The sequence below is a fragment of the Thamnophis elegans genome, chromosome 7 (genome assembly GCF_009769535.1).
Source record: "Thamnophis elegans isolate rThaEle1 chromosome 7, rThaEle1.pri, whole genome shotgun sequence".
NCBI classification, from domain to species: Eukaryota; Metazoa; Chordata; class Lepidosauria; order Squamata; family Colubridae; genus Thamnophis; species Thamnophis elegans.
In genome coordinates this window covers 18,697,840-18,819,735 of record NC_045547.1, presented here as the reverse complement: position 1 = coordinate 18,819,735, position 121,896 = coordinate 18,697,840, and the positions used below count along the sequence as shown (strand labels likewise).

Sequence of the window (121,896 nt, the reverse complement as noted above, 5' to 3'; positions counted from 1 at the left end):
CTTATTTCTGTCTTGTAATTCATATAATCACTGCAGAGATGGAACCAAGGGACCTGGATCTACTCAGCTCTTCCTTATTATAATGTATTAAGGCTATCTGACTCAGAATAAGAATTCCACTAACAGGAGAAATTGGTTAGCAATATAACTGAGAGAGCCAGCAGAAAGCCCAAAATAATAACTTGAAATCTTGCAAGTAAGCCATCTTGCTTCTGAGCATTGTGCAAAGTAATGTAATTATCCTTCATTTTCTTTCATACCCAGCATTTCTCAAATTTAATGGGAAAATTCTTGAACGAAGAATGCCAAGCAATGCAGGAACAACCTGTGCACCCTGACCTGAGTTATTTGTTATGGAATGGGCTAGAATAAAAACTGCTGACAGTTCAGACAATCTCTTAAAGCAAGAATCTAAACCTATGTTCTTCAATCCAAGATACCAATCCCACTTCCTTTGCTTAATATTCCCCACCAAATGCGCCAATTTTGATCATCTGTTACCCCACCACCACTTGGTTTTTATCAAAGGAAGGCCCTAGTCTGATAATACTGGATTTGGGAGTAAAGTGAAAGGTATCCTGCATTTATTTCAATTATCATAAAATACATTATGTTTACTTCAAGTTCATTTGAATTTTTTTTTGTCTGGATACCAAACAATAAAACTGAAAAAAGCACCGAGTCATTAGTTTGCCCAGAAAAAAAAGGAAAAGATCCTTAAAACAAAATGATACCCTGAAACACAAAAATAAGCACAAGGAAACAATTATGCATATATTATTCAAGAAAACCCTTTTTCAGGCTTAATCAGTTTGAAGGTATAAAGGAACCAGCAGCTAATACAGTATTGTATAAAACAACTGTGTAAACAATACCAGTGCAGCAGACTTCTGTAGTACCAGTCAAAAGACACAGTTCAGAGAAAATGAGGCATGCCAGAATTATCTTGAAATCAATGCAATGTAAGTGCTTCATTGTGTGCCTATTTATTTTGATGCAATTTTGGCACACCCAACTTCCTCTGCAATTCCCCCCCCCAATACACATTCATTTCAATGTATCTTCTACAATGTTGTGCAATAAAACAAACAAAACACCAGGCTGTATTTTGCCCAAGGCGAGCTATCTCCAAATAAAATATGTATACATTTTAAAATTAAAATAAAAACAAATCCTAACTGAACAAAAAAAACAAAACAAATCTCAATGTAAATTATTTTTTAAAAAAGTTTAAAAAACTCATCCACACGTCATTTCTAATAACCATACTTTTTGGTGCAAATATGTCAGGGAAAATATATATATATATAAAATGCCATATGGAGTTAGTAGCTTGAGCTGAATGGGCAAAATAAGACTGGTAGCATATTTTCTTTGCTTTTATTCGGTAGGAGTCTAGGTTCCCGGCACATTAGTAGTCCTAGCCAAACAATTGGAAGGAACAAGTCTGACTTCCTTTGGGTAGTTTTGATCAGATGATGCACACAAAGGAACCTTGAAGATTTTTCAGCAGTCTGGGCACTGTGCTTTAAAGCGTTTCCACATGCCTTCCTTTGTTAAGACTCTAGATGGTGTCTGGACTCAGCAGCAGCAACAAGGCAGTCATGCTTGATACAAACTGTTCCTTTGCTGTAAGAACTCCAGTTCAGTCCATGTGGTGAGATTTCCCCAAAAAATCTTAGGTTGCATATGAAGCACGATGTTAAGGAGGAGGCTTAAGTAGACAGCTGACAGGAGGGGTATATTGAGAGCTGGAATGTGGCTGTTCTTCTGGAAGAGCTACATCAGGACTGGAATGAGAAAGTAGCTATTTAAAATACATGTCAAAGTAAGAAAAGTGCAAAGAAGAAAACTTTTCATGGAGACAGGTGATGCTCTGCACTTTCTGGTATTTTAATTATTCTGCATATATCTATAATTCTTAAATTATATGTAACCATATGTGCACATAGAAGACAAATCAGTGCCATATTTACAATGAAACCAGAAAAACATATGTTGTAAACTTAATTTAAACCATCTTGAGATAGATGGGAGGGTTGACTTAACTCAGGGGTGTCAAACTGGGGCCCGCGGCCAGATGCGTTATCTGCAGACCACGCCCACCCCAGCTCCACGAATGGGGGAAACATCGCAAAACATTGCATGACGGCAACGTGATAGAGCAAGTTTGACAACACTTAGCCCAAACATTCAAAATTACTTGTTTGTAAATAAGCTTTTTTTTATTACTCTTGCTGTTCTAAGAATTCCAAGGAGCATCAAGAATTTTGAAATCTGTTATCAATATATGGCAACCAAGAATCATTTGCCAAAAATTATGAAGTGACAATAGCTTTATTTGAAACACCTGTTGACATATAGATTTTGGCCAGCAATCTTCAGATCCTGCTCTACCCTAAAAGGCTTAACGTGTTCTTCAGCAAAAAATAAAGCTGTAACATTTTCATTTTTAGAGGCAATTAAAACATTTTAAATTGGTTCAAAGATGCATGGAAATGAAATGTCTGCTTCAGATCTGTATGTTATACTTCTATGCATTTTAAATTATTTGCATTATTTTGGATTTATTGGGCACAGCTTTTCAGAAAGACATTTATAGGTGCAGTGATATCTTCTGGAAGCAATTAAGTCACACATTAATTTTGTTCTGCAAAACTCACTGATTTCTAAGACTAATTTTATAATTCTGAACTGTGTATCAATAGATTAGGAACTAGCAGGATTGCAGAAATAGATAATTTATTACTACAAAACTGTCTTCACTACAAATGTAACAAATTCTCAATTATTAATCCAGTGATCTGACAAACTCTTTTTTATATTTCAACAAGCATTTTGCCACTAGGGCTTCTATTTAGAGCATTTTTGGACTTAATTTCTTTTTTTCTATTACAGAAAAACATAAAAACGTTAATATATCTGAAATATTATATAGTATACTTTTGTGGACTATTTTCTCCCTCCTTTGTCTTTCCTTTTGTTTTCTTTCTTGCTTAGTAAAACATAGTAAAAACAATACAAATACATAGATCTATTGCAGCAAAACTTGCTTCAAGGAAATCTAACCATTTGAAAGACCAATTGACATCATGGATCGCACCATTTTAAGACTCAGGTGAAAAAACCACAGGCTGCATGTGACCCTTATTTCTTCCCAAGGCGAGACCCCTGCCCATTCTTTTTCTATGATTAGCCCATCACTGGAGGATGGGAATAGATTGCTGCTTTTGAGTAGCTAATATCAATAGGGAACTAGCAGTCTGGAGCAAGCTCCCACTGACTTAATATTTTTAAAGCACAAACATAACAATTAGCAGAGCTAAAATTATCATGCCATAAAGTTGCAAGCTAAAAGGAATAAAGAAAAAATTAAAAATGCATTAGTGTAACACAGTTTGCTTTTGTGCAAATGATGAAAGGACGATCTAATGGCACTTTTAAAATCAACTGGATAAAAATAAAAAATTAGGACAGTTATCAAGAACAACATAACCAATTAACAATTTTACAGTGTAAAATAAAACTCTTTTCAAAATGCATCTTCCAATTTTTTTTCCCCAGCGTTCATTTTTGTCCCATAACAACCACATGATGTGCAGAAATATGGTTTTCTCAAATACAGATATACAGTGTTAAAGGATGGAATTACAGTGATGAAATGTCTGCCAATATTTAATATTTTAGCTGAGGCTTCCTGGGTGAGTGACTCCAGAGCAATTAGCCATCTTGCCCAACAACTGAAAGAGGCTCTGCCCACTCCTTATTGAAGCAAAAGTTCTTTTTGAAGGAACAATCTTCTTTCAGTAGGTCATATCATATCCAAGATAGGCCAAAGAATCTATTTTGTAGTTCCTTACAATATTTTGAACAAATATTTTGAAATAATAAACATAACAGCTAAAAAGCCACATACAACCAGGCACCATACAATGTGTAGAACAGCCCATTGTATACATTCTGGAGAGAGAAATTTCCTGAGGTTGGGCTCCATCATGAGTCTAAAAACTTGGAAGAATAAATCTTTGGTCTGGTGACTGACTCAGATTGGATCCTATATAGCAGCTAAGATTCTGGAAGTTTAATTATGAAATGCAATCATATAGCTCCGTGATGGGGAACCTATGGCACGCGTGCCACAGGTGGTAGGCGGAGCCATATCTGAGGGCATGCGAGGCATTGCCCTATGTCAGCTCCAGAACACATGCACATGCTGGCCAGCTGATTTTCAGCCTTCCAGAGGGTGGTGGGAGGAAAACCTCTGGAGCCTGTGGATGCGCTGGGGGAGGGCATTGCATTACGGGTGTGGGCATGCATGCACACATGCATGCGCACGGGCCCTTTTGGCACCCAAGTAGAAAAACGTTCGCCATCACTGATATTGCTATTGTGCAGATAAAAATATAAAACACATGCCAATCAATACGATGTTTTACAATCTTACTGTTTTGAAATTCTCAAATGAGACTGCAATTCAGTGTCATGCCTGGAGATCTATCAGTTAGATAAAGGGCCATGTACATTTGTTTGATAAATTAGTACATTTTTGAAGCAGCAATATTGTCCAGGTTTGGAGCAATAAACTTCCCTGAGCATTCATGCAAAATTTCAGGAAATAGCTCATGCTAAAAAGTCACATTTCAAAGCAAAATAATCCTTTGACGTATTCTAGAATTTTACATGGGGGGGGGGTCAGGTTAAGGACAGATGATAATGGAGGAAATCAAATTACATGGTCTTCAAGAGTCAACAACAACTTAATGGACTATAATCAATCAATTCCATGGTATATAAGCATGTAAACAGAGTCAATATCCTTAAAGTATCTCCTATCCCATCGTTAAACAAGAACATTGCACAAAACAATCTGACTCATTATAAAAGAAAAGAAAAGGAATACATTAGTCCAATTCCCTTCAAGGATTATGATGGAACCCTCTTTATCTTGGAAAAGAATCAAGTATTTCTAAAGATTTCCAACTCATTAAGTAGAGCGCGTTCACAAAATATATCATTTTCACTGCATCTTTGAAAACAAGTTCTTTAAAGTGAGCAAGCAACAAAATGTTTAACTAGTACTGTACCCTGAAGTTGCACCTAATTGTATCATTCATTTACAAAGTTAGAAGAAAAATAAACTCTGGCCAGAGAAAGAACACTAAAAGATACATCTTATAGTATTTCTCAACCAATGCATTCTGGATGTTTTGAATTTCAACTTCCATAATTTCTAGGTAAAAATTAGTATGGGGTTAAGAAATAAATACAAGAGAGTGGATAACAATAGATTGAAGATTACCATGTAGCTCATCTAAACAACATATTCTCATTTTTACTTTTAATATTTGAATTAATAAATAAGAATAAAGATAATAACTGAATTTTTAGATTACAAAATTTGTGGCTTTTTTGATTGGCTGATCAGGTAGCTGGATATAGAAAAGAGCAATACTAATTTCTCATTCTAACATAATGATTTTTTTATTTTAATCCTGTTCTGAAATACTATCCCGGATGACTTTTCCAGCTTCAGCTTGAATTTATCTAGTGAAGAGGAACCCACAACCTTTCTGTCACTGGTTCCATATTATTAGGATTCCGCCCCCCCCCCCTTAATTTTCAGCTAGAATCCATTTTTCTATAATACCACAGTTCCATGTTTGAATATGTGTGCAATTATGCTTAATGTTGTGGCATGAAGCAAGCAGCTCTGGTTTGGTATTCATTTCCTTGGGTACCATTGTAATTCTCCTAGCAAGCTCTGCCAAACAAAATGAGTTTGTTGTGACTGCAGTGTTTGTTTGTGTGTGAGAGAGAGGGAAAGAGGGAAGGAGGGAGGGAGGGGGAGAGAGAGAGAGAGAGAGGGAGAAAGAAAGAAAGAAAGAAAGAAAAAGAAAGAATTTTTTATGATTTGTTAGCAGAATGTTTAACAAATTAATTATTTTTCCTTATAGAAGTAAATATTTATGCCTCAGGGTTGATCTGGGGTATCTTTGGTGCTCTCTGAGTTTGAGGGTTTTCTTGGAGACATTTCACTACCAAACTAGGTAATATCATCAGTGCATTATTTTTAATTTAATTATTATAAATATATATAAAGCAGTGAATGTTATGGGTCACTAAGGACAGTGTCTCTTGTCTCATGTTCCTGCATGATCTAAAATAAAGATTGGAGATGTATGTATGTATGTATGTATGTATGTATGTATGTATGTATGTATATATATATATATTTTCTGGCATGAGGTTATTTCTTAAGATTAATGATGGATGGAAACTAATGGACTGGTCTTTAACTTCCTTGCCTTTTGGTCTGTTGTCAACAGGAACAGATCATTCTAACTTCTGTTATTATACTAGGACTGCATATGATCCCAGTGGTCAAGATTGGTGAACCTTGATCTAACACTGAGAAAGGTTGGTGCATCCCTGATCCTTTCAAGGCAACCATTCCAATTACGTATGTTTGGGAGGAAAGTTACAGAACTCTCTGTGAATTTTAACAAGTTCTGTCTCGTGCATCTATTAGGTGAAAGGACAATATATTACCCCAAAATTATTCAGCCCAGACATTATTTCAGATGTAGGCTGAATGTGAATTCATTACACCAGAGAGTAGCTAAATCAAGGGTGTCCAAACTTGGCAACTTTTAAGGCTTGTGGATTTCAACTCCCAGAATTCCTCAGCCACAAGTCTTAAAGTACACAAGTTTAAAAGTACACAAGTCTTAAAAATTGCCAAGTTCTGAGACCCCTGAACTAAATAGACAGGGCCTGATAGTACAGGTGGCTAGAGGCACAATTAATTGCTTATTATAGAGACACAATACACTAGGTCCGTGACGGCGAACCTATGGCATGCGTGCCACAGGTAGCATGCGGAGCCATATCTGCGAGCATGCAAGCTGTCAGCTCCAGTTGATTTTCAGCCTTCCAGAGGGCTGGGGGAGACCATTTTCGCCCTCCCCAGGCTTCAGGAAAGCCTCCGGAGCCTGGGGAGGCCCGTTGGGCCCATTTTTCACCCACCTCAGGCTCTGGAGGCTTTCCCCCGGAGGAAATGCCAAGCGCAGATTGGAGGTGAGCAGTGCAGCGTGCGTGGGGGGGGGATTGTGCCCGCATGCGCATGTGGGGGTGGTGCTTTGCATTATGGGTGCCAGCATGCATGTGCACTATTGCACGCATGCACTTCCACATTTGGCACCCAGCAACAACAAGGTTAGCCATCACTGTACTAGGTGATACAAAATAATGGGATTGCAGCTTGTATGTAGATGGGGCTTGGATTTTAAGGCTTTGCGGGGTTCAGGTTTTCTTTAAATAAAATAAACGTTAATCCCATTTTAAGCTTAATTTGTGGTTTGCCAGTCTTTCTTATTTCAGAACCGACTCAACTGAATTTCAGTGGTGCACCATTCTGAAGCTTTAGGAAGCACAAAAAAGGGGCCTTCATCTTCCACTTCAGTTCTAGTGATAGAGCAATACAGGTAATCCTCAACTTATGACGACCACAATTGAGCCCAAAATTTCCTGTTGTTAAGTGAGACATTTGTTAAGTGAGTTTTGCCCCTTTTTATGTGCTTTCCTGCCAAAGTGGTTAAGTGAATCATTGCAGTTGATAAGTTAGTACCCCAGTTTTAAGTGAATCTGGCTTCCCCATTGACTTTGTTTGTCAGAAGGTCACAAAAGGTGATCATATGACCTTGGGACACAGCAACGGTCATAACTACGAACAGGTTGCCAAGCATCTGAATTTTGATCACATGATTATGGGGAGGCTACAAAAATTGTAACTTTGAAAAATGGTCATAATTCACATTTTTCAGTGCCCTTGTAACTTTGAACAGTCACTAAATGAACTGTTGTAAGGAGCTGAGGTGGCGCAGTGGTTAGGGTGCAGTACTGCAGGCCACTTCAGCTGACTGTTATCTGCAGTTCTGCGGTTCAAATCTCACCAGCTCAAGGTTGACTCAGCCTTCCATCCTTCCGAGGTGGGTGAAGTAAGGACCCAGACTGTGTGGGCAATATGCTGACTCAATTTGCTAAAAATCTGTAAACTGCTTAGAGGGGGCTGAAAGCTCTATGAAGCGGTATATAAGTTTAATAAATAAATAAATAAATAAATAAATAAATAAATAAATAAATAAATAATGAATGAATGAATGAATGAATGAATGAATGAATGAATGAATGAATGAATGAATAAATAATAAATACCTGTAGTACATATAAATGTCAGATCTCAGATTTAGGTGTGCCTACCAATTTAAAGCAGTCACAAGGAGTCCAGTTCCAGTTAAAATTATAGCCCAGAGGGGACAGAACAGTGGTGGGTTCCGGATCCCGTTGCAACCGGTACAGTGCAATGGGGCCCGGAGGCCACCACATGAATGTGCGCAGCACATGCGCACTTGCACACAGTGCACACATGCATCCTTACCTCCTGCGATGCCTCCGCAATGCTCCAGCTGCTTGGCGGAGCATCGTGCAGGTACCGTATGCTGTGCGTGCGTGCGCAGATGGCCCATTTCTTTCAAATACAGGTAAGGAATGAGGGCGGGCGGGCGGGCCCTCCGGAGCACCGTACTGGAACGTTACCCATTGCTCCCGGCATGCACCAGTACGCCTGTACTGGGGCGTACCACCTGCAACCCACCACTGGGACAGAAGCAATTTGTTAGATACTTGTTCTAACTATAGTGGTTTCCACCAAGGTCCTCTGTTCCAGCGGGAACAGAGGTTTAATCCTATTGGTCGAAGGGTCTGACAACTCCCTATAAAAGGGCTGCTGTCAGACTCAACCTTCGCTGGATTGTTCTTACTTGTTGTACTTAATAAAGAGCAGATGTTACCGTTAAGCCTGTGTGTGCCTATCCATTACCCAATCTAACACTGGCGACAAAGGTGGGATTGGAAGGCAACTAGGCGAACCAAAAAGAGTATAGCAATCCAGCAAGTACAGCGCGGCTTCAAGCAACCATTTTTGAGTGGCAAACTCAAAACGCCCTCTGGACACAAAATGGCCATGCAAGCCCCACCGACTCCGTATGATCCAGTCACCGAGCACTGGGACTCGTACATGATATGATTTGACTGCTTCCTCGAGGCAAAAGACCTCATGGGCCTTTCTGAAGGCCGCAAGAACAACATGTTCCTCAGATACTGTGGCCGGGAAGTGTTTGAGACAGTGAAAGACCTCTCGGAGCCGACACCGCTTCAATCAGTCACCTGGTCCGTGCTCCAGCAAACGCTGAGGACTCATTATGCCCCCAAGCCATCCAAGCACTTTCGCCGGCATGAGTTTAACATCAGGAACCAGAAAGAGGGCGAGTCGATTAATGAGTACGTTGCAGCGCTTCGCAAGGCTTCAGCGTACTGCGAATTCTGAGACCTGGATAAGCTGATTCTGGACCGCATAATTTGCGGCATGCGGGACATCACCCTACAGAGGAGATTATTCGCTAAATCTAACCTCACTCTGCAGATCACCTTGGACGAGGCCAGGGAGTCCAAATCAGCCATCAAATCTACCGAGACTCTGCAGCGCCAAAGCATTCCACAAGACACATGAAAGAATACACACGTACACGCGAGGCTGCAGAGGCCGAGAGCTCAGAAGGCAAGAAAGATGACAGCTGCCGTATGCGCAGTAGCCGCGCCCAGCCAGCGCACAAATTTAAACCGCATCTCCCACCTTGCGCTAGCTGTAGAGGAGACCATGCCAGATCGGCTTGCCATTTCCATGACGCAACCTGCCAGCACTGCGAGCGAAAGGGACACATCACCAAGGTGTGCTGGAGCAAATTCCCTGCCACTACCTGGCAGCCTAGAAGTGCACCAAGCTGCCAACAGAGGTCCAAACAAGGGGCCTGGCAGAAGCCACCACGGCACTCAGAGGGCGACAACAGAGTCACCTACCATACGTCAATCGTCCAAGTCCGCACCAGATGGCCAAAAAAGCTGAAGGTTACAGTCCTCATCGAGGACTCTCCATGTGAAATGGAGATCGACACCGGGTCATCCCTGACCATCATACCATGGTCTACCCTAAAGCAGGCTATTCCTAGCCTAAAGAAGCAGCATCTACGTAACCCTGACATCTGCCTACGAGATTACCAGGGAAACCGGGTTCCCATCATGGGCCAAGGCACCTTCCAGGTGAAGTTCAAGCAGAGCCTCCTAGGGCTAGATTGGTTCCAATCCCTGGGCCTAGAAGTAACCGGTATCAACGCCTTAAAAGGTGACAGTGCTGAAGCCATCTGTAAGGAGTTCAAGGACATCTTCAGCACCGGTCTGGGTAAGTATGTGGGGACTCCAATTTCCTTTAGTTTGGATCCCAACATAGCCCCAATTAGGCTAAAACCCAGGAGAGTACCTTTTGTTCTCCGCCCAAAAATTGACAGAGAAATTGGCAAGCTCGTAGGCCAGGAAATCAGGCATGCCCTGGTCACACCATTCCATCCGGCCTCCAATGGTCAGGCGGAGAGAATGGTGAGATCTGCAAAATAGGCCCTCTCTAGGATGGGCCCGGAAGATTGGCAAACACGGGTTGACCACTATTTGCTAATTCAGCACATCATATCCAGTGCCACTACAGGAAGAAGCCCCTCCGAGCTTCTCATGGGTCACTGGCTAAGGTTTCACTTAGACCGGCTATATCCCAATTATTCTGCCTCATCGCCCCCAGACTCCACAAGCAAGATTCGGACATTTAGCATCGGGGATTTGGTATACGCCCACAACTACGCCGGGGGAACTCTGTGGATTCCTGCCACAGTGATAGGCATTACCGGCCCTCGCTCGAGGACAGTAGGAATTGGAGAAGGCACATTGACCAACTCCGTGGCCGCCTCTCCAACTCCACTCTTAGACAACCAGAGGTAACTCCTGCACGAGTTAGCCAAAGCCCTACCCAAACGGAGCAAACACTCACTCCTTCCACAGCCAGCTCAAACCCGAGGGTACCGGGAAACTTATCTGGTTATGTTGCAGGCCCGCAGCGAGCGAAGCAGCTCTAGAAGTTCCAGCTGCAGCCTGTGGGAGGTTCCAGGAGCTTCCACCAAGCGGAGCTGCGGCGCAAACAGGTCCGTCCGACCTGTCCAAGGAAACCCCTCCTACTGAACTGTGCAAGTCTGGCAGAGCTACCCAAAAGCCCGCCTACCTGCGTGACAACGTCACAAGTAGGATTGTTCCATCCAAGAGGGGAGGGGTGTTCTAGATACTTGTTCTAACTACAGTGGTTTCCACCAAGGTCCTCTGTTCCAGCGGGAACAGAGGTTTAATCCTATTGGTCGAAAGGTCTGACAGCTCCCTATAAAAGGGCTGCTGCCAGACTCAACCTTCGCTGGATTGTTCTCACTTGTTGTACTTAATAAAGAGCTGTTGTTACCATTAAGCCTGTGTGTGCCTATCCATTACCCAATCTAACACAATTGGATTAATCTTTTCATCCCATGTTGTTTAAGAACAAACAAACCCTTGATAATTTTTATCAGTTCTTTATTTTGGCCAGGGCAACTGGAAAAGACAACATCCTTTCTCATGGTGCAATCCCTACCTGATTCTTTCCACATTTGCCTTGTGTTATGCAAATAGGAATCTGCCTAATACCAACCCCAAACTGGTCCATCTAATGTAAACCATACCTGTTCAGACTCTCAATAGTTTTTCACAATTTCACTGGCTCAGCTCTATTGGAAAAGATTAAGCCTAGAACTTACAGCAAGGGGGTCAAACTCAAGGCCTGCAGGTTGGCTTGGAAATAGCAAAGGACTGGCCCACGGTGCCTCTAGCAACCAAATTGGGGTATGTGGGGGCTTTTGCCCCTTTTGCCCCGTTTTGTGGCCTGGACGGCCTCTTGCAGCACTCTGCCGGCCAAAATGGGCCATGTTCAAATCTGTGGACTTCAACTCCCAAAATTCTCCAGGCAGCCTTGCTGTGGAATTCTGGAAGTTGAAGTCCACACATCTGAAAATGGTAAAGGTTGAGAAATATGGATCTAATCCCCGTAGATTCCTATTTGCTTACTTAGCAGTGCTTGTTTCTTAAAAAAAAAAAGCACACACACACACACTTTTGCCTAGGCTTTACAGGTAGTCCTCAACTTACAACCATTCATCTAGCGACTGTTCAAAGTTACAAAGGCACTGAAAAAAAGTGGCTGAACACTGGTCTTCGCATTTATGACCGCTGCAACATCCCCACGATCATGTGATCAAAATTAAGTTGCTTGGCAACCTGCATGTATTTACAACAGTTGCAGCATTCCAGGGTCATGTGATCACCATTTGAGACCTTCCCAGTTGGCTACCGATAAGCAAAGTCCCTGTGGGAATCCAGATTCATTTAAAGACCACACGATTCATTTAACAACTGCGGTGATTCGTTTAACAACAATGACAAAAAAACCTCATTAAATAGGGTGCAACTCATTTAACAACGCTTAGCAACAAGAAATTCTGGTCCCACTTTGGTCATAAGTTGAAGACTATCTATAATTTGTTTGCTACCCACACATTTGTAGGCTTAATATTTTTGGATTTGATAGTCTCCATGAGATTGTTGTAGTGTGGGAGGCAAAACTACAGAAGAAATGGCTTAAGTTTTGCAATTTTATCTATTATCCAGTGGTCCTTTCTTCTCCAGATATGACATATTAATATATATTGTTGCATCATTCCTGCAGTCATGCAGGCACGATTAACTGCTTGGTCATGGTAGCACAGGTAATCTTTCCACATCAATTACAAAAGTTTACATTTGATTCGATTTAAATTTTGTTTGTTTGTTTGTTTTAAAGGCAGATAAGGGTCTGCCAGACACAGCAGCCAGTTGGAAGACAGAGTAGAAATTAGGGTTCGAGGATGACAGATGCAAAGGAAGTGGGGTGATGAGAATCCGACTATAGCATGCAAAGAAAGCCAAAAGGTGAAGAAAGGAGATTTAGCAGAACCATTACCTGACAGTCTGACAGCGTTGCCTCCTGGTTAGTTGTGAGCCGTGTGGCGGTAGTGAGGCAGCAGGCTGCTGACAATCTACAAGAGACTGATAAATTAGGCATATATACAAAGAGATGACACACACAAAAGGTTAGTAAGTAATAAACACACAAGGCAGGTGGTGGAAGAGATTTAGTGAGGAATGCCTGCTCTAAGTCAAGAGGGTTAAACGGTTGAAGCATTGATAAATGCTGACAGAAACACTCAAATGTTTCAAAGTCTCATTTTAAAGGGATCCCTGACTTGCTCTGAGTTAACAGCCTAAAACCATTGAGTAGGTTCACAGTGTATTCTCAAAGATCACTTGCTAATCTAAGTGGTGTCTACTATTGCCTTGCTAAATTGTCATTTTTTAGGGTCCTCAAATAGGTATGGGATACAGAAGGGAAAGAAGATTGCTCCTTGATTACGATCATTTGGGTAGTGACTTCAGTTTAGAAACTGGTTTTGCTCCTCTCATTGCAAAATCTAGTTAAAATCTTGCCGTTAAGTATATCTGAACATTGTCATATTCTGTAAAGATCTATACTGCCCTCCAATGGTATATACGTGGTATGCCTGTTAAAGCAAATTGTGAAGGTAAAATAGGATGCAGTGGAGTTTTAAATGACCTTGAGGAAAAATGTGAATAATTCTCTTGAGAAAAGTCATTTAAGATTTGCAACTGTATTTATAATTATATAATGAATGCCTGGGGGGAAAAACATGGTTCATTTAAAATGATTAAATGTTTCATTATCTGAATTCAGTACTCAGTAAAGAACTTGGAAATGGGAGAGTTTCCCTCAGAAAAAAAATCTTGTTGATTACTTTAAAAAATGTAATTTGCATTCAAGAATTTAGATGGATGTGTTCAACCATCTTTATCTCAGTAAGTTCTAGAGTAGGGGAGAATATCCTACATACAAGTACAAAAGGCAATTCATTTATTATTCTTATTTCTACTTCTTTTTTTAAGGAGCATTTAAAAGCAAGCTCCAATGTTGTAGAAAAAATAAATAAATAGTGGCATTTTATATATATTAGGGGACTATCAGTGATGTGGGAAGGTTTTTAGAAAGGATTTCATGATTTTATAATTTGCTGGAAGATTATTTGAATTTGTAAACTGATATATAGGATGGATTTATATATGAATATACATATACATATATAATCCTTATTCATCTAATATATCAATACATATTAAAGACAAAGCAGTGGAATTCTTACATTCTCATAATGCCAGGGATTATTTCTAAAGTTATGGGTTGTTTTTTTCAATGGAGTTAAAGTTATTTTGAAACCTATGAATAAGCATCAACCTGCCTCTTAGAACCTAGATCCCAGCTGTCAAATAAGAAAAAATCCCCACCCTCTGGAATGTTCTCCTGTCAGAGATGAGATCTACCCCATCTGGAACAGCCTAAAATTTTGCTCTGCTGCTTGGCTTAGGGCCCCAAGAGAGATGTGCTACATTTGAGGGCGGCTGATAGGTGAAGATGCTCACCTCCAGGCTGCCGATCTTGGTTCTTCACTTTTAATTTTTTCATTTGTTTTTTAGGATTGTTAACTTTTTATTATCTTGTAAGCGACCCAGAGTTGCTTTACTAGTGAGATAAGTGGCCTAGAAATTTAATAATTAAAATATGGACCTCTTCTTCTAAGTACCTATCACTTATAAACTTCTTTGAAGTTCCCTGTTTCTTTAACTTTGGTTTAGTATAATTTGAATCCATTTCCACCTTCCCACAAACATAGGAATGTATACATACAAAAGGCATTAAAACTTGCCAGATTATAGCTCATTGCCTGAAAGATGGGTGTGTCTTTATTTCTGCTGTCAAAAAAAGCTAAAGTTTTACATTCTGGGTAATTTTCTAGCTACTTCATACTAGCCCAATTTGTTGAATCGAAATATAATGAATTGGACTATGTACTTGTGTTTAATAAATGTGTATGCGTGTTTACAATTTAATGTATGCAATTTAAATATATGTGTATATAATTTATGTGTGTGTGTCTTTGTGATAGGTGTGTAATTTGTATGTGTGTGCGTGTGTGTAATTTAAAGATGTTCCTAATTTTCCCAGCACCGTCATCAAATTCAGCCTTTCACTTTTGTAGATTGACATACTGGACAAAATAATACGTGTTGTATTTGGTTTTGGCTTATTGTGATAGGTTCTAAACTAAGTCTTAGTACAATATATGAACCCAGTGAGTATGTGCATGGTTTTAGAAACTGGGTTCACACACATATGTGATACTGTACTTTAATCAAGGATTAAACCCATAATTGGCAGGCTCACACAACGTGCAAAACTAAAGTCAGACAAACCATATTACAGTGTGTTGTGTAAACCTTAAATCTTAAGTCTTATACCTGATATTTCATCTACATCAGGGTCTCAAGGTTGCTCTGGGGATTACCAAGGAATTACTCCATACCTATGTTGACAGATAGCTCCATAGTACATCAAGTACCTTGGATCACCTTTTGACTTCAGCCTGACATGCATTTGTTAAGTAGCAAGTGCTTTTAGGAGGAGTTTATCTTCACTGCCCAGTTTCTCACATGAAAGTGTGAATCTGAAGAAATTTAAATGAGCCATATCTATTTGCTGAAGATGTATTTGTTCAGTCTAATCAGCATGGCAGCAACCTTCCTTAACTTTAACAGTAAGGATTAGGGAGTAGTAGCCCACTCCATGTTCCATTGTGGCAGCACTAAGAGACCATTGTTCAGGATTCCATTTTCTTTCCGTTTACCCCCATATTTGCCATGTATCATTTTTCCCAATAATTCTACATCTTCATGAGAACGGATGGAAATGCCGCTATGTTCTTCTTGGTGAAAGACAGGTGACTAGGTTTGTCTGCTTCTTCATTAAATCTTGTATCTTGAATAATTAAAACCCTCTCAAACAAAGCATCCCAACAGATGCTACTTATGTCTCCAAACCACAGCAAATATTGGCACTAACAATGAATAACATGCTGGGATCACAGCAGAAGAAAAATGACCGAGATGAGGAGGTGCAAAATCTTTTCTCGGAACAAGTCAGAGTTCCTTTCTGCATTATTCCTATTTTCTTTTACATAGGTAAGAGTCAAACTATGATGCCTCAATCATAGTGATCAATGATAGCTCAATTATGCTGGAAGTCATTACATGACTTAATAATGCTATTCAAAGAAAATATGTTGAAGCACATTCTGTAAAATATTGTATGCTTTTACACTTGCTTCATTTCCATTCCTAACCCACAGACTACTCTCCTATATAGTTGGATATCAAGACCAGGTTGCATGACTAAGTCATAATGCATTAAGGCCACATGTGATGTACAAACACAACAAACATTTCATGTTTACAACAAAAGGTTGCACTGTGTCCTCTTCGTCTTATCATCTAACTAGTTTGCTCATAGTCAGTCTTCTCTTGACCTGGAAGGATAAGCAGGATAGTCTACTTATCTTTCTATTTTTGTTTGTTTGTTACAGCTAAGATCTTAACCTTCTATAACTTCGCTGATGATGCAAATTTTAATGTTTTACGATCAGTTGATACTTATCCTCCTGTTTCTTGCTAGACCTAGCAATGATCACCTTCGTTTATTGCTTAAAATATCAAGTCATATTAAACCAAAAATCCATCTAATACAACACCTTCAGTTGCGCTGTGAGATGAACAGTTTCTAAATTTAATAAAGGAACAAAGAAACAAACAAATAAATAAATACATTTCTGACTAGTAGCCAACTCTGCAAAACTCCATTAACAGCAGTTAACATAATAGTAGCAGGGCATGAAGTTTATCTTTTATAATTTATCACTAATATCTGGCATATATTTTCTATATTCATCCTCCTGTGTACATTAGGTTCTGCTTAGGAATGAAAGCTAGTAGGTAATGAAACTTTTGTCCTACATAAACTTGTAATTAATGAACCATCAAGATAGTGATTATCAATATATCCTACCTATGCAGATCCAAAGTCTCTGAAGTAAACAAAATTATCTTATGCTTAGATATAGTTCTCATCATAGTGCCTGGTTTTATCCTACTTTTCTGTTACTAATAAATATCTAACAATAAGTAACAATACAACAATAATACTGGAGATGGCAGCAGAATCAAACTTATTGTTTGGCTAGTTGAAGTTGAGGAAAGTTGAATCTGTAGCACACTGAGTCAGAGTCATACTGTTTGGAGCAGCAAATAAGGTTTAATAATAAATAAAATTATTTAAATGTAATGACTAAGAAAACTAATTAGAGTATTTTCCCACCTGGACATGTACAGATTAGCAAAATGGAGCCAGGAAGACTGATTTGGCAAAGGTATTACCATTCTACTGTGTGCTAGTCAAAAAAAGTTATTTCTCCAGTGACTACACACCAATCTGTTGAAAACTGTGATGCAAATCAAAATTTTCTAAGGTGATCTTGAGGTATCAGTAGCGTTCACAACAGAACTGGTTCTCAAATTTCATTTGCTATCAACATAAATTACACTCTTCTTGTTCCATGTCTATAAGTAAATAATGTATATATAACAAACAAAGTATCTTTTGAAGTTGTCTGTATCTCTGTTTTGCCATAAATGTGGAGATTTGAACTATGGAGATTGTGTTAAAATTTGTTTAATAGATTTTAAAGAATATTCTCTTGTGGAACAAATATCAGAGTAAGACTACAGCATATTATTTGTGCGTCTATCAATTTGCTTTCAGATCTCAACAATTTCATAAGGAATATATCTCTCTGTATTTACTCCATTTTAGCTGTTGCTCCATGGGGGCAAAGCAACCACCTAATCTTCATTTTTAAATAACAGCAAAAAGTGAGATCACATTCTGCCAATGCTTGTTATAATAATACAGATGTGCTTATTATTAACATTTTAGAATACGGTTTGAGTTAGCTATCTCAAGCAAAATAGTTTTTCATATACTGGTATATATATATCAGGCCTCAAGGTGTGGAAATTTTAATTGACTTATCTAACTTTTAAAAGGGTATTAAACACATCATGTGATGTTTAAATAGAATTTCCATATTCAAAGACATTATATCATTGAATTAAGCCCTAGAATTTAAAGAATGAAGAAGAGTTTTTGCCTTCCCATCCTACCATGGACTTCTTGGAGATCTTTGTCTCTGTTTTACCATTGTAGGAAAAGGGGTTCTTAATTTTAACCAACACACTTTTCTGAATCATAGATTTTGCACTATAAATTCTAGTAAAATTGGAAGGCATCTGTTGGGAAGCTGTAGTGTTTGTGTAACTCCCCTACAGAACAACTGGCATTCTGGCTTGCTCAGAAGCGAGAAAACAAGCATTCAATTCTTACATTTAATATATGGAAATGTTCTTGTGTTACAATTAAACAATATCATAGACCAGTGTTTCTCAATCTTGCCTACTTCAAGATATGTGGGTTTCAATTCCCATGCTGGCTGAAGAATTCTGGGAGTTGAGGTTGTTATTATTGAGAAACACTGTAATAGACTAAACAACGCATATGTTGACACTGAACGCAGATTACAACCATGGGATTCTAGACTTTTAAAAAAAATATTCAATGAGATATTCTGCAGAAATACTTTAGTCATTCCTCACTAAATCAACTGAAAGATTAGCCAGAAGGTTAGTGAAGTAGCAGACACGGAAAGACAGAAATAGGAACATCTTTTCCCTTTCTTTCTTTCAGTCATACAGTACATAGAAATAATGGGCAACACTTAAATGAGTGTACTGTACCTATTCATTTAAATACATAGCATGTAAATTTAAGATTCAACAGGGGAAAAAACTGCGAAGGTATCATTTTGCAGAACATAACTCTGAAGAAAGAGATGGCTTGCTGCTCTTGTTTACTATATTTCTACAATGTCTAAGGACCAAAATTTAAAGACAACTCCAAAATTGTTCCCTTAATAAATTCAGGTGGGAATATAGGTGTGGGTAACCTTTAGATGATGGAAATAAGGATAATCATGCCAAGAGGATGCTCCAGAAGGGAGCATTTTGAGGGGAGCTTGTCTCTGACTTTTTTGAGCTACATTCACCATACCTCAAGGCTTACCCTGCAGCTTTTGAATATTTCTCAAAATGGCAGGACGTTCTGCAAAATTACAGTAGTTGTGAACACAATCCGACTAAGTGAGACAGTAACACTTTACAACAACAACAAAATCTAGATAGTTAAAAAGCGTGTACGTTCATTGTGCATGTGACAGTTGTTTCTTTGTAGCTCTCGCTGCAACTGGGCATGTGCCAAACGGATCACCATTCAGATGTGAGCACAATTTCAGAAATGAATGTGAATCTGCTCAAGGCAGACGAAGCGCTTTCTATCAAATTGCAATTTGTTTTAATGAAACTTTTCAAGCTACATGGTGCAGAAACCTGACATTTCATGGCAAGGTAGAGAGGTTCTGCAAGGAAGATGGGAATCAGTATGTTACAGCTGCAATGTTGCAGTGCATTCCCACAAAATGTCAGGGAATGATTAGGGCTTCTCCTAGAGTCTAGGAGATGGTCTAGGATCTAAATAATCCTTCCTCTTCATTTCATTCTTCTTTTCTCACTCACAGCCTCCAATTAAAACGGGAATTGGCAACTATGGCTCCTTTGTGACCTATGGACTTCAACTCCCAGAATTCCTGAGCCAGCCATGTGGGTTCATGAATTCTGGGAGTTGAAGACTACTGGTTGTAAAAGAGCCATAGCTACCGAGTACTGAACTAATACCTAACTGCTGTATTCATGCTCATTGGTCTATAATTGACCAAATATAGGGTCTCTCCACAGATTTCCTCCAAGTTTACATTTACATTTACACCAATTTCTGGATTTCACCGGCCCTGTTTTAGCACTATAGCTACTAGCAGATATATAGCAATTTATATACGTAGCAGTTATACCAATTTTCTAGATTTGAGAAAAAATAAGCACAGCTCTTGAAAGCTTTTTATCTGTCATTTTTTATCTTCCCATACAATTTTTTTTAAAAAAAAATGTATGGTTATTTTCTACCTGTAAAGATGGGTACAACTATCTATTTGACTATTTTTTATTTGCAAATGCCACATTTTTATTATTCTAGGATGAAAAAGAGAGCAACCTCATGTGAAACTGTTTTTCTGATAGATATATAGATATCTAGATCCACCAATAAATAACTCAATAAGATCTGCTCAAATGGCGTTAAGAAACAACAGGCTACACACAAAGCTCTTAGCCTTTCAGAAAAAAGTTTGTAAATATATGCATTGATATCTTTGAAAAATTGTTCTTGTTAAAGAATGTATATATGTTTTTCTTTTTGTCATGGTTTCACACACTTTGTTTTTTATTCTTCGATCAGGTCAACTGTTTAATTTGTTGGTCTGTGACCATAACGTGTATATCATCATGTAATGTTCATTTCTGGAATTTCTAAAAGATTTCAATAAATGTTTAAAAAATTGTGGATACAGTGCAACAGTATTTTTATGCAGAATGCTTTATGAATCAACGGCTTCTTTTTTCTGTTGAAATCACCACAATTAGGAACATCATGCACTTTGCCACATGCAAGATAAAAAGATTTGAAGAAAATACGTGAAAAAATAACTTGTAGTATCACAAATGCTTACAACATATTTCTTAGTAGGGAATATAAATTCTCAGACTTGACTAAAGGACACAGAAATATAACCAGACCTTAGTAAACAGCTCAAAGCAGTGGCACCAAGAGGTAAAGTGTGATTAATTAGTTAGTTTGTTAAATAGATTAAATCAAATAATATCCTTGAATTCCTTTCCCTTCCCTTGAGGGGAAATTATTTCCAGATTTGGAATAGGATTCACATAAAATTGTACTGCCTCTGGAATGATTCTGTGCATATACAATGCTCACGGAATTAGTTCAGGGCATATTGTCCAAACGTAGTTAATCTAAAATAATGATGAAACAGACACAGGAAAAGACAGGATATATTAAACTGAAAACAAGGAATCATGGACACAAAGGAATACTTTAAGGAAATGGAAATAGGTTTGATAAGGAATACTGTTTTTCATTTCCCAGAGAATTAATTGCCTAAAAACAGAATGTAGACATATCTAGTTTTCCTACCCATCCACTTTGGTGAATTCCACGTGCAAATAAGGTTCCCTATTTTTATCTGATGCCTCACTCATTTCAAGTTTCTTTTCTATATGCTGTAATGAATGGGGCATACATAAGCCGTAAATCACATTCCTGTTAGTTTTCAAATATCAACCAGGACACTTTTATAATGTATGCTTGTTTGAAGTACATAGTTCAATCAAATTCAGCCTTTCTTAGCCATAGTTATGACTGCCAGAACATTATTATTATTATGATAAACAGGGGCAGCTGCAACAAGAAAATGGAGGGGTGTGTGCATTCTTAAGATTGTGATTAAATGCAAGCTGTGAAATTTTCACTCCCTTGAATAATCAAGCTCAGTTAAAACAATTATCCAGCTATACATATCTACAAGCTGCATGTGAAAATACTGAACATATGGCAGGTCTGTGTTGGCTGACTTTTTGTTGTTTTCCATGGCCAGAGCAGGAGTTATGAAAACTGCAAAGCCAATGAAAGGACCTTAATTGTCCCGTCCTCTCATTAACTAGAATAACAATTATTTTACTACATAGCTTCAGAATTACTGTAGAACAGGGTTGGGAACTACTCCCCTTTTATGACCTGTGGGCTTCAACTCCCAGAATTCTTCAGCCAGCATGACTGGTTCACAAATTCTGGGAGTTGAAATCCACAAGTCCTGAAGGGGGCGCAGTTGCTCTCTGCTGTAGATCTTTGCCTGTGTGCGAGGTGTGTTGCGAACAGGCCTGCCACAAAATGATATTCAGATTGTGCACCATACAAGAGTATCACATGACAGGTGGCACCATTTGCATTTTTAAAAAGAGAAATACCAAAAGCTAAATGGCACAGTTACGGTACATAAATAGCAATAGCAATAGCAGTTAGACTTATAGACCGCTTCATAGGGCTTTCAGCCCTCTCTAAGCAGTTTACAGAGTCAGCATATCGCCCCCACAGTCTGGGTCCTCATTTCACCCACCTCAGAAGGATGGAAGGCTGAGTCAACCTTGAGCCGGTGAGATTAGAACCGCTGAACTGCAGATAACAGTCAGCTGAAGTGGCCTGCAGTACTGCACCCTAACCACTGCGCTACCTTGGCTCTTAAAAAAGAGAAGAAGGACTTGCAAGGGGACTTTTTTTTTACTTTTTTTATTGTTGATATTTTATAACTTGGAGTGGGACCATGGGAGAGGACACAAAGGGAAATTCTGCGCAAGAGTGCCTTCTTTGTCCGCAGCGGGCCTGGGTAAGGATATGAAGAAGGTACATCTGTGTCACATATAAATGATGTATTAGATGCTTTCTTGATCATATACTGTATATTTAGCATATATATGGGTCCACCTTTATCATTCCTGCCATAAGTTTCCTCACTATGGCTTTGTGAAGAGGTTGGTAATTAGGGATACCTTGAAGATGCATTTGGTGCTTCCTAAAATACCAGTTGAAAATGTTAGGTTAGTAATGACCATTTGGCTAAAACCGTTAAATTCAAAGGGTTAATAATAAGGAGTTTAGCTTAGCAATGGTCATTCAGGGGTCATAAAAAGGGGGGACACTTCAAACCATAGAATTAAAGCCTTCAGAAACATGGATTATTTCTGAATAAATAATAAAGGGAATGGGTCCATCATCTTGTGATGGAAGGTGGAATTCAAAGAAGGGAAAAAAGGAAGAGATAGGAAGAATTCAGGAGAAGATGGAAGAACCCTGTAGCAGCCTTCTAAGTTTCTAGCCCACCCTTTGCTTCCTCTTTCTTCTTTTGTAAAGGTTCCCCTCACACACGTGTTAGTCATTCCAGATTCTAGGGCCCGGTGCTCATCTGTTTCAAAGCCGAAGAGCCAGCGCTGTGACCGGCATGATTAAACAGCATGGAATGCTGTTACCTTCCCACTAAAGGTGGTCCCTATTTTTATGTGCTTTCAAACTGCTAGGTTGGCAGAAGCTGGGACAAGTAACGGGAGCTCACCTCATTACGTGGCACTAGGGATTCGAACCACCGAACTGCCAACCTTTCGATCGACAAACTCAGTGTCTTAGCCAGTGAGCTACTGCATCCCCTAGAGCCACTGCGTCCCCTTTTTGATGTGAAAATGAGTTAATTCTTTCAACAATTTGTTCTAGACACTGGGTGGGAGTTTAACCCAACCATTTGTAGGCAACTTCAAACAATGTTTGGATGGAAGTGATAGGAGTAAGTGAAATTCAAAATTTAAAATTGTAAGAGGAAGTAGCTGTAAGATGAAGTAGATGCAATAGGAAATAGCTAGTTTAAAGGCAAAGCAAAATGAACTGAAAAATAGGCAAAACAAAACTAAACAAAACGAGTAACAGGAAAGAACCTATTATTCTAAGAATCCATAAAATAACTAAGAACTCGAAAACAAGCTAAAAGAGCATGCTCAATATAATATTGAATATTAACTGACACAGCGTGCATATATTATCTGCTCATTTAAAGGCACATGCAATGTATGATTTTGTATGATTGGGGAGAGTAGCAGAAAATATGTAGAAGGTGGTCGGAGAGAATGTAACCTCATAGTACCTCCACCAATGGGGAATGAGGACAGATGTGTAGCCAGTGCAGGGAATATATAAAGATGTTAATTTGAGATGATGAACTTTGGAGAGAACCAAGTTTTGAAAGCTTCTCCATTTATTGCAATAAATGAAACAAAAGATCTTCACTGTGTCTAGGCTGGTTATTGGTCAGGCAAGTTTGCCACTGGTTGCAAAGGAAAGTAGCCAGGCACACATAAACATAAGGAAACCTGTCCCATAGTTCCTAAAGTTGACAGGTTTTAATCCCAGGGTAGGCCTCATACTTCTTTGCAGGACATGTGTAGTATTATATGCTTACGGCTCTCACATATTCTATTCCCTGGTAAATCAGAGTAATTCATTGCAATGCTATGGCAATGACAATCAGTTTGAGATGTGTCTGTGGAGAGTCATTAAAGATGCTATCAAGGAGCTTCATTTGATAGACAGGATCAATGAAGAGAACAAGTATAGAAATTCTATTCTGGAATGCTTGTCAAATGTAGTATTGAAATGAAAGGGCAATTTTTGAGTTTCTTTCCAGATTCGCTGGAAATTGTTACAAAACTTATTCTAATTCCTTCCCCCTTAATGTGTATGTAATATTTGTTTAAATATCAAAGAAACTACTGGCAATTTTCTAATAATTTTTTGCTTTGTGTTTTCATCTTTGGAACATCTCTTCATCTCCATTATGAACACCCATGGAAAAAAAGAGCTTAGTTTATCTCAAGTAAGCATAAAGTGATCAAATGCATATTTTATTTCCAAAAGTAATTTTGAAAAGCTTTTCAAACACTATGTAATTTAACCCTGATGTAATTTCATCCAATTAAAACCTTTAGGAATAGCCCTTTCAGATGAAATATTTAAAGGCATTAGAGAAAACAAAATACCAGGTGGCATTACCTTCATCCATCTTTATCAACAGGTTGATGGATTTGTTTTGAAATTCATCCATAAAGCTCTAATTTGCTGGCTGATAAAAACCATAATGTGGTATGATCACATCAAATGATCAGAAAATGATGACAATACTACTCGTAATTTTAATCATAATAAAATATTTGCTGAAAACATTCCTCTAAATCAGTCAGACATGATTAATGGTTGCAGATGGCAGACATAAAAGTGATTATAGTCAGAAAACAAATTAGTTAGCAAGATAAGATGTACATTTCATATCCCAGGTACCAAAAGAATGATATGAATTTTAGCACATCTAAGCAAGTTAGCCATTTTTAGTAATGGCACTATTTTCCCCATTGCATTTCATTTTCCTTCAGTTCTTTGTAAGAACTACATGGCCCTGTCTTTTAAGCAGACTGGCCTATTTCCATCTGCTCCTTGTTTCTACAGTGGTCAGATTTACTCATATCTGGTTTTATTTTTATTACTGGCAGTATGAAAATTGATTCTCACAGGTCAGAGAGGAGCAAGGAAGGACTGTAATTCCCAAGGAGGAACAATCAAATACACTCCCGACAATTTCTGTTGTCTGAAATTGACGCATGAACATGGATGAACACTTGGGCAATGCTCCTCACTCTGTTCCTTCAATTATGTCATATACCTGTGATGGCGAACCTATGGCACGCCTACCACAGGTGGCATGCAGAACCCTCTGTGCGGGCACACCAGCCATCACCCCAGCCCAGCTCCCACATGCATGTGTGTGCGCCTCCCGCCGGCTAGATAGTCTTTGGATCTCTGCCACACATGTGCAGGGGTGGGGTGGGGCACATGCGGGGGACGCATGCAGGCATAAAAGGGGGTGGAGGTGCATGTGTGGGGAGCCGCTTGCATTTTGCGGCCTCACGTAGCGCCCACCCCACCCCATTTTGGCTTCCAGGTTGGTGCAGGAGGCCTTCCAGGCCCAAAATTGGGGAGGGGAGCGGGGGGGGGGGTCATGCGTGCATTGCATTATGGGTGTGGGCACGTGCTTTTGGCACACAGTATCAAAAAGGTTAGCCATCACTGCCATATACACTTATTTATTCGGTATTTCATGCTTTCAGTCACTCAGTGTGCTTTCCCCATATAGTCCTCCAAAAGATATAGTTCATGTGACCATGCAACTCCAAGGCTCATCATGTTGGATAGGGAATTCTGGGAGTTGAAGTCCACATATCTTAAAGTTGCCAAGATTGAGAACCAATTTAGTAGCTGCATCAACCCTTCTGTGCCCTTGGCCAATTATATTAGCTTGTTCTAAGAGTTCCTTTAATACATTGCTTTCCTTTCACAGCACATGAAACAAAATGAAAACTTGTATTTATTTAATAAAGTACAAAGCAATTTAAATGTTCTTGTAAAGATGTCCAATTGCATTTTAAAAATGCATTTAACACTTCCTGCTTAAGAAAATGATAACTGCATTAAATACAGTAAGCCTGTGTGGTTTATTTACATTCTATGAAGCTATATATACTGTATATTTAAAATACTGCTCTATAGTCATAAATGGGAAAAGACACCTGCACACAAACCTAATCCATTCATTTATTAGCAGTGCAAATAACATTCCAAACAACATTGTCTAACCTGCCTACAATCTTCCTTCATTTTATACAGATCTGAACAATCACAAATATCCTTGCTACAAATTCTGCAGATCTCCTGCAACAATTACACACAAGTGAAGTTACACACAAGTGGGGGTATGCATCCACTAGGGAATGTTGTTGTTTTTTCTGCTGACATTTACAAGGCACTTAGTTCGGAATGCTAAAAGTCATCCCTTCATCCAGTCCTACCTGGTCTTACTTTGTATGAGCACTTATACAAATGCTGTTTTCCCCCCCTCACACTCTCAACTCTTAAAACTTTTTGCAGTAAATGCTTTACTTGTTGCAAATATGTATGCCTCGCTTTTTAAAATGATATTTATAACCCAATTTTTGGAGCTCATTTGCTTTGCGATGCCTTTTGCATTGTTTGTTTTATCCTACCTTTATTACTTTATAAATAACTCATGGTGGGGGAGAATAGTAAAGTGTTTTTTGCATCAATGATGTCTGACACCCTTTAGGAATATGTAAATAGCCAAGAGAAGTTAAAAGAACAAAGATTAAGCAACAGGAAACACCTGTAGCCCTAAGAGCGGGTGGTTTAACCACATTAGCTTGTAGGAAAGCACACATAGTAAAGATAATATTTGCTTATCTTATCTTCATCTGTTTATGCTAACAAATAATAGGAAACAGACCCTGGGTTTTTTGCCAAGCTTCATACTCTCACTGCTAATAAGAAACTAACCTAAAAAGGGCAAAAGCAAATAAGGGAAGGGGTACAGAATAAAGGGTGAGGGGAGATTCACATGGGGTAATTAGGCATTTCGGATATGATGTAAACCTTGTGGTCCTTGACAAATGGGATTACAAGGAAGGCAGATAAACTCAGGGCTAGGGAATAAAATGTTGCTGAAATTTATTATTGGATGTGCCTACTTGTTGGTCATTCATTCTTGCAAGAACGTATTTTAAAATAAACTGCTGCTTCACTTTATGATTCTGTCAAATCTCTGAGTGGAGAGTGCATTTGTCACAATTGGGGGATCGTCCGGGATTTAAAATCATTGGGATTGTAGAAATTGGCTGGGTGGAAGATCAAAACTATGGAGGATCTCCTCAGAGAAGCTTAAAAAGTATACTCCAAATGAGAAGAGGAGAGAGACAAGAGAAAAGTCAAAATGATGGTTCAGTGAGGATGGGATCAATGTGCCATCTGTAAAGAATGAAAGCACTGGAAAAATGAGTGCCCTGGGAGGAAGGAGGGGGAAGAACTAGCTAAATTGATGAATTTTGAGGATTAGGGGTGTCTGAACAAGCTTGTTTTCTGGTCCAGCTTTTCAAGAACCCCCAGTAAACCTTAAAGTTGGACCCCTGGAGGAGGAAACAGTATTTCTGGTGGCTTCCCTACAGAAGTGGGATTCATTTGCCTTCCCTATCGGTTTGCAAATGTGAGCATGCATGCGATCACTTCGCTCGCACGCACCTTGTCTGCGAGCTTAATTTGATTGGCCTTAGTGTGACAGCTCATTTTAACATATTCATGTTTTTTATTCATGTATTGATAAATCATGTTTAATTCATGTATTGCTTATTATTTGTTACATAACTGTAGCTGTGGCATTTTGTGTCTATTCCACTGGTTTACCTGCTTGTTAGGCATATATGATGGCACTAGAGGGAAACCAGACCACCTGTCTTTGTAAATAGGAATGCCTGCTTGTGAAGATGATAGATAACACCCTAGACCCAGTTACCTAGGAATGTTTCTTAGTAAAGGAATGTTATTGTAAGATAAAAGCCTTAGTATACTTTCAACCTTTAGTTGACCTACATTACTATGATTGCTGAGAACTATAAATGAAGTTGGTTTTCATGATTGATTTATAGTTTATGTACACTGTTCAAAATTGCATAAAAATGGTTCATTCCAAGAAGGGATGTGTGCTCACTTTGAAACTATCTTCTGGGAAAACTTCTATTTTCAAATAAAATCTTAATCCTTTCCACCTATGTGATATGGTTTATTTGGGCTTTGAGGGGCACCTGACATGGATTTTGTAACTTGCTAACCAACACCAGTTACTTTGCCTTTTAATTTGATTTATTTTCTCTCTTTTAAAATGGTGTTCAGGTTGATTAGCTTTGAACTGATAAACAAGCTGGAGACTAGCTCCAGATAGGAAAAAAAATGTTAGTATAAATTGGGGTCTGGCTTATCTTTTTTGTGAACTCCAAACAACCTTTTTCCTTACAATTTACGCCCCTTATAACCTCAGACCTCATTTTAATGAACATGTGGGATATTATGGGATGCAAATAGGTAACATGTTTGGCTACATGTGACTGATTTCCTATGCAAAGGGGAGGCTACTTTTATCCTGTCCAATAAATTTTTCTCTTGCATTTTCTTTATTGTGTTAACTATAAAAAGGAGTGAAACATGGGGCTCGAGTTTCTCTGTCTCCTATTTCATAGAGCGATCCCACTTTTTCAGGGTGCCTTAATAAACTGCTTTTAAATGATCTTCCAACTCAGTTGTTTATTAGGAAGGTAAACTGAGGCAGAACCTACGGCCAGATTTGGCTATCAGCCTGGGCACAGGGTGAAGAACCTGAGCTTTCTGGATAACAGCCTCAATAAAGAGATGGGCACACTGGAATAATTCAGGAGTTCATGTGTAAGACTTTGCTGCAAACATATACACTGAGTGTATTCAGCATCATAGTCTTGTATAGGGTGTATAAGGTCATCTTAAAGCTATTGACCCCAATTACTGCAATGGGCACTCTTTATGGGAAAGATGGTCCTCCCACACAATCTGAAAGTAGGAAAAGATGTTGGTGTTGCTTCCCCATATCTATTCTGTGTAGAGCGGCTGGGGAATTCTGGGAGTTGATATCTGGACATCTTCAAGTTGCCAAGGTTGAGAAACACTGGTGTAGAGTGTAACTGAATAGAGCAGTGTATCTCAACCTTAGCAACTTTTAAGATGTGTAAACTCAACTCTCAGAATTGAAGTACTCCCATACTGGCTGGGGGATTCTTGGAGTTGAAGTCCACAAATCTTAAAGTTGCTGAGATTGAAAAACGTTGGAATAGAGTCTGATTTCTTTCATATTTTGCAATTTGTTTTTCTTGGCTGATGCTTGCATCTGTAATTTAGAAAAGGAAGAATAAAGGAATGATTCAGTCTTAGAGATTGTGTGTGTTGCCAGTGTTGTAAAAGATATTCTTTCCAGTTTCTTTATCTCTCTGGAAGCGCAGAACCTAAGCCTCACTGTATTTCATTTTCTTTGTTCCTACAGGCATTTTAAATGGGCAGTAATAAGGAAAAGGCTGTTTCCCCTTTATTTTCCTTTATAAAGAAAAATAGTATATGTAATATTTCCCTGGAACATTTTATTCTATGTTAAATTGCTTTGAGACATTAGTATTCAAACAAACCTCTCTACATTTGAGTGGAACAACAAAGCAAAAATAAGGACTATAAGAAATTACCAGAGGATCTTGGAAAAGGGGTGTTGGACTATTAATCTCTTGCATTTACCGTTAAAAATATACCAGTTTAACCTATTTCCACCAAAGACACAGTATCTTGGGACCAACTTTAGCCAAACAACCAACAAAGTAATTATTAGTGGTGGTAGAATTACTTATATGACTAAAAATACCCCCACCTTGTTTTTGGTAACATGTTTTGGGCCTAGATGCCAAATCCATCAAAATGGCTCTCAAGTGTTCCTCAGGAGAGATGTCCTGTACTTGGAAACGTTCCACTGGAGCCACGACTTTAGAGAGGTAGAAGAGAGGAACTTGTAAGTAATAAACAAGATACAAGAGAGATGGTTTTGTCAAGGTAACATTAACAATGATTTATTTTGATTGCCTCTCACAACTAGATGTGAAATCATACAGTGGTTTGGGGTTGAACAACTCTATGCCATTTGTTTTCATCCTATCTTGTTCAATAGGATCTTGGTCAAGTAACATCATCAAAGGTAGGTTGGTCAATTTGTGATTTATTTTCCTTCCATTTTTCAGCCAGGACTGTAGTCATAAAAGAAGATTTTGCCTGAATGCTTCAAAATTTATGGGAGATATTTTTAGAAGGACTTTTTTGTGGTACCTATCTGCTAGGACCTATAGAGATACTGTGTTTTCCCAAAATTAAGACCAAGTCTTATATTAATTTTTGCTCCAAAAGAAGCATTAGGGCTTATTTTCCAGTTAGGCCTTATTTTCAGGGAAAATACAGTACTAAACACGTCCGACTGGCTGACGATCTTAACCGGAGCTTATTTTTGGAGTAGGGCTTATATGATGAGCATCCGGGGGAAAATCATGCTAGGGCTTATTTTCTGGTTGGGTGTTATTTTGGGGGGAAACATAATAGTATGTTCTGGAAGGTGGCAGCATCTAGCTAGTCTTGAAAAATCTAAGTACAGGTAGACCTCAACTGAACTCAAAATTTCTGTTGCTAAGCAAAATATTTGTTAAATGAAATTTGCCCCATTTTACAACTTTTCTTGCTGCAGTTGTTAAGTGAATCACTGCAGTTGTTCAGTTAGCAATATGGTAGTTAAGTGAATCTGGCTTTCCCATTGACTTTGCTTGTCAGAAGGTTGCAAAAGGTGATCACGTGACCCTTGGACATTGCAACTGTCATAAATAAGAGTCTGTTGCCATGACCATGGGAATGCTGCAATGGTCATAAGTGTGAAAAATAGTCATAAGTTACTTTTTAAAGTGCCACTGCAACTTTCTAAAATGCTGCTGCAACAGGTCACTGAATGAACTGTTGTAAATCAAAGAGTATCTGTACAGTCAGACGAGATGGGAAAGCTACAGCTGTAAGAAGTTTCTTGTTTTTTAAAGGCAATGGCAAACTGCTTGCATAAAGCCAAAAGACCAATGTGGATATTTGCATTTAGACTCCAGGAGTCATATTTGACTCACTAGCTCATAAAAGTGATGCTTGTGGAATTTTGCTGGAGTACAATCCCAGCCACAAAATTATATTTTGGATTATAGTTTGTTTAAGATTTATAAAGTGCCTCATATTCTTTAGTATACAAAATCAAACACAATACAAAATGTAATATAATAATAATAATAATAATAATAATAATAATAATAATAATAAATCAATATTTAAGGAGAGGGAGCTTCCTTTCAAACGTAGAAATTATAAAAAGGTTGTGTGACACCACTGCAGTTGGTTGAAATGTGTCAAAGTTCTCCATCTAAGAAACTATGCCAGTGGTGGGTTGCCAATTTTTTTACTACCGGTTCGGCCGCGTTCGCATGTGCGCTTGTGTGCACGTGCAATGCTTTTGTGCATGCGCAGAAGCATCCGGGTGGGTGGGTGGTGCCTCCCACCGCTGCTACTACCAGTTTGCTCGAACCAGGAGCAATCCACCTCTGAACTATGCCAATATCAGTTTTCAGCTTTTAGTTATACTAATTAATTAACATCTATCTTTGTTTTAAATTAATTATTCTTGAGCTCCTCATGCAGTATTCTCTGAAGAAGGACAGAAAACAGACCTCAGCCCTGTTTAAGTTCTGTAACTAAACCATGTTTTTAATTTAAAAAACTGGTTCTGTTGAAACAAGAAATCTGTTTTATATTTTGACTGTCTACGTACCACTAGAGATAATTATGTAGACAGCAGTTCATTTTCTGATTGGCCTGGCAGTCACTTTATGAAAATGTTTCTGGCATTTTATCTAACTGATTAATGCGCCCCAGGTCAAAAAGGATGAGGAATCCCAATTTCGTTGATATTAAATAAATTGGTCTGGTAAAACATCTAACCCACCCTAAACAATTTGCAATCAATGCTTGGTATCAACGCTTGCTTCCTTTAAGAATTTTTCATTTTGCTCTGAACGAGCACAGTCTACATTTTCAAAACAATAGTCTTTTTTCTATGAAAAGCAAAAAGAAAAAAGAAAAAAGGAGGAGGAGAGGAGGAGAATTCTGACATTGCCAAAATGCTAGATAAGGAAAGGGTTGAGCAAGGAAACTTGAATGTTGAGAGTGGGTGAAAAGTGAATTAATGGAAATGAGAGGAACTATAAAAAGCAATTTAGCCTAAGCAGCATTTTTATCTTCTCTACTCTCATAGTTTTTACAAATATGCAAGGATCAAAACTTGAAAACCAATTAGAAATAAACTAGGATTATAATCTTGGACGTAATAAAACATAGCACACTGACATTTTAAACTAAGTTCAAATCACGGCCACATACATTCATGACCATAAATAATTGCAAATATATATATATAGAAAGATTTTGTTTGATATTCAGTAACTTCTGATGATAAATCTATGGTTTCTTTGAATATTTACACTAATGTTTGGAGACTGATTATATTTTCACCCTCTTTGAATTAGCAAAGCTGATTGGCATAGGTGTCTAAAAACTTTATTAGGGGAAGATTTTTGAAAATCAAAGGTGTAGAACAGCCAAAGTCCTCCAAATATCAGTTCAAGAAAAAGATATATATTTTTAGAGCTAATACAAATTAGTTTCTGCCTTGTGTGTGTAGTACTTTCCTAAGCTTCTGTAAATGTGCATTTTAATCATGATTCACAGGGGAAATAAGGACTTATTCTTATCAAAATGTTCCCACAGAATGCAATTTGAGAAAAAGGCTAACACTATTTTCTGTATAAAAATATATCCATATTCCATCTGTACAGCTGTGTAGGTATGCAAAAGATTTCTTTTTTCTATATTTCTCTTTTACTTTGTGCATATATATATATACACAAGACATATAGAAAGGAAATTTAAAAGATAGTGGCTAAAGTATTATGAGCACTAGTCACATTACATGAGACTTCATAAACCATTTTTACAAATTTTGAATCAATGTTGGGACAAAAGTTCTCATCTGTCATTTTTCCTGTGGTATTAATCCAGATAGTATTTTTACCTCTGAACCTTGGGGCGGGGGGGGAGGATCTGTCTTAATGTTTGCTATTTAATCCAGGCAAAAGACGTAACTTTGGCTTAACATGAGCTAGAAAGTCTACAATTTACTTAGTTCATAATGAGAGAAGAAGGGCCAGGGAAGCTTATTTCACTGAGATGCTTTTACATCACTAACTCTAGGTGTTTCTCTACCTTGTCAACTTTAAGATACATGGACTTCAACTCCAGAATTCCACCACGTACCTTAAAGTTGCGAAGGTTGAGGAAACACTGATCTGACCCTTCACCAGAGAGAAATATGAACCACTATGTCTTTTGTTTAGTAGAAATTTAAATAAGTAGAAGTCCCTTTGTATTAAACCCTCCGTCTGCTTAGTCAAAAATGAGCTTTGGGAAAATAGTTTGAGGATGCTCATCCCTAAAGAGATGAGCCTTTGTCCAAATTAAAGATGGCATGTAGAGCACTTGGAGAGGATTCCCCTTCTACTTAAGCTAATCATTTTGCACTACAGGTGCCCAAGGAAAAAATGTTTACCTGGGATGGCTACGGTTAACCTTTTTTCCTTGCTGAGACGGTGCCCATGGAAGGATTCATTCATGGAAATGGGGCCCCTCAGAAGAAATGGCTCTGTGGAGGTGTGATCTGAGGGGGTTCTTAATAAAGGCAGTAGATAGGTCCCTGAAGTCCTGGAATGGCTCTGATCACAAGGGGAAGGTGAGAATTGTCTTGCAGGAGATCCAAGAAAAAAAATACATACGGAAACAAAAGAGTTTTTACTTTAATTATTGAGCAATGGCCCCTGGAATTAAATATCACACATCACCCACCCGCCTGAGAAATCACCCAAAATATTGCCAACATCTTCTATCATTGCTGTCACCCCATAATAATATGCTACCACTCCATAATAGAATGCTAGACGGGCAGGCGGGGATTTTGTATATTCTGAGGAAAAAATAATAGGTAAATCAAGCCACGTCAATACTGTGATGTCCCATTATGCGTTCAATACAATCTATTCTTGCTGCCACTCATCACGCAGCATCCGCCCCTCCATCGCTAGAGATGGTTGGTTAATATTGCCGGGGATCAACATCGTTCCACAGCAACATAAATTTACTACAAATCAACATCATAAATATATTGCCGTGTATGGCTTGGTGGGTCACCGGCTGTTCTTTGCTTAGAATGTAGGCTTCACACATATTTACATCATTGTAGTTAACAGTTACACCAAACAGAACTAAACCTATAGGAATATAGGAACACTTGAAGTGGTTCTTGGAAATGGCTCCTTATGGTGGTGCGGCCTTTGGCAGGACAGTCATATATGGGTTTGTCTTGGAGGTTCGTTCGTTCTTTGTGCTTTTTTTTTGACACATATACTTAGGAGCACATGGAAATGAAAACCCCTCAACCCACTGAGGGATATTAGCACCAATGTTTACTAGAATGTTCCCTTTTGGATGGATGTGCTTTTTTTTAACACTTTTTTTTTGCACTGGCTACTTATTGGTCTCCGGACGCAATTCAAGGTGTTGGTTATTACCTTTAAAGCCCTACATGGCTTAGGGCCAGCATAACTGCGAGACTGCCTACTGCCACATTCCTCCCAACGGCCGGTGAAATCCCACAGCGTGGGCCTCCTTCAGATGCCGTCAGCCAGACAATGCCGGCTGGCAGCTCCCCAGAGGAGAGCCTTCTCTGTGGCTGCTCTGACCCTTTGGAATGAGCTACCCCCAGAAATCCGGACCTTACCCACTCTCATGGCCTTCAGAAAAGCTGTTAAAACCTGGCTATTCCGGCAGGCCTGGGGCTGTTGACCTCATTGTTGAGGTCCAGCCCCGATTGTAATCGAATGTATGCATGTTGATTTTAGCTTGTTTTTATTTTTATTTTCATTTTTTATTATTTCTTTCGTTGATAAGCCGCCCGGAGTCCTCCAGGATTGGGCGGCCTATAAATCGATTCAACATTCAACATTCAACATTAGGCTCAGCCTGAGGTAGTCTGATCTATGCAAACAGAGGCATTCAAGACATACAGAATATGCTGAAAATGCTAAGAAGACATGAACCATGACCGTATCGAAAGGGACAAGAAAATACCTTGGCAGATGGAATTAACAGCCCAAGTTTACAGTTGGAAAAGCCATTACTTCTCTCCTCCCCATCCCCAAACCTCTTCTCATAAAATATATAATGTATTTGCAATTCAGTGGATGACCTTAAGTCAAGTCAGGCCATTGCACTGTACTATAAATAGGACTGCATGCATACCTTTTCCTCTGAGTGCCACTGCTGACCAGTATGTTTGGTGGTTGTGGGCCCTGACTATGCAGGAGGAAAGTGTCTATGGTTGACACGGTGGCTGATGCCTCCTCACTTACTTTAGGGCTGCCGATCTTGGTTTTCCCAAATTTGCCTTTGGTCCGCCGGGACTGCTCGTGATCAAACTCTAAGTCTTCCAAGCGTTGAGTCAGGGCGAGCTTTTGCTGGATAGCCATCCGCAGCAAAGAATCTAAGGTCTTTTTCTCATCCTCTGCAGCTGCCAATTGCCTCTGCATCTCATCCAACTGGGTGACATACTCATCACACCTGGAGGGAAAGAAGGAAAGAGGAACAGGTCAAGATGTCTGGCCATCGGTCCTGGCCAGGCTTTTTTTCTTTTGCAAACATGAACCGTATGGACATCAGAACCAACCCTTTCTAAGTGGGGAGAGGGCTCTTCAAAAGCCATTATTCTGGGTTTCAGCAGCATCAAAATTCCTTTGCGGCACTTCAGATTCAAGATAAAAAGGAGCTTCCCCAGTGGCGAAAGTTGCAAACCTGTCATTTGTCAGCAACTCTTTAAAGCAACTAGACATTTCTTCAGAAATGCTTTAAACCTCCAAACATTCTAGAGCAGTTTTTGTTCTTTCTGGCACAGCTGCCCTAATCTCTACCATGGATATAATCCTTGACTACCAATTGTGTCCTTTAACAACTGTTTGAAATTATGACAGTGTATAAAAATAAAATGTCAACCCTGAATCTGGCCTGATCAAAGCCATTTTGACCACTTCAGTGTTGCCACACAGGAGCTGAGGGATAGGGAGGGGGGATTTGAGATAAGACGGGATTTTGTAGCCAAAACAAAATACTTTCTCTTGGGAACCAAGGACATTCTCACACCTGGTCGGAGGAAGGCAGAGAGATGTTATCTGGTTGTCAGACCGCACATTGATTGGACCATGTAACTGATTGTTTTGAGAAAGTAGAAAATCTTTTACTTTTAATTAAGTGAAAACCGTGGGAGTTTTCAAAGTCAGTTTTCACCAGATATGTGCCAATATGATATTTCCAATAAAAGTATTATTTGAAGAATTTAGTTGCTTTGGAGTCTTGCTTGACAAAATTTTTTTTGCAAACTTGCATTTATGACTGTTGCAGCACCTTGCAGCCACATAATTGCATTGGTGTGCTTTTCAACTGGCTTGCAGCAAGCAGTTAATAGATAAAGCAGAAGTAAAATCATTTTAAGTCCCATTTAAGGACCATGGTGATTAACTTAATGATCAAAGGGGGCATGAGATCATAAGTCTGTTGCTGTCACATGATGCTTCGCTTAGTGACTGTGGTGCTCAGCCATGGATTTGCCTGTCCCAATTGCAATCACTAAGTGAGATCTACCAGTACTCTTAATACCTTGTCAAATTGCTACCAATATGATACTATATATTATATAAAGTGACTAGTAAGTGTTTAGCCCTCTTCCCTCCCTCTGTGCCATGTATTAATGTGAAAGTATTAACATTTATGAATATGGAATATGCAAGACTATAAAGAATTATTCTATATTAGACATAAGCTTCTGCAATACTTCAGAAACTGCCAGAATGGATGATATACCTCAAGAGGTGCTTCTCAAAACGAGACATTGATGTGCAAAATACTTAAAAAGAACTATTCTAAAATGTGGTTTTGAAATGAAGCCTAGAGGTATTTTGCACTATTTTGCACTATTTTGCACTATTTATTTATATATATTTCTATTTATTTATTTCTGTTATTCTGTTATTTAAAAGTATTTTCCATGTTTCCTTGTATTCACAGATCAGCTAGGTAAATGAAAGCAATTTTCTTTTGTGGCTTGCTTTTGCTGCTACTATAGTCCTCACTTTGGAAGTGATTTCTACTGCCATATTTACACGGGCTGTTTTCAGGATAGGAGTATAACTATTTCTTTTTTTTAAAAAAAATATATTAATGTTTGATGTAATGATCATTTACAAATTAAAGAAGAAATTATCCATGAAACCAAAACAGCATTTTTCCAGAGTGTCAAATACTGTGTTATTGCCTTGCTCACTGAGTGAAGCATCTGTAATTTTATTGAAAATAGAGTCTGTTTGCTTACAGAAATGAACATCCTGTTCAAGCCAACTTTTAAAAAATCACATTATGATGCATTTAAGTGGAGTCTGACCCCATTATTTATCAAGGGCTCAAACTCAATTCTATAAATGTTTTGTTGGCTAATTTAAGCAAGAGGTTACACAATAAAACCAATGAGAAATAAGAAAGGTAGTTTTGTGCATGCAACATACAGAATCAACAGGATTGGAAACTAGTACTAAATGGTATGCGAAGGCTTTCTTCTGACAGCTTAATTTACTTTTTTATGACTTCCTCTCACTAAAAGCAAAGGGCAGCGGCTTCTTTTATGAGCTGCCACATGGCTCATAAAGCTTGTTTAAAGTTAACAATAAACCAAGAAAAGAAACAATATTTTTTTAAAAGAATATCTTGTTTAATTTGATAAAGTATCAGGTTAAAAGGAAGTGACATTTTAGAGGATTTTTTTAAAAAATTGTGACATTTTAGAGGATTTTTTTAAAAATCGTATGTTTTGTCTTCCTTCTAAACTACAAAGTCCTAACATTTAAATATTGTGGAGGTTACCTTTATTGTTCTTTATGCCCCTGTGTGTTTATAACTTCCCATATTCAAAGTGGGAGAGAGTCAGATTAGTCAGATTAACCATCAATTATACTGGTGTTCCAAGTTCTCCCAGGCTAAGTATTCTACATAACAAAGTATTCTTTCTCACAGGGACACTCATGATTCCTTTGTACCCTTTTCTGTCTTCCTTATCAGGGCTAAAACAATTATCTGTCAATGGCCAAATGTGTAATATGCTCATTTACAAATCTTGACAACTCTTTATAAGAGTTTGGTTGCCTTTCTTCTCTCTTGATAGTTGAAGAACAAAGACTCATTGTAAGTTGCTAGTTGTAATAAAATAATTATTGGGTCCGTAGGAAGTTAAAACCCACTCCTCTCCTAGAAAAATGAAATATCCTAGAAAATATTGAAAAGACAGAATATTATATTTTCCTGGATGTGAAAAGGGAGAAATACGTTTTAAACCCAAAGTAAATTCCTGCAGCTTCCTGCCCACCGCTCTTTTGTCAATGGGCCATTAAGAAGCCCAAGGCAGTCTATTTACATAACAAAGACCCTTCCCTTTCAGCTCCAGGTGATGGAATCAAGGCATTAGCCCTTTACCCAACTCACCACATGGCATCTGAGAACTCAACCAAACCTGGACTAAAGAGTTGCCCCTGCATGGCCCCATGGGAGTCTGACACCCAATCAGAATACATTTCTTACACAGGAACAAGAAACAAAGAGGTAGGGCCGAACAGAGTATTAAAGACCCAGCAAGCCCCTCCTCTCGCTCTCTTCTTCTTCACCTGGAAGCATGTGATCACTTTTTTCCCCAGGACCTCAAGCCATGTGGTCCTGTCCACCATTAAACCATCTTTCTAAGCAACCTCCATGTTTCCAGTGTCTTTTTCCCCACTTGGAGCTGAACCCAGATGAACATTTCTTCCAACAGGTCATTTCCAATTGCTAGCATAGTCTTAAGTGGGGTTTCTCCCCCCACACACACACCAGTGCATTTTGAAATCCACTTTCTTATCAGCTTCACCAGTCTGGGTTATGCTCATTTTTAATCTTTTAAATAAATGTTTAATGAGTATACTTTAACAATTCTATTATTCTTTAAAAAAAAAAAGAAATAGGAGGGAAAGGAATCATGCAGTTATGAAATTCAATTTTTTTTTACTACCAGTTCTGTGGGTGTGGTTTGGGGGGCATGGCAGCGGAGGGATACTGCAAAATCCCTATTCCCTCCCCACTTCTGGGGGAAGGATAGTGCAAAATCCCCATTCCCACTCCACTCTGGGGCCAGCCAGAGCTGGTATTTGCCAGTTCTCTGAGCTACTCAAAATTTCCGCTACCGGTTCTCCAGAGCCTGTCAGAACCTGCTGAATTTCACCCTTGGTTGAACACAATGATTTGTTCATATTCAAATAATTCATTTTTTTGGAATCCATGATACACCGATCCATAGCTAACCTAATATATTATCTGGGTTGAGCCATCACTATTTTATTTTTCTGTTTCCATCTCATTCTTCTTCTTTAAAATGCAAATCTATAGTCAGAACCTGCTGAATGTCACCCCTGGAATCATGCCTACTGACTTTAATGTGACCTACCCAAATTAATACTATGAACAGAACAGAATCTTGTGGGCAATTTATTTAGGGATGCAGTTATGTAGAGTTAATATATAATTAGGAATTGATCGTTCTGGAGGATTTTTCTGCAGATAAAAGTTAAAATCAACCCTTGCCTGAAGCCCTAGAGAATATTTGCTACTTGGCTAAGAGAATGGTTTGAATGCTGCTAGGAATATAAAACACCTCATAAACATGTCCTAGAAAACCTGCTCCCATGGAGTGGCATTGACTACATAGAGAGTGTCAGGCCTACAAGCCATCTTTTCTTTTTGGACTTCAGGCCTGCCACACTTTCTACTATTCATTTTCTACTGTGGGAAAATGGGAGGGGGGATTATACGGAGTTGGGTGATATCTAGCCATAATAACATTCTTTCTAGAAAGCCAAGGTCATCCTTTGTCTCTGCACCTGGCCAGAACTGGATGGCTGGAAGCTGCCAGTGTGGCAGTGGAAGATTGGACCACATGATGGACTTGTGAATGTGTGGGGGCAGGATCTTGAACTTTCAACGGGGTGGGAAAACCTGGAAGCTTTCAGATTTGGATTTTCCCAGATGCGCCAACATGGCTCTGAGAGCTTGTAGGACAGCACCAGTGGTGGGTTTCAAAAATTTTTGGAACGTCTTCTGTAGGTGTGGCCTGCTTTGCTGGCCCACTGGTGGAACCTCTTCTAACTGGTCCAGTAGATTTGACGAACGGGTTCTACCGAATAGGTGCGAACTGGTAGGAACCCACCTCTGGACAGCACCCTCCAATGCAATGCCTTTCCCCTCCATCTTGTTGACCAGGATTCTGATGAGGAAGGAGCATATGTAGAATTGGCTGAAATGAGAAGCATTTGTCCTGGGTGTGGAGAAGACTGATAAACAAAACCACAGGAATTCTTAGAAAAACATGCTTGAAATGCTGATTGCTAGGAGGAGGGTGTTTGGGTCTCTGGGTCCTTTGCTTACAGACTGCTGAGCAGACTTTTGCTAGTTCCTTTTTATGACACCCAGTAAAGAATAAAAGCTTGCCATTGAAATCATTCTGGGTTCTTCCAGTTATGAGAAAACCCATCTTTGTTCGATTCCGAATAAAAGTGTGACTCAGAGGGACTTGGACTTTGCCTCTTTGTCCATGCTGAACCAAACCTAAACTGCTTAACCAGCTAAACTCCTGTCTTAACAATTGGTTTCCGTACCTGGTTGCAAACATGGCTCTCAAGGATGAGAAGGTTGCTGCATCTTCTTTCAAAGCTTTTAATTCGTTGCGCAGTTTAGTCATCGTTTCTGTTACCATGGCTTTCTCGTTCTCATATTTATTCTTCAGGTTCGCCAGGGCCACTTCTGCTGTCTGAAACAAAGATACAGGCATTCAAAACATATGCATTTATTTTCATCCGGTTGATACATTGACCTTGAGTCTTTATTGATTAGCCCTTGGCCCATATCAAAGTGCAAAGTTCCAGAAACAAATTATTACAAAATTTTGATAAAACCAATTTAAAATGGAATTGGAATAAAATACAGTCTAAAATGGAATTGGAATAAAATACAATAATTTAAGATTTAGATAAAATTATATTTCGGTGTCACCCCTGCAATCTACCCCAATCAGTCCCACATATGCAGATCTCAACCAAACCATTTTGTTTAAGAACTGTGCTGTGTTAAATGTTATTTTCAGGTTATGGCCGCACATAAGGTAAGTTGTTTTGATATGCGGTTGATACAAGTACAGGATTAAACTCAAAGGAAAACTTGGAATTTCTTGGCTGGAAAGAAAGGTAACACTAATATAATTAATCATAAAGTACCTAAAAGGAAGCAAGAAGATTTCCTCAACTGAACAATATCACAAAAAGTGTTTTTTAAACTTTAAACTTAAGATGTATGGACTTGAATTCCCAGAATACCTCAGCATGCTGGGTAAGGAATTCTGGGAGTTGAAGACCACACATCTTAAAGTTGCCAGGTTTGGAAAAACACTGATTTAGAAGGAGACAAATGTTGAGAAAATCTCCTCCTTTTTTTCTCCATGAATAGAGTGGAGTAGGAGTAGGAGTAGGAGTAGAGTAGAGTAGGGTAGGGTAGGGTAGGGTAGAATAGAATAGAATAGAATAGAATTCTTTATTGGCCAAGTATAATTGGACACATAAGGAATTTGTCTTTGGTGCAGATGCTCTCAGTGTATGTTAGATCGGGTAAAGGAGGCACACAAGGCTTCAGTAACAACAGCTCTTTATTGCAAATCAAGTAAATATCTGGCTGAAGAATGGTTGGGCAGCATCCCCTTTTAAAGGGATCTGTCAGACTTCTTAACCAATGGGATTCAACCTCTGTTCCCGCCGGAACAGAGGACCTTGGTGGAACCCTCTGTCATTGGGGGTGGGGAAATATCTACCTAACATAAGGAGAATAAAAGATATTCATCAAGAATAAAAAGATACAACACTTAATGATAGGCAAGGTTACTAATAAGCTATCAAATCATGCTAGTAAACAAATAAAACAATATAAATTAAAGATACAAGCAACATGGAGATAGATACTAGGAAGGAAGAGAAGAATAATAGTAAGAGGTTAAAAAGTTGAGAGGGAGAATAAAGTTTAGAAATTTTAAATGGAAGGAGTTTTTTAATGACATGTGATTTCAGGAGAAGATTTTAAGAAAATATTTTATATTTTCTTAAAATCTACGTGTACTATAGTTAAAACGAAGATAATTTTAAGTTAGCCTTCTCTCCCATTGCATCTGGAGGGCACCAGGCTGGGAAAGCTGATTTATGGAAACCTCGATCTGTAAGAATTACACCAATGTTCAATAAAAAATATGTGCTAATATGCTGGATTGAGGAATGAATTTAGACCTTTATAATTATGGGATTAGGACAATATTGAGTAATACAGGAAGAAGTAAGTTATATGCTTTCTGAAATGTTTTATCTATGATATTAAAATAAAACATATTTTAAAAATAGACAAATTTGTCTAAGAGAAAATTAAAACAATCCTATGACAGTATAAACATATGCAAAATATAGATCAGCCCAGAATTTAAGCTGATCAGCAACTAGCCATATATTTGGATACAAGAAATAAATTGATACTCCTTTTCAACTTACACCAGTTCATTTAGTGACCATCCAATGTTACGACAGCAATGAAAAAAGTGACTTATGACCGTTTTTCACACAACCATTGCAACATCCCCATTAAAATTTAGATCCTCGCCAACTGATTCATATTTATGACCATTGCTGTATCCCAAGGTCATGTGATCCCCTTTTGCGATCTTCTGACAAGCAAAGTCAATGGGGAAACCAGATTCACTTAACAACCGTATTACTAACTTAACTGCAGTGATTCGCTTAACAACTACGGCAAGAAAGGTTATAATATGAGGTAAAACTTATTTAACTAATGTTTCCCTTAACAACAGAAATGTTGAGCTCAATTGTCGTAAGTCAAGGACTGCCCACTCTGAGTAGAATAGTGCTACAAGGTCAGGAGTAAACCTTTCTGATCAGAATGCAACTACTGGTATACACTGACAAAATTCAATAAACAAAATTCTAAATATGAGAGCATTTGCTTATACAACATCAGGAGTTCTGAAGGTCAATATGCATAATTAATCATATTAATTATAAAAATATATATTCATCAGTGGTGGGATTCAATTTTTTTTACTACCGGTTCTGTGGCATGGCTTGGTAGGCGTGGCTTTTTGGGTATGGCAGGGGAAGGATACTGCAAAATCCCCATTCCCTACCGATCAGATGGGGACTCTATTCTCAGGCAAAGAATAGATGGGGCGGGGCCAGTCAGAGGTGGTATTTACCAGTTCTCCAAACGACTTAAAATTTCCACTACCGATTCTCCAGAACTGGTCAGAACCTGCTGAATACCACCCCCGATATACATGCTGTATATAGCTTTAAACCAGATGAACTATGCATAAAATAGATGATAAATCATGATTAAAAATTAATATCAAAGCATTATTTTCTGATTTCTTTTGGCAAAAGCAATATCCAGTTTTCACTTTTATTGGCCACTAGGTAGCATAAGGTGACTTGTTTTGATTCTTAGATTTGCTTTCCAGTTGACAGCTCTGTAAATTTTTCCAGTTAATCATAGAACTGTAGATTTGGCTGCAACATTCTTTTTCACTAAGAGATGCTATATTTTCAATGTAAACATCCATACTTTATTTTCATATAGGAAATTAATATAAGGTTCCTGAGAAATATCTCAACAAAGGACATATTTCAACAATCAAGAATCCATGACGTGTTAAAAAAAATAATCAAATAGTGTCGCAATATCTCAATATATCTAAACTATAGAGGTCTAATTTCTGAAATTTAGACCTTTGGACACCTAACATCAAAAACGTCATCAAAAAAGCACAGCAAAAACATTCTTTCTGCGTCAACTCAGAAAGCTCAAACTGCCCAAGGAGCTGCTGATTCAGTTCTACAGAGGAATTATTAAGTCTGTCATCTGCACCTCTATAACTGTCTGGTTTGGTTCTGCAACCCAAGGCCAACAAAGACTTCAGAGGATAATTAGAACTGGAGAAAAAACAATTATTGCCAACCTGCCTTCCATTGAGGACCTGTACAATGCACGAGTCAAAAAGAGGGCAGTGAAAATATTTACAGACCCCTCGTATCCTGGACATAAATTGTTTCAACTTCTATCCTCAAAACGATGCTATAGAACACTGAGCACCAGAACAACTGGACATAAGAACAGTTTTTCCCTGAATGCCATCACTCTGCTAAACAAATAATTCCCTCAACCCTGTCAAACTATTTACTAAGACTGCATTACTATTACTAATAATAATAGTTCCTCTCACCCATCTCCTCCCACTTATGACTGTATGGCTATAACTTGATTGCTTGTATCCTTACAATTTATATTGATTGTTTCCTAATATGATTTGATTGCTTATTTGTACCCTATGACTATCATTAAGTGCTGTACCTTATGATTCTTGACAAATGTTTCTTTTGTTTTATATACACTGAGAGCATATGCACCAAAGGCAAATTCCTTGTGGGTCCAATCACACTTGGCTAATAAAGAATTCTATTCTATTCTGTTTTAAATATGAACAATCTCATAATCAGGAACTTCATGAAATAGTATTGTAGGACGAAATATCATATTCATAAGTCACCCTCTTTGTTCATGAAACTCACAGCCTCATCTGAAGCCAAAACATACCAGATTGCAAGTAAGAAGAAATAATGGAGCAGAATTCCTTAAATTCTTTTCAGCCGATATTTAACAGCCAGATAGTTTCAGCCAGGCTCAAACTGATAAAACCATCTCTCCCACAAAGAATAGCAAACAGGTAAAATCCCTTTAATGTACAGAGCTTTCTTGAATACACAAATGTGGTGCTCCAAGATTAGCTTATAGTTGCACATAAAAGGGAAAAGATCTATATACACAGTGAAGTGATATAAGGAGAGTTTCCTCCACTGGAGTTGCACGCCCATCAGAATAAAGATTTCAGATGACACATTCACACATCTCACAAGGGACCATTTTTTTCCTGATGCAGGAGGGGGTGCACAGGTAAACCCACCAGTGGCTGGCCAGGTTAGGTGGTCTTAATAGAATGGACCTTATAAATTCATATTAGCTTGGCTTTTCATTCTAGTGCCCTGGAGTTCCAAAGTTGACTTTTAGCTGGAGTGAACTTTCTCTCCAACTTCCTCATAAGTATTAAAAATAGGGCTGAACAGTGTGGCAAGACCATGTAAAGGAGGGGCACAGGAAGCCAGGCGTGGGTGAGAGATAGAACAGAGGGAAAAACTGCTGACAGCTTAAGACATTATAGGAACTTCTCCTTTTCGAAATGTCATGCTTGTCTCGTGTATGGAAACGCCTTGAGAATGCACAGTGTGGAACACGGCATAAAAGTAGCATCCTGGGCAGAGCCCAGGCAGTTCAGATTTTGGTGTGTGAGCACCCTGAACTCGATGCATCAAATAAACCTGTTTCTCTCACCTTCGTGGTCTCAAGTCCTGGTCTTTCGTAAGTAGATTACAAACCTCAATCTGCTGCAACATTCCTATCACATGACTAGTCTCAACACCCCAAATTCGTAGCTACCTCAATTGCTGAACTCTATGCTACCAAATAAACTACAGGTAGACCTCAATTTACAGTTCATTTAGTGGCCATTCAAAGTCACACTGAAAAAAGTGAATTACGACCTCTCTTCACACTTCTGACCATTGCAGCATCCCCATGGTAACGTGATCAAAATTCAGATGCTTGCAACTGACTCATATGTATACAGTGTCCCCGGGGTCATGGGATCATCTTTTTGAGACTTTCTGACAAGCAAAGTCAATGGGGAAGCCAGATTCACTTAACAACCATGTTATTAACTGAGCAATTGCAGTGATTCACTTAACTGTGACAATAAAAGTGGTAAAATGGGGCAAGGTTCACTTAACAAATGTTTTACTTGGCAACAGAAATTTTGGACTCATTTGTGATTGTAAGGTGAGGAATACCTGTACTTTCTTTTCAAGCAGCCTCATCCAGTGCATTTCAATCAATCAGAATAGAGCTGGAATGGACTTTCAAGGTTTTCTAGTCCAGTCCCCCGCTCAAGCAGGAAACCCTATACATGTGATGGCGAACCTATGGCACATGTGCCAGAGGTGGCATGCAGAGCCCTCTCTCTGGGCATGCATGCTGTCACCAGTTGCACTTCCGGCCAGCTGGTCTTCGCGCATGGGCACACCGGAAGCCGAAAAACAGCAGCTGTCCGCCGTGCACACATGGACTCCAATTTTGCACTCGGTGCGAAAAGGTTAACTATCACTGGCCTATACCATATTTCTTTCATGATCCAGCTTGAAACTGGACCAGATTTTTCTAACAGTATCAGAATAAGGATACAAATTCAATCCAAGTTGATTTGAAAAGTAATTATCAAAACGTACTTGGTTTTTTTTGTCTTCTGGGACTTCAAAGAAACCTAAGAATACCCCACTGTTTAATTTCACAAGAAGCTTAAAAGTAAACACAGCAATAACAGATGTAAAATCAATGGTAAAATCGCCCTTTAAGCCATTTTAAAACCCATAAATTATACACCTCATTATAGAAAGGAAATTACACTCCCCAAATTACCTGCTTGTTGGCTTTCAACACTGCCCTGAGGGTTGCTATCTGTTCCCTTTTCGTGCTAAGCAGGGACTTTAATTTCATTATTTCTTCCATTAAAGCCTCCTTGTCCTTATCAATCATAGGTGCCAGTTCACGGGCCGCTGCACGCTGCCGGGACAGCTGCAATGACCGATCTACTGCTTTCTGCAAGTGCTTGATTTGGTCCCGTATTATGGCATTGAGGTTGTAAATATTCATGGGCTCTTTCCGAATGTCACTGGTGTCAGAAACCGGGGAGGAAGGAGGGGCTGTAATGACAGGAGAAATGGTGGGGGTCTTTGTTGGGCTGGGCTCTTTATTGGCTTCTGTGCTCTCTTTTGAACCCTGTTCAGTTGGCACCCTGATTTCTACAGGGAGTGCCGTCCCTCTCCTGGCAAGGCGTGGAGATAGCAGCCCTCTTGGATCGTCAGGTCCCTTCAAGCTCCCACTTCTCGTAACTCGACTTTGCCTGTAATAATCCAGCATAACCCTATTCGGAGTCTCGTTGTTACACAGACAGACATGATGATAGAGTTGAGCCAGCTCTTCGCTGAAAGTCACCAGCTCATCCTGAGCGGCATTGAGGGTATTGTGGTTCTCGTTGGCAACGCCTGTAATCCTTTGCACCTCCTTTTCCATCTGCACCATTTTCTCGTGGCTTTCCTTCGTTGACTTTTCCAAGCTGGAGACCTGCTCGTCGTAGATCTGGATCTTGCTCTCATACTTGTCCTTTTCCTCGGTGTAGTTTTCAACGCACTTATTGTACTTCTCTTTTAAGGCTTTGATTTCAGCTTTGAGGTCAATCACCTCGGTAACGGCTACCTTGTATTTACACTCTAGGATCTCCAAGCCGTTGATGTCCACTTCATAATCGTGGGTTTCCTCCCCAGAATCTCGGCCTTTCTCAAAATCGACTTCTTTCAGCTCTTTGTGGCTTTGCAGACCCCTCATTGCGTTGACGTGTTCGGTGAGCCTATGGACACGTTCATGCTGTTCGGTGAGGGCCCCTTTGGTGTGCTCCAGCTGCGTCTGGGATTCCTGAAGATTAGCCAGCAGAATAGCTTTCTCACGCTCCACCTGCAATAACCCAGAAAAAGGATGTCAATATCTCTAGAAAAAAACTGGGATATAAGAGCTGGGGGCCCCTATAATTAAAGGAACAGTTTAAAAATGGAAATTTACACAGGAAGTCCTGGACTTACGTCCATAATTGAGTCCGATTCTTTTGTTGCTAAGTGCCACATTTGTTAAGCAAACTTTGTCTCATCTTATGACCTTTCTTGCCACAGTTGTTAAGCGAATCACTGCAGTTCTTAAACTGGTAAGTGAATCTGGCTATATCATTGACTTTGCTTGTTAGGAGGTTGCTTGTTAGGGGACCACATGACCCCAGGACACTGCAACCATCATACATAGGAGTCAGTTGCCCAGCATCTGAATTTGGATCACTCGAGCATGGGGATGTTGTAAAGAGTGAAAAAAAGGTCATAACTCACTTTTTTAGTGTCATTGTAACTTTGAATGATCATTACATGAACTATTGCAGGTCAAGGACTACCTGTACAAATATCCTTGACTTACCACCATTTGTTTAGCGACTGTTCGAAGTTATATTGGCATTGAAAAAAAAGTAATCCTTGCACTTAAGACAGTCATAGCATCCCCATACTCACGCAAAATTTGGGTTCTTGGCAATGAGCATGTATTAAGATATTTACTCGTGAGTAAAACAACCCCTTTTTGTAACAGGGCAGTAACAGTCTTTTATTCACAGAGATAAACAAAAAAATCAAAAGCACCGTACTTTTTGGAGTATAAGATGCACCTTCCCCCCACTCCTAAAAGAGGAAAAATGCCCCCATTTCGGTGAAAAACAGGGCTGTTTTTGCCTTATCCCAGCCCTGCTGAAGTCTGCAGAGTGCTTCTAGGGGCTGGGAGGGACAAAAACATTTTTTTCTTACTTACCTCTTTGAAATCTTGGTGCATCTTATACACCGGTGCATCTTATAGTCCGAAAAATATGGTAATTAGTCCCAACAACCTGGGTTTAGCCAAGAAATCTGAATTGCTTGCTGTATACTAGAAAGGAATGGTTGTCTGCGACAACTGGCCACTCCCAAACCCCTCCTATATATTTCCCACCAGGGAGGGACTGGTTATCGTCTGTGTCTGCCTCTCCCTGAGAGTAGGCTTATTACTTTCCTTTGTTCTCCTCTCTTTTCCGCTCTGTGCATACTTGCATCTGGGATGGGCCCATCTGTTTCTCCCCCTCACTCAGCTCAGGCCCTGAAGACAGCTGCCTCTCCACCTGGGGGAGGAGGGAAGACCCCGGCTCTGCTCCTGTCTCTGATGCTGTTTCCTTATCAGAGCCTTCCAAAGGCTCCAGAGCTGACCCAGGCTCTCCCTCCACCTCCCCGTCTGACTTGGCAGCTAGCTCTGCTTACAGCCAATGGGCTACAGCACCTTCCTAGCTGGCTTCATAGACTTAAAATAACTTTATCATTACTTTGAATCAGTGGTGGGTTGCAGGCGGTATGCCCCAGTACTGGCTTACCAGTGCCTGCCGGGAGCACCGGGTACCGTTCCGGTATGGTGCTCCAGTCCACCCACCCACCTGCCTCCTTACCTGTATTTGAGCTCTTCGGTGTTTCCGCGTATGCGCATGCAGCGTACGCCACCTGCACAATGCTCCGCTGAGCAGCTGGAGTGTCGCGGAGGCATCGCAGAAGGTAAGGATGCATGTGCGCGCTGCATCCATGTGCGTGTGTGCTGCGCACATTCATGTGGTGGCCGCTGGGCCCTGCTGCACCGTACGGGTTGCAACAGGATCCAGAACCCACCACTGCTTCGAATGTACACTAATCGGCATACAATAAAATGAAATTTCATTGCATACAGCTCTCAAAGGGTCACCACAAGCAAAGTCAATGCTTTCACTTGTTTGATGAGTAGAGGTTTTTAGAGGTTTTAGAGGTTTTATTTGCATTTGTAGGCCGCCCTTTTCCCTGAGGGGACTCAGGGCGGCTCACAGAAAACCAGGGAAAGGGGAAATACAACATTGAGACAACAACACATAATAAAATAATGAGCAACATGCATACAACATTCGGGCGGGGTAGAAATCCTTATCCCCAGGCCTGACGGGCGAGCCAGTTCTTCAAGGCAGTGCGGAAGGCCTGGACGGTGGAGAGGGTACGAATCTCCACGGGGAGCTCGTTCCAAAGGGTCGGGGCTACTGCTGAGAAGGCCCTCCTCCTTGTGGTTGCCAGCCGACACTGGCTGGCCGATGGAATGCGGAGGAGGCCTAATCTATGGGATCTTATAGGTCGTAGGGAGGTAATTGGCAGAAGGCGGTCTCTCAAGTATCCAGATCCACTGCCATGTAGGGCTTTATGGGTGATCAATAGCACCTTGAAGCGCATCCGGAGATCGACAGGTAGCCAGCGCAACTCGCGGAGGATAGGTGTAATGCGGGTGAATCGGGGTGCACCCGCAATCACTCGCGCGGCTGCGTTCTGTACTAGCTGAAGTCGCCGGATGCTCCTCAAGGGCAGCCCCATGTAGAGCACGTTGCAGTATTCCAGCCTAGAGGTCACAAGGGCCCGAGTGACTGTTGTGAGGGCCTCCCGGTTCAGGTAGGGTCGCAACTGGCGCACCAGGCGTACCTGGGCGAATGCCCCCCTGGTCACAGCCGCTATATGATGGTCGAATGACAGCTGTGGATCCAGGAGGACTCCCAAGTTGCGGACCCTCTCTGAGGGGTGTAAAATTTGACCCCCCAGCCTGAGTGTTGGATTATTGGCCAAATCTTTGGGAGGAAAACACAACAGCCACTCGGTCTTTTCCGGGTTGAGCACAAGCTTGTTAATCCTCATCCAGTCCATGACGGCTTCAAGCCCCCGGTCCATCACGTCAACCGCTTCATTGATTTGGCACGGGGCAGACAGATACAATTGAGTATCGTCCGCATATTGATGGTATCTGATCCCGTGCCTACGGATGATCTCTCCCAGCGGTTTCATGTAGATGTTAAATAGTAGGGGGGATAAGACCGAACCCTGCGGCACCCCATATTTTAGGGGCCTTGGGGACGATCTCTGCCCTCCCACTAACACCGACTGCGACCTGTCCGAGAGGTAGGAGGAGAACCACCGTAACACGGTGCCCCCCACTCCCACCTCCCGCAGTCGTCGCAGAAGGATACCATGGTCGATGGTATCGAAAGCCGCTGAGAGGTCAAGGAGGACCAGGATGGAGGGATGTCCTTCATCTCTGGCTCTCCAAAGATCATCCATCAATGCGACCAAATATGAATATATGAGTAATATGAGTAATATGAAACCAATCGTAGTTTGCTGCAGTGTAGTCATTACTATTTCAAATCTCTTGATGCATTTATGAAAACATTTAATGGAAATATAATTAGAACACAACTGAAGATTTACTGATTCAATTTGTCTCCTGCTGCAATCTCATAATGACCACTTTATATGCAGCATGTGTGAAATCTGTGAAGCCCACCCTAAGAAAGGGATTGAGAATCAAACCACCAAGATCACAGATGCCGTTATAACATCTGTGCTATATCTATCTCTAGGACTTGATGTACAATTTTGGTTGCAGGATAAAGCAGTGCTGGAAAAAGTCTAAAAGAGGGCAACCAAAATTAGTAAAGGGGCTGGACCAGTGGTGGGATTCAGCCAGTTCGCACCTATTCAGGAGAACCGGTCGTTAACTTTCTAAGCAGTTCAGAGAACCGGTGGTTGGAAGAAATCTCATTTTGTTTTTTCCCCACTTTACAGAACTAATCCTGTCAGGAAGGCAGGAAGGAAACATTCTGGTGCTGTTTCTAGCCTAATCTTTATTGCCCTGCTTACAGAAACTGCCTCTCCGGTTAACCCTTATTACATTGTAATAGTTAAGGTGAAGCGCCCATTGACCTGAGTGACGTTGAGTTGGCCATGCCCACATGGTCACATGATCACTGAGCCCCGCCTACCCAGCTGGTTATTAGGGCAGAGAACCGGTTGTTAAATTATTTGAATCCCACCTCTGGGCTGGACCCTCTGCCGACAAGAAAAAAAGAATTATTGTGGTTTTTCAGGTTTGAAAAATGGTTATTGAGCCGCTGCATGTTCAAAGCATAGGGAATTGTCCATAGTATGGAGAAAATCAACAGGAAGATTTTTCCCTATACAAATACTGAGACCACAAATCATCCAATGAAACTGTGAGGAGAGAAACATATCCATTGGAAAGTTGCAGGTCATCGGCCTAGGAGTGAGCTTGCAGGCCTGACGAACCAAAGTTTTAAACTAATATAATTGCAAAATGTACAAGACATATTGCTAATGTGCTGACTTGTGCCTGCATTTCCTGCAAAGTTTGTACGTGTATGGATATATTTAGAGCAAGAAGAACGAGATGGTGGGAAATGAGGAACTGAAAGTAGCAAGTATCTGAGAACTTCAAATGTACACGGGTGACTGGAACAAGGAATTAACTTGAGGAATGCATTAGCATGAAATCAAAAGTTAGAATTAAGATTGCCGGGAGAAATATCAACAACCTGATATGCAGATGATACCACTCTAATGGCAGAAAGTGAAGAGGCTCTAAAGAGCCTCTTGATGTGGGTGAAGGAGGAGAGGGCAAAAGTTGGCTTGAAACTCAACATTAAGAAAACTAAGATCATGGCATCCAGCCCTCTCAATTCCTGGCAAATAGATGGGGAAGAAATGGAGGTAGTGACAGATTTTATTTTCCTGGGTGCCAAGATCACCGCAGATGGGGACTGCAGCCAAGAAATTAAAAGACGCTTGCTCCTGGGGAGGAAAGCTATGGCAAATCTAGGCAGCATACTAAAAAGGAGAGACATCATCCTGCCAACGAAAGTGCGTATAGTCAAGGCTATGGTTTTCCCAGTTGCAATGTATGGCTGTGAAAGTTGGACCATGAGAAAGGCTGAGCGCCAAAGAATTGAAGCCTTTGAACTAGGGTGCTGGAGAAGACTCCGGCAAGTCCCTTGGATTGCAAGGCGATCAAACTGATCAGCCCTAGAGTAGATCAACCCTGACTGCTCTTTAGAAGGCCAGAACCTGAAGATGAAGCTCAAAAACTTTGGCCACCAAATGAGAAGGAAGGACTCACTGGAGAAGAGCCTAATGCTGGGAAAGATTGAGGGCAAAAGAAGAATGGGAGGACAGAGAATGAAGTGCTGGATGGAGTCACCGAAGCAGTAGGTGTGAGCTTAAATGGACTCCAGAGGATAGTAGAGGACTGGAAGGCCTGGAGGAACATTGTCCATGGGGTCACGGATTGAACATGACTTCACAACAACAACAACATGCCACCAAATTGATTATCTGTACAAGGGAACCTATTATCCCAAGAACACAAAAGGCGTAGAGCTCTTTTCCCAATTCATTCCATATGGAAGACAAGGATGCTTGGGAATAATTTCACAACACTTTCAGCATCACAATTTATACATTGGGACGGAAGGAAAAGATAAAAATCTCATTGGTTCACATTACTGGACCTGTACAGAAAATCCTTTATTTAGTCATGCACATGATGGGGCAAAAAATAGAAGGGGAGAAGATGGGACAGGATAAATTATATTATAGTGCAACATAGACCTGTAAAGTATTCCATTAGAAAGACAATCAGGTTCTGTAAAGAACATCAGAAAAACAAGGCAATGCTGATCAGAATCTCTGTTAAACAGGAAGTAAATAAGCCCTTGCCTTCTCTTGAAGGAGGGCAACCCATTCAGATGGAGATAGAGGGCAATATGACAAGTGACTTCTCCCAATAAATAAAGCAAAGTCGGCAATGATCTTTGTTAACATCAGGAAGCCATAACTTGGGCACTTGTCCATCCAGTTGGGTTGACAACCTGCAAGTGACCTACTTTTCTTTTCCCAAGTGAATGGGGTGGTATTAAATATAAAGTTATAAAGTATTAAGATAGATATAAACTTAACACTAATATGAATAAAATGACCAACTTTAATACATGCTCAGTCACTCGAGCCCTCCATCATCTCATGCTTGGATTGATTCAGTGTAGTCTACATGGGGCTCCCCTTGAAGAACATTTTAGAAGCGACAACTACTGCAGAGTGAGGTGGTGAGAGCAGTTCTTGGGGCCCCTTCGGTTAGGAACAACTTCCCTCTAAATACCAGCTGCAGGGAATAAGTAGGGGAGAGGTTATGTCTCCTACTCCAGCTCGTGATCTCTCTACTGGCCATTGTGAAAAGCAAATGCTAGGCTTAGGTGGACCTTAGCTCAATGAAGCAGGATTATTTTTATGTTAGGTGGGCAACAAAAGTAGTAGTAGTAGTAGTAGTAGTAGTAGTAGTAGTAGTAGTAGTAGTAGTAGTAAAACGGCAGCAGCATTTCAAAACTGAATCCGACAAAGTAAAAAATGTATAGAAGAGAATATGTGTAGCTGAGGTTTGAACTATAAGGTCCTTAGAGGTCTCCAAGCTTGGTGGTTTTCTTGCTCACGTTTCATTAAAAACGTCATCAGGACTCAGGGATTCAAAAAATTTTTACTACCGGTTCTATGGGCGTGGCTTGGCGGCCATGGCAGGGGAAGGATACTGTAAAATCTCCATTCCCTCCCCACTCCAGGGGAAGGTTACTGCAAAATCCCCATTCCCTCCCGATCAGCTGGGACTCAGGAGGCAGAGAATAGATGGGGGCGGGGCCAGTCAATGGTGGTATTTACCGGTTCTCCAAACTACTCAAAATTTCCGCTACCGGTTCTCCAGAACTGGTCAGAACCTGCTGAATACCACCTCTGCTGATGACGTTACCTAATTTGGTAATGAAATATCTACAAGAAAGCCACCAATCTCAGGGACCACTAAGGAACCCAAAGTGAAAAATACACAAAACACGCTGTTAAGATATAGTACATTTGAAGTGGAGATGCAATCGCTTTTTTTCTTTAAAGGCATGTTTACTTTTTTTTTCCAAATAATTTTTCTCAGGGAAATAAATGCTTCCGGTATCTTTGCACACCACGTGAACATTTACAACTAAGAGGAACATTTATAACATGTTACCTGCATGAGCTGCTGCTTCAGTTTCTGCATTTCAGAGATGTTCAGCTCACTGAAGAGATCAGAGACGGGGTGCAAAGATTCTCCTTTCCTAACGCTGGGAGTCCGAAAATCCCCATTCAGTTTCATGTGAGGACCATGAATATGTCCATTCATCTTGTCATCATTATTGGGTTCATTCCCATCTTCTCCAAACTTTAATCCATCTACTGAGATATTAATGTGATTACTATACATGCTATCGTTTAAATTGATATACTGAGACAGTTCCTTCCTCAGATTGTTCTTCTGCTCCCTTTCATTCTTTAAGGTCTCCAAGGCCTCCTCTAGCTGATGTTCAGCAATCTCCTTCAACCGGATGGCGTCTTCTAGCTGGCTATTAAGCAACACCGTCTCTTCCTCAAATCGTTTTATCTCATGTTTCAAGCCTTCATATTCCACCTGAATTAAATAAAACAAAGAAGATTCATAATGCTAAAAGTTGGATTTATACACAATCTGCCATTTGCCGCTCTCTCTTCAAATAAACAAATGAGGCACTGTGCAAAGGAGATATTACCAATTGAATAAGCTTAGCACCAAGAAGTCATGCTAACTCTATCCTTATATTTTCTCTCCTCAAATAACTAATAATTGTATCACCACAGAATTGCCATATATTAGCATAGTTAAAATGTAATAGTAGAATTAGGGGGTCGGTGTATTTTACAAAGCACAAGAAAGCAAGACATGAAATGATGGAAACTAATCAAGGAGAGAAGCAACCTAGAACTGAGCTGAAATTTCCTAACAGGGAGAACAATTAACCAGTGGAACAGCTGGCCTCCATTATTGGAGCTTTGAAGAAGAGACAGGACAGCCTCTCATCTGGAATAGTATAGGGCAGAGATTGTCAGCCTTTTGGCATTGGTGACCAGTTTTGGACCGTGTGTGTGTGAGAGAGAGAGAGGGAGGGAGGGAGGGAGGGAGGGCGGGAGGGAGAGAGAGAGAGAGAGAGGGAGAGAGAGAGAGGGAGAAAGGTGAGTTGCTGCCGGTTCGGCCTAATTTGGCCGAACCAGTAGTGGAATTCAGGTCGGGGTTGCAGAACGGCAGCAACCCAGGCCTGCCACACCCCCAAATTGGTTCCCTCGCTGCCGCCTGGCTGCCACCATTTTGGATTTTAGTGACTGCGCAGTTTGCGAACCGGCAGTAATGCCAGCAGCTACCCACCCCTGGTGTGTGTGCGTGTAGGATCAACACGCAACCTAGATCACTTGTGTGCACAGTTTACAATAGGGATTACACTCCTGGGAGAATATAATGCCTGATGATCAGAGGGTAGAGCTGATGTGGTGATATTCTAACACTAGGGAGTGGCTGCAACTACAGATGAAGCTTCCCTCAATCGCCGGCCCGCCACTTCCAGCTCTTTGACACAGTTCCTAACAGCCCACGGACTGATTTCGGTCTGTGGCTCGGAGATTGGGAAAGCCCTGGTATAGGGTCTTCAGCTTGAGCAGGAGGTGGAACTAGAAGACCTCCAAGGTACCTTCCAACTCTGTTATTCTGTTACATTTTATCTCTGCTAATATATGGCAATTCTGGTGCTAAATTTTATCTCCATTAGTACATAGAATAGAATAAGATAGAATTCTTTATTGGCCAAGTGTGATTGGACACACAAGGAATTTGTCTTTGGTGCATATGCTCTCAGTGCACAAAAGACAAGATACAGTCGTCAAGAATCATAAAGTACAACACTGCCAATATGACAATTCTAGAACTATATTTTATCTAATAAAGCATAACTTGTAAGAATAACTGAGATTTGCACCTTTCCCGTCACCAAAATGAACATTATTAAGCCCATTTCATGATGCACACTTCTCAGTAAAATGAACTGACCTTTAAGTATACCCATCACAATCAATAGGAAGAAGTTTAAAAAAAAAAAAAAAGCAAACAGTTCAAGTGCTTCTAATTGTGCTGTTCAGGCCAAAGCTTAAATTACAGATTTTTAAAAGGACTACCAAAAGTGTATACTAAGAAGATTCTTGCGTAAGAAGAGGCGAGATGAGCAATGGGAGATGAAAATATGTAAAGAGCTTTATCTATTTTTGTATCTTGTATTTTGTAAATCTTGCCTTTTTTATATAACTTTCAAATAAGGGGGGGGAAAAAAGAGAGAGAGAACCAGGTCATCCCCTGAAGAGGAGAATATGTAAAAACACAACAACGGATAGAGTGGATGGAGGGAGGAGTAGAAGGAAAGATAGGAAGGAGAGGAGAAAGGAGAGGAATAGGAGAAAGGGAAAGGCAGAGGAAGAATGGGAGGGAATGTAAGAGTAGGAAAGAGGGGAGGAATGGGAAGAAGAGGGGAAGGGTAAAGGGGGGGAAGGGGAAGGAGAGAAGGGAAAGGAGAGGAGGAAGGAAGGAAGGAGAGAAGAAGAGAAGAAAGGGGGGTAGGAAGGAAGGAAGGAGGGAGGGAAGCAAGGAGGGAAGGAAGGAGGGAAGGAAGGAGAGGAGAGAAGAAAGGAGGGAAGGAAGGAGGGAAGGAAGAAGAGAAGGAGAGAAGAAAGGAGGAAAGGAAGGAGGGAATGTAGGAGAGAAGGAAAGGGGAAGGAAGGAGGAAAGGAAGGGGGAAAGGAAGGAGAGAAGGAGAAAAGAAAGGAGGGAAGGAAGGAGGGAAGGAAGGAGGGAAGGAGAGAAGGAGGGAAGGGGAAGGAGGGAGGGAAGGAAGGGGAGTAGGAGAGAAGAAACAAGGGAAGGAAAGAGGGAGGGAGGGAAGAAGAAGTAGGACCGTTGTAAGATAAGATGGATCTATGGGATGTTAAAAAAGCAATCTTCAAGTATATTGTTAACAGTAGGGAAAAATTGTTATAAATACATATTATTAATAACAGTTATGAGATCATATAATTGTGAATGTATATATGAAATTGATAAAATAAAATAAAATTAAAAAAAAAGAAAAGTAAAGTAAATCTCTAGTATAAAGTAGATAAATTAGAACTATTTTTGTTTAAACACAGAGTTAGAGTTGAATGTAAACAATTTCTTGTCTTAATAAAGATATTCATGTGATGAAATGTGCACCTGCAAAAAAAAAAAAAAAAGAGTATATTCAGGGATGGACTCTGTAAAAAGTGCTTGCTGAGAGTTCCTAATTCCTTTTCTGGCATAAGGACAAATGGCCACTCTCCTCTGTTGTTGCATTTTAACTACAAAGCTGCCTAATTTTGACTTCGCCTCTTGATTCTTTATAGCAGAACATGCTTTTGTATTCTCTGCAACTGATTCATTGATTACATGCCATCAAGTTGTTGTCAATTCTTAATCATTTAGATTTTCTCCATTCTTCTACATAGTACCTTTATTTTTTACATTCTGTTCCCTATATGGTTTATTCTATGTGTTTTCTGAGACTGGCTGAGCCAAAAGGAAGGAAAGGAGAAAGAGGAAGGATAAAACAGTGAAAGAATGCAGACTTCACCTCAATTAACACCCTTCAGGGCTGATAACAGAAACTAAAGGAAACATTTTGTCTAAAGTGAATTGCATGGCTAGTACAAATAAACAAAAGGCGTTACCACTTTTGTTTATTAGGCCAGAACAAAGTGTGAGACTATAAGAAGTCAGAATTACCAGGGACAACTGTAACTAAACTGAGAAAAATATAAAAGATGAATGAAAGATGAACCACATTTTATATTTCAAAAATATAAAGATGAATGCATAAGGAGCTGTGTTGATGCAGTGGTTAGGATGCAGTATTGTAGCCTAATTCTGCCGACTGCCAGCAGTTCGTTCCTGACTGGCTCAAGGTTGACTCAGCCTTCCATCCTTCTGAGGTCGGTAAATGAGGAACCAGATTGTTGAGGGCAATACGCCGACTCTGTAAAGCGCTTAGAAAGAGCTGTAAAGTATTGTAGGAAGTTATCACTCAGCCCTCTCCCAGAAAAATGAAATATCCTATATTTCTCTGGATGTGAAAAGGAAGAAACATGTTTCAAAAAGACAAAGTAACTCTCCCTGCAGCTTCCTGCCCCCACCTTTTGTCAATGAGCCATTAAAGCCTGAGCTAGTCCACTTTACATAATAAAAGGGTTCTCCCCTTCAGCTCCAGGGGGATGGGATTAAGGCATGATAATATTGGCCCTTTACTCAACTGACCACATGGCATCTGAGAACTCAACCAAACCTGAACTCAAAACTCAGCCTAGAGGGTTGCCCCTGCATGGCCCCATGTGAGTCTGACAACCAATCAGAATACATTTCTTACACAGGAACAGGAAACAGATAGGTGGGGCCGAACAGATTATAAAAAGCCCAGCAAGCCCCTCCCTCGGCCCTTCTTCTTCTTCACCCAACACCTGGAAGCATGTGATCACCTTTTTTCCCCAGGACCTCCACCCATGCGGTCCTGTCCACCATTAAAACATTAAACCATCTTTCTAAGCAGCCTCCATGTCTCCAGTGTCTTTTTCCCCACTTGGAGCCGAACCCAGAAGGACATTTCTTCCAACAGTATCATGGAGCGGTCTCTTTGGTCTACTATGTGGAAAATAAAGGTCATCATCCATCATCTCCTCCTCCTCCTCCTCCTCCTCCTCCTCCTCCTCCTCCTCCTCCTCCTCCTCCTCCTTCTTTTCTTCTTCTTCTTCTTCTTCTTCTTCTTCTTCTTCTTCTTCTTCTTCTTCTTCTTCTTCTTCTTCTTTTGAAGTTCCTTCCCTTTTAATAGCTCCTTCCTTTAGATAAGTTATGTTCATATGTATGAGTGGTAGGTGTGCTTCTTGTATATCTTATAACTGAATATTTCAAATCACTTCAACATACTCTTGGCTTTTGAAATAAGGCAGCTCCTGGGCCTGCTCTGAAACTGCATAAAAGTTCTTTGAAAGTTACCATAACAAAAAACTAGTCCTGATAGTCCTTATGCATTTTGTATTCAGAAACCTGAGCTGTGCTGAAGCCAAGAAGACGCAGAGTAATTTATTTTTTCTTTTAAAATCCCCATTTTGTAAATTGCAAATGAAATGAAAGGAACAGGTTATTTCGTTCTTTTCTACTTTGAAATGACTTTAAAGATACTTTAAATATTGTTTTCTGAGTTAAAAAGTCATCTCTATGTACATATACATCCAGGGGATGCTTATTCTATACATACATACATACATACATACATACATACATACATACATACATATATATATATACACACAGCACACACACACACACACACATATTAACCATGCTAATCTCATGTAATATTGAAATATATTGGTGTTGTAGTAAGATGCCTTTAGAATTACGTTTTGTATGATTCAATGAACTGTCTCCATCCATTGCTAGTACAAACCTATTTTGGCCTTATTAAATATGCTTTTTAAGGGTCAACATAGTATCAGAAAGTTCTGGGTTCAGATGTAAGTGGGTTCAAAATAAACATGCTGGGCAGCTGCTTGAAGAAAAGGGTAGTTTTATTCAGATACAGCAACTGAAGTGTTCGTCCTGTGGACTTGTGAAGTCTGATAGTAGGAAATGTTTTCTCCCACCTTGCAGATTACCATCATGTGGGGTATGGAATTTGAGTGAGAGGGTCTGGCATTGTGGGGGACCAATATTGTGATTAAGAGATTTCTCTATCTTGAGAAGATTTTGCTTCATGATTTTTGATTCACAGGTTGACTTCCTGGGGAGAGGCACTTTGTCAGTTTTAGCCGACATACGATGAAAGGGCTTTTACCGTATTTTTCGGAGTATAAAACGCACTGGAGTATAAGACGCACCAAGATTTTGAAGAGGCACATTTTTAAAAAAAGGTTTTGCACTCTGCAGACCTGCCAAAAATGGCTCATTTTTCACCAACGGGCCCATTTTTTGTCAAAAAAAAGGGCATGCATAGCCTTTAGGAGGCTTGTAGAGCGCTCCTGGGGACTGGGCGGGGCAAAAGCAAGCAAAAAAAGGGCCCGTTTTTCGCTCATTTTTGCCCTCCCTAGTCCCCAGGAGCACTCTGGAAGCCTTCTAAAGGCTATGCACAACCATTTTTGCAAAGGGGTGGGGGGTTCTGGAGGCCAAAAATGCTATATTCAATGTATAAGATGCACCCAGATTTTCACCCTCTTTTTTGAGGGGAAAAAGGTGCATCTTATACTCCGAAAAAGACAGTAAATGGTTTTTTTGTAATGTTGTTCAAAAAGTGCTCGTTAGAAGGTTTAGGAGAGGCTTTTGCCTGTGAAATAGATAGCAAGGGGGGGCGGTGGCACGTGGGTATTTTCATCCTACAATAGTTACTGAATTTTTCCTGAAACAGCATCTCTATTGTAATAGGATACAAATTGCATCTGAGAATTTGACATTACTACTTTTTAAATCTTTTATTGAAAATTCCACCTCTGCTCACCTGATTCTGCTTCAGTGTGGAAACCAGCTTTTGCAAAGTAATGTTTTCTTCTTCAAGTTCAGTGTAATCCTGAAGAAGCCGCGCCTCCCTAAATTTATACTCTCGGATTTCATCTTTCATCCTAATCCTCTGCAACTCTGCCATTTCATTGTTCTGAAAAACAGAAAACAATTCAACCTATTAGTTTCTCATTTCCATTCAACCATTCAAAGAAAGAAAGAAACGAAAAAGACACAATCAAAATCTGTTTGAAATATATAATCAAAATACAATTTCCAATGCTACTATTTATTATGGCTATGGTTCTCCCAGTTGCAATGTATGGCTCTGAAGGTTGGGCCATAAGAAAGACTGAGGCTGAGGCCTTTGAATTATGGTGCTGGAGAAGACTCCTGCGAGATCTCTGGACTGCAAGGCGATCAAACTGGTCAGTCCTAGAGGAGATCAACCCTGACTGCTCTTTAGAAGGCCAGATCCTGAAGAGGAAACTCAAATACTTTGGCCTCCTAATGAGAAGGAAGGACTCATTGGAGAAGAGCCTAATGCTGGGGAAGATTGAGGGCAAAAGAAGATGGAGACGACAGAGAATGAGGTGGCTGGATGGCGTCACTGAAGCAGTAGGTGTGAGCTTAAATGGACTCCAGAGGATGGTAGTGGACAGGAAGGCCTGGAGGAATATTATCCATGGGGTTGCGATGGGTCGGACACAACTTCACAACAAACAACAACAACTATTTATTACATCACTGAATTAAATCAATACATGCAAAAGAGGAAAAATAGCTGCAAGCTTAACTTTTCCCTTGTATGTAGTCATGGCACGAATAATGTTTGATTTCCTGTTACAATTTGGTAGCAAAATTTCAAGTGTTTGTGGGAGTGCCTATGAAGCAAACAAGTCCCTAATTTTTTCTTGGCAACATTTTTGGAAGTGGTTGTCTGTTAGGTAAGCTCCCCGTTGTGAGAGCGAGTACGTTCAGCGAAGCGTTGTGAGAGTTATGTTGGACAACACACAAACCAGCATACAGGGACACTGCAGTTTAAATAGGCTTTTACTTTTGTGGAAATAGAGGTATCAAAGTCCATCAAACAGTCCAAGTCATACATGGATAATTCAGTCAGTCATCAATGTCTTTCAGTTAAGGGATAATCCAAATAACATAGTCCAGTATCATATAATCCAGTCCAGTAATCAAGGTTTGCTAACAGTTGCAAAACTTACAATAGCTCACGACACTCAGATCAGATCAGCCCAGCATCTAACGAACAGAGAGAGAGCTAACAGTCATTCTGGCTCCTTCTTATGACCGATTCAGGAACACAGCAACCAATCACATTTTACAGTATGGTTTAAAGAAACAGTTACACCATTGTTACATGATTTATATATTGCCAACCTAATAGTTAGAATTATATTCCTAACAATTCCTAAATATTCTTTCCTATGGCTGAAAGTAAGTGGCCCAAGGTCTCCAGCTGGCTTTCTACCCAAGGTTTCAGGGTCTCCTCATTTCTAGCATGGTGATTAATCAATACCGATAGTCCTTGACTAACAACTATTCATTTAATGACCATTCAAAGTTACAATGGCATTGAAAAAAGTGGCTGATGACCACTTTTCAATTTACAACCATTGCTGTATCCCATGGTCACATGATCAAAATTCAGGCACTTAGCAGCCAGCTCATATTTATTATCGTGCAGTGTTCCCATGTTCCCTTTTTCAACCATCTGATAAGCAAAGTCAGTGGGGAAGCCAGATTCGCTTTACAACTGCCTTCCTAACTTAACAACTGTGACAAGAAAATGGGGCAAAATTCATTTAACAAATGTCTCATTTAGCAACAGAACTTTAGGGTTCAACTGTGGTCGTACATTGAGGATTAGCTGTCCACCAAATTGCCAGAGGTATTGTAGCCACATCATTTCCACTTGACCTTCTCGACTATATCTACATACGTATCTACAATATCTACTGACCCCTCACATCCTGGACATAATTTGTTTCAACTTGTACCCTCAAAATGATGCTATAGAGCAGTGATGGCTAACCTTTTTCTAAAGGTGCACCAAAACCACCCACTTGGTGGTTCTGTATTTACCTATCGCGCACGCACACATGCCCATCCACCTGTCCATGCGCGCATGATCCCCCTCCCACGCATGTGCATGCGACACCCCCTGTGCGAAAAACGGCCCAACCAGAAGTTTGGGAACGCTAAGGGCTGCCCTGCCAGCAAATATGGCTCTGCATGCCACCTGTTTGCCATCACGGCTATAGGGTACTGCACACCAGAACAACTAGACACAAGGATAGTTTTTCCCCCAAATGCCATCACTCTGCTAAACAACTAATTCCCAAAACACTGTCAAATTATTTACTAAGACTGAATTACTATTATTCTTCTCTTCCTTTCTAGTACCTATCTCTTGCCTATTACCTATCTCTTTCCACTTATGACTATATCTTTACTTTGCCTGTATCTTTAACATTTATATTGTTTTATTTGTTTCCTAGTATAACTTGATTGCTTATTAGTAACCTATGACTATCACTAAGTATTGTATCTTATGATTCTTGATGAATGTATTCTATTTTATTTTTCTTTATATACATTGAGAGCATATGCACCAAAAACAAATTCCTTGTCCAATCACACTTGGCCAATAAAGAATTCAATTCAATTCAATTCTACTCTACTCTACTCTACTCTACTCTACTCTACTCTACTCTACTCTACTCTACTCTACTCTATATATAGTGATGGAGTTACAGCTTTTGGCAGCTATATTTTGGCTATTATATTATACCCATCTATTCCAATAAATAATATTGACCTATCTTTCAGAGTTATTATAAGCAATGCTACTTCAATTAAACAGAACTGTTCTATACATGGAATGGCCATGATTATTAATTGGCTTGTATTCTGTAAAGTAAACATATATTTTAATTTTTTTCTCCCTACCTGGGAACTTTGCTCGTTGGGTACCCTGGGAACAAGGGAAAGGAAGTGAAGGAAAGTGCAACAGGGCTCATCTTCGACAGGAATGTCATACCTATTTGGCAGACCCCACCATCCCCTCCAGGTGTGGAAGAAAAATGCTTCAATTCAACTCTGTTTGATTGACTCATTGGCCAGCAGTTGTTCCCAGGAGCCAAGAATACACAGACTCTCCCTCTGGATCCTTTCCAAAGAGGAATACAAAGGCACAACCTTTTATGCATAATGAGGCAGGAAATTGCACTTAGCAGAGATGGCAAATGTTCATGAACTCAGCAATTCAACAAGACATCCTTTCATCTGATCATGAAATGGTTGACTTATCCCTCCATTCTCCTTTCCTTGTATACCTTGTCCAAGCCTGCATAACATGTGGCTGCTGCATTTTTCTTGTTAGGAATGCTTAAAAAGTGTAATTGATCAGTTCTCCAAAAGGGGGCCTTCTAGATTAGGTAACCTCTAAGGTCAGTTTCCCTGCTTATTTTTTTGCTAATTTCCCTCTCCACCAATTAGCACTATAAAAAGCAATGGCAATTTCATGAAAGAAGGAAATTTTGTTTATTAATGGGCAGAATCTCTGGCCATTTTACCTGAATGAGCCAATTTCAACCTCTTTGTCATGTTTGTTGCCTTTTGTTCCTTTTTCCTGGAAATGAGTGTGGGTCACCCTTGCCTGAGAAACAAGGGAAACTGTCTGATTTTTACAAGAAAGGTTTGATTTCCTTCCCACACCTCCACAGTTAATTACCTGCACAGCTATAAACTAAGACAATCGCAAGATATTCCGAACATTTCTTCAAGAGAAATCGACTAGGGGGAAAAAAAAACCAATGAGTCGAAGTCATGTGTTTCAGTATTTTGCTAGGTTAAAAGACAGAGTAACAAAACCAAGAAAATTCAAAGAGCTCAAAGATGAAAAATGGAAACATTTTCTTTTTTAATATCACCTAATGTGACGGCAGCTAAAAAAATGGCTTTTTCAGCAAGCCGGCCTGGCCTGAACAAAATAAAATAAATGATTGATTTAATTGTTAATTTTAATCTAATTTTTAAAATGTTATTGTTAATATTAATTGGATTTGTTTTTGGATACTCTATCTAATTTTCTTTTTAACTTTAGTAATATGTGTGTTTTTTTAATGTTGTACGCCGCCCTGAGTCCTTTGGGAGAAGGGCGGCATATAAATCCAACAAACAAACAAGCCAAGAAATTAAAAGACGCTTGCTCCTGGGGAGGAAAGCTATGGCAAATCTAGACAGCACACTAAAAAGCTGAAACATTACCCTGCCAACAAAAGTGTGTCTAGGCAAGGCTACGGTTTTCCCAGTTGCAATGTATGGCTGTGAAAGTTGGAGCATAAGAAAGGCTGAGCACCAAAGAATGGAGGCCTTTGAACTATGGTGCTGGAGAAGACTCCCTTGGACTGCAAGGCGATCAAGTCGATCAGTCCTAGAGGAGATCAACCCTGACTGCTCTTTAGAAGGCCAGATCCTGAAGAAGAGACTCAAGTACTTTGGCCACCTAATGAGAAGAAAGAACTCACTGGAGAAGAGCCTCATGCTGGGTACGACAGAGAGCAAAAGAAGAAGGGGACGACAGAGAATGAGGTGGGTGGATGGAGTCACCAAAGCAGTAGGCATGAGCTTACATGGACTCCAGAGGATGGTAGAGGACAGGAAGGCCTGGAGGAACGTTGTCCATCGGGTCGCGATCAGTCGAACACAACTTTGCGATTAATAACAACAAACTAAGGTGACTCTGCCACTTCAAGGAAAAGATCACCTAATGTTTAAAATGTATAATTGAGTAAAAGCATTTAAAATAAAATTACATATTTTCAAGAAATGACTGAAGAAAGGAGAAGCGGGTCACTCTGCTACTTGGCTCCAGCCCAGTCATCAAGGCAAGAAGCACTTAAAAGCTAGACCAGGATTGTTCTAGTCATTAACAGGATTAGCTGTGCTTGCAAGTTAAATGCAGGGACAATAGTGTGGTAAAGAACTGTATGCTGTGGAACAAGAAGGGAGAAGATCAAGAATGTATGAGTGCCAAATGAATGTGAAGCAAATATTTCTCATCCCAACCCACACCTGCAGAGGAGGCATGCTGCAGGCCCCGTCAGCCTGAGTGTTCTGGATGGGCCTTCTCTGTGGGGGTTCTCTCCCTTTCTGGAACTGTTCTGACCCAGTCTTAGCAGAAGCAAGAAACAGACCCCTTGTCAGGAAACCCCCTCTTTATTTACCTCTTGTGAATGAATTGCATTCACCAACCGAAAAGTCCAGGCAATAATCCTGTTAACTGCAATTAACAGACCTTATCAGTTCCTTGCAATAATTGCAAGGCTGTGAGCTCCCAACCGAAAGGCTGTTGTGGCAAGCAGTCTCTGTGGCACGAAACACAATGACCAAATCTTCAGAAATACGAACTGTTGTCTCCTATGACAACCACTCCCCCTTTCCTTTTATTAATTACCCAGCCAGGAAGGGGCCATTCAGTGTCCATGTGTGCTTTGCCTCCCGAGTCGACTCCTTGTCCTCCATTGTTTATCTCTCCTAACAACTCTGTACATACATGCATCTGGAACAAGCCCCAGCTGTTCTTCCTCCTCACTCATATCAACCTCCAAAGGCAGCTGCCTCTCTGGTGGCTGAGAAAGTTGGACGGCCCTGGCTCTATCTGTGTGTCCAACCCAGATCATCCATCAGAGCCTTCCCAGACTGGCTCAAGTTCCTCCACAACCCAGTGGTGGGTTCCTACAGGTTCGGACCAGTTCGGCCGAACTTATAGTAGTTTGGCAACCAGGGTCACTGGAACTGGCAGCGATCCAGGCTTGCCACACCCCAGAACTGATTCCTCGGGTGGCGCCTTAGTTGCTGCCATCTTGTTTTTCACTTCTGTGCATGCGCAGAACAATTCTAATTGCACTACGCATGTGCACACAGAAGCGAACCGGCGGTAGTGCCTGCCAGAACCCACCCCTGCCCCATCCTCCTCATCGTCAGAGTCTGCCGCCAGCTCTAGTGAAAGCTGGTGGGCCACAACAGGAACAGGAACCCTGTGGATTGGCCCTCACTTTGATCCTCTTTTTAAAGGCCTTGGTTCTGCCAACAGGCCTGGACACCCCAGGGAAATATAGAACCACCAAGTGGCTATTTTGATTGTTGTTGCCAGAGGGGGATTATTGGCTTTTGTATTGGGTTCCACCACAAATCCGCGAAGCCCTTATCCGCGGAGACATAAGCGTGAAGACTAATTCGCGCCATTCAAAGCGCTAAGGAAAAACGTGACCCTACCGCGATGACATAATCGTGGAGGGCAAATCCGTGTATTCCCAAGCACTCAGTACCCTAAACCTAACCCTAAACCTAACCCTAAACCTAACCCTAAACCTAACCCTAAACCTAACCCTAAACCTAACCCTAAACCTAACCCTAAACCTAACCCTAAAACAAACCCTAAAACAAACCCCTAAACCTAATCCTAACCCTTACCTTAATTGAAATCGGCTTTCTGTCGCGGCGCCGTTTTAAAGCGCCCTTCTGTTGCCGCGCTGTTGTCGCGGCGGTGATGACGCGCGATGATGACGTCGCGGCTTTAGCGACACGCTTATGTCTCCGCGGATAAGGGCTTCACGTTTTTGTCGTGCCACGTTGTATTGAGGTTTTATTTTTGTAAGCTACCTGGAATTACTGTGAAGGAGTTGGGCGGCCATATAAATTTTCTCAATAAATAAATGTGTAGCATTTCCTTTTTCAGTACCGTATCTGCCTCGGCAACACATACATACACGCACATATTATTAAATATGTCTAGTGAGGCATTCTGAACAGTTCCATAGTTGGCAACAAGAGAGGAAAAAAACCCTACATTTTATAGGGCCCCAAAAGTTAATACATAATTAATCAAAGAAATAGTGGTTTAAAAAACTGCATCTTGCAACAATAAATTATTGTCAAAAGTTAGAGCTACCTTTCTAAGAAGCAGCTCATGGTTTATTCTGGTCAGCTGATAACTCAAACAGGCCAGGGATGTTTTGATTATAGTCTATGTTCTTGAAGACTCCATATATTTTTTCTAAAGCAGAGTGCTCACTCTAGATAGAGAATTCTCTTTGTCTAAGCATTATTTAACACATTTGTTCTTGCTTCTGTTGTAATTGGGCCTACAGTTTGAGAAATAGCCTGAGGCTTCCATATACTCTTTTGTTTAGCAAGTCCCTCCCCAACTGTTCCTTCTGTGTTTGCCAAATCAGCAGGAAAGGTCTTGCAAGCCTTGTATTGCTCACTTCCCATCCCTCTTTCTATTATTAGTGTGTTTGCTAATGTATTATAAGCACATGCTTTTGTTATTGTTAGTTGCGAAGTCGTGTCCGACCCATCATGACACCATGGACAATGTTCCTCCAGGCCTGTCCTCTACCATCCTTGGGAATCCATTTAAGCTCACGCCTACTGCTTCAGTGATTCCATCCAGCCACCTCATTCTCTGTCATCCCCTTCTTCTTTTGCCCTCAATGTTTCCCAGCATTAGGCTCTTCTCCAGTGAATCCTTCCTCCTCATTAGGTGACCAAAGTATTTGAGTTTCATCTTCAGGATCTGGCCTTCTAAAGAGTAGTCAGGGTTGATCTCCTCTAGGACTGATCGACTTGATTGCCTTGCAGTCCAAGGGACTCTCGGGCGTCTTCTCCAGCACCCTAGTTCAAAGGCCTCAATTCTTTGGCGCTCAGCCTTTCTTATGTTCCAACTTTCACAGCCATACATTGCAACTGGGAAAACCATAGCCTTGACTTTTGTTGGCAGGGTGATGTCTCTCCTTTTTAGTATGCTGCCTAGATTTGCCATAGCTTTCCTCCCCAGGAGCAAGCGTCTTTTAATTTCTTGACTGCAATCCCCATCTGTGGTGATCTAGGAGCCTAGGAAAATAAAATCTGTCACTACCTCCATTTCTTCCCCATCTATTTGACAGGAATAGAGACCGCCAGATGCCATGATTTTAGTTTTCTTAATGTTGCGTTTCAAGCCAACTTTTGCACTCTTATGCCTACCAGGCCTGATTTTTGGGTCCAGGGCTTGCAAAATCCTTTGGATCCCACTAAGAGTTATCTGCCTAGATTATTCTGTCCAGCTGCCATTTTTGTCAGTCCTTTGCGTTCACAAGGATATACTGCTTGCTTGCGCAGATCCCACTGTTAACACTCTTTTGTGAAACATAAGATAGCAGGCCATGGTTACTTGTCCTATTGTGTCATAGGAATCAATTAGTTATGGCCTTACTTAGCACAAGTGGTTATTTAATACCATTTTCATCCCTATCAATACTACCTTTACTGCAGTGGTGGGATACAACCGGTACGCCCTGGTACAGGCGTACCGGCGCCTGCCAGGAGCACCAGGTACCATTCTGGTACAGTGCTCTGGAGGGCCCACCCACCCACGCTCCTTACCTGTATTTGAGCTTTTCGGGGCTTCCGCGCACAGAGCACACGCGCCTGCGTGACGCTCCGCTGAGCAGCTGGAGCGTCGCAGAGGCGTCACAGGTGGTAAGTACACATACATGTGCTGCGCATGTGTGCTGCACGCATTCATATGGTGGATGCCTGGCTCCGTTGCACCGTACCGGTTGCAATGGGATCCGGAACCCACCACTGCTTTACTGTAAGTCTAGGCTAAACTTCATTTAGATCAATTTTATTTATGTCCTGATTAACTATTTGTTACAATCAGGACACCTTGTATCTATTGGTATGGAGTTGAACTGCTTTGTTTGGCAGAGATGACAACTATTTAAACCAGACCAGAACTGTCTTCCTGCTCAGGAATGTTTGACCATTAAGGAGATGGACAAGATCCAGGTAGTTTTTTTTAAGTAAAGAGGAATGTTACTAATAAGAGAAAAGTCCTAGCCTACTTTGAGCTATGTCACTATGATGTATATACAATGCTGCTCTTAATTATTTGTTTATAACTATGTGCGTTTCCATGATTTTTCCACTTTTCTTCTACGAAGCTTCTTTAGTTCTAACCAGTGGTGAAAGTCATTTTTTTTTACTACTGGTTCTGTGGGCGTGGCTTGGTGAGCATGGTAGGGGAAGGATACTGCAAAATCTCCATTCCCTCCCCACTCCAGGGCCAGCCAGAAGTGGTATTTGCTGGTTCTCCAAACTACTCAAAATTTCCGCTACTGGTTCTCCAGAACCTGCTGGAGTTCACCCCTGGTTCTAACTGACTGGTGGAGAATGGAAAGATTTATATTCTTTGGAGTCATCTGGTGATTAGCACTTTGAGAGTCATTGATATCACTTGGGGATTTCTGTGTCCCAGAGTCACGTGAATCAGAGTGCAAATGGTGTGGAACCTTCTTGGAACTGTTTGAAAGGACTGTGTTGTAGACTAGATATAGATAATGCTGTATTTCTCCCCCTCTGTTGTGGGAGGGCTATTCAATTTTAACATAGATGGACCTCTTTTACATGTAGTTCAAAATCTCAGGTAACTAACAACCATATGCCTGCAAAGAAATAAAACCTTCCATTCCCCCAGCAGTCAAGCAGAACTGAAAAAGCTTCTTGGACGAGAAACAAAATGTTTTTTAATATTGGGTTGTCATTCCATGTGCATCTTACAGCTTTGTCGGTTTTATTTTATTTTTATTGCTTCTTTAGTCTCTTGGATTTTCCTAGTGTTTATGTTGTTTTCTTTACTAAATTCTTGGAAACTGGATCATTGATATATCTATCCAAACCTTTTTTGTCAATATTGTGCTAGGAATATAGGTTTTTCTTCTTAATTTTACAAGTTTTCCATGATTTCCAATTTCATATATAACAATTTGTTCCCTTTCCTTATTACTATTATTGCCTTTTTTCCTTTCCTTTCCTAATTTGGTAGACCATTTTTTCTTGTTTTACATATTCAAAATGATGCATTTTATCATCTTTGGGAATTCTTTCATTTTTAATAAGTCTAATTCCGTTTATTCAGTTCTCTCACAACCTGTCTTTGGACTTTGGATTAGTTTTATAAATTTGTTCTAATTCTTTTTTATTATACCAACTGTAATTTATGTCTTATGGTTTTTCTTCTGAATGTTTGCAAACTTCATAAGAATCCCTTTCACAAAAGATTTACTATATGGTTTTTTCGGACATTCCCGAAGTTGCATTTTTTTTAAAAAAAATACTTTGTTTACATCTTGTAATATGCTTTATTGAAGTAACAACCTGTCACTCATTTTCCATTTCAAGAATGCCTTTTTCCTTGAAACCATGTTATTAAAACTGGCTATGTTCCAAATATGTCATTAAGAAAATATCTACTACTTGATCGGTTCTGTAAAGACCTTGACTCTCATTCTAAGGCTTTTTGGAGAATATGTTGAAACTTAGATTTTTTTTTAAGGACTTTTAGACAATTAAGCAGCTTAAATAATGTTTGTGTCATTAACATTTTGTTACAATTACTATTTCATTCGTATTTTATATCGTATTTTTATTATTCTCTACTCCATCTATGGACAAATGTTATTAAATTATTAGAGTTAGGCAACCAATTAATTTCAAATAATAATAATAACAACAACAATACTAGATACTTTGGGTGCAATCCCAAAACAATTGGAGCATCACTTGAACACCATTGTCATTGAAAAATTCAGTCAATTGCAAAAGGTAGCTTTACTTAGAATAGCTTACATCTTGCGGTGATATCTGTAAACTACCAAACATCTACATCTGCCTAACCCAGGTCCTTGGAAAAGATTTAATAGGTGGACAAAAATGCCATCTGGCTGACTATATGATGAACAATATAAGTTTGAAGGGAAGATGAAATCTGGTAAGGTTTACAATTGGACTATTAAAAAAAAGAAAGTGAAGGCTTGATTTTTGGCTGCTCAAGAGCAAGCTATCAAACGAATGCAATCAAGACCAGAACTGGGGGAAAAAAATCATGAAATGATTCAAAGTGCAGATTGTGCAAAAAGTAGAAGAAATAACATATCATACACTGTCATCAAAATGATTCACCGAACAACTTTGAAAAATATCACTTGTTAGTAATAGAAAATTGGTGGGAACATGTAGTTGAAAAGTAGTTGAAAATGAGCAGGTTAAAATATTTCCAAGTACAAATTGATATAGTGCATAAGTCACAAGATTTAATTGTGGTTGAAAAGAAGAAAGTATGGATAATTGATGTGGCAATATCAGGAAATAGTTTTTTAAAAAGGAATCCCTACAGATTTTACTTGTTAAGTCATTGCTGACTTTAGGAGCGGTGCTCATCTGTTTCAAAGCCATTGAGCCAGTACTATCCAAAGACATTTCCACAATCATGTGGCCAGCATGATATCATGTTTTTTTTTTTAAGGTTTATTAACATTTATAGGCCGCCCTTTTCCCTGAGAGGACTCAGGGCGGCTTACATAAAATCAGGGGAGGGGAATACAACAGTGACGTAGACAAACATAAAGTAAAAATAATGAGCAACATTCATTCATCATTCGGGGGGGGGCGATTATCTTTATCCCAGGCCTGACGGGCTAGCCAGGTCTTAAGGGCTATGCGGAAGGCCTGGACGGTGGTGAGAGTACGAATCTCCACGGGGAGTTCGTTTCCAAAGGGTCGGAGCTACTACTGAAAAGGCTCTCCTCCTTGTAGTTGCCAGCCGGCACTGGCTGGCAGATGGAATTCGGAGGAGGCCCCAATCTGTGAGATCTAATTGGTCGCAGGGAGGTAATTGGCAGAAAGGCGGTCTCTCAAGTACGCAGATCCACTACCATGAAGGGCTTTATGGGTGACTAGTAGCACCTTGAAGCGCACCCGGAGATCGACAGGTAGCCAGCGCAGCTCGCGGAGGATAGGTGTTTATGTGGGTAACCGAGGGGCACCCACGATCATCTCGCGTGGCCGCGTTCTGGACTAGCTGAAGTCGCCGGATGCTCTTCAAGGGCAGCCCCCATGTAGAGCACATTGCAGTATTCCAGCCTAGAGGTCACAAGGGCCCAGAGTGACTGTTGTGAGAGCCTCCCGATTCAGGTAGGGTCGCAACTGGCGCACCAGGCGAACCTGGGCAAATGCCCCCCTGGTCACAGCCGTCAGGTGGTGGTCAAAGGATAGCTGTGGATCCAGGAGGACTCCCAAGTTGCGAAACCCTCTCTGAGGGGTGTAGAATTTGACCCCCCAGCCTGAGTGATGGAATATTGGTCGAATTGTTGGGAGGGAAGCACAACAGCCACTCGGTCTTTTCCGGGTTGAGTACAAGCTTGTTAGCCCTCATCCAGTCCATAATGGCTTCAAGGCCTCGGTTCATCACGTCCGCCGCTTCATGGAGTTGGCACGGGGCGGACAGATACAACGGGTATCGTCCGCATATTGATGGTATCTTATCCCGTGCCTGCGGATGATCTCTCCAGCGGTTTCATGTAGATGTTGAACAGTAGGGGGGATAAGACCGAACCCTGAGGCACCCCATATGTTAGGGGCCTAGGGGGTCGATCTCTGCCCCCCCACTAACACCGACTGCGACCTGTCCGAGAGGTAGGAGGAGAAACCACCGCAACACAGTGCCTCCCACTCCCACCTCCCGCAGTCCGTCGCAGAAGGATACCATGGTCGATGGTATCGAAAGCCGCTGTGAGGTCAAGGAGAACCAGGATGGAGGGATGTCCTCCATCTCTGGCTCTCCAAAGATCACGGTCAATTGCGACCAAAGCGGTTTCTGTGCTGTAACCGGGTCTGAAGCCTGACTGGAAGGGGTCGAGAGGGTGCTGTTACCTTCCCACCAAAGTGGTACCTATTTATCTACTTGCATTTGCTGCTTCAAACTGCTAGGTTGGCAGGCCCTGGATCAAAGAGCTCATTCCCTCGCGTGGCGCTTGGGTCTTGAACCTGCGCTGGCCGTCTTTCCAGCTGACAAATCCAACATCTTAACCACTGAGCCACCATGCTTCCACCATCATGAGACAGCAGAGTATTTTTAATTAATTTATTTTTATTAAATTTATATGCTCCCCATCTCAGTATCCAAACAACTCTGGAAGGAATAAAAGACAAAGAATTAGAAATAAAGAATCAAAATCTGAAAATTGAAATTTATGGTATAAGCCAACAATGATGGTCCCACTGGTCATCGGTACACTGGGTGCCTTACCAAAAAGGCTGGATTGGTACTTGAAAATCTATCTATTGACAACATTCCATACAAAAGGCCACACTGCTTGTGAGGGCCTGGGGATTGGTCTATGAATCTATTAATCTGTAAACAAATTATAAATAGCTTTTACAAATAAGTCATGAATCCGTCGCTGTTACAACTATTCTATATTATTTATTCTATTTGTGTCCTTGATAAATACTGTTAAGATTTGCTGTTAAGATTAGATAAACACAGCTGCTCACCAGTGGAAACCACAAGTTAGAACTGTTGGTTAAGATAATGAGATAGGATCTTGCAAACCTAGAGAAATGCGGTCTTGCTAGCATGCTTAAAAACTTTGCAAGTAGGCCGTTATTAGGGTACAGGAAGGTAGCGTAACATTTAGCTTAAATTGTGGGTTAATGACATCTGGGCAGGATGTGTGGAAGTGGGATAAACTTTTATCATTAGTAAATTAAAAAGCATATCCAGAGATGTAGAGCTTAGTTAATGAAATGCAGCCTTACACACGGTAGGATTTTAGTGAGCAATTGTGTAAGGAACCTGCTTACATTGCCCATAAAATTGTTTTATTTCAAACAGTATAAAAGTCTGTACCAGGATGTATTTTGGCACATTTGATTTGGACTTTGGTCCCGAGTGGGACATTTGGTTCTATGCAGAAATAAAGTGTTTAAATGCTATTTTCTCTATCCTGTGTTAATTCATTGGCATACTGTGCCGAGTAACAGAAACAGTCTTGAGTTGGGCCAACACTTGGATCCAAACAGTCAGACCGATACGTTACAATAGTCTAGATTTTGAGAAAGACCTTGATGAACATGAAAGCCAATATCAGCTGCCAAAGGACTGGCAGCTGTGATTTCACACTGTAGTGTATAATAATATTGTAATATTGTATTGCAAACTAGGTAATATTGTATTGCAATCTAGAGCATATAAAACCTTTGCTAGACCTATTCTTGGATACAGCTCATCTGTCTGGAACCTGCACTGCATATCAGACTTTAATACAATCAAGTGAGTGGAGAGATATTTCACGAGAAGAGTCCTCCACTCCTCAGCTCGCAACAGAATACCTTATGTTACTTGAAATTTGGGCTTAAGACAACTTAGAACTATGCCGCCTTTGGTCTGACCTGAGCGTAGTACACAAAATTATCTGCCTCAATGTCCTACCTTCAATGTCTACTTCAGCTTCAACTGAATATACATGGGGAAACAATAGATACAAACTCAAGGTAAACAGCTCCAAACGCGATTGCAGAAAATACAACTTCAGCAACAGAGGGGTCAATGCCTGGACTGCTCTACCTGACTCTGTGTTACATCTTCAAATCCCCATAACTTTAACCTTAACTAAGAGCCAAGGTGGCGCAGTGGTTAAATGCAGCACTGCAGGCTACTGCTAGATCAGCAGTTCAGCGGTTCAAACTCTCACGGCTCAGGGTTTGACTCAGCCTTCCATCCTTCCGAGGTGGGTTAAAATGAAGACCCAGATTGTTGGGGCAATATGCTGACTCTCTGTAAACCGCTTAGAGAGGCCTGAAAGCTATGAAGCGGTATATAAGTCTACTGCTATTGCTATATTGCTATAACTGTCCTACTGTTGACCTCGCCCCATTCCTAAGGGGTGTGCAGAAGCGTCCAGTGGTGGGTTCATAACCGGTTTACTACTGGTTTGCTAAGAGAGGTTATTTTGCACACACACAAAAATTTGTGCATGCTCACTGCTCACTTTGCTTCCGTGCCCACCCGCCACATGTTGCTGTGGTTTACAAAAAACTGTTCTGGGCATGTGCACAAACATGCCAGTGACGGGAGAAGAGACCAGGCAACCGGTTGAGGGTGTGGCAGGCCTAGGTCACTGCCGATTCCAGCAACCCGGGCTGCCAAACCACTACCGGTTCGGCCAACCAGTCCAAACCAGTAGGAACCCCACACTGCTACCGTCCCTGTCCTACTGTGTCCCCTTATTCATATCCGTTTCCTATATTGATAATCATGTTTATACTTATATCTGTTATCTTATACATGGTTGACAAAAGAAATAAATAAATACACATAAACATAATAATGCCTATCCCAGGTCCTTGGGAAGGACTCGATAGTTGGACAAAAATGCCAAATCCAGTCTGAACATCTGGCTGATTGTGCGACGAACAATTTTTTTAAAAAAAAACACCAAATTAACAATTAACATACAATTGAAAAGAACATACGTAATATGTTGGCCCCAAGGAAGAACATGCATTTTTATAAGATAAGATTAACAAAATAATTCAATGATGTCCATTCAGTACTATTACTTTGATTAAAGAAGCACATAGGCAAGTTGCAATTAAAAATAAGCAGTTGCTCCTACGTATCTGAAGCATTTAAAGCTAAAAGAACCAAACATACGCAATCCTAAAGCTTGACGGTGGGTTTGACCATTGCAATGAAAGAGTCATACTGCTCTCTCACCTCCAAATAACCTTTGTATCCCCTTCCTGAATGCTGACAGGCCTGGCTGTTGAAAATTAACAAAATAAACAGCTTGTCTAGCACACAATCATGCAATTGAATAATTACTGTCACTCCCTTTCCATATCCTCCTTTTCTCCAATGAGTAGTAGGGCAAGTCACAGAGGAACCCATTAATCAGAAAACCAGAGCCAAGAACTTGTTTGCACTAATAATGAGGTTTGGGATTTAGTCCAAAAAGAGAATTAAGGTTCAGAATTAACCTCCGGGGAAACAAGTGGATAAGTAAAGGCATTCATTATAATGCATAGCATGATCTCCATTGTATGTCTTTTCAGATGATTATTTTCCCTTCAATAAAGGGACATACGTAAACGTAGCCAAAAGAATAGGCAAGATTAAATCTATATTTTCAATTTAGGAAAACCGATTTATCACTTAAATTGTAAAATAAAATTATCTAAAGCCGATTCGATTGTAAAAAAAAAAAAAAAAAAAAGTTAACGCAATATTGAAATCAGCAGCATAATGATAAAACAAGTTTAAAACATTCCATTAAAAATATGGAAAAATAAACTCAGTGTAGAAAGTTAGCACCCACTCTTCTCCTAGAAGAATGAAATATTTTGAGAAATATCAAAGGCAGAATATTATACTTTCCCAGGATGGGAAGTGGACAAACATGTTTTTCTTAAAAGAAAGAAAGCAGACTCAATCTCCCCACCACCCCAGCAGATTGTTGTGCCCATTGAGAAAGACTGGGCCAGCCTATCTACAAACAAAGATCTTCAGATCCAGGATGAAAGGATTAAGACATGACCCTTCAGGACATAATAGGATTAACCCACTAGCAGCAGAGCTCACTACATTGCACAATCTTCTAAGGACATTGGATCAGCGTCCAAACTTCAACCAATCAAACTTCTCAGACAATCTACAGAGCTAGTTGGGACCCCTACAACAGCCAATAGAATACATGTTCTTGCACAGGAACAGGAAGCTCAAGTGCAAAGCCCAAGAGAAGGTATAAAAACTCCCTCCCTCTCAACTCCATGTGGTCAGCTGCCCAGAACCACCCATGTGCTTCTGCTTCATCAATAAATGGGCCCTCTTTCCAATCAGCCCCCAGCCTCCATTTGGTCTCCAGTGCATTTCTCCCAGCTTGGAACTGAACCAGATGGATATTTCTTCCAACATCAACTTAATGGACTGATATTCTCCTTAACAAAGTCTTCAAAGGCCAAACTTGAAAACTGAAAGTGATAAAAATCAGAGAAAATTCCAGAAGGCAAAGATCATCACTAAAATGTTATGGTGGTATGTTATCAATGCAAGCCAGTAAAGTTACTTTCATACATTTTAACAGTCACTAACAGTGCAGTTTCGTACTTTTATCTTCTGTTCAGTCGTGTCCAATTCTTGGAGGCTGCCTGGATTAAGTTTTTTTGGCAAGGTTTTTTCAGAAGTGGTTTTGCCAATTGCGTCCTTCCTAGGAGTGAGAGAAAGCGACTAGCCTAAGATCCCCCAATATTGTGGCCCGCCAGCAGCCAGTGGAAGCTGGCAGCAGAGTCGGACAGTGAAGAGTGTTGGGGAGGACCATGGGCCAGTCTAGAGGCTGGGGAAGGCTCGAACAAGGGTTCTGCATTGGCGGCAGAGACGGGGCCAAGACTGTCTGGCAGTGATCAGGTGCCTACGGAGATAGACAGCAGTGAGGCAGAGGAACAGCTAGAGCCTGTTCCCAGTGTGCGTATGCGCAGAGCTGCCGGAAGAAAAGAAACACTCCAAAATCAGGATAGACTTGGGAGTAAAGTCCCAGGTGGAAGATGATTGATCCCTCCCATGAGGAAATAAAGAGGAACGAAAGGGGAGGTGGGCTTTTGTGGGGAAAAATTCATTTAGTCAGTTGTTAGATTTGTTTTAGGAGTGTGAAGATCTGTCCATGAATCTCAGAGACTCTGTGCCCAATCTTTCCTTGACACAGCACCTCATTTGGAAAATATTACATGGCAGCTTTCAAGATAGAGATAAGGTCTGTAGTCTTAAATATTCCTTTGAAAGACTGTTTGCCAGGCCTTTGCTGAATGTGAATGAGAGTAACTCACATTCGTTTAATAAAAGTGGTTTAGGACTCTGCCTCGTGCTTTTTGGGGAAGCCTAGGTTGGCTTTGTGCCTAAGATGGGACTGGAACTCCTGTCTCCCCAGTTTCTATCCTGATGCCTTAATCATAGGCGCTCATTCAAATAATTTAGTGCTTACTTAATCAATCAACTTAATATTTTGAATGTAGTTGAGATGATAGGGCAATGACTAACCGAGCAATAAATAGGTGTAACATTTCCTTCAGCCTATCTTATAACTGACATTTTGTAAGTGGTCAGAACATCTGAAACTTAACCTGGTAGGAAGCCTTTTAAACAAAGTTTCAGTACTGTAGCTCAGAATTCCTCAATATTTCTGGCTTTGTGGATCGGAGGGGGGGAGGGGATGGTAGTCGGCAAGGGCACATGCAGGGGGCCTACTCAGGACACAAGATCAGATCTGCTGCATGCAGATAAGATTATCAGAAGATAAATAGAAATCCTTATAAAATTGGTTCGGGTTATTTTATTAGGGTTGAGAGGTTTCTTACTTTTAAGCCCCAATAAGGTCAGTGAGCATTTTAATTGGATGGTTGCTCCATCTAATTAACAAAAAATGTTGAACAATTTCTTCAACATTGCTTTTATTTGTATTTTTCCATGATTACCAACTACTGTTTTTCCTCCTTCCACAAAAGATCTCTGAATAATGACTTTTTACAGATTAAACCGTGCATAATAAGGATATGTGAATAAACAGAAATTTATGCCTCATACACATGTTGGAACTCAAAATCATCAATTAACACTAAATATGGAGAGATTCAGGATGAACAAAAGAAATACTACACCTAGGTAACTGTGGAATTTGCTGCCAGCAGAAAGGCTGCTGGTCATAAATTTAAATGGTTTTAAAAGAGAAGTACCATAGATAAATCCAAGGGGGTAGACAGTTTAATGACAGGATGTGATGTCCAAATTCATAGAGTATGCTGTCAGTACCAGCCGCCATGGAGTAAGAACCTTCCTCAAAAAATATAGTTGTTTTGTATGTAACCTGAAATGTTGTCTTTTGGGGGCCAGGCCGGAGGAATTCTTATAATCTTATAAATTAGAGACATTCTTAATTGCCCGTTTTAAACATGATTTACTGTTATGGAGAAATAGCAAGAAACCTCTAAGCAATAAGAGCGGAAAGATTGAAGAATTTGCTTCCAGGTTTAATTTTCTCATTTTGTCTAAACTGGGCACTTCAGCCTTCACATCATTTTAAAATAATTAATTAAAACCTGTCTTCTTTGGACAACTTTGGACTATCTGACCCATTCATTTATATACAATGAAAAACTAGGTCATTTAAAAGCAAGAAATTAATTAGGTTCTGGTCCTTCTCCAGTTTATTGTCTGTAGATTTAAAACAAAATTATCTGTGGGACAACAAGAGGACAATAAGGGATGTTTGAAACATGATTATATATGGAAACATTTATGCGTAGGAAAAATTAAAGCTGCATTGAAATTACTTGATTACAATTTTTTGACCTTTATTGCAGAATCATTAATCAAATCACTATATCTGTAAACCAAATCCATAGTCTTATGCAAATCCATTGTTTGCTATGGTGCATTTTTTACCATAAATACCAAGCTTCTGCAAAAACATCATAAATCGTTACCCTGTGGCCAAAGGATGTATCAAACTATAAATGCAGGCCACATGACAAGTGCCCGAAATATAGTCACATGACTGCAGGTGGCCATCAAACTTTGGAACTGGGTTATCTGGGTGGGGGGAATCCATTGTAATTTTCATAGTCATTAAGTCAACCTATAGCTATTTTTTGAGAAACATGAATATGTGAGTAAATCCAGTTCAGGCAACGTCTGCATCCTATCTTTAAATCGTCTATTTCCAAATTTCCCTTGTCACATGTTCTTGATTTACCTCTTTCAAGTCCTGCAAAATTGCTGTCAGTCGTTCATTCTCCGCTTGAACGTTGGTAACCCACCGTTCTACTTTGCTTCAGCTCGTTCTGCATTTCCAAGATCTTCCCAAGATAATAAGCTTCCTTGGATGCCGACTCCTGAAGGAGGGTCTCCTCCCTGGTCTCACCATCTTCAGCTACTTTACGGTGGACGGAGAATGAGTGTCCAAATGCCTGCAAGGTTTAAAATAAGAGCCCATTAAATAAATAAGTAAACCTACAAGCAAACGTCCTCGATTTATGAATTTCTGTTGCTAAGCAACAAGTCATTAAGTGAGCTGCACCTGATTTTATAGCTTTTTTTGCCACCATTCTTAAGTGAATCACAGCGGTTTAAATGAATTCTAAGGTGATTAAGCAAATGTGGCTTCTTCCATTGGTGTTGCTTGTTGGAAGCCAACTTATAAGGTCGCAAATAGTGATCATGAGAGCTTGGAACTCTGTGTTGTGGCCCGCCAGCAGCCACAACACAGTGAGGAGGTTGGGAAGGAACATGTGCCAGTCCTGGAGTCTGGGGAAGGCTCTGATGAGGGCTGTGTGTCAGAGGCAGAGAGAGGGCCAGAGCCATATGCCAGTTATCAGCTGCCTTCAGAGTGAAACATCAGTGAGGCAGCTGAACAGGTGAAGCCTGTTCCCAATGTGCACATGCGCAGAGTTGCCAGACAAAGGGAACAACTAAAGAACAGGGGTCAACTTGGGAGTAAGACCAAGGTGGATGATAAATGGCCCCTCCCAGAGGAAATAAAAGAGGAGCGAAGGGGGAGTGGAGTTTGCAGGAGACAATTAGTTTGCTTAATTGGTTCGTGACTCTCCGAGACTCCTTGCCAAGTTTTGAAGATATCGGCTTGCCAGCTCTCCATGCCATATAAGGTCTGTGACTGTAAATCCTCCCTTGAAAGACTTTGCTGGATGTGAATGAGAAGAACTCACAATAAATTAATAAAAGGGATTTTTGTCAGGACAAGGAGTTTGCTCCATGCTCTTAGGAAGCCTAGGTCAGAACAGAATGCGTCATGCGCTAGCCACGGCCACGGTCAGTGTAGCAAAGGGGGGGAGTCCCAATATATCATGTGACGCTGCCATGACGACTTGGGTTTGACATCCCTGCTTTAAACTCATGTTGCCTATTTTAAAAGAAATTAGATAATGTATTCATAAACTGTGGGAGCTATTAAGACCAGAGCAAATATATATATATATATATATATACTGAATATTAGCAACAATTTCATTAACCAAATTTCTCTAAATTTGGGCAGGTCAGCAATAATAGCAATAGTAGTTAGATTTATATACCGCTTTACAGTGCTTTACAGCCTTCTCTAAGCAGTTTGCAGATTTCCCCCAACAATCTGGCTCCTCATTTTACCCACCTCGGAAGGATGGAATGCTGAGTCAACCTTGAGCCTGGTGAGATTTGAACTGCCAAATTGCAGGCAGGCGGCAGGCAGCAGAAGTAGTCTGTATTATTGCACTGAATGGCCATATCAACTGCATATAAGAACTAACAACAAAAATCCATAGGGCCACAACTTCATCATTCTGTCTCAAGTGGTCCCTTGCCTTGTCCTATGTTGCTAACAAGAGCAAGTTAATCTTGTATGTTGCTTCTGCTTAAATTACACTAGCAACTTGAAGCCTTTTACTGCCATCAAGGTCCACAGAGAAGAAGTGAGTCCTAATCATTGGCTTCATTGTTATGATCCACCTAGAATCTTGGAATTCAACCTCCAAACTTTGAAGCACACACAGCAACTAGATTCAGATAAGGCAAGGGTGTCAAACTCGATTTCATTGAGAGCTGCATCAGGGTTGTGTTTGACCTCAGGAAGCCGGGGTGGGTATGACAAGCTCAATGTTACATGTTGGGGTCGCCTGTGGTGGCCCGAGTGCTCTGCCAGTGAAAACAGGCTCCCGAGAGACGGGAGCTGACATTGCGACGACACGATGTGCGATCTCAGAGCTCCGAGATCGCAGTCGATACTTTTGCTGCTGGATGGTCCATCTGGACCTAAACCATCCCGAAGAGACGGTGACAGGGAAGAGTACGTCTTGCTGACATTGCAAAGTCCCTGATTGATCAAGGAGAATCTCTTCTTGCCAGCAACGAAAAGCACAGCCTCAAGCTGTTGAAGTTGGGACAGCTCCACAACGGGAGGAAAGCAGAAAGAGAAAGTGTGTCCATTTAGTGGGGAAATTTTATTTTTATAAAAGACTGCCCAAAAAAGATTGAAGTTAAATCAAATTGGTAAAGAAAAGGAAATAAGTGGCGGAATTTGCATAATTGGACAGTGTGTTATCTTTTTTATTTTTTTTCTATCGATGGAAGTTTTGTGAATATTTTTTTACTTTTTAAAGTGAAAGTCTTGGATTTTCTCCTTCTATTTCTTTTTTTATCCATGGATTAATTTTTTCCCCTTTATTTCTACAATATTGGTTGGGATGGATTTTTTCTTTTTATTTGGTTTCTTTTAAGAACTTTACTTCTTTTAAGCCTGAAACATAAAGAAGATTTAAAAGGTATATAAAGGTAGTAACCTGAGAGGGAAGAGAAGTTACATTGCCACTTGGAGGTTGGAAGTTGAGACCTGGAAACATTGCTTTTTCTTTTTTCCCTTTGATCATTTTGACCTTGCACTTCAAAGGTTTCAGCTTGTTTATAAAGAAGGGCGTGGATTGTTTACGCAGGTGCCCTTTGGATGTTTGTTGCTAGCTGGAAAGAAGTGATAACAAAGATTTGCTTTTAAACCAGAGTGGCTGTGTTTATTAATTGGAAGAATGGCACGAATTCAAAAAGAAACCATAACATTGCAACAGATTATGTCTGGAATTCAAAGACTATTAGAAACAATAGAGATAATTGAGAAGAGATGGGAAAATATTTCAAATATAAACTTTAATGTGGCAAAACCTGATGGAAAAATGGAAGATAAACAGCAAATAGAAGAAATTGAGCAAAAGGAAAAAGTGGAGGCTGGAGTCCTAAAAACCCAGGGGGGAAATGAACAAAGAAGTAAGATAACCGTGGATATTGACGGTGAACTGAGTGTGATTGGAGATGGAAAGAGTGGACTCAGGAAAGAGAAGATAGATGGAAAGTGTTTTACTACAGATTTCAAGATATAGAAGAAGGAAAAAGAGAAGAAGGGATAGATTTAAGGAGAGAAATTTTGACCAAAACAAACCAAAGATAAACTGATTAAGGAAGCTGATGGAGGGTTTCGAGATTTTACAAGATATGTAATAAGCAACAAGTTGCGAAGAGAAGTCCAAACAAATTTGATTAAGGAAATACCAGAAGACCAATTCCACAAATGGCAAAAGAAATAGGACTACATTATTACTGGAAAGACACACGCTGAGATATGAAAATTAATAATAAAACACTAGAAATTTAGTTAAAATTAGAGCTCTATGTTAAAAATGTAGTGATAATGATAAAGTTAGGTAAATAATTGATAATAACAATGTACACATATATATTGGTTTGACAAGAAGAAATTTGGTATAAATTTTTAAAAGGGGGGAAAGGGGAAAAATGTAAGTTAAATATAGTCAAACTATTGCTAAATAAATGACTAATAATAATAATAATAATAATAATGTAATAATTTGTATTGATATGATAAAAGTGAAAATTGGATATAAATTGTATACAATGATTAAGAAAAGAGGTTTAAAAATTTTGTCAAAATTAGAGCATTATGTTAAAAATGTAATGTTAATGGATAACGTTAGATAAAGGATAACAATGTGTATGTATGTATGTATGTATGTATGTAGGTAGGTAGGTAGGTAGGTATGTATTGGTTTGATAAGAGGAAATTTGGTAAATATTTTAAATGGTGAAAAAAAGGGAAAAAAGTAAGTTAAACTTAGTCAAAATATCGTTAAATAAATGACTGATAATGATAACAATGTAATAATTTGTATTGACAGGATAAAAGGGAAATTAAATATAAATTGTAAACAATGATTAAAAAAGAAGTTTAAAACATTTTGTTATTAAATATAATATTTTTTTATTTTGAATGTGTTATAAAGGTATAATGTGGTTAGATGATATTGAAAATAGATAAGGGAATGCCACTATGTTGTTTTGTTTTAAATTTTAGAATGTTTGTTATAAAGGGACGTTAAAACAACTCTAGTCATATGAAGGATGAGGTATGATGATAATATATATATATATATATATATATATATATATAAAGTCACAACGTTGCCAAGACATCTCCAATTTTACGCGGGAGAAAACCTGAATAACTAGAAACCTACATACTAACACCTGCGAAAACCTCAGAAATATATATATATATATATATATATATATATATATATATATATATATATATATATACTATATATATATATATATATGTTATATTTATGCTGAATAATAAATAAAGGGAGACTAGTATAGATCTATTCCAAGCTATTTAGCTCTCATCAGCTAGCCATACCCAGTTTGGGAATCGATGGCTAGCTGATGAGAGCTAAATAGCTTGAAATAGATCTATACTAGTCTCCTTTATTTATTTATCAGCATAAATATAACAAATGTAACAAAAAAGGCAACAGTAAAAAAAAAAAAAATTGGGTTTCTGTCTGGATGGTCTCATGTGACGAGCCTAATGACAGAGAGTGGACGTGTGACCTTCCTCCCATACTTGGGCATACCAGGGGTTGTGACTTTAAGTATATAATATATATAATATATAGATATATATATATATAGTATATATATATATATAGATATATATATATATTATATATACATACATACATACATACATACATACATACATATATATTTGTGTTTTTTTTTTATTTGTGCTGATAAATAAATAAAGGGAGACTAGTATAGATCTATTTCAAGCTATTTAGCTCTCATCAGCTAGCCATACCTTTACTGGGATTTGAACCTGGGCTGGACTCTTGTGACGAGCCGATTGACAGATGATGGAAGCAGTTAGCTTCCTCCCATAATTGGGCTTACCAGGGGTTGTAAAAATCTTATATATATATATATATATATATATATATATATATATATATATATATATATATATCTATATATATATATATATATATATATATGTGTGTGTGTGTGTGTGTGTGTTGTATGTGATGTAAAATAGATAATTTGATATGAATCAGAGGTGATGACTGTGGAAGAGGTGCACTAAAACTCTTTTTAACCAATTGACATACTTTTTACAATTTGTAAGGAGGATGATTTGTTTGTTGTTTTATTCAAAAAAAATTGGGGGGGGGGAAGAGGCTCCCAAGCCCCATTTTCAGCTGCGACAACCTCCTGCAACCCTCTGCCAGTGAAAACGGAGCTCGGGAGGGCTTTCAGTATGATCAAGAGAGTCCCACAATATGCATGGTTTAGAATGGATGACATCATTCGTTCAATACCCAGACACTGTTGACTGAATAATTATAAAAGAGAAAAGTTCTCATAAAAGAAATCAGTTTTTTAAAAGATCCTATAGGCTTCATACTGTGTCAGAAGGATGAGATTCCATTCTTTTCTCTGTTCTTTCCAAAGCTGGGAATCTAATAGAAATCACCAGACAATCGATGAAGAGCCTAAATATATTTATTCACCCGAAGTTGCTTTGAGTTGGCGACTGCTCCAAGAAATGGTTTTCCACGTCCTTTTATGTCTTTTAATCAAAATTTAGCCAATCAGAATGCATCCCTTATCTCAATACTCTTTGTTCTATCAGCATGAACATTTGGTTTGCATATCCTGTTTCTCTTAGCATTTTTTTTTGTATCCTGTTTAAATGTTTTCTTATCTCAAATTATGCCAAACTTCTAGCAGAATCTCTTATCTATAGCAAAAACACATACGGGCATTTACCCTTCCTGTACATGCATTTTCTACAGGAAAGGGAAAAGGTGTTGCTACATGATACACTCATTTATGTATTCAGCACCAGTTACTGACAGGAAGTGTTAGAACTTCCTTTCCTTGTTGTAAACATAGTCCAATGGTAGAAAGCCTAAAACATCCTCAGCTTGTAGACAAACTAGAGTAAAAAAACATCAGAACATCAGAGTTTAGAAAGGACCTTCTAGACCCAGGACTGTCAAACTACCGGCCCACAGGCCAGATGCGTCACACACTGCCACGCCCATGTCTGGTTTAGTGAAGGGGGGAGTCCCAATATATCACATGACGCAACCATGACGACATGAGTTTGACACCCTGTTCTAGACCAACACCACCTCCCCGCTCAAGCAGGAGACCCTGAACCCATTTCAGGCAAATGTCTGTCCAATCTCTTCTTAAAAACCTTCGGTGATGAAGCAAACACAACTTCTGAAGGCAAGCCGCTCCACGGGCTGATTGTTCTCTCTGTCGGGAAATTTTCTCCTTAGTTCTAAGTTGCTTCTCTCCTTGCTTAGTTTCCATCCATTGTTTCATGTCTTGCCTTCTGATGCTTGGAAATAGGTTGACCCTTCTTCATTGAGGCAGCCCCTCAAATATTGGAACATTTCAATCATGCCACCAGTGGTGGGTTTCAAAACATTTTCGACCTACTCTGTGGGTGTGGCCTCCTTTGTGGGAGTGGCTTGCCGGCCATGTGACCTGGTGGAGTGGCTTGCCGGCCATGTGTTCTCTCTCTCTCTCTCTCTCCCTTTTGTCTCTCTGTCACTTTTTCCTTTTTCTTTCATCTCTCTCTCACTTTTTCTTTCTTTTTTCTTTTTTTTATTCTTTCTTTCTTTCTCTTTCTCTCTCTGTGTGAGTTGTGTGTGTGTGTGTGTGTTGTGTGTGTGTGTGTCAGCGGTGGGTTTCAAAAAATTTTGGAACCTCTTCTGTAGGTGTGGCCTGCTTTCCGGGTCCACTGGTGGAACCTCTTCTAACTGGTTCGGTAGATTTGACGAACCGGTTCTACCGAATAGGTGCGAACTGGTAGGAACCCACCTCTGATGCCACCCTAATCCTTCTTTTCACTAGACTAGCTATACCCAATTCCTGCAACCTTTTTTCATGTTTTAAAACAGGGGTGTCAAACTCATGGCATTATGTCTGTGTCAAGTGACATATTGCGACTTTCCCCAGCTTCGCTAAATCAGACGTGGGCGTGGTCAGTGCGTGGCATATCTGGCTTGCAGGCTGCGAGTTTGACAGCTCTGTTTTAGAAAGTTGCATTTGACTGGTTCTCATCTCCCATATGTAGGATCACACATTACCAAAAGCACAGACGTCTCTGTTCAATTGGGAGTCTTTATTCCATAAAAATGAATTCTTGTTCAGTCCAACTCTTCACGACCACAGTAGACCAGGCTTCCCCGACATCCACCCTCTTCCATATAAATGGAAATATATATCTCTGCTTGGAAAACTAAGTGCCCATTAGCTATAAGCAAAAATACCAGCATGAAATAATTGCAGACAGTAAAAGATATCAGAATGAGATTGTAAAAGGTCTTAAGGAATCCATATATCCCCATTATTGGTGAACCATTGAAAAGGAATGCCTTTAGAATGGAAGTGCTAGTTTATTACTGTTAAGATAATGATGTAATAGCTGAACAGCTGCTGTAAGGCTGTAATACTGAAATGATGACGCAATAAGAATGAGTCAGCAGGATTATTCAACTGTTACCACTTTAAGAAGCTGTTTTATAAGAGAGGCCCTGTCAGAGAGTTCTCTCTCGCCATGTGTAAATATTCTTGGTTTTAATCTTCATGGTTTCCTGGTTCTGTTTTGTATTGTTGTCTAAGCTTTACAACAGGGGTGTGAAACTCAAGGACCGTAAGCCGGATCCAGCCCTAGGGGTGCTTAGATCTCACCTGCGAGGCCAGCCTGGAAACAGCAAAGGACTGGCCTGCAATGTCTCTGCCAGCGAAAATGGAGCTTTTTTGGGGGGGGGCAGGTTGTGGCCAAAATAGGGCATTGGAGGGCTGCACGTGCCCCCCAGCTCTGTTTTTGCTGACAGAGGACTATCAAAACAAACTTAAAAGCAAAACAAAAGGAGAAATGTTTCTCCTTTTGCATTTGAGCATGCAAGAAGGGACAGGAAAGGCTAAAGAGAAAGGAAAGACAAAGAAAAAGAAGGAAAGATGGAAAGAGAGCAAGAAAGGGAAAAGAAGGAAAAGAAGAGGAATGGAGAATAAAGAGGGAAGGAAAACGAAGAAAAGGAAGGAAGGAAGGAAGGAAGGAAGGAAGGAAGGAAGGAAGGAAGGAAGGAAGGAGATTATAATGAGAGGGAGGATGGTCTGAGGGAAGTCTTGCCTTAGAACTGGGCCACCACAGGTGCCCCCAACATGAGTGCCATCAAGATGTGAGTTAAACACATGATTGAAACCACAGAAGGCATACATGAGTATTTTTTTATAAATTTATACCTTATCTACTGTGTGCTGATTTCCTCTTATGTAACCAAACAAAAGTAAGACATCTATATATACTTGCTTCCAATTGCATTTGGAGTTCTTCCAACCTGCTGCCAATCACCTCCACTAGACCGATTAGATCCCACAGACTAGGCCTCCTCCGAATTCCATCCGCCGGCCAGTGCTGACTGGCGACTACCCGGAGGAGAGCCTTCTCTGTGGCTGCTCCGACCCTCTGCAACGAACTCCCCGTGGAGATTCGAACCCTCACCACCCTCCAGGCCTTCCACAAAGCCGTTAAAACCTGGCTGTTCCGACAGGCCTGGGGCTAAAGAGCTGTTGCCCCCGTCTCGAATGGTATGACTGTTGTGTGTTTTTAAATTATGTATTGTTATGTTTCGTCTTTTATTTTTTGTCTGTACCCCCCTTCCCTGATTTGAATTGTGAGCCTCTCTGAGTCCCCTTCGGGGGGAAAAGGGCGGCATATAAATATAATAACAAATACAAATACAAATACAAAATACAAAGGACTCACTTTTGTTCAGTTGAATAAATATATCCCTTTATCAAAAGTGATCTGGACTCCATCTCTTTGTTCCCACTGAGCCACATAAAACCACTGGAAATAGTACTGTGGGTAATTACCATGAACAATACCAAATAGGGTGACCTTTTGTTAATCCAACCTTAGCCCTTTTGTAACAATAGAAGGATAGTGATGGAAAATGAGGATCAGATGATTCTGCCTCTCCTCTTCACCCTAAAAGAAACAATTTGTACAAAGGGATGATCTATCCAATAATATGAACTGCGAAGGAGCACTGATGGGAAATAATTTATCATATGATGTATTATAGATGGAATCTTTATTGCTAATGGAATATTGATTCTACTAATGTGTTTTTTGTACTGTCATTTGAGAGTAGAATATCCCTGTTTATTAAGCAGTATTCCAGTTCATACAAGGTAATGCTTAATGTAACTGGACACTGTAATTCAGCAAGAGAATTTATTTTAAACTTTATGCTCAGAATGACTTATTAATGATGTGAAAAGCTTACACAGAGAGGAGGATTCCAAACCAAGTATCCGGTATCTAAAGATGGGCCATCATAATGGGTCTGGTCTCCATGTTATATTTGGTGATGCCAGCAAATCTATAGTTACCAGAAAGTGATCGGTTCATGATAAACAGCTGATTACAATGTTCCTATCTTCATCACATCAGAGTGCTAGGAAATATCAAGTCAAAGGCCTTCTATATGAATTAGACATTGAAGACATGGGACGAGCCATGAAATCCGGAGCAAAATTTCACTTGGTCAACAAAGAAGGAATAAATCAGGGCTGTCAAACTCAAAGCCTATGGGCCGGAGCCCATGGGGTGCTTAGATCTGGCCCATGGGGCTGCCCTAGAAACAGCAAAGGACCAGCTCGTGGTGCCTCTGCCAGCAAAAACAGAGCTCCACAGTGTCACGTGGGGCCCTCCTGAGCTGTGTTTTCACTGGCAGAGGGTTGCAGGTGGTCAGCCCAACCAAAAACGGAGCTTGGGAGGGCCACACATGGCCCTCACAAGCTCCACTTTCACTGGCAAAGGATCCTCCTGCAGGCCAACCCAGCCGAAAATGGAGATTGTGAGCCCACTTTTGCTGGCAGAGAACTTGGGTCTCTCCACAGGCGTCCTGGCACAAATGATGTCAAGCTGGCCACACCCACCCTGGCCATGACCACCCCAGCCCCCCAAGGTCAAATACATCCTCGCCGTGGCTCTCAATGAAATTGAATTTGACACGTGTGGAATAAAGCACCTGGAGGAATTAGTCCAGGAGTGAGATCAAGCACTTGTTTTGGAAAATGTTTCTATTAGCTAAATACCTTAGGCTCAATGTCACAAATAAGCTATTACACTAATAGCTTCCAAGACACTTTTGTCAGTTTTCTTTTCCCTTTTGTTGGGACACCTCCCCTTTTCACAATTTTCCCTACAACATTGCGGGACCAAGGAGTTTTTGTCGGCTTTTATTTCCTCTGCTTCTGCCCCTCCATGTCTCGTCCCCCTTCTTCTTTGAGTCTGCTATAGCTATCTACTTCTCTGGATTCAAGACTGTATTAGGCTTGATTTTACTGATTTATGTATATTTTTTAAATTTCACATAGTTCTTCAAATTCCCAGTTTTCCATGATGTCCAGGATAAATGGGCCAACTGGCAAACTAAAGTTAGCTGCTCCCCTCACTCAAGCTAGGAGAAATCTGATTACTGGAAAATAAGGGTCCTGTCTTTTCTTCCAAGGGAGAATCCATTCAGGTTTCTTAGATGAGTATACAGATGATCCTTGACTTACAACGGTTCATTCAGTGACCGTTGAAAGTTACAGAGGAACTGAAGAAATGAACTTTATGGCTGTTTTTCACATTTACAACCGTTGCAGCATCCCCATGATCATATGATCAACATTTAGGAGGTTGGCAACTGGATATCTTTATGACGGTTGCAGTGCTCTGGGGTTATGTATCCTTTTTGATTAGCAAAGTCAACGGAGAAGCTGGATTCACTTAACAATCATGTTAACCAATTTAACAACTGCAGTGATTTACTTAACTGTAGGACTCAGAAATCCATCATAGCAGGTGTCCAAAATGTCCTGTCTGCCTCTGCCAGAATTTATTTGCTTTTATACAGTTTCAACAAGCAAAGCAAGAGCATAGGTAGCAACTGCATCGTATTGGCTTATTCTCCTTATCAATCTCTAAGACCATCCAGCCAGGGTAGAATCTCACATAACCCAATAGTTCCTGGTATTGCCTCGTTCTACTAATTAGGTGAGCTCATAGATAGTTGAGGTAATCGGTTACTAAGGGCACGGCAGTTTGCTGCTCATGCCTGTACGTAACCTTTGTATAGATAGATAGATAGATAGATAGATAGATAGATAGATAGATAGATAGATAGATAGATAGATAGATAATAGATAGATAGATAGATAGATAAATTTATTTATAGGCCACCCTTTTCCCTGAGGGGACTCAGGGCGGCTTACAATGTAGAGGGGAGGGAGTACCACAATGACATATAAAACAATACGTAATTAAAAATAGAAGCAACATTCATCATTCGAGAGGGGACGGATTATAATCTTTAACCCCAGGCCTGACGGGATAGCCAGATCTTGAGGGCTGTGCGGAAGGTCTGGAGGGTGGTGAGGGTACGAATCTCCAACGGGGAGATCGTTCCAAGGGTCGGAAGCTAATACTGAAAAGGCTCTCCTCCGCGTAGTCGCCAGTCGACACTGACTGGCGGATGGAACCGGAGGAGGCCTAATCTATGTGATCTAATAGGTCGCAAGGAGGTAATTGGCAGAAGGCGGTCTCTCAAGTACCCAGATCCACTACCATGGAGGGCTTTATGGGTGGTAAGTAGCACCTTGAAGCGCACCCGGAGATCAACAGGTAGCCAGCGCAGCTCGCGGAGGATAGGTGTTATGTGGGCGAACCAAGGTGCACCCACAATCACTCGCGCGGCCGCATTCTGTACTAGCTGAAGTCGCCGGATGCTCTTCAAGGGCAGCCCCATGTAGAGCACGTTGCAGTATAACCTTTACACTTAACAACTGTGGCAAGAAATGGGCAAAACTCACTTAACAACTGTCTCACTTAGCAATATAAATTTTGGGCTCAATTGTGGACATAAGGTGAGGACTATTGTGATTGACAAGGTAGTGGTTAAGGCATCAGACTAGAGACGGCAAGGTCTATTCCCATCTTAGCCACAAAGCCAACTTGTTGACCTTGTCACTTTCTGTCTCAGCCATAGGAAGAAGATGATGGCAAACTGTGGGCTGGCCTCTATATAGAAATAATGGCAGTAAATAAATAAATACTTGTTTTATGGCTTTAGCTTTAATTTTATCAAATGACTATTTGTTCCTTGCATGCTGATATTAATTCTTTGGTAGCTCTATTCTGACTTTGAATCATTATAGAATCTTTTCTAACACCATCAAATATTTATTCCATGTTTTATGAATGCAATACAATGTAAATAGGTGAAGGTTACTCCTCTTCCATTTTTAAACAGTTTAAGGAAACAATTACTAGCTCTGAAGAATGTTAAGAGCATTCATAAATCCAAGAAGCATTTAGCGGCATTGAAACATTCAAGCAAACATAACAAACATTTTTTCCTTTTGGTTCCTCTTAAATTTGGTGATGTCCTGATGGGAGTTCATAGCTATTAATAGATGATGCACCACATATCTTACTCTACATGACTACCGTAGTGGAAAACAACTGTCTTAAACTCTCATTTCTTTAGTCTTATGTAGTAAATGCATGTCCTCATATCCATTCTTTACAATTGATTATAGAATTGCAGAGCTATCTATATATGTATAAACAGCTGTGTGTGTGTATGTTCCTAAAAGAGAATTTGACAACTAGACAGATTATTTGGGTATTAAAGTTTCTTTACCATGTGGAATGGGAAAAAGAAATAATTACCCTTAAAATTAGTTGTTCTGTTTGCTTCACCTAACTAAAACAAATAAAACAGGATATTGGTACCAATACCCCCCTGTAGGGAGGTAAATGAGTAATGAATGTCCTGTCTCTGTTTTGGGAGATTGTGTATGAGGCCTACATGACACAGGAGGGCCAGGTGCTTTGTGATGATCAATATAAAAGACTGTAAACAACTGCCCTTTGGGGTTCAAATTTTTGCTTGACCAATCGCTACTGTACCTTTGCGCAATAAACCTTTTCCTCTGACAAAGAGCTGGTCTTGTCTCATTTTCTGCTACATTTCAGCATAACTCTGGAACAGCTTGAGCAATTTCAACCAAACTTGGTACACAGATGAATTACTCCCTGGAAACAAATATTGTGAGGATAAGACACCCCTAACACTCCTCAGGGTGTGTGTTCTGTTAAGATACAGCCTGTTGTGCTTTAAAATGGTTTCTAATGTACTGCCGTAAAATGGCTTCTAGTGTATATCGCAGTGGAGTTGCCATGGTAATGGCTTCACAGTACTCCACAAGGGGGCTCCCTCTGGTAAGGGGGAAAATCCAACATTAGAAATTACATTTGATCTGGACATTTTCCCCCTATAAATAAATACCACGGCAATGCCGGGTTATTGGCTTGAATAGAATACTCCATTAATTTATTTTTTTAGATTTGGCTGGAGATGTTAGTATATAGTTATTGTTTCAACATAAATTATTCTCTTTGAGGATAGCCTTATACAATAGTTACAAAATCTTGCAACCAAACGTGACAATAATGAACAGAGAAGATTCTTTGTGGTACAGAGAGCTGATGTTGAATTGAGGCATCGATTTATGAAAACTAAAAGTGAATTGACCAGAGAGAAAAAGATGGAGAGGATATTGTACCAGGCATTTGTGTCCTTCAAATGAATACAATTTTGGGGGACAAACTGCCTGAAAAAACTCAGATGATTCCACTGGGAAGTGAAAAAAAAATCTTTCACAAAGAATGGACACATGTCATGACCCCGTTCCAGTTATCAGTGATAAATACTTTTGCTGTAACTAAAACTCAAGTGAGTAGAAAATATTTCTAAAACCTTTCAGGCAGGTAGTTTATGTATCCTTCTAAAAATGTGGCATGTGCTTAATTGGAAAGTGATATATAAATAAAGCAAGACTCCAACCACTAGATGGTGATATCCATATTCTTAACACAGAGAGTTCTATTAAAATAGGTCCCTTCTAAAGATCTAATGCCTTTACCAGGAATCGAACTAAGTGGTTGGGTCAGGAGTTTTAGGCTGGGTCATATCATTCAAATTATGAGATCAACAATCCTGATGACAGATTTGTAGATACATCAGAGAAGGTTTAATAAAATAATTCCATCTTATCTAGCAGACCCATATATAAAACGGGATATCTTTAAAGCATAGAATAGCGTAGCAAACAAAGAAAATGTCTACTTACTGAGGAGTAGATGACATGGATTTTTAACTTACTAACTAACACAATTAGTTTGTATTTTAATTTGATTTATTTTCTCTCTTTTAAAAAAGCTGTTCAGGTTCATTGGCTTTCAACATTCCTAATCTGGAGACAAGCTCCAGATAAGAAAATGTTTGTTAGTACAGACTGGGGTCTGGTTTATCTCTTTTGTGAACTCAAACAACCTTTTTCCTTACAATTTACGCGCCTTCTGATGGCAGACCTCATTTTAATGAAGATGTGTGATGTGTGATATTATGGGATGCAAATGTGTAACATGTTTGATTCAGGGGTGGGTTCTGGCTTCTGCTACTGCCGGTTCACTCAGGGACGTCCTTCAGGCACGCATGCTTGATGTGCGCTACATGTGCATGCGCAGTTAAAAAACAAGATGGCACTGCAGATAGAACCGGTTCAGGGGCGTGGCAGGCCAAGTTACTACCTACTTGGCCGAACCGGTAGGAATCCACCTCGGGTTTGACTATATCTAACTGATTTCCTATACAAAGGGGAGGTTACTTTTATCCTGTCCAATTCACTTTCCTCTTGCATTTTCTTTGTTGTGTTATCTATAAAAAGGAGTGAAACATGGGGCTCGAGGTTCTCTCTCTCCTTTTTCATAAAGAAATCCCATTTTATCAGAGTACCCTAATAAACTGCCTTCAAATGATCTTCCAACTCGATTGCTTATTGGGAAGGTAAACTGAGGCAGAACCTAGGGCCAGATTTGGCTATTACTACTAAACACTTGTTCCATATTCTGTATATTTTAGGAACACTGATGGACTGTGTGCTTTGCATGCAGAATATTCAAAACGCAATCCCTGAAATTTATAGACAAGGATGGAAAAACTGGCCTGGAAAGTTATGGTGGGTCAATGGCTAATTTCACAGATGAATGAAAAACATTTAAATGTAAGCATTTAAATAACGTAGAAAAGACCATAGCAGGGTTATGGAGGTCATACTTCAGCGGCAGAGGCGTATTCAGAGGTGATGCATAAAACCATATTAGATGTTTTCTTATCTTGACCTCTGATTTGTTTGTATCTCTCCTTTATTATTTTTGAGCCGTGGTGGTGCAGTGGTTAGAATGCAGCACGGCAAGCTACTTCTGCTGACTGCTGGCTGCAATTCGGCACTTCAAGTCTCACCGGCTCAAGGTTGACTCAGCCTTCCATCCTTCCGATGTCGGCAAATTGAGGACTTATTGTTGGGGGCAATATGCTGACTCTGTAAAACCGCTTAAAACCGTAAAGCACTGTGAAGCGGTATATACAGTGGTGGGATTCAAATAATTTTACAACCGGTTCTCTGCCCTAATGACCAGCTGCATAGACAGGGCTCGGTGATTGTGTGACTGTGTGGGCATGGCCAATTCAACATCATTCAAGTCGATGGGCGTTTCACCTTAGTTGTTACAAAGCCGTTAAAACCTGGCTGTTCCAGCAGGCCTGGGGCTGATGAGTTCCCAAACCCACTCGAATGGTTGTGGCTGTTGATGAGTTTTTAATTTGTTTTTGTATTGTTTTGTCTTCTTTGTCTTTTGTACTCCCCCTTTCCCTATTTGGTTTGTTAGCCGCCCTGAGTCCCCTCAGGGAATAGGGTGGCATACAAGTTTAATAAAATCAAATCAAAATCAAATCAAATCAAATGTAATAAAGGTTAACCAGAGAGGCAGTTTCTGTAAGCAGGGCAATAAAGATTAGGCTAAAAACAACACCAGAATGTTTCCTTCCTGCCTTCCTTACAGAATTAGCCCTGTAAAGTGGGAAAAAAACAAAAGAAGATTTCTTCCAACAACCGGTTCTCCAAACTGCTTGGAAAGTTAACAGCCGGTTCTCCCGAATAGGTGAGAACTGTCCGAATCCCACCACTGGGTGTATGTCTAAATGCTATTGCTATAGCTATCTTTTACAAATAGCAAACATATTTAGCAACAGACCTTCCTCCTCCTATTTCACTCACAACAATCACCCTGTTGGGCTGAAAGACAGTGACTGTTCCAAAGATCCCCAACTTATTTTCATGTCTAAGAATCTGAACCCACAATCTCCTGTTGAAGAACCTCTATTGGTTCATTTCAGGAGCCGCAATATAATTTGTTCGGGATAACTTAGCTTGTGAGCACCCAGCCATTGCTGCTGTGAAACTAGGTTTATTTTGTGTAGACAATTAGAAAGAATTAAATGATAGATGATAAACGATCACGTGTATCAGTGATGGAATAGGGAGGGGGATATAAAATTAAATAGTGAAGGTCAATGTTAGACTATACTTCACGTTTCTTTGTTTTCAGAAATGTTACGCATGATCCCACATTGACCTTCACGGGTTGCTGGGGAAAAAGCAGATAATTCAGTGGCCAAATTCCTTTCCCAGAGCACCTTATCAGTAAAAAGAAATTACACCAATTGAGAAGTTTAATTAGTGGGAGCTGAAACCCAGAAGGGCAGTAGAAATCTCCCCCGCAGAACAGAATGAGACAAGAGTTAACTGTGCCAGTAACAGAATAAACAAGGCACTCCCAACCAATCAGATCATATTTCCTTAGCAACAATTTGCCCGTCTTCTGATTACTAATATTTACCTTTGGCTGATGAAATGGCAGTTGTCAATAACATCATGATTTCTTACTGTAAACCTTTAAACAGCCCTGCCTTAAAACAAAGTGGACACTTGATTTGAAAAGGAATATCCCTTATTCTTCAGAATAAAATTATATTAAAGAGATTTCCTGTCTTGCGTGCTTAATTGGCTTTGCATGCCAGTGCAAAGGACGCAGCATGTCATGGGAGAACATCAGTGAGAAAGACCTTGAGAACTTCCCATTTTCCCGTTATTGACATATATATACATATACATATACATATACATATACATATACATATACATATACATATACATACATACATACATACATACATACATACATACGCAAAAACCATTCATGCCGGATTATGAAATCTCCAGAACCATAAAGCCTACAAACTTGAAATGTGGCACATATGTTCCTCTTGCCTTCTAGGTGCTCGCTTAGAAAGGATTTTTCAAAATGACTATCAGATCATTAGTATTTCTTATATTATTAGTAACATGCTCTGATGCTAAGGAATTAGACATTCTACCCCCCCTCCTAATCTGAAAACTTGGGTGTGAGCGTGGGCAGCCCGTGACTCATCCGGCCTGAGAGGAGCCTGAGGGAGAGAAGGGGATAACATAGGAGAGGGTTCTGTGAGGCAAGCCTGAGGGAGAGAAGGGGATGAGATAGGAGAGGTTTTTGCAGGGCAAAACTGAGGGAGAGAAGGGGATAAGATAGGAGAGGTTTATGTGTGGCAACTTAGGGAGAGAAGGGGATAAGATAGGATATGTTTCTGTGGGGCAAGACTGAGGGAGAGAAGGGGATAAGATAGGAGATGTTTCTGTGGGGCAAGACTGAGGGAGAGAAGGGGATGAGACAGGAGATGTTTCTGTGGGGCAAGACTAAGGGAGAGAAGGGGATAAGATAGGAGAGGTTTTTACGGGGCAAGACTGAGGGAGAGAAGGGGATCAGATAGGAGAGGTTTATGTGTGGCAAGACTGGGAGAGAAGGGGATAAGATAGGAGAGGTTTCTGTGGGCCAAGACTGAGGGAGAGAAGGGGATGAGACAGGAGATGTTTCTGTGGGGCAAGACTGAGGGAGAGAAGGGGATAAGATAGGAGAGGTTTATGTGTGGCAAGACTTAGGGAGAGAAGGTGATAAGATAGGAGATGTTTCTGTGGGGCAAGACTGAGGGAGAGAAGGGGATAAGATAGGAGAGGTTTATGTGTGGCAAGACTGAGGGAGAGAAGGGGATAAGATAGGAGACGTTTTTACGGGGCAAGACTGAGGGAGAGAAGGGGATAAGATAGGAGAGGTTTATATGTGGCAAGACTTAGGGAGAGAAGGGGATGAGACAGGAGAGGTTTTTGCAGGGCAAGACTGTGGGAGAGAAGGGGATAAGATAGGAGATGTTTCTGTGGGGCAAGACTAAGGGAGAGAAGGGGATAAGATAGGAGAGGTTTATGTGTGGCAAGATTTAGGAAGAGAAGGGGATAAGATAGGAGATGTTTCTGTGGGGCAAGACTGAGGGAAAGAAGGTGATAAGATAGGAGAGGTTTATGTGTGGCAAGACTTAGGGAGAGAAGGGGATAAGATAGGAGAGGTTTCTGTGGGGCAAGACTGAGGGAGAGAAGGGGATAAGATAGGAGAGGTTTTTACGGGGCAAGACTGAGGGAGAGAAGGGGATAAGATAGGAGAGGTTTATGTGGGGCAAGACTGAGGGAGAGAAGGGGATTACATAGGAGAGGGTTCTGTGGGGCAAGACTGAGGGAGAGAAGGTGATTAGATAGGGGAGGATTCCATGGGGCAAGCGTGAGGGGGAGAAGGGGATAAGGCAGGACAGGTTTTTATGGGGCAAGACTGAGGGAGAGAAGGTGATAGGACAGGGGAGGTTTCCATGCGGCAAGCCTGAGAGAGAAAAGGGGATAAGATAGGAGAGGTTTTCGCAGGGCAAAACTGAGGGAGAGAAGGGGATAAGATAGGGGAGGATTCTGTGGGGCAAGCCTGAGGGAGAGAAGCGAGAGGCCGATTGCAACTACTCACTAATTTTCAAGCTACAAGTGTCGATTTATCAAGCTCAATCACATAGTTTCGTAGGGGAGCAAGGGTATTCAGCTAGTGAGTTATATTATTTCAAGACTGGGCGCGTTTGGAATATTGAAGACTGGCTGTCAGCAGATTGCTGGAGGCTGACACAGTAAGAACTCACCATGCAATTAAAAGTATTCCTGAACTATCAATAGACATCCTCAGTCTATCCTCAGTGATATAAAGATCCAGCAATCTGGCTTCTATCTAGCTTTCATATATATCCCAAAGAGAAAGGTAAATATTTTGAATGAGGTCATTCACTCACTACAGTATTACTTACTATTGGTCATGGAATAACTTGAATCCTCCCAGAGGTCTATTTTTTTTAAAAAAAAAATCGTGCTTAACAATGTATAATTATTTTAATTACTATGCCCTATTTTCCCCAAAATAAGACCTCCCCGGATAATAAGTCCAATTGGGCTTTTGAGCGCATGTGCGAATAAGCCCTCCCCTGAAAATAGGCCCTCCCCAAAAATATTGCAACACAGCAGCAGCTATGAGGTGACCACGCTCACTGCCTCCTGCACCTCAAAATAATAAGACCTCCCCGAAAATAAGGCTAAGTGGGGGGGGGGGGTGTCAAAAGAAAATAAGACCTTATCTTATTTTGGGGGAAACACGGTATTTACCAACCTCTTTACATGGTCATTTTCTGGGCCAATAAACTATAGCTTCATTTAGTCCTGAAATTCAAGAAAATCTTTCAGATGCTTCTCTAAAAAGACCACTTGTATACCAGAATTGAACCCCAGACTATAAGATGGGCAGATAATGAGGCACACATCACATCATCTTCAAGACTGAAAGTGCCTCTTACATGTACTCTAAGAAAAAGTGAAAACACAAGAACCTCGGCCTAGGCAACTGTTTCCATGGAGAAGAGAGATTAAGCCCATCTGAGCTAATGTGAATGGAGAGGACAAACACCAACCCGCAGAGAATTACCTCATGCGATATAATTAGCAAACACGTTAATTAAGAAATACTGGTTGCTGATTTAGGCAGAGGTTTGTCCTCCGAGCTTGCTGCTTGGCTCCCGGACGTTTCGTTACCAAACTAGGTATCATCTTCAGCAGAAGCAGGGGGGCGTGTTCTGTTTTGGAGGGGGTGTGAAGTGTTTTGTTCATTTATATAGGCCCTGGATTTGTAGATTTGTAGATTTTATTAATATTTGTAGGCCGCCCTTTTCCCTGAGGGGACTCAGGGCGGCTCACATAAAATCGGGGAAGGGGAATACAGACATTAAGATAAGACATATAATAAAATAGTAAACAACATACATTCATCATTCGGGAGGGGAACTATCCTTGTCCCCAGGCCTGACGGGCGAGCCAGTTCTTCAAGGCTGTGCGGAAGGCCTGGACGGTGGCGAGGGTGCGAATCTCTACGGGGAGTTCGTTCCAAAGGGTCGGGGCTACTACTGAGAAGGCCCTCCTCCTTGTAGTTGCCAGCCGACACTGGCTGGCCGATGGTATACGGAGGAGGCCTAATCTATGTGATCTTATTGGTCGCAGGGATATAATTGGCAGAAGGCGGTCTCTCAAGTATCCAGATCCACTGCCATGTACGGCTTTATGGGTGACTAATAGCACCTTGAAGCGCATCCGGAGATCGACAGGTAGCCAGCGCAGCTCGCGGAGGATAGGTGTTATGCGGGTGAACCGAGGTGCACCCACAATCACTCGCGCGGCCGCATTCTGTACTAGCTGAAGTCGCCGGATGCTCTTCAAGGGCAGCCCCATGTAGAGCACGTTGCAGTATTCCAGCCTAGAGGTCACAAGGGCCCGGGTGACTGTTGTGAGAGCCTCCCGATTCAGGTAGGGTCGCAACTGGCGCACCAGGCGAACCTAGGCGAATGCCCCCCTGGTCACAGCCATTAAATGGTGGTCAAACGATAGCTGTGAGTCCAGGAGGACTCCCAAGTTGCGGATGGTTAGTTGGTCTTGTGACTGGTTGAATCACCAGATTGATTGAATCACTAGACTGACTGAATCACAAGGCTGGTTGACTCACAAGACTGGTTCTGGTCTTGTGACTTCTGACTGCTTGTTGTGAGGAGCGAAATTCAGCTGGTGAGGGGCTGGTCGGTTCTGTCATTGATTGATGGGTCCGATGGTCTACTTCCTTATTGGTTCATACACTCGTTCTAAATCAGTATGTTTGTTGATGGATCCCTTGGCAAGAACCAGTCACCAGACTAACTGATCACCGAGGACCTATATAAATGAGCAAGACTGTTCACCTCCACCTCCCCCCCCCAAAAAAAAACCAGGCTGCAGATTTAGAATAACAGAGTCGGAAGGGACCTTGAAGGTCTTCTAGTCCAACCCGCTGCTTAGGCAGGAAACCCTACACCACGTCAGACAAATGGATATCCAACATCTTCTTACAAACATCCAGTGTTAGAGCAATCACAACTTCTGGAGGCAAGTTGTTCCATTGATTAATTGTTCTAACTGTCTGGAAATTTCTTCTTAGTTCTAAGTTGCTTCTCTCCTTGATTAGTTTCCACCCATTGCTTCTTGTCTTATCCTCAGGTGTTTTGGAGAATAGCTTGACTCCCTCTTCTTTGTGACAGCTCCTGAGATATTGGAAGACTGCTATCATGTCTCCCCTAGTCCTTCTTTTCATTAAACTATACATATTCAGTTCCCTCAACTGTTCTTTACATGTTTTAGCCTCCAGTCCCCTAATCCTCTTTATTGCTCTTCTCTGCACTCTTTCTAGAGTCTCCACATCTTTTTTACATCGTGGCGACCAAAACTGAATGCAGTATTCCAAGTGTGGCCTTACCAAGGCATTATAAAGTGGTTTTAACACTTCATGTGATCTTGGTTCTATCCCTCTGTTTATGCAGTCTAGAACTGTGTTGGCTTTTTTGGCAGCTGCTGCACACTGCTGGCTCATATTTAAATGGTTGTCCACTAGGACTCCAATATCCCTCTGACAGTTACTACTATTGTATACTGTATGTTACCGAGATGTTACCGAGTTTGGTAATAAACATCCGGGAGCCAAGCAGCAAGCTAGGAGGACAAACCTGAGCTACAAATATTCTCCACAATTTCTATACTGGTTGTTGATTTGTTCCTACCTAACTCACGTTCCAGAGAGTAGAAGTCAAAGGTTGGTCAATTTCAATGTGATGCTATCTGAAAAAGTATTGACAGGAGGGACATCAGATAGGTCAGAAAATCACACCCATAAATTGAGTAGGAAATTGTGGCGAGGTGGCGCAGTGGTTAGGGTGCAGTACTGCAGGCCACTTCAGCTGACTGTTATCTGCAATTCAGCGGTTCAAATCTCACCGGCTCAAGGTTGACTCAGCCTTCCATCCTTCCGAGGTGGGTGAAATGAGGACCCAGACTGTGGGGGTGATATGCTGACTCTGTAAACCGCTTAGAGAGGGCTGATGAAGCGGTATATAAGTCTAACTGCTAACTGCTATTGTGGCGTTCCAGCATCTTCAGTCAGAGGATGGGATCCACTTTACACAGTAAAATATCCATTGAAATCTTCCATGGTGTTAAGGAAGGCTTAGTATGCCTCATTCTTGTTTCAGAAGTGGGGCAACAAGAATGGATGCAAGCCTTCCCTTCGGACAACCTGGGACAAAACTGGTTGTTAATAACAGTATACTCCTCCTCTTCCATAAATTAACATAAGCTTTGTATTAATATGACCTGTTAAAATCTATTTATATCCTGTCTTTATTTTGGAAAATATTCTATTATCTAATAATGAAAATATCAATGTGTAAAGAGAAAATGTCTTTACCGAAACAGCAATAGCTATTCAAACTTCCTGTTGCGTTTATCATTTTCCCTATCTTGGTAATTTTTGTTAAGTTTATGATTGTGGGAGAAAGAGTGGAAGAACCTTGGGGCGGAGTAAAAAGAGGAGTCACCTACAGTCTTTCAACTCAGTGGTGGGTTCCGGATTCCGTCGCAACCGGTACGCTGGGACGTGGATGGGCATCCACCTCGGACACGTGCACTGCACGCGCATGCACACTCACTGCCCTACAACGCTCCAGCTGCTCGGTGGAGGTCACACAGGCACTGTACGCTGCGCGCGTGTGCACAAATGGCCCAGTTGGCTTAAAAACAGGTAAGGAATTTGGGCAAGTGGGTGGGCCCAACAAAACACCATTTCGGTACACTGCTCCCAGCTGCCACCAGTACACCCGTACCGGGGTGTACAGTCTGGAACCCATCACTGATCCAACCTCTCTTGAATTCCATTGACCCTTATCTAATGCCAAGATACTGTTCACTTGTAGCTGAGTAGATTCCTCTGCATAATCATGATTAGTAATACATTGATTTAATTGGAACTTCATGTGCGCTCCTATTCTTTCAGGCCTGACTTTATTATTGTTGGAAGAAATATCCATCTGGTTTAGTTCCAAGTCAGGAGAAAGCCACTGGAAACATGGAGGCTGATTAGAAAGATAGTTTAATAATGAAGCAGAACCATCAAGCTCATGGTTCTGGTGCCGCTAACCACATGGAGTTGAGAGTGGGGGGCAGTATTTAAACCTCTTGGGCTTTGTACTTGAACTTCCTGTTCCTGTGCAAGAACATGTATTCTATTGGCTGTTGTCAATAGCAATAGCAATAGCAGTTAGACTTATATACCGCTTCATAGGGCTTTCAGCCCTCTCTAAGCGGTTTACAGAGTCAGCATATTGCCCCCAACAATCCGGGTCCTCATTTTACCCACCTCGGAAGGATGGAAGACTGAGTCAACCTTGAGCCGGTGAGATTTGAACAGCCGAACTGCAGAACTGCAGTCAGCTGAAGTAGCCTGCAGTGCTGCATTTAACCACTGCGCCACCTCGGCCCCCATGTGGCCCTATACAAATTCCCGTAGGAGTTTGTCTGAGCTAAGTTTGGTTGAAGTTTCTGAGGGTGATGCAATGTCCTTAGAAGGCTGTGCAGGGTAGTGCGCTCTGGGTCTTAGCGGGTTAATTCTATTATGTCCTGAAGTGTCATGTCTTAAGCTGGCCCAGTCTTTCTTAATGGGTATAAAATATCTGCTGGGGGCAGGGAGCTGGGACTCTGAGTTTCTGTCTCCCTTAAGATGTTTTATTTCTCTTTTAGGGGAAATATTTTATCCTGCCTTTTTTAAAAATATCCCTCAAAATATTTCATTCATCTAGGAAGGGAGAATTATATTGTAGATTTATATGTTATTGCCTGTAGAGTCAGATGACTAAGCTAAAAAAGACATACAGTAATCAATACATTTATTTATACAGTAATAAATTCATTTATTATTTATCAGATAAATATTTATTTATCTGAATGGATGCAGTGGCTCAGTGGCTAAGATGCTGAGCTTGTCGATCAAAAAGGTTGGCAGTTCAGCAGTTCGAATCCTTAGCGCCGCGTAACGGAGTGAGTTCCCATTACTTGTCCCAGCTTCTGCCAACCTAGCAGTTCAAAAACATGTAAAAATCGAAGTAGAAAAATAGGGACCACCTTTGGTGGGAAGGTAACAGCATTCTGTGCACCTCTGGCATTTAGTCATGGCAGCTACATGACCATGGAGACATCTTCGGACAGTGCTGGCTCTTTGGCTTTGAAACGGAGATGAGCACCGCCCCCTAGAGTTGGGAACGACTAGCACATATGTGCAAGGGGAACCTTTACTTAATAGGTAAATAAATACTGTCTGGAAGTTCAGGTTCACTTGATTCCTTCATAAAGAAAGATGACTCCATGCTAATTTACATAATTATCTCTATTACTTTAAGAGATGCTAATACCAATGTGCACTAAGATCAGAAATAGATTGTTTCCTTGCTTTATGAAGCCACCAGAATTTTATTCCTTTTTGCGCATGTGTATGTGTAGGCAATGAAAGATTTGTAGTCAGAATCAACTACAGAAGAATTTCAGACAAATACCACATTAAAAATGTGCATATCAAAAAAGAAATGTAGACATGGAGGAGGAAGACAGTGTGATGGATTCCAGAAGGGACAATAATTCATTCTAAAATCCTCCACATTCTTCAAGACTTAGATTTCTATTTAAAAGGCCATTAAATACTACAGATTTTTCTTCTTACAAAGATTTATAGCCCTCTGGATGTTTCCCTTCATCCATTGTTATTTTTCATATTAGGGGCTGCAGATGGTTCAACAATGGAATATGACCCCAGATTGTGTACCCACAAAAAGTCTAAAATATTCAGCTTTGCCATTTGTTGTTTTACATTTTCCAATAAATGGAGCATTTAAATATATCTAATATTATAATGTTATTTTTTTTTCATTCAAAATACCCTAAAAACTATAGTGACTGGGTGATCTTGAGCCAATCACTCTATCAGTTCAACCCACCTCACAGGGTTGTTGTGGTGAGGAAAAGGGGGAAGAAGGAGTACAGCAGTGGTGGGATTCAAATAATTTAACAACTGGTTCTCTGCCCTAATGACCAGCTGGGAAGGTGGGGTTTGGTGGTCATGTTACTGGGTGGGCGTGGCCAACTCAACGTCACTCCCATCGATGGGCGCTTCGCCTTAGCTGTTACAATGCAATAACGGTTAATGGGAGAGGCAGTTTCTGCAAGCAGGACAATAAATATTAGGCTAGTGACAACACCAGAATGTTTCCTTCCTGCTTTCCTGACAGGATTAGCCTTGTAAAGTGGAAAAAAACAAAAGGAGATTTCTTCCAACAACCGGTTCTCCTAACTGCCTAGAAAGTTAACAACTGGTTCTCCCGAATAGGTGCGAACTGGCTGAATCCTACCACTTGAGTACAGGTAGTCCTCGACATACAACAGTTCACTTAGTGACTGTTACAAAGTTACAAAAAGGTGACTTATGACTGTTTTTCACATTTACAACCTTTGCCTCATCCCCATGATCATGTGATCAACATTCAGATGCTTGCAACTGATTCATACTTGTGACTGTTGCACGGTCCTGGGTCATGTGATCACCTTTTGCAACCTTCTAACAAGCAAAGACAATGGGGAAATGAGACTCACTTAACAACCAACTTTCTAACTTATCAACGGAGGTGATTCACTTAACAATGGTGGCAAGAAAGGTTGTAAAATGGGGGCAAAAATCACTTAACAAATCTCTCAACGCCAGAAATTTTGGGCTCATAAATAGTTATAATTTGAGGACTACCTGTATTATATCCATTTGCCATGTTGAACAATATAAAATAATCAAGGCAGAATAAATTAAATAAACATACAAAAATAGTCAATGAACTATGAAAACATCTTCTTAAAAACTTCCAGTGTGGGGGCATTCACAACTTCTGGAGGCAAGCTGTTCCACTGATTAATTGTTCTAACTGTCAGGAAAATTCTCCTCAGTTCTAAGTTGCTTCTCTCCTTGATTAGTTTCCACCCATTGCTTCTTGTTCTACCCTCAGGTGCCTTGGAGAATAGCTTGACTTTGTGGTAGCCCCTGAGATATTGGAACACTGCTATCATGTCTCCCCTAGTCCTTCTTTTCATTAAACTAGACATACCCAGTTCCTGCAACCGTTCTTCCTATGTTTTAGTCTCCAGTCCCCTAATCATCTTTGTTGCTCTTCTCTGCACTCTTTCTAGAGTCTCCACATCTTTAAAGAATTATTAGACATTTATTTATTTTATTTATTTATTTATTAGACTTCTATACCGCTTCATAGGGCTTTCAGCCCTCTCTAAGCGGTTTACAATTTTTTAGCAAATTGAGTCAGCAACTTGCCCCCACAGTCTGGGTCCTCATTTCACCCACCTCGGAAGGATGGAAGGCTGAGTCGACCTTGAGCCGGTGAGATTTGAACTGCTGAACTGCAGATCGCAGTCAGCTGAAGTGGCCTGCAGTACTGCACCCTAACCACTGCGCCACCTCAGCCCTATTTAGATAAAATGAAGGCTATGTATTGTTATTAGGCCAAGAGCTTCCAAAAGATAATGGCTAAAGAAGATAACTGTCAGGGGAAAATCCAAAATTATTAACAACAAAGCTGCATTCAGTAGAAATTGAACAGACAACACGCCACAAAGCATTTCACTTTAGGATCCAGATGTTTATTAGAATTTGGACTAGATTTCTGTGCCATATATAGCCTATATCAGGGGTTGGAAACCTTAAACACTCAAAGAGCCACAAAGGTCCTATCTGGAAGCCCCCCCCACCCCCGATCCCTGTTCAATTCTTGAGCAGACCAGAAGACTGGTTTCCTCACCATAGTCTCCTAGTGTGGTGTCCTTTTCCTTCTACCTGTCCTAACCAAAAGCCCTGTCAATTGTGGAGCTGACTGAAAAACCCTCCCTTGCCATAGAGTCTCCTCCTGGAGTGCTGTGCTTCCCCCCCCCCAACCGGAAGCTCCTCTCAAAATTGTGGTGCTGACTGGTGACAGGGAGCCACAGCAGAGAGATGAAAGAGCCACATGTGGCCCTAGAGCCACAGGTTGGGTTGAGTTAAATCTGACTCTTTTTTCAAAGATTTGTTTTGCTGGTCAATGAACAAAATAAATTGACTGATTGGCCAATTGAGGCTGTGTCGTTGGTAATCTATTTGTGAAGACTTTTTTTTTATATTGTTAATTGAGGGAAGCCTTTAGACAGGTAGCTAGGCAGGACTTGCAGAGTCTGCACATCTAGCCACACAGGACGGATATAGCCGACCACAAACTGTTCTTGACACCTGTAGAATTTGCTTGTTTTGTACTTGCTTGAAAAACGCTAAGTAGGGCACACGTGAAACTTAGGAAGCACGCAGTTATCAATTCTGTTATTGGTCTAGATGCATAAATTGTCACCAATGACATTTGTAATATTTGCAAACCTCATTTGCGTATGAGAGTTTATATATTCAGCTTTGCTACACAATAAACTGGTCACTTCACCCAGAGAGAGCTCGTGTCCTCAAGTTCTTTCTAGGATTGGCTTCGTGGGTGACCCCCCTTGATTGTTGTGCCCAGGTGCCGCCCTGGAGAAGCCGTTTCCTCCAGGGACGGACTGCGGTACTTCACCTTAGGTTTTTTTTTTCAATTTTTTTATTTTTAAACATAAAAAACAACATTAAAAAAATTCTCATCCATACATACTGTAGAAAGTGTATCCATTGGTTACAAAAGGTTTTCATGCATCTCTTCCACAGTCATCAAGCATAATTCATATTAACTCAAGTATTTTAACTCAAATATTTATACATGTTACTCTTATACCTCAATTTATGTTTGACTATAATTATTTAAACATCCAAGACTTAGGTTTTTTTAAATGAACGAAGATCAAGTGGTGCCGCCATTTGCTGCACATGCTATAATAACCTAAAGGCATTTAAGCATTTATTCAGAGAAAACTCCTTAAATTTGCCTATATTTGTATGCACATGTAATCTTTCCACAAAATCACCTTCATAAGGTAGTCAGAATCCTTTTTAAAATGTTCCGGACTTTTAAAAACTCACTTTCCATTTATGTAATTCTGTTTTGGAACACCGCTTTTGAAAACATCACACAGTGGCAGTGCACAATACAGTATTTTCCTGGCTGAAACTGGCAGAATTACTGCAATTTTGCTCCCAGTCATAAGTCTTACACTATTTTGAAGATTTTGCTCCTGAAGAAATTAGAAATTGCATCCTTTCATTTAAGACAGAACATCCATTAGGTTTCAAGGGAAAAAGGCTGAATACATCAGTTGCCCCATTATATAGAAAGCCAAAGCTGTGTAGTAAATGGCATTCCAGAGTCTAAATATATTGCCTCCCAAGTCAACAATTTCAGTACAGAGAACTGCTGACACATTTCTAGCTTTATTTAGATATTTTTTTCTGTAGGACTGTGCAGTAATCCAGATTTGAAGGACAAAATGTGATTTGTGGCTATGCCCATAACATTTAGCAGGAACAGCTTAAAACAGCTAACCTATTCCTATGCAGCTGTCTTCTGCAGTTCCTGTAAAATCCTGGGAAAACACATATTTAATTTCAGGTGTCCCAGGTAGGTGCTACGCATGTGGCCATCTGTACTGCATATTTTGCCCTCTGCATCCAGATTTCTTCTATGTGGGCAGTCCTCCTTTACTAGCGACTGCCTCATTTGGTGGCCTACAGAGTTACGACGGTGATGAAAACATAACTTCATTTTCAATCCTTGCATTTACGACTTTTGCAGATCTACAAAGCTAAGGAAAGCTGTAATAAGATCTCAAGCACTGTTGTGGTTTCATTTAGCATCCGCTTTGCTTAACAGCGAAGTTGCTGGTCCCAATTGTGATCACGAAACTAGGTCTACCTGTATACTCCAGGCTGTGATGCAAGGAATAATAGAAACGAAAAATAGAAGAAAGGTCCCTGAAGCTGTATGATTTGGGGTGGGGAAAATATCACTTATAGACTTAAGAAAAACACAACCATACCTCCTAGATAAAGTAACAGCATAAGGAGGATGTATCCATTCTTGAATAACAGACGTTTTTTAAAAATTCTAGAGCAAAACTAAACATGTCAACTGTATGACTAAAATCAAAGCTGAAGTTTTAAAAATATAAATAGCAATTAAAAGAGGGGCAGAACAGCATTAGGTTAAAAGGGGGAGTTACATTTTATTTTCCTACAGCCCCCAGTTCTGGAAAATCCTGAAAATACTATTTGCAAAAGAAAACAAAACAACAGGCTGTATGTTAATATACATATTCAGTGTGTGTGTGTGTGTGTGTGTGTACGTACGTACGTATGTACGTACGTACGTACGTACGTACATACATACATACATACATACATATATATATATATATATATATATAGTGTCACAACGCCTGGTAAGCCCCAATTATGGGAGGAAGCTAACTGCTTCCATTATCTGTCAATCGGCTCGTCACAAGAGTCCATCACGACAGAAACCCAATATTTTTACTGTTGCCTTTGTTATATTTGTGTTTTATTTTGCTGATAAATAAATAAAGGGAGACTAGTATAGATCTATTTCAAGCTATTTAGCTCTCATCAGCTAGCCATACCCTTACTGGGATTCGAACCTATATTCGAATATATACCTTCTTCCCTGGCTTCAGCTGATAAGGAGGAGACCTATGGCATAATGGCAAAGACGTTTGCCTAAGATGCAATACAGCACAAGTTCGAATCCCAGTAAGGGTATGGCTAGCTGATGAGAGCTAAAGAGCTTGAAATAGATCTATACTAGTCTCCCTTTATTTATTTATCAGCACAAATAAAACACACACACACACACACACACACACACACACACACATATATAGTTACTTCCAGGACCTTCCAATCTGTCAAATATTTTTTTCCTGGAAGTCCTCACTTAACATCATTCATTCAATGACCATTCAAAGTTACAACAGCATCAGACAAAGGGACTTATGATCAGCCTCAAAAGTTGTAAGTGGACATGGTCATGTGATTTTTCTCTTTATGGCCACATTGCTTAACAAGGAAGTCCCAGTTATCATCATTAAACCATGGTGACCTGTGATGACTTTGTAAAGAGGAAGTATTACTATGTTATCATTTTCCATCCCAAATTATTTGGATGCGTTTATGTTTTCATGTATTTTTAATTGGTGTTGTCTTAAACTGACCTAGCTGCTGGAATCAGATGTTGTATAGTATTTTTCCTATAGCCATAAACTTGTTCTGTACTGGCAACCAGTCAGCTTGCTTCAAAATTATCCTGTAGTCTGAGTGTGGAGACCTATACACAACGACAGTATTACAAATTGTGTGTGTTACATCAATAGGGGAGACCTCCCAGAACACTGAAATACCAGAGGTCAAAACATGTTGGAAATGGTTAGCATGCTAAGCAGAGTGTTATAAACTTCATTACATGATGATTTGAGACACATCCCTCAAAGTGTCCTGAACAATGAATAATGTGTTTGCATGTTGGTATGTTTTTTGCTTGTGTTGGTGTGGGAAGGAGGGAAGGAGGGAGGGAGAGAAATCCATATTCATTAGCTAGCTAATATACAGTATATGTTACCATATATAGCTTGGCAGTTTTCCATTTAGAACATATCCACATTCGAGTAACTTGGGTGTTCTTTATCACAACATGAAGCTTCTGCATTCTCCCTGCTTAATCATTTCTAACAGAAGTTGTGGTTTGGGGAGTAGGTATATATCCTTGTGAAAGTTGGACTATAAGAAAGGCTGAGCGCCAAAGAATTGAGGCCTTTGAACTATGGTGCTGGAGAAGACTCTTGCAAGCCCCTTGGACTGCAAGGCAATCAAACGGGTTTGAGGAGATCAACTCTGACTGCTCAAATATTTTGGCCACCTAATGAGAAGGAAGGATTCACTGGAGAAGAGCCTAATGCTGGGAAAGATTGAGGGCAAAAGAAGAATGGGATGGCAGAGAATGAGGTGGCTGGATGAAGTCACTGAAGCAGTAGACATGAGCTTAAATGGACTCCAGAGGATGGTAGAGGACAGGAAGGCCTGGAGGAATGTTGTCCATGGGGTCGCGATGGGTTGGACATCACTTCGTAACTAACAACAACAATAACAACAACAATATATCCTGAAGTTTAACTTTCTATGCAGGCTAAGGTGGATGCTTTCTTCCTTCAAAGCACAACTTTTATGAAGAATTTTGCTAAATATAATCATGAAAAGTCTAAGAATGAATCAATCAATCAATCAATCAATCAATCAATCAATGTATGTGGTTTGTGCATATGTGTCTTTGTGTGTATGTATGTGTGTGTGCATGTCTGTATGAATATGTATGTATATATAGATGTGTTTATGTATGTATGATATAAGAGTAAAATTCTATCATAACAACATTGATATGACATGAGTGTATTGGCACTGCTCAGTTTGATGACAATCAGGGAAAAAAAAGAATGGCAACAAAATTGAGGACTTTGTTGTATTAAGCCTAAATGGCAATCACTAAATATAAGACCAACTCAGCAATTGGTGTTCACTGTGTCGAGACTCAATCAGCAAGCCACAGTGCACCCAATAAAATCAACCGCTTTCTATCCCGGTATGGAATGACATAGAGGCTGACACAGCACAAGGAGCCTTTTGCTCTGCTTTCCCCATAAAGCTTTAAAAAAAAATCTAGAAACCTACTGTAGATGTTTCTATACAAAATGAAGTCCTGCTGAATTCACTGGGCAGCAGAAGAATGCAGCCTCAAGGAAGTGAGACATCCAAGGAGGGCCCCAGAATCTCGTGATGGACTATAAGTTTACAAATAAATAGACACAAGAACGCAGCAGGTGAGGAGACGATTATCCAAAAAAAGGTGTTATCTAGAGCAGGAATGTCCAAACTTGGGAACTTTAAGACTTGTGGACATCAAGTCCCAGAATTTCCCAGCATGGTTAGCTGGGGAATTCTGGGAGTTGACGTCCACAAGTCTTAAAGTTCCCAAGTTTGGACACCCCTGACCTGGAGCCTCATTGTTTGAGTTGGGCAGTCTTACAAAATGTATTAATGAATAAATAAGTTGACAACAATGCCAGAATTACATCACGCCAATAAAAATAAGATGTGTCTTTTTTTTTTCATTCTGGTTAGTGTAGCTGCTTCTTAAATTATTTTTAGCTGCCTCTGCAGGGTATGCGGCTGTGCAAAATGGCTGTGCAAGCACACAGATGCAAATATAATCACTCAGGAGCATGGCTGGCTGAGGAATTCTGGGAGTTGAAGTCCACAATTCTTAAAGTTGCCAAGATTGGACACCCTTGCTTTATATATTCAGAAGTACTTCACCCAATAGAAAACCTAGGAGGAGTAGAAAACTAATAAGCTGTGCAAGTTCTCCCTGCACTCGTTACAGGATTTGTATATCTCTATAATACACATTATACATTGTATAGACGCAATACTAAGACTGGATTATCACAGGGTAAATCCAATTAGGAGATTATTTCCAAAACTGACAAGGTTTATTGAGCTATTAATTCAATCCCATTTTATTTGGTTGTATTTCAGACCAGTTAAATTTTAACATAATCAATTAAACTAAAAAAAATAGCACATTGCTTTTTTTTAGTCTATATGAATAAGGTTATCACTTAGCTAAAGAAATCTTATGGGCTTTAATCAAATCATTTGAGTAAATCTAAATGTATCTGCATGGGATTTACATAAAGACACGAAGAAAAGATTTTGTTTTATTTTTAAGCAATACTATTATGTTTAGAGAAAATGTTTTAGAAGAAATACGAGTGTCCCTACAAAATAGGCTCAGTAACTTTTCTTTTGCTCTTTGAACTGAACCAATGTCTGTCTCTTTACTGTGGGCATGTTTTAAGCAAAATATTACTTGGTCTATGGTTCCTGGGCCCAGGAACTGGGTATGTCTAGTCTGATGAAAAGAAGGACTAGGGGTGACATCATAGCAGTGTTCCAATATCTCAAGGGTTGCCACATTGAAGAGGGAGTCAAACTATTCTTCAAAGTACCTGAGGGTAGAACAAGAAGCAATGGGTGGAAACTAATCAAGGAGAGAAGCAACTTAGAACTGGGGAGAAATTTCCTGATACTTAGAACAATGAATCAGTGGAACAACTTGTCTCCAGAAGTTGTGAATGCTCCAACACTGGATGTTTTTAAGAAGATGCTGGATAACCATTTGTCTGAAGTGGTGTAGGGTTTCCTGCCTAGGTAGAGGGTTAGACTAGAAGACCTCCAAGGTCACTTCTAGCTCTGTTATTCTATTTATATACTGTACATTATTTTGCTATGATGGATTTTAATATCAGAATTAAGGGTAATTCTCAACTTACAATTCTTCAGTGAACTGTTCATTGAAAGTTACAGTGGCGTGGAAAAAAGTGACTTATGACCATTTTTCACACTTACAACAGCATCCCCATGATTATATGATCAAAATTCAAATGCTTGGCAACTGACTCATATTTATGACAGTTGCAATGTTCCAGGGGGAGGGGTGTCATCTGATCACCTTTTGCGACTTGTGACAAGCAAAGTCAGTGGGGAAGCCAGATTCCCTTAACAACTGTGCAGATAACTTAACAATTGCAGTGATTCACTTAACAACTGTGGCAAGAAAGGTTGTAAAGTGGGGCAAAATTCACTTAACAGCTGTCTTGCTTAGCAACATAAATTTTGGGGTTAATTGTGATCATACATCGAGGACTATCTGTACTATTTTATGAAAATGCTGAGAATTATCCATAAAATTATAAAATTACCACTGCCATTTCTTAAAAAGGAACAATGAGATCTCTTTATGTAACAGCATCCAAGCATTACCCTGATATTTCTTCATGCCTGCAAATGAACTATATATCGCTTCAGCCAGGATATTGGACATCAGCAGAGAACACATTGGATTTACCTCTCTTCCAAGCAATTGAGAAGTTTCTTCATTACTCACATACTCAGGTTGCTACTAGAAATGATCTCTCTTTATCTTCGCTTCCTGGCTTATGAATACGGTATATGTCATCCTCCTCCATGCCAACCTGCCTAGTCATTCTCTTGCTCCAGATGAACTACTCAGCAATGCATTCTTTTTCCCTGGAGCTATCAGATGCCTAGTGGTAGGACTTATCTTCTTCATCCTTTTCTCATCCAGACTACACTCTGCCAAGCAAATGTGTAAAAACAAAAAACCTCCATCCTTTGATATCCTACTAATTACATTTCCCCGTAGTAACCAATGTCGATGTTAGTAACCAATTTTGTTGTATTTATTTTGTACAATGAAAATAAAGTGTGTGTGTGTTTGTGTGTCTGTGTGTGACTTTTATTTCATAAAGTCTCCTTCAAGTCTAACTCAACTCATGATGACTTCATGGACAATCAATGTAGCTTTCCTGGCCATGGTGGGGAAATCTTTCTGCTGATCATGTGCAAAATGTTTTTCAATTTCCAGCTTCACCTATGATCCTAGTATTTCCAGGTGGTCTCCAAATCAAGTACTAATCAAAGCCAAATGTTCAAGATCAGTCATGTGGTTGATGCTGGCTTCATGGCATAGATGTATCTTAGATCTTTTTTAAAGATTTGTTTTAAATCCCACTTTTATTATTTTTATAAAGAAGTCGAAAACAGCAAACATGACTAATGGGCCTTATTCCTTCTATTTTCCCTACAACAACCCTGTGGGGTGAATTTCTGTTCCTATCAGCAATAGTCAACTTTCTTCAACAAGTTCACCATCTTCAGTGAGAATTATGAGAGTTGTACTCCATCACATCTGATACGTAGAGACATAAAAGGTAATTTCTTCTAAACTTTAAAGCCAGGACCCAGAAGGTTTGAGGGAACAAGGTCAACTTTTCACTTGAGCCCACATCCCAAAGAATATTGCCAGTTTGGTACAGTGGTGAAAGTGCTGGCCTAGAAACCAGGAGACTGTGAGTTCTAGTCCTGCCATAGCCATGAAGGCAGCTAGGTGACTTTAGGTCAATCACTCTCTTTTAACCCAATCCATCACACAGAGTTGTTCTTGTGGGGAAAACAGAAGGAGAAAGGAGTATTATATATTATATATATTCACTGCCTTGAGTAACATATAAAGTAATAAAGGCAGGATTAAAAAGCGTCAATTAAATAAATAAATGTTGATGAAAGAAACCAGCCATTTCAGTCACTACTGATATTTTCTGTGGGCATTTCTGTCAAAATTGTGCACATATATTTGCTAGATTCATTGTGTTATATTTATTCCCATGCTAATACTTCACCTTTATATTCACCTTTAGGTTTCTACTATTTGTAATATATCATATATGGACACAAATAAATATGAATTTAGAATTCACCATTTGATTACTTCATCATAAATACCTATCAGTGATCTGCATTATGAGATTATAAATCTTTGCTTGTATCTTTTCAATAATATGCAAAAGAAATACAGATTGCTCAGTGACATGCACAGATTACATACATGCTAGATATTTTTATAAGGCAAACTTGATTGACCCAGATCAAATATATCTTTCTAGGTAGAAATGGCTACCTACGGTGGATTCCATTGACAGGTAAAAATTATGAAAGGATGAAAACAAACGTAATAAAGAATTGTTAGTTTTTAAAAATGTAAAGATGTTCGTGTTTCCTTTTAAATGTTTTTTTTTTCTGAATATAAACCAAGCTATTCAGTGCAAGATACATGTTTACCCTCAAATATCAAAAAAACAAAAAGTCGAGTCTACACATAGTTAAGCAGTGCATCCATTGCCATATTTTGATCAGTAATACGTTTAAAATATCAGATCCTTAATAACTTTTGAGCATCTTTGTTGACCAGTGCTGGTCTTTGTATCTTGCATGAATCACTGCCATTTCAGTCTTAGCATACATTTACAGATCCAGATTCAGAACTACATTTGGCCTACAATAAGCTTCTTTTCAGGCGAAATAGTTCAGAACATATCACAAAGCAAGGAGATCTGAAGGGTATTTTCTTCCCCTTTCTCTTTTTTACGCACACATGACACATACCAGGAATCAAGAGAGAAAACAAACAAATCCCCCCAAAAATATGGTACCATATTGAGGTGGGGAAAATGAAGGATGAATGAGATCAGCCGGGTTTTCCCAAGCCAACTCACCTCTCTCAGCTGCTCCAGCTCCTGTTTGAGGACATCATATTCAGTTTCCAGCTCATCGTACTGCTGTTTAAGGGTCAGCTTCTCTTCCAAGACCACCAGCCCATATTCAGCCGCCTGGATCTTTTCATGGGTGGTCTCAGTCAGTTCTTTGGTCAACCGCTCAATCTCCGATTTATAGTGATCCAGGGTCTCCAAGATCTTTTCTGCAGCCATAGCTTTGGAGGATGGTGGTGGCAGCAGGGAGGGGAGGGGGGAGGAGGAGGAGATGTTGGGGGGGGGGGGGGAAAGGAGAAAGAGATAGAGAATGAGAGGAAGAAAAGAAGGATGGAGACAGATGGGAAGAAGTGGGTGGGAGGGATGAAGGCAGGCACAGGAGGGATGGATGGATGGATAGATGGACAACAGTTCGCCCTGGGGTGTTGTTGGGAAGCGGTCAGCTACCTCAGCTTAAGGCCAAGGGAGAGGATGGGATGCAAGATGAAGAAGAAGAAGGGGTAAGGGGAAGGAGTCCGAGGCCCCCCGAGGCTGCTGCACCATTTGTCCTTCGGCCGCTCCACATAGGGACAGCATAATTGCGCTGTGGAAGGAGGGAAAGGAGGAACCGGGAGGGCGCCTGTTTCCTCGCCCTCCCCCACCCCACCCCCGCGCTCAATTTTTGCTTATTCAGAGGCACCGGTCCGCCATGTCTCCAGGGCAGCTTCACCGCAGTCTCTCTCAACTGTCCACCTGCTCTCGCTCTCCCTCCCTCCCTCTCTCTCCCGGCTGCTGCTGCTGCTGCTGCAGCGCCAAAGGGGGCGGGGGAGATGCTGGAAATGCAAGTCAATCAATAAAGCAGCAGCCCTGGCTCTATAGATGGTGCAGCCTCCTGGTCCCCACGAAATCGAGTGGGAAGGGAGGGAGGGAGGGAGAGAGGGAGGGAGGGGGAAGAGAGGAAAAGAGGAAGGGGAGAAGGAAGGAAGGAAGGAAGGAAGGAAGGAAGGAAGGAAGGAAGGAAAAGGGGAAGGAAAGAAGGAAAGAGGGAGGGAAGAGAGGAAAAGGGGAAGGAAAAGGGAAGAAGGAGGGAGGGAAGACAGGAAAAAGGGAGAAGGAAGGAAGGAAAGGGGGAAGGGAAGAAGGAAGGAAAAGGGAAGGGAAGAAGGAAGGGAGGGAAGAGAGAAAAGGGGGAAGGGGAGAAGGAAGGAAGGAAAAGGGGAAGGAAAAGGGAAGAAAGAGGGAGGGAAGAGAGGGAAGAGAGGAAAAGGGGAAGGGGAGAAGGAAGGAAGGAAAAGGGGAAGCAAAAGGAAAGAAGGAGGGAGGGAGGGAAGAGAGAAAAAGGGGAGAAGGAAGGAAGGAGATAACCTATTACCAAACAGAGCTGCACAGGCAGGGAAGCGACCATCCAAAAACGCCTCCGGTTGCCTGGCCGACCTCTTCCTCCTTCTTCTACGCACAGCTGGGCGAAAGGGACAGCGGGAACGATGACGGCGCCACCTTTTCCTCCTCCTCCTCAGGGCATCTTTCTTCCCACACTTGTAATGAAACAAGCAGGCGGAGGAAGGCTGCGCTCCTCTATCTCATTTCCCGGCTTTCTGCCCCCTGGTTTTAGCATCCTGCTCCAAGAAAGAACCAGTGTAGGTGTTCAACCTGTCACTAAGAGGATGGAGAGTATCCAGGAGTTTCCTTACCTGATCACCCCCCTCCCCCCCCTCCAGGGAGGGGGATGATATGTCCTCCTTATTTGAATAAATCGCAGGGTAAAGCAACCCGCCCAGGATGCCAGCTGAGGCATGGACAGGGCCTGCAGTGTCTGCTGAGACTCTAATATGATCAGTTTGGGCTGGGTGGGTTGTGTGAACTCAGCCATTGGGATTTTTTTCCGCCACAAGCCACAGTTTAACAAACTATATAGTAATGAATGCCAGGAGTGTATCCTGTCCTGGATTACATAAGAAAGAAAGCAAATTGGGGGGGGGATGAATTCCATGCAGAAAGGGCGTGAAAATTAAAATGCCACCCTTGTAATGCCCTTACAATGGGGGACCATCCACATCTGGAATACTGTGCATAGGTTTGATAGCCACATGTAAAAAAGTGAAGTGAGGGAAGTACGGAAGAGGGCTACTAAAATTATCAACCAGCTTGAATCCTTTCCGTAGGAGAATAGATTAGAATGGCAGGGATTTCCTAGCTTAATAATAAGATAGTTGAAGGGAGACATGATCGAAAACATTAAAAAAACCATGCATGGCATAGAGAAAATGGTTGTGAAGTTGTTGTTTTTTTCTCTGTCAAAATCTTAAAGCTGTCTGTCTGGGAGAACATTTAAAAGAGACAAAGCATTTCTTTTCCCCACACAGTGCAAAATTAATCGCTGGAATTCATTACCACAAAGGAAGGTTCTGGCCACTAACTTGGATGCTTGTCCAATGCACTTGGATAAACTCTTGAAGAACAATCGAGCGAATCTAGAGGTATTTCACGAGAAGTGTCTTCCACTCCACTGCTCACAATAGAATACCTTTTATCACCAGGCTTGAAATTTTGGCCTTGGACAACCTAGAACTACGCCGACTAAGGTCTGACCTAAGCGTAGTACACAAAATTGTCTGCTACAACGTCCTACCTGTCAATGACTACTTCAGCTTCATCCGGAAAACAATAGATACAAACTCAATTGCAGAAAATATGGCTTCAGCAACAGAGTGGTCAATGCCTGGAATGCACTACCTGACTCTGTTGTTACATCTTAAACTGTCTAGCATGGACCTCACCACTTGGCTAAGAGATGCGTAAGGGGGTGTGCATAAGCCACCAGCGTGACTACCATCTGTGTCCTATTGTCCCAGTGGTGGGTTTCAAAAAATTTTCGAACCTACTCTGTGGGTGTGGCCTCCTTTGTGGGAGTGGCTTGCCGGCCATGTGACCTGGTGGGAGTGGCTTGCCGGCCATGTGTTCTCTCTCTCTCTCTCTCTCTCTCTCTCCCTCCCTCTCCCTCCCTCCCTCCCTCCCTCTCTCCCTTTTGTCTCTCTGTCACTTTCCCTTTTTTTCTTTCATCTCTTTCTCTTTTTCTTTCTTTTTTTCTTTTTTCTTTCTTCCTTTCTTTCTCTTTCTCTCTCTGTGTGAGTTTGTGTGTGTGTGTGTGTGTGTGTGTGTGTGTGTGTCAGTGGTGGGTTTCAAAACATTTTGGAACCTCTTCTGTAGGTGTGGCCTGCTTTCCGGGTCCACTGGTGGAACCTCTTCTAACCGGTTCGGTAGATTTGATGAACCGGTTCTACAGAATAGGTGCGAACTGGTAGGAACCCACCTCTGTATTGTCCCCATTTATTTGTACCCATTTCCTGTGTTCATGTCCATGTTTATACTTATAACTGTTATCTCATACATGTTTAACAAACTAACTATCTAAATAAATAAAATAAACAGTCCGAGAAGCACTGCTGGTCTTAAAGACTCAATGTATCAGGGATGGGTTCCTCCCAGTTCTAACTTCTTCTATAGAAGAGGTTCCACAAATCTACAGTGCTGTTTAGAACTGATTCCAGCTCCCTCTCCCCGCCCTTCTGCACATCATCAAGATGAAGAGCGAGAGGAGGAATTCTGGGAGTTGAAGTCCACAAGTCTTAAAGCTCTCAAGTTTGAACACCCCTGGGGATTTTTTTCTAAAGGGTTAGGGGTGCAAGGGTCTTGTAACATGACAGCTTTAAGACTTTCGTGTTTCAAATGCCAAAGTTTCTGAGCCAACATTTTGGTTGCTAAGCAAGAGCATTGTTAAGTGAGTCTCTCCACATTTTATAAATTGGCCATGCCCACCCAAACACATGACTCCCAAGCCACTCCCACTCGGTCACGTGGCTGGCAAGCCACTCACACCCTGTCACATGGCTGGCAAGCCACTTTCCCCAAAGCAGGCCACAGAAGAGGTTCTAAAAATTTTGAAACCTACCACTGCAATGTATCCTCTGGGTTGGAAGCAAAGATGCCTCCGAATTCCAGATGCAGGAAAACAACGAGAGGGAAAGGATGCATCTACACCTCTTCCTTACAAGCACATGTGGTATCTTTGGCCCCTATGAGAAAGAGATGATGTACTAGTAAGATGAGTCTCAATCTGATCCATCATGGAGGTTCTTATATTCTATGCAATTATAAATAACGTGGCATATTGTTTAGACCTACTTAATCTGACCGACTTCAAAGCGGTGTTCTATATATATATTTTTGTTCTACGTTCTGCAAAGTCAGTAATGCCAAAGGTAACGTTATTTCTAATGGAAATATTAAAAGGAGAGTAGAAAATGAAAATATTTGTGGCTCATAGTTCATTTCTTCTGACGCAAGGAAGTAATAA

At 40.5% G+C, this 121,896-nt stretch overlaps 1 protein-coding gene across 1 annotated transcript; it reads right to left on the bottom strand.

The window, feature by feature from the left end:
- Positions 1 to 267: 267 nt before the first annotated feature.
- BICD1 (BICD cargo adaptor 1) lies at positions 268 to 117,782 on the bottom strand. Its single transcript, XM_032221622.1, is given in 12 exon segments — positions 268 to 1,790; positions 12,956 to 13,031; positions 29,841 to 29,951; positions 33,645 to 33,835; positions 35,390 to 35,707; positions 40,867 to 41,018; positions 46,838 to 47,929; positions 54,932 to 55,369; positions 61,311 to 61,463; positions 80,962 to 81,021; positions 81,023 to 81,175; positions 117,570 to 117,782. Coding segments are annotated over 12 exon segments (3,045 nt in total). The 3' UTR covers positions 268 to 1,702.
- Between the last annotated feature and the right edge of the window lie 4,114 nt (positions 117,783 to 121,896).